General features: G+C 47.0%; 8 protein-coding genes and 1 long non-coding RNA gene across 20 annotated transcripts; 4 read left to right on the forward strand and 5 right to left on the reverse strand.

Annotated features, from left to right (window-relative positions):
* Nucleotides 1–2,562: 2,562 nt before the first annotated feature.
* On the reverse strand, nucleotides 2,563–8,125 carry LOC308484464 (cell adhesion molecule CEACAM18-like). Of its 3 annotated transcripts, none has more exons than XM_081019443.1 (4): nucleotides 7,943–8,125; nucleotides 6,957–7,325; nucleotides 5,040–5,131; nucleotides 2,563–2,816 (listed from the first exon to the last, which is right to left on the reverse strand). In XM_081019443.1, exons 1-4 carry the CDS (start codon nucleotides 7,980–7,982, stop codon nucleotides 2,763–2,765), a joined length of 555 nt encoding a protein of 184 aa, XP_080875569.1. In that variant the 5' UTR covers nucleotides 7,983–8,125; the 3' UTR covers nucleotides 2,563–2,762. The 3 variants fall into 3 exon arrangements, with proteins under 3 accessions (XP_080875569.1, XP_080875570.1, XP_080875571.1); XM_081019444.1 differs by having other exon boundaries at nucleotides 5,009–5,131; XM_081019445.1 differs by having other exon boundaries at nucleotides 4,999–5,131.
* Nucleotides 8,126–13,355: 5,230 nt separating this feature from the next.
* LOC308484403 (uncharacterized protein) lies at nucleotides 13,356–21,339 on the reverse strand. Its single transcript, XM_081019332.1, has 5 exons — nucleotides 20,845–21,339; nucleotides 18,505–18,652; nucleotides 16,850–16,903; nucleotides 14,666–14,749; nucleotides 13,356–13,597 (listed from the first exon to the last, which is right to left on the reverse strand). The coding sequence occupies exons 1-5, from the start codon at nucleotides 21,239–21,241 to the stop codon at nucleotides 13,594–13,596; spliced, it is 687 nt and encodes a 228-aa protein (XP_080875458.1). The 5' UTR covers nucleotides 21,242–21,339; the 3' UTR covers nucleotides 13,356–13,593.
* Nucleotides 21,215–23,979, forward strand: LOC308484529. 3 transcript variants are annotated; one of them, XR_013989934.1, is made up of 3 exons: nucleotides 21,215–21,330; nucleotides 21,379–21,883; nucleotides 23,852–23,979. It is a non-coding gene; the product is annotated as an uncharacterized lncRNA (long non-coding RNA). The 3 variants fall into 3 exon arrangements; XR_013989935.1 differs by having other exon boundaries at nucleotides 21,218–21,339; nucleotides 21,382–21,883; XR_013989936.1 differs by having other exon boundaries at nucleotides 21,238–21,330; nucleotides 21,382–21,883.
* LOC308484501 (uncharacterized protein) lies at nucleotides 21,633–24,050 on the reverse strand (the record flags this gene model as incomplete). The annotated part of the gene is made up of 2 exons (XM_081019520.1): nucleotides 21,633–21,876; nucleotides 23,842–24,050. The coding sequence occupies 2 exons, from the start codon at nucleotides 24,048–24,050 to the stop codon at nucleotides 21,699–21,701; spliced, it is 387 nt and encodes a 128-aa protein (XP_080875646.1). The 3' UTR covers nucleotides 21,633–21,698.
* A 1,407-nt stretch (nucleotides 24,051–25,457) lies between these two features.
* On the reverse strand, nucleotides 25,458–35,947 carry LOC308483925 (uncharacterized protein). Its single transcript, XM_081018260.1, has 7 exons — nucleotides 35,671–35,947; nucleotides 32,776–33,906; nucleotides 32,009–32,138; nucleotides 30,298–30,342; nucleotides 27,554–27,580; nucleotides 26,526–26,570; nucleotides 25,458–25,698 (listed from the first exon to the last, which is right to left on the reverse strand). Exons 1-7 carry the CDS (start codon nucleotides 35,780–35,782, stop codon nucleotides 25,683–25,685), a joined length of 1,506 nt encoding a protein of 501 aa, XP_080874386.1. The 5' UTR covers nucleotides 35,783–35,947; the 3' UTR covers nucleotides 25,458–25,682.
* A 4,508-nt stretch (nucleotides 35,948–40,455) lies between these two features.
* Nucleotides 40,456–53,486, reverse strand: LOC308484386 (uncharacterized protein; the record flags this gene model as incomplete). Of its 2 annotated transcripts, XM_081019300.1 has the most annotated exons (7): nucleotides 53,275–53,484; nucleotides 49,462–49,830; nucleotides 48,530–48,668; nucleotides 46,420–46,467; nucleotides 45,188–45,220; nucleotides 44,337–44,381; nucleotides 40,456–40,679 (listed from the first exon to the last, which is right to left on the reverse strand). In XM_081019300.1, the coding sequence occupies exons 1-7, from the start codon at nucleotides 53,384–53,386 to the stop codon at nucleotides 40,676–40,678; spliced, it is 750 nt and encodes a 249-aa protein (XP_080875426.1). In that variant the 5' UTR covers nucleotides 53,387–53,484. The 2 variants fall into 2 exon arrangements, with proteins under 2 accessions (XP_080875426.1, XP_080875427.1); XM_081019301.1 differs by lacking the exon at nucleotides 40,456–40,679 and having other exon boundaries at nucleotides 44,333–44,381; nucleotides 53,275–53,486.
* A 19,485-nt stretch (nucleotides 53,487–72,971) lies between these two features.
* LOC308484242 (cell adhesion molecule CEACAM7-like) lies at nucleotides 72,972–104,149 on the forward strand. 6 transcript variants are annotated; one of them, XM_081019013.1, is made up of 8 exons: nucleotides 72,977–73,345; nucleotides 75,241–75,612; nucleotides 77,563–77,835; nucleotides 78,600–78,719; nucleotides 80,624–80,706; nucleotides 82,738–82,779; nucleotides 84,004–84,085; nucleotides 103,659–104,149. In XM_081019013.1, exons 1-7 carry the CDS (start codon nucleotides 73,069–73,071, stop codon nucleotides 84,049–84,051), a joined length of 1,215 nt encoding a protein of 404 aa, XP_080875139.1. In that variant the 5' UTR covers nucleotides 72,977–73,068; the 3' UTR covers nucleotides 84,052–84,085; nucleotides 103,659–104,149. The 6 variants fall into 6 exon arrangements, with proteins under 6 accessions (XP_080875138.1, XP_080875137.1, XP_080875140.1 ...); XM_081019011.1 differs by lacking the exons at nucleotides 84,004–84,085; nucleotides 103,659–104,149 and adding an exon at nucleotides 84,136–84,529 and having other exon boundaries at nucleotides 72,975–73,345; XM_081019016.1 differs by lacking the exons at nucleotides 84,004–84,085; nucleotides 103,659–104,149 and adding an exon at nucleotides 84,136–84,529 and having other exon boundaries at nucleotides 73,241–73,352.
* LOC308484399 (cell adhesion molecule CEACAM7-like) lies at nucleotides 85,760–99,367 on the forward strand. 2 transcript variants are annotated; one of them, XM_081019325.1, is made up of 6 exons: nucleotides 85,760–86,058; nucleotides 87,172–87,543; nucleotides 88,941–89,048; nucleotides 97,716–97,819; nucleotides 98,146–98,187; nucleotides 99,306–99,367. In XM_081019325.1, the coding sequence occupies exons 1-6, from the start codon at nucleotides 86,022–86,024 to the stop codon at nucleotides 99,351–99,353; spliced, it is 711 nt and encodes a 236-aa protein (XP_080875451.1). In that variant the 5' UTR covers nucleotides 85,760–86,021; the 3' UTR covers nucleotides 99,354–99,367. The 2 variants fall into 2 exon arrangements, with proteins under 2 accessions (XP_080875451.1, XP_080875452.1); XM_081019326.1 differs by lacking the exon at nucleotides 88,941–89,048.
* Nucleotides 104,150–107,286: 3,137 nt separating the features above from the next.
* Nucleotides 107,287–114,211, forward strand: LOC308484322 (cell adhesion molecule CEACAM21-like). The gene is made up of 7 exons (XM_081019168.1): nucleotides 107,287–107,429; nucleotides 108,786–109,148; nucleotides 110,414–110,686; nucleotides 111,493–111,594; nucleotides 111,834–111,928; nucleotides 112,800–112,841; nucleotides 113,578–114,211. Exons 1-7 carry the CDS (start codon nucleotides 107,384–107,386, stop codon nucleotides 113,623–113,625), a joined length of 969 nt encoding a protein of 322 aa, XP_080875294.1. The 5' UTR covers nucleotides 107,287–107,383; the 3' UTR covers nucleotides 113,626–114,211.
* The last annotated feature ends 4,197 nt before the right edge of the window (nucleotides 114,212–118,408 follow it).

Consider the following 118,408-nt stretch of genomic DNA (forward strand, 5'->3'; position numbering starts at 1 on the left):
AGCAAGCTGGCAAGCATGTTCCAAACAAGCTGCCGGCTAGCTCTGCTGAGGCTCCTTTTATTAGCAGAAGTCAACAATTAGAAACAGTAACAGCAGTAATTATATTATATGCAGTAACAGCAATTATATGCAGTAACAGCAGCTAGGATATTATTGGCCCAGAAATGGAAGCAAGAAGAATTGCCAACGATCGAAGAATGGAGGATGGAGCTGATGGACTACGCAGAATTAGACAAATTAACAGGAAGGATCCGAAACCGGTGGGACCAGAAATTTACCGAAGACTTGAGTAAATTTACGAATTATATGAAAAGTATTTGTGATGGTCAGACGACGTTTGTAGGTCGGCAAGAAGTTCTGTGAGGAGTATTGTGGGAAATATTGTAAAAATGTAAAAGGTGGGATGATAAGTTGAGAGGGTAAAGGCAATATAAAATTAAGTAATGCATAAAAAGAGGTTAAGATGGAAGATCATCGGAGATGCTGATGGAAGCCCCAAAAAAGTGTATTTGCAATAATCTGTGTGGTACGTTTTAAAATTTGTATGTTAAAATCAATAAAAATATTTTTAAAAAAGAAAAGAAAGAAACAGTAGTGAAACCACCCTAAACTTAACGTATTTCATCTAAGCACATTTCCAGCGTTAGCATATACATGTGTCAGCAGGTGTTTGCCTAAGATGTTCCCCCGATACTTGATTACGTCTGCGTTCCCGGTCATGCTCCAGCCAAGTGAAATGTCAAAGCAAACGAATTGTGAAAGGACGAAAGGTCAGGGGGGAAACCCTGTTTTCTAGCCAAGAAGGCAAAAGGTCAGGGAGAGCAGGCGCAATGCTCCTTGACACACTGTTGCACGTCTGGTGCGAGATTTGCCTTCGCAAAGTGGAGCATTACCTCCACAAACAACTCTGGGCAATCTCCCCCTATTTTCTTAATATTGCGTCTTATACATTGGGGCGTGTTATACAGGGGAAAATATGGTATCCATGTCTGTAGAATATTCGTTCTTCTTCCCTTTGACAGGATTATCCTGTGTTTTTCTGCCAGGGTGGTACAGGGAGCATCCCAGCTTCACAAAGCGGCTCAGAGCTGGTGTTGATCCGGCGGTGAGGGCTTGTCTGGCACACAGCCCTCTGTACGCACAGCCTGGGTACCATGAAACCATGCTCCTCCACTGCAATTGCTCTGTCTGCATGCCTGTTTTATAGTTTAATTTTTCATCTTTCCATTTTTGTCTGTTGCTATGTTCTCTCTGTTTTGTATACATTATAAGATGAAATAATAATAAAGATCTTCCCCCCCAAAAAAGGGGGTGGGGGTGGGGTGCTCTGTCTTCAGCCAATTGCCAGAGGGTTGCTTGCAACACAAGGATTGAGTGAGACATCTTACACCAAGGAGATGCCACAACAAAGGGGGGTCACCAAACATTGTACAGTGGTACCTCGAGTTACATACGCTTCAGGTTACAGACTCCGCTAACCCAGAAATAGTACCTCGGGTTAAGAACTTGGCTTCAGGATGAGAACAGAAATCGTGCTCCAGCGGTGCGGCAGCAGCAGGAGGCCCCATTAGCTAAAGTGGTGCTTCAGGATAAGAACAGTTTCAGGTTAAGTACGGACCTCCAGAATGAATTAAGTACTTAACCCGAGGTACCACTGTATTGTAGTTATTTGTTGGGTCCAACGTGATGAATGGTTACTTCCATCTGTTAATGTAAGCACCCAGTTTGGTGCAGCCTTGCCAACAACTTTTAAACAAGAATGAAGAGAGAGGTTTCACATCTCAATTTCATTTTGCAAACTGACACTCTTCTTATGCTGTAGGATACAAAACTGGGGCCACATCCTCACCGCAAATCTATAGCACTACAATGCCACTTTAAACAACCACAGCTTCCCCCCAAAGAATTCTGGGAGATGTAGTTTGTTCATCAACGTTTCCCTTTTTTAAAGGGAAATTCCCTTATTCAGAATAGGATTCCTCGCAAGACAAGGGAAAAGTTGACAGCTATGAGTTTGTTAAAGGTGCTGAGAGTTGATAAGAGACCCCCATCCTCCACAAAGAGATGCAATTTGTAGTTTGGTTTAACAGCAAGCCCTTCTTCCCAAGAAACTCTGGAATTTTGTAGCTCTGCGTGGGGGGTGTGTGTGGAAATAGAGGTTTCCTAACAACCTGGATCCTTGGGTGTCTTGTCTTCCCTTCCAGCTAAGTACCAATAGCCAGATAGAACAAATTATCATGATAGGCACATGAAAAAGCCAACTCATCAATTCCATTCTTAGATCATGAGGAGTTTCTGGTGTCATTACCCCTCCTGTCCAGAAGGGGGAGCAGAGGTACTGGAAGGACCAGTGAGAACAGTGGAGGTTGAGCATTTATAAGCCCAGAATTCATAACCTGGTTTACTTCCTCCTTCAATGGTTCTCATCATTGATGTCCTACAGAACTATTCATGGTGACTTACAATAATATTATAATATAACACAATGCATGACTCTGGAATATGGCGAGTCCCATCTCCACAATCTCTGGCACAAAGTACGAATATAGTCAAAACTAAGCATTGGAGGGTTTTCTTGTTTTGTTTTTAATTTAATCAGTGGACATGAAGGTGTGCTTTTCCCCTGCCCTGTTGGGTTTGGGCTAGGTACAAAGGCTGATGCTTATCAAGGGGTTCTTGGTTCTTCCATCATCATTTTCAAATAAATGGAGCTTCTCTTCTTGGGGAGATGGGGAACATAAAATCCATGGAACTCAAGGAAGCTATTCCGGGCTGGGCTCCAAAGAATTTTCTGCTCTATTGGCTATTTTTATTACCTGGAAGAGAACCAATCATAGACTGAAAACCAGAACCACCACCACCATTATTATTTCACCATCACCACACCACCCCTTCACCCTAAGGTTCCAGAACAGGTTACAACAATTAAAACACAACATTAAAAACAATGTACAATAAGAGAAATAAGGTGGGTTGTAAATGTGCATCTCAGGCATCAAAAGGCAGGACAAAGAGGTTCATCTTCTGCTTTCACCGAAAACTTCAGGTGACAGACACATCTCAATGGGGAGGAAGTTCCACGACTTAGGAGCTGCCATAGAGACTGCCCTTTCTTGGGCCAACCTTCCCGAGTTTCTGAGGGTGGTGGAGCAACCAGGAGGGCTCCCTCTGACAATTTTAACACCCAAGGGAATCTGTAGGGAAGGTGGAGGACTAAGCATTGGGGGCCTGTGTCGTTTAAGGCTTCAAACACTAAGGTGAGCACTTTGAGCTGGGCCCAGAAATGAACTGGCAGCCAATGTCAACATCCAGTCTTGGATTTCTCTGAGGGAGAACTTCTGGATATACATGCTGGACCCCTGGACTTCACACAGCCTCCTCCCGGAGGATAGTCTCAGCATCATTTAAAGGTAAAGGGACCCCTGACCATTAGGTACAGTCGTGGCTGACTCTGGGGTTGCGGCACTCATCTCGCTTTATTGGCCGAGGGAGCCGGCGTACAACTTCCAGGTCATGTGGCCAGCATGACTAAGCCGCTTCTGGTGAACCAGAGCAGCGCACGGAAACGCCGTTTACCTTCCCGCCGGAGCGGTACCTTTTTATCTACTTGCACTTTGGCGTGCATTTGAACTGCTAGGTTGGCAGGAGCAGGGACTGAGCAACGGGAGCTCACCCCGTCATGGGGATTCGAACCGCGGACCTTCTGATCGGCAAGTCCTAGGCTCTGTGGGTTAACCCACAGCGCTTCAGCAAATGAAGGTCTTCTGAGCACCCCATCCCATACCCTCCAACATTTCTCCTATGAAAATAGGGAAACCCTATTCCATAACAACAGCAGCAACAATTTTACTATTTATACACCACCCATCTGATTGGATTGCCCCAGCCAACTTCCAACATATTTAAAAACATAATAAAACAGTAAACTTAAAAAAAAAAAATGTTTGCTATGCAGGCCTGCCTTCAGATGTCTTCTAAAGATTGTATGGTTATTTATCACCTTGGCTCGGGGGTCTCATAACTCCTACCCTCCAACATTTCTTCGATGAAAATAGGGCCGTCCTGAGGTAAAACGGGATCAACTCAGAAACCAGGATGGCTTCTGTAAATCCGGGACTGTCCCTGGAAAATAGGGACACTTGGAGGGTCTGCCATTCTCATAGCTTTATAGCCAGTGCTTTTTTCCTTATTTAGGGGTACTCTCATTTTGGTTCAAGAACATCAACATTTTATGGTTCAAATCAGGAACGATAAATACAGTAAATGGTCAAAATGTCGCCATCGGGGGTAGAAACTGACGCTTCACCATGCTAGAGAAGAAACTAATTTTTATTTAAATTTTTAGTTTCTTCTCCCATTAGTTTCACAAAATGTTTAGGGATTTGCGTACCCCTGTGTACCCCCCCCCCAGGGGGAAAAAGCACTGTTTATAGCTATCACCTTGGAAACAGTAACTTTTAAAAAGTCAGAGCAACCAATGAAGGTTATGTTGGTCACTGTAATAAATACATGGCTTAAGTGATTAACAGCATCCTCCCACTCAGGGCCGGCCCAAGAGATTTTGGCACCTGAGGCATGCCACGAAATGGTGCGCTCACCCTGCCAGGGAAGAAGGGGAGAGCGAAAATCTACATGAGAAATGGGGGGTGGGGGTGGAATAAAGATTGACATGGGGAACTAGGGCGGGAGAAGACTGGAGGTGCCTCCAATTGGCCAAAAGGCTGTTGTAGAGGCAGCCTGAGGGGGGCTGCTGCTGAGGCGCCAGCAGATCCAGCCTCCAAGGAGCGTCCCAGACCATGAATTCCTTAGAGGCTGCATCTGCTGCCCCTTCGGATCTTGCCACCAGAGGCGGTTGCCTCGCCTTGCATCCTGTGTGAGCCGGCCCAGATCCTACCTGCATCCAAGACAAATTTGCCGGAAGTACTGTCTGATATTCTTTCTTTCTCTCTCTCTCTCTCTGTTTCTCCCTCTCCCTTTCTGTTAAATTATCTACATTACCGTACAAAACCTTGTGTGACTGTGTAGGAAATCAGGCCTACAAGAAAGACAGCCCCGACTATGCAAGCCACAAAAATCCCGGCGACGGCTCCTCCAGAGACGCTCGTCCCTTTTTTCTTGTCGGATTGCTTTTCTGGAGAGACAGAGAAAGGTCAGGTGAGAAGTAGGAAGGAGAACCGTAATTCCTTGTCTCTTGTTTATCTCAGGTACCAAGGGCATTTCCCCCCATCCTTTCCATCGGTCCTGGAGACCAAACAGGGCCACTGAGGCAGCGCAAGATGGTTTCTGAAAAGATCGTTCCCCTCCCGTTTCTCCCATGCTTGCTGTGGCAAAACCCCCCTCTTTTCTCACTACGTGGTACGGTCTCAAGGCTAAGAGTGTGAGCAGAGAAAGTTCCATGTCTAGGTTGGGGGGTGAGCAATTTGCGTCCCTCCAAGCTTCTCTTCCTGGTCCTCAGGCCACACCTCCTCTCTTGGCTGTAACCCTCGCCAACCTACTTCTCCATCCTTGCCCTTTGAACCCTTGCTTCCCTGGATGAGGATGGAGACATGCTATTTGCCCTGGGCTAGATGAACAAGGATCGCCAGTTTCCTATGGTCCTACACAGATTCAGTTGCTTAAATTATATCTTCCTCCTGCTTACAGTTCTCCTTATTCTTTTCGTTCAGCTGAACCCAAGCACATCATCCTCTCCAAGAAACAAAAGAGGCTGCTTTCTGTTGAAATAGCTCAGTTGGCTAGAGTGTGGTACTGAGGAGACCAAGGTCGTGGGTTCGATCCCCATACGGGTCACCTGCATTACAGGGGGTTGGAGAAGATAAACCTCGGGGTCCCTTCTGACTCTGTCATTCTATGAGTCAGTCCAACTAGCTCAGCACTGACTCAACAAGATAGCTCAGTCGGTAGACTATGAGGTGCTTAATGAGACTATGAGGGTTGTGGATTCAAGCTCCACAATTATATGATTCTATGAATTCTTCAGGGTTCCAGCCAGGTCTTCCCCAGCCCTACCTGGAGAAGCCAGGATTGAACCTGGGACCTTCTGCGTGCCAAGCCGATGCTCTACCCATTGAGCTACCACCTGTCCCCTAATAAATAGTAAACCTAATACATGCAGAACATAATAATAATAATAATAATAATAATAATTTATTTATACCCGCCCATCAATCTGGGTTTCCCCAGCCACTCTGGGCAGCTCCCAACAGAATACTAAAAACACAATCAAACATCAAACATTAAAACCTTCCCTAAACCGGGCTACCTTCAGATGTCTTCTAAAAGTCAGATAGTTGTTCATTTCCTTGACATTTGATGGAAGGGCGTTCCACAGGGTGGGCGCCACCACCGAGAAGGCCCTCTGCCTGGCTCCCTGTAACCTCACTTCTCACAGTGAGAGAACCACCAGAAGGCCCTCGGGGCTGGACCTCAGTGTCCGGCCTGAATGATGAGGGCGGAGATGCTCCTTCAGGTATACTGGGCCGAGGCCATTTAGGGCTTTAAAGGTCAGCACCAACACTTTGAATTGTGCTCGGAAACGTACTGGGAGCCAATGTAGGTCTTTCAAGACCGGTGTTATATGGTCTTGGTGGCCACTCCCAGTCACAAGTCTAGCTGCCGCATTCTGGATTAGTTGAAGTTTCCGGGTCACTTTCAAAGGTAGCCCCACATAGTGCTCATTGCAGTAGTCCAAGCGGGAGATAACCAGAGCATGCACCACTCTGGCAAGACAGTCTGCGGGCAGGTAGGGTCTCAGCCTGCGTACCAGATAGATACACTGAGCTGCAGCCCAACTGCTAAATATACGAAACCAAAATACCTATTCAGATTCAAGACACAATAAGCATCATTGACACACCAGATGATATCATCATGCAGTGCGTGTCTGTAGAGAGAGGAAGGGGGGAAGAGGGGAAGAAAGATTGTGTAGGTTAAGAAGGGGCATGTGAAACATTTACCTATGACCACTAAGAATATCTGCCCCACTTCTGACTCCTTAGTAGTGTTTCTTTGCATTACATAGTACGTGATATCTGAGATTGATATGTTCCTGATCTGCAAGGAGCAATCCGTGTTCACAGACTCCCGCCCAGTATACGAGGCTTTGTACTGAACATCTTTCACTGGAGGCGGTTGATAAACCAAGATCTGATTCTTCTCAGCCGTATCCCACCGGAACCAGCTGCAGGTGTCCACCTTCTCCTTGCTCTCTTCCGGAATCAGCAAGACCTCCCCTCCTACCTGGGGGAACCAGGGCTGGACGGTGATGAGGAGGGTGAAGTTCTGGTCCGCTTCCAGAAACACAAAGGAAGAAAACAAGATATGGGCTGAGGGAGGTGAGGGGGAGAGAAGAGGCAAGAGATTCAGGTCAAGGAACGAGCCAATAACACACAGTAACCCTTGCGGGTTTTCACCCCAATCAGAGACATTTGCAACTGTGCAATGTGGAGGTCGCTGGTGGTGCTGTGGGTTAAACCACAGAGCCGAGGACTTGCCGATCAGATGGTTGGCGGTTCGAATCCCCGCAACGGGGTGAGCTCCTGTTGCTCAGTCCCTGCTCCTGCCAACCTAGCAGTTCGAAAGCACGTCAAAGTGCAAGTAAATAAATAGGTAATACTCTGTCGGGAAGGTAAACGGCGTTTCCATGCGCTGCTCTGGTTTGCCAGAAGCAGCTTAGTCATGCTGGCCACGACCCGGAAGCTGTATGCCGGCTCCCTCGGCCAATAAAGTGAGATGAGCGCCGCAACCCCAGAGTCAGCCACGACTGGACCTAATGGTCAGGGGTCCCTTTACCTTTACTTCACTCCACCTTAATGTGGAGGTCAAGATAGCCTTCTGATTCCCAAACCACAATTTTAGAGCACAGCTGATCTGGGTCTCTCTCCTCCCCACACCATCACTATGCTAACCCCCACTGCTCCACAGGGAGCCCCCAATCGTTCACCTGCTAGAAGGAGCACTGGAGGTGTGAAGGTCTTTGGCATCGTGGGAGATTCCCTTTATGCCCGGCCGGATGCCTGGGTTCCTTTTGTCTTCTTTGCTCCCTGTTCTGGGGGCATCAGCTGAACCCACCTGCTCACAACCCACCCTAGGCTTTCCCCTACTGGAGCTCAGGAGGCCTCACAGTCAGCAGCCCCCTTCCCCATTGCGATCTCCTAGGCAACCAGTGGAGGTCACAAAGCAGCCTGGGCTGTGTTGAACCGGAAGTGGGGAGTCCTTTATAGGGTCCCACTCAGATAGCCGGACTACAAATTTATATATCAATCTAAGGCTGTGATTTGGCTGGGAAAGTGGTGTAGCATGGGGGAGGCAGAGGGGTGATTTTTTTTGGGGGGGCGCAAAATTTCAACACCCAGTGCTGCCCCAATACAATTGTGCACTACCGTCACTAGGCTCGATTCAAGCGGCTTCTCCAGGCAAACCAGGAAGTGACCTCTCCAGATCTCCTGGGTGGTGCAGACACTGTTAGGCAGTTGAATGTGCATGCGTACTCTGGCTGTTTCCCACTCATTCCTCACAGCCTTGGGCACTGGCAACCCACGGTACGCCACTGGGTGGGGGAGGGACTGTATGGACTTGTCCCTTCAGGTCTATTCCAGGCACTTTCAAATTTCACATTCTACAAATATTGGTGATTGTATTTTCACATTTCTCTAAGCTTTCTCTAAGAAGTTCAAGGCACGTGGTTCCTTCCTTGGAGGTTTCTAAGCAGAGGTTGGATGGCTGTCTGTCATGGATACTTTGGCTGAGATTCCTTCCCTCTAGTGGGTTGGACTAGATGGCCCTTGGGGTCCCTTACATAACCATAAAAAACCATCAATTTCATTATTTGATCATGGTGAGTTCCTGGTATCACTACCCCTCCTGACCAGAAGGAGGAGCAGAAGCACTAGAAGGATCAGTGTAAACAATTGCTTTTATTGTTTACATTTTTTAATTTTCAGGTTTTCTCATTTTACAAAACATATCAGAAAATCTTTTTATACAATTAAATATACTATGGGCTACCCTCCTCTCCTTTCTGTAGTTACATAAGTTGTATCTTCTTTTTTCTGCATCTGCAACATTAAAACCTAAATATAATGAATCACTTGTACTCAACATTTTTATTTCACCATCTGCATGTGTTTATATCAATCCTGCTAATGTTTTAAGTCATTTGCAATAATTCTTTAGATATTCAACAAACAATCCCCACGCTTGCTTCAGATTCTGTCTTCCTAGCTCTTAATCTTCCAGTAAGTTCTGCCGTTTCTGCATACTCCAGTAACTTTCGCTGCCAGTTCTCTTTATTTGGGGCATATTCGTCTTTCCACCTTTGGGCACATGCCATTTGGGCTGCTGAGGTCGTTTACATAATCCCCCCCCCCCCCGCTCTTTAGGTATCTCAGATCCAATTATCCCTGAAAGAAAGGCTTCTGGTTCCATGACAAACGTCGCCTTAAACATTTTTAAAAATCCGTTATATATCATTTCCCAGAAGGCTTTGTGAGGATACCCAGAGCTTACAGAGTTAACAGCTCAAGGGAAATGACGTCCTGTCACTGGGGATGTGTGTTTGCATATGGGTTTCATACTTTGTTATGTGAACGCTTTTACTTTCTGTTTTGGCTGCGACAGGAGAAGCATCATGTCTTCGCTCTCCTGGCTGAAATGTTTGTTTTGCTGCTGTACAATAAAGTTTCGTAGAATAGAAGAAGTTGTTGTACAGGAGTTTTACTGCATGGCTGTGATTCCTTTCACACAGACACACTGCTGCTCAACATACTCTGCTGTAGCTGGGAGAAGCAGACGGGTGCAGTGGAAGTGGACTGGACGCCACAACAGTGCCACTGTTCACAACCTTGTTGGACGCTCAACAGAACAGGCTTTCTCCTTTTACAGGCCCACCACCAGTGTGGACAATTGAAGCCGAGCATCTGTAAGCATGGAATGCATAGCCTGGTGTGCTTGTCTGCTTGCTCATTCAGAAATGAGACTTGGGCTGCAGCAGATCCATGCTTTATCCCTTGGAATACTAAGCAGGGGCAGACCTTGGCATCTCAAATGTCAGTGGTGCTCTGTCTGATGCCAAAATTTGCGCCCCTGCCTCTTGCCTTCCATTGAAGTAATAGTGGTGGCCCCTTCTCCAGCGCCCCAGCAGCTCTGCGCCCGGTGCAACTGTACCAGTCACACTCCCCTAGAGCCGTCTCTGTACCTAGTTACTGTCGGACTTGCGTTCAACCGAGCGACTCCTCCGGTCGAGTCCTCCGATGTGATTAACGACCTGAGCCTTTGATAAGGCTCCAGGCATGTTCCCTCATTACGCAGAGTATCCAGCAGCAGGGAAGGATGAGAAATATGAGCTACATTGCAAAGAGGTTTATTTTCTAACTATGCAGACAGAAAACTACATCCTCTCTCTGTGAGAGCAGAGAGGCAACTGGAACAAAGGAACAGTAAACCAGTAATGTCAACATCCGTCTCCCGTGAGACTTCCAACAGTCTAGAATCCCTGAAATGTAAACAGAGTCCTGTGACTCCAAGCACTGCACCAGTGGCACAAACAGAAACCTAACAGTTACCCTCAGCACTGCTAAGCAGGACACGAGCACTTATGGGATGTTCCATCTGCCCATCATGCAACTCTGGGAGCTTAGCCAAGGGCAGTCAAAATGTGAGGAGATTTCACCCCTCCCATATCCAAGAATCTCCTGAGGAGTCTGCTGATTCTCCAGAGAGGAGGAGGCGTGTTCTGCTCTCTACTTATTCTGCTCCAGCACCAAGTCAGTCAGTCAGTGTCGGAGAGAGAGAGAGCGACTGAGTGTTGGAGATCGTGTGTAGAGATAAGGTTGCTGCTAAGAGCAGCTGCAGACACTCAGTGCAGTGCAGCATTCATTTATGCTTAGACCTATTTAGCTCTGTATATAGTTGTATAATAGTTGTAGATAGAATAAAGAAGATATTCTACAGAGCTGCTCTCCGAGTTGTTTATATACTCTGCTAGACTCTGCTGTACTCTGGTGTGCGGCGACTGTCTTCTTGTGGAAGTGAATCCGGTGCTCACATCTCTAAGCTGTGAGTCCACAGCACTTTGACCTGTTCCTGTGCAGAAGGTGGTCTCTGGAAGTGCTACCCAGCTCGCCTAGCCCAGTCGGGGCTGAAGTGGATGAGTCCAGTTGGTGGCACTGGCTCAAGGGCTCAAGGGCGATGCTGACAAAATGTTCAAGGGGCTGGAGCAATTCCCATATAAGGAAAGGCTGAAGCATTTGGTGCTTTTTAGTCTAGAGAAAAAGTTAAGTGCCAACAGGAAGAAGGGTCATTTTATCACATGTGGTGGCCCTGTGGAAATTGGGGGGGGGGGGATGATACACAGTGGTTTTCAAACGTCTCCACTGACGAACATTTCAGTTTTCAAATGCCGTAAACCCAGAAGTAAAGGCTTCGGTTTTTGAACACGCCTCGGAAATCGAACATGCCACGTGGTTTCCCCTGAGTGCAAGATCCTGAGGCCTAGCTATCGGCTATTGAGTTTTTGGTTTTCAAATGTTTCGGAACTCGGGTGGTCTTCCAGGATGGATTATGTTCAAAAACCGAGGTACCACAATGTTTAAATTTATAATCCCTATAGTCACTAAAAAGCCCGAAGCCTATTTACTAGGAATTATGGGGATGGCCGTTCCAAGAAAGCAGACTAGTTTATTTATGTACATGACAACAGCAGTTAGAACTTTATATGCACCTTTTTTTGGACAAAGAAGTTTTAAAGATGTGTTGTTGTTGTTTTTAGAAAACACTTCAAATATGGGCTGCCATATACCTGGCTTTTCCCAGACTTTTTTTTAGCAATTTCCGAAAATTCTGCCTGAACGCAATTTTCGACAGATGAATCCCGGTTATGTCCTGGATTTTGCGGTTGTATGGCAGACCTGGTGGATTACCAGAATGGATTACCAACGGAGGAGAAATGGGTTATGAAACTGCTGGACTATGCTGAAATGGCACAATTAACTGCCAAATTAAAAGGACATAATGACAAGGTGCTTAGGGAGGAATGGAGACCACTGGTGGATGATCTATCAAGTTATCACCAATATGTTAAGTCACAGGCAGGATTTGAAATATAAGCAGCGGATTACTGAAAGATTTAACTAGTAGCGGGGTTTAGATAATAAAAATATGTGTGTTATAAAACAGCTAATAAAAAGGAGTAAAAAACAATCAAACATCAGGAAAGGGTGGGAAGTCAAGAAGAAACTTTGGGTGTTAAAAAGCAATTGTATATGATGATAAATGCTTTGAAATGTTTTTGGAGGCTTCGTAAAAAATGATATGGGGGAAAAGAGAAAAGGTAAAGTAAGAAATGATGTGTTAGAAGTTTATAAAATTATAAAAGTGGATAGAGGAAAGTTTTTCCTGCCTCTCTCATAAAGTTAGAGCTTGTGAACATCTACTGGAGCAGAACGTTGGAAGATTCAGGACAGAAAAAAGAAAGTACAGTGGTACCTCGGGTTAAGAACTTAATTCGTTCCGGAGGTCCGTTCTTAACCTGAAACTGTTCTTAACCTGAGGTACCACTTTAGCTAATGGGGCCTCCCGCTGCCACCACGCGATTTCTGTTCTCATCCTGAAGTAAAGTTCTTAACCTGAGGTACTATTTCTGGGTTAGCGGAGTCTGTAACCTGAAGCGTCTGTAACCTGAAGCATCTATAACCCGAGGTACCACTGTACCTCTATAAGCAGTGCATTGTTAAACTATGGAACTGTCTCCCACAGGAGGAAGTGATGACCACCAAGTTGATGGTCTTCTTATTTTACAGCATGGAACCACTTCTGGAATTTCATTCCATTCACATTTGAGGACGCATTTGCCTAATTCACAGCTCCCAAGACAAAAGACAGACAGCCTTGGAAATTTGCACTTTCCTGAATTTTGCAACGCAGTTCTCTGGCCGAAAGCTGTGTACAAAAATGCACATACTGAGATGAAGTGTGCATAAAAATAAACACGTTAGTGATAACAACAATGTGCAAAAAGGCAGGCCTTGCTTTGCTAAAAAGGTGAGCGCTGCACACAAAAATGTGCATATGAGGATAAATTTGTGCTAAAACGCTGGTGGGTTTTCAGTAGGACTTTTTAGAAACAACTCACAAAATGATGTGGAAATGGGAGAAATGAACATAAGAATGGAAGAAACAGAGAAACACTGAAACTGATATATTGCCCCATTCCTCACAATCACTGAGTTTCACTTCCCGCCAGGACCCACCGCAGCCCCCTACCCCAACCAATACTGCCATAATATTATGTGTTACAGGGGAATATGGAGAGAGTCATCCCATCAGACCCTGGCAAAGGAATATGGGCACATCAGAAGTGGGCATTGGAGGCTTTTATTGCCTCATGAGACATAATGTTCTATTTGCCCCAGGGGCTGTGGATGAATCACAAGGGCCTTAAATCATTTCATCGTGATTTTTCAAGTAGATTTCAAGTAGATATTTCAAGCGGAGCTTCTCTTTTTTGCTGAGTGGGGGAAATGGTCGACGCTGTTCCAGACTGGAAGGCTGACAAAATTGTTGGCCCTGACGATCTCTCTCTTACTCTTTTTGCTTTTACCTGGAAGAGAATCAGTCTAGAATCAGAGGATGGAGAGCAGAAATAAGGTAAGGCAAAAGTAAAGGACCTTTGGACAGTTAAGTCCAATTGGATTCAACTATGGGGTGTGGCACTCAACTCCACTTTCAGGCCGAGGGATCCGGCGTTTGTCTGCAGACAGCTTTCTGGATCATGACGCCAGCATGACTAAATCGCTTCTGGTGCAACGGAACACCATCACAAGAATTAAATCATTATGCTGGATAGTAGAAGAAGAAGAGAAGAGTTTGGATTTGATATCCCGCTTTGTCACTACCCTAAGGAGTCTCAAAGCGGCTAACATTCTCCTTTCCCTTCCTCCCCCACAACAAACACTGTTTGAGGTGAGTGGGGCTGAGAGACTTCAGAGAAGTGTGACTGGCCCAAGGTCACCCAGCAGCTGCATGTGGAGGAGCGAAGACGCGAACCCGGCTCACCAGATTACGAGTCTACCGCTCTTAACCACTACACCACACTGGAGTAGGGTTTAGTGAAGTCAGGGCTAAGGCTGGGTTTGGCAAGAGAGGGTGTTTAACCATTTTGGAGAGAATATCCAAGACCCTGGTCCAAAATAAACAATTTTGCATGAAAGTATGTTCCAAAGTTCCCACAGCCTCTCCAACAAAGTTGGGAGATAGGGGTTTGTTGATTTTGGCTAGATGAACCAGAGTCCTGGAAAAAACCTCTTAGGCAACCACCCGATCTGGAATCCTTAAGTCCTGCGAATGTAGATGCTACTGAGCTGGATAACAACAACAACAACAACAACAACAACAACAACAACAACAACTTATTATTTATACCCTGCCCATCTGGCTGGGTTTCCCCAGTCTCTCTGGGTGGCTTCCAACAAAAGATTAAAAGTAAATTAAAACATCAGTCATTAAAAATTTCCCTAAACAGGGCTGCCTTCAGATGTCTTCTAAACGTCAATGTCTTCACTCTGCATAAGGCAGCTTCCTATGTTTTTGCGGATGAGCGGTGCAAAAGAGCGGGCGCCACACAGATCTACTGCTGTGGTCCTCCCATGTAGGGCTGGCAGGTACTTACTTCTGGGCTTTGGGCGCTCCTTTCTTTGGACCTTTTTTCTTCTCACCCCCCTTTTTCTCCCGAGCCTTCTGGCCTTCTTTATTCCTAAGGAAACAAAGAGACCCTAGCTGTTGTTCCCTGGCAACCAGCACTCCCGGCAAGGAACGTGGCGGACTGAACATCTACTGTCGACAGCTAAGCCGGCAGAGACAATTGTATGGGGATTAATAATAGCCAAGCCATAGATCTTGGTTATCGAATTCGCTCTGAATAGAGTCAGTGCTTTTTTTCCCTAGAAAAAGAGGTGTCTACAGGTTCTATGGGGGAAGCCATGACTGCTTGAAGTGGCATCATAGTGCTTTAAATGCATGGTGGGCGTGCATATACGTGGCTTGGTTTAAAGACACAGTAAGGGAGACGGGGGATATTGCATTTGCTCGCCCACAGTTATGACCTGAACAGTATGCCTGGTCATGAAATTAGTATGGAGACACTGCATTGCAATTAAAATTATGGTAGCTCTCTTTAATGGTGCATCTATACATACAGTGGTACCTTGGTTCTCAAACAGCCTAGTTCACGAAAAACTTGGAACCCGAGTGTAGCAAACCCAGAAGTGAGCATTCCGGTTCTCTTTTTTTTGGGGGGGGGGGAGTCGAATGTGCTTTGCTTTGAGTTGCACTGCTTATTAGCGTCCTACCATTTTAATCAAAGAGTTCCGCTTCCGTTTTTAGTGTTGTGCTGCTAATTAGCATCCTACCTATGTGCAGACCAGTGCGAGAGATCGCGCTGATTCGGGAGGTGGGGGAGAAGTGTTCTTGCAGTGCTCTGCAGCCCAGCTGCTTTGACATGAGAGAGAGAGATCTCAAAAGATCACACTGATTAGGGCAGTGCAGAGAAGCGTCATGGCAGCTCTGAAGCCCAGCTGTTTTAACATGAGAAAGAGGGAGAGATCTCAAAAGACAGCGCTGATGGAGTGGAGGGGAGAAGCGTTTTAGGGGTAGTTTTTCAACAATCAGGAATGGATTAATAGTTTTTGCATTACTTTCTATGGGAAAGTGCGCCTTGGTTTTGGAATGTTTTGGTTTTGGGATGGACTTCTGGAATGGATTAAGTTTGAGAACCAAGGTACCACTGTATAGCACAGCACATGCCCATTCTATGCAAATCCCCTTCATTCCCTTTGGTCCAGGGGCCAGCACAAGGCATTTTGCTTCCTGAGGAGGAGGAAGAGGTTATGCTCCCAACACCATTCCATGCACAGAAACCAACTAGAAAGGGAAGGTGAAACATTGGCCAATCAATAGTGTCCTTCATGACACATGATACCAGCAGGTTAGTTATGGGGGTTCAGGATAGGCTGCGTGACAGACACAGCTCTGTCCTCCACCAGAAGGCAAGTAAGAAGTGTGCCATGATAGAAGTTTATAAAAAATTATGCACGACCTGGGAGAAAGTGTATAGAGAAAACCTCCCCCTGCCAAAAAAAAAAACCCCTCTAGAATGTTAGAAGATTCAGAACAGATAAAATAAATTCCTTCTTCAGGCAGTGCATTGTTGAACTATGGAACTCACACCTACAGTAGGCAGGGATGACTATTGACTTAAAGGTAAAGGGACCCCTGACCATTAGGCCAGTCGTGGCTGACTCTGGGGTTGCGGCACTCATTGCGCTTTATTGGCCGAGGGAGCCGGCGTACAGCTTCCAGGTCGTGTGGCCAGCATGACTAAGCCACTTCTGGTGAACCAGAGCAGTGCACGGAAACGCCGTTTACTTTCCCGCCGGAGCGGTACCTATTTATCTACTTGCACTGTGTGCTTTCGAACTGCTAGGTTGGCAGGAGCAGGAACCAAGAAACGGGAGCTCACCCCGTCGCAGGGATTCGAACCACTGACCTTCTGATCGGCAAGTCCTAGGCTCTGTGGTTTAACCCACAGCGCCACCTGCGTCCCATGACTATTGACTTAGGTGGCTTCAAAAGAGGATTGGACAAATTAATTGGGGGGAAGGCTACTACTAGCTATGTTCTGCCTCCACAGTAGGAGGCAACAACTGGTCTGAAGACCAGTTGCTGGAAAGCACAGGAGTGGAGAAGTGCTCTTCTGCTCAAGTCCTGCCTGTGGTTTTCCCACTGTGACACGCATGAGCTGAAAATGGGAGGTTCAAGCTTCATTCACAGCCCATCCTGACACCCTGGCACTTACAGTGGTTGGGACTGGCTGGGTACCGGTGGTGGTGCCTCTGCAACTGGTGGCGCACTAAGGAAACAGGGGAAAAAAGAGAGCAAAGAGTTCAGAAGTGAGAAGCAGGCTTTGGCCCCTTGCGACCACGCCAGAGATAGCAGCTTATTTACTTCCTCCCCAACTGTTGCGTGGCGAGTTCCTGCCCCCCCAGTGGAAAAAAAGACTCATAACACAATTTTTAAGGTTAATGGGCAAAATAAGGCCACAACATTATTGGTTACAGGTGGTGAGCGGTATTGGCTTAGGCATTGGTCCTAACCAACTATATCCGGCTTCAGCAAGTCTGGAAAGGGTTGGCCACCAGTAGGGGGAGTCCTGCTGATGCACATCAACTAGGAACTCCCCTGGGGTCACCGCTCGGGGGCGTGCCTTAGGCCCTCACCTCCATAGGCTTCGGACAGGGCCACGCCCCCCGGAATCCTTTATCGGACTACCCTTCAATATGTGGGTCAGGTGATGGCGCTTCCTCCCCTCTTCCATCTACATAGCAATACCAATACCAATGCCTAACCGCCAATACCAAGAAAGTTGTGACGATTTGCTACGAGGTCGGCGAAAACCAAGTGGCTGGTGCCAATTTGCCAAGTGGAAAAATTCCTACCAGGCCCCTCAACGGCGACCAACCGAGGTCCATAGCAAGGTCAAGGAACAAAAACCTTAAAGGGCGAGAGGGTGGGAAAAGTAGGAACTGCTGGCAGGCGGCAAAGAGGGAGATCCCCGGCCGTGCCCCCTTTAAATAGGTCAGGCCACGCCCCCAGAGCCAGCTGATTGGCTAGCCAGGGGGTGACGCGGCCAGGGATTCCCCTCTTTTGCCGCCTCCAGCTGCTCCTGTTTCCCACCCTCCCGCCCTTTAAGGTTGGCTCCAGCCGCCGCACGTGTGGTGGGAGCGTGAAGCCCGCAACCCCACCTCCTCTGGAGGGCGGAAGTGGCTTTCCCATTCAACAGAGATAGTCCCTGTTTTCTGCCAGTCGTTGGCCTGTTGTGTCCTTACAGATCCAAACCTAGACCAAGGAGTATAAAATGACAGCTAATTAAAATTACAGCTAGTTGCTCTCCTCTGCCCTTCACTCTTGCTGTCTTATAGTTCAATCCTACACCTGACGGTTCAGAGGTGCTTCCAAGCACTGGTGGAGAAAGGGGGGTGCGGTGGGTGCTGCCCACCCCGGGGGGGAGTCATCCCTGGGGGGGGTGGCACTGCTGTGGGTGGCGCCCCACTGGGATGCTCGCCGGCGCATCCCCTGGGCAGCTAGCCCTGCCCCCCCCCCCAGTGCACAGCATGGAGCTGTGCTTCCAAGTCTCTTTCTTACAAGTAGTAGCTGGACACAGGTACAGATTTCTCATACCCAGGAACACCTCAGCTCAGCTGCTGGGTCACCAACTACATAGACTGTAAACTCATTGAATGCTACGTGCGAATACCTGAATACAACTATTTGTGCCCCAGGTCCACAGACTGTGCACTCCTTGAATGTAATGTGTGAACCCACCTCCCCTTCAGTGTATACAAGGTAGCATGCAAGTCTTTTTGTTACAATCTTTCACTTTGATGAAAGATTAAAGCAAAATGCCTTCTAAAGAAGTAAATAAACTAAACAACAAATGATAAATATAATTACGCTTTGCTCCTTTTGACTTGGTAAGTTATCAGGCCTCCAGCTAAGATGATCCCAAAAAGACTTCCAATAGCAATCGCTGCAATGATCCCCAGAGGAAGGCCTTTGGCTTTTGCCGCGTCGTCTCCGTTCTCTCCTGGAGGTTTAGCCTCTAAAAAAACCCCCAAAAGGCATGTGAGAACTAGGAAAATAGCTCCCAATGCCTCCTTACTCCAGCTTGTCTCAGGTAGTGGCCTTCCTTATCCTTGCCACCATTGGAAGGTAGGGGTGGGAGAGTTGTTGGCTGGCATCCGTCTGTCTCGAGAGACAATGGAGTGTGCCTCCGTGGGTGAAGCCAAACCGCTGCAGTAGCAGAGCCAAAGTGACTTCCTGGGCAGCATGTATGGAGGTTCTGGGCTGCCCAGGTGACAGGACTCCTGATGTGGCCTTGCTGATGTGGTCTAAGGAGATAGATCAGAGGGGCTTGGAAATTACTCATCAACACAGTGAGCTCCTAGACAGCAGACTGCGAAGAAGAAGAAGAAGAAGAAGAAGAAGAAGAAGAAGAAGAAGAAGAAGAAGAAGAAGAAAAGAGTTTGGATTTGATATCCCGCTTTATCACTACCCGAAGGAGTCTCAAAGCGGCTAACATTCTCCTTTCCCTTCCTCCCCCACAACAAACACTCTGTGAGGTGTATGGGGCTGAGAGACTTCAGAGAAGTGTGACTAGCACTAGGTCACCCAACAGCTGCATGTGGAGGAGCGGGGAAGCGAACCCGGTTCACCAGATTACAAGTCTACCGCTCTTAACCACTACACCACACTGGCTCTCACGCAGGTGACTATGGTGAGGGGTAGCGTAGAATTGTAGAGTTGGAAGGGTCATCTAATCCAACCCCCTGCAATGCAGGAATCTCAAGTGTATTACTATTTATCTGTACCAGTGAAGTACCGTATTTTTCACTCCATAAGATGCACTTCTTTCTTCCTAAAAAGTAAGGGGAAATGTCTATGCGTCTTATGGAGGGAATGCGTGGTCCCTGGAGCAGAATTGCCCAGGGGCAAAAAGCAGATCATGCTCTCTTTTTTTGAAAGTGGGAAGTGGGTGTTTAAACAAAGCCGCTGATCATTTGCCGATCGGGGAGAGAGATAAGGGATGCTAGAGATAAAGAAGGCTGCCTGGGAGCGGGGAAGGTAAAGACAGCAAACTTGCAAAGGGGGGAAACAGGAAAACTAAAGCAATAAGGAAAGAAATTAGAAGAAAAGGAGGAGCAAAAAACTGCTCCAGCTAAGGAAAAGACACTAAGGCAAACAAGAGGGAAGGGAGTGATGAAAGGAAACAGCTGATCGGTGGGATCGGAAGAGAGATAAGGGACACTAGCGGAGGCTGCTTGGGAGGGGGGAGGTAAAAGCCCATGGATCCTCAGGATTTTTACATTGGGTCACCCCAAATTCACCCCAAATTCACCATCAGATCACATAGCATTTCCATGGCTACAGCCTTCACCAAAAAAATCACACACCCTCTGTTGCGTGGGGCCACAATGGCGCAAAAACGTGGTTACAAAGCATGGATCCACATGGATCCTCAGGATTTTTGCATTGGGTCACGCCAAATTCACCATCAGATCACACATATGTGGCCACAGCATGAACCACAAAAATCATGCATCCACTGTTTTGTTTCGTTCAGAATATATTTTTTTTCTTGTTTTCCTCCTCTAAAAACTAGGTGCGTCTTATGATCAGGTGCATCTTATGGAGCGAAAAATATGACACACACACACACACACACACACACACACACACACGTCTCTCTTGTATCCTCCTTTTTCAGGCTGCAATTCCTCTTTATTGGCAAAGCCTCAGCGGCCACGGTCCTACTAAGATCTCTAGTGGATGCTCAACTCTGCATGAAGGCTAGTCCTACCGTTTGGCCGTGAGGCAGATACCTCAGGCAGCAAATTCTAGGGGTCACAGAAGGGCATCAAGTCGGTATTTAATTTGCTAACGTATTTCCTTATCACAGTTATTGAGTTTATTATGATCCATGCTTGGGAGAAGGAGAGGCATTTGTGGGATTTTCTGCCTCAGGTGCTAAAACAATTTGCTGTGCATCTTGATTTGGAGGGGTGATGGTGGAACAGACACTTGTCTTGCTGACTCAAGCAACAATGTGTCTGGGGGGACACACTGTCTCGCATCTCAACGGTAGGTTGGTGTGCCAGAAAGGGGCTGCAGCTCAGCAGAAGAGCACCGGCAAAACCAAACCTGGTGCCAATTTGAACCAAAATAAAACAATTAGTGGTTTGATTCCCTGCCCCCCAGGCCTAGGCTAAGGTTCTATAGGATGTAAAATGTTACCTTTGAACACCACAGTTTTTTCTCCCTCTTTCATTTCTTTACCACCAACTCCTTGTACTTCCACCTGCAGCAGGTATAAGCTGGCATCTTCAGGAGTTAGCTTCATTATGTGGAGGGCACATTCTGCATTTACAGATTCCCTGCCAGTATAGGCAAAATGGTACTCCAGTGAGGAATTGGGTGGTGGTATGTAGGTCAAGATTTGCTTAGACTTTGCCTTACTCCCTCGAAACCAAGTGCAGGAGGCGTAGCTGCCTATCCCTTTTGGGATTAGGGTGACGTCCTTTCCTATCTCTGGAGTAACTGGTTCCAAATCGATAGTAATTTCACCACCAGGACTCTCGGGTTCATCAGGCCCCCCAGGAAAATCAGGACCCTCAGTTTGCATAGTTTGCATGGTTCCCGAACCAGTAACTGTGGCACCCGTAGTTTGTGAGCCAGGAGGAACGGTAGGAACCTTTGTTGTTGCTGCAGGAGGTGGTGGTGGTGGAGGAGGTGGAGGTGGAGGTGGTGGTGAAACAGTAGCCACTGCAGGAGGTGGAGGTGGAGGTGGTGGTGGTGGTGGTGGAGGAGGAGGAGGAGGAGGTGCAACAGTAGCCTTAGGCGTCACTGAAGGAGGTGGAGGTGGTGGTGGTGGTGGAGGAGGAGGAGGTGGAGGTGGTGGTGGAACAGTAGCCTTAGGTGTCACTGGAGGAGGAGGAGGAGGTGGAGGAGGTGGAGGTGGAGGTGGAGGTGGTGGAAGAGTAGCCTTAGGTGTCACTGGAGGTGGTGGTGGTGGTGGAGGAGGAGGTGGAGGTGGTGGAAGAGTAGCCTTAGGTGTCACTGGAGGTGGTGGAGGTGGTGGAAGAGTAGCCTTAGAGGTCACTACAGGAGGAGCCCCAGTTGTTACAGGTGGAGCAGCAGCCGTTGTAGGTGGAGCACCAGCTGTCGTTGCAGGAGCCCCAGCTGTGGTGGCAGGAGGAGCGACAGCCACGGTTGTTGTTGCTGCCGTCATCACAGGAGCAAACAGGAAGCAAGAGCTCAAGATGTAGGCTGTGGAGTGAGGAAGAGAGACAGTCATTCAGTTCAAGAGGCCAATAGCAGTCAGGAATAACAGAGATAGCAACCCTCTTGATTTTATTTCTAGATCACCAAGCCAGACTGAAGGCCTGGATGATGCCTTCCTAGAGCAGATTACCAAACATATTTTTTTAAAAAGGAAAGATATAGTAGTCATGGGAGACGCCAACTACCCCAATATCTGTTGGAACACAGACTTCCCAGGAGGTGGAAGAAGCAACAAGGGGATCTTCTATATTGGACCTGGTCCTCACCAACAGGGAATAACTAATTGACAAAGTGGAAGTACTTGGAAAGTTTGGAGGAAGATGAATGTAGTTGGACATGAACTCTGGATTTTAAGGAGGCCAATTTCAAAAAGCTCAGGGAGCTAGTGGATGAGATCCCATGGTCAGAAACATGAAAAGAGAAGGGAGTCCAAGATGGATGGGAGCTTCTTAAAGGTGAAATATTGAAGGCCCCAAAGCAGACATTTTCAACAGGAAAGAAAAATAGGAGGCATATAAAGAAACAGATGTGTCTGCATAAGGAGCTTACAGGTGAGCTGGGATTTAAGAAAGGCGCATTTTTTAAAAAATGGGAGAAATGGGAAATCACAAAGGAGGAACCAACACACGAGTAGCCAACAGTTGCAGAGTGAAGGTCAGGCTGGCTAAAGCTCAGAATGAGCTCAGACTTGCAAGAGAGGTTAAAAATAGTAATAAATGGATTTCTGGCTTTGTCATGAGTCAATGGTGGTCGCTCCTCACTGCCCTCTGCGAGAAGCGAGGAGGTTGAGGTGGGGGAAAGCCAGGATTTATGCGGCACAAATCCTGGTAATGTTCCCCAGTGGGGTCTGCAGAGCTCACTGCATCCCACTGTGCTGCTCAAGCCCATGTCTGCCAACCTGAAAGTCAGAGCGGGTGCGACCTGGGAGCGTGTCCCTACCAAGGATAAGCCTCCATCTCTGGCATAATTTGTGGCTGGTTCCTCCATAACTTGGACAATTGGCATTAATCAAGAGGCGCTCCTGGGCTGACATATGCCAACGGGCTGCAATCAAACAGCTGCTGAAAGGACTGGGCTCTTTGAAGGGGGTGGCGGGGGGGAGGGGAGAAGATCCAGGTAGCTACCGACCGGTGAGCTTGACATCGATACCAGGAAATGTCCAAGAACAGAGAATTCAACAGTCAGTCTGTGAGGGCTTAGAAAAGGGTGCTGTGATTACTAAGACCCACCATAGGTTTCTCAAAAACAAGACATTCCAGAGGAATCTCACTTCTTTTTTTGATAGAGTTACAAGCTTTGTGGATTGGGAGAATGAGTCAGCAAAAAAACCAAAAAAAGCTAATGCGTACCAGAGAAGAATGGTAAATTAAACTGTTGGACCGAGAATGGTAATTTAAACTGACCGGGAAGCTCAGGAACCAAGAAGACCAAAACTTTAACAAAGAGTGGAGGGGGGGAATTATCTTGGAGACCACCGTAAGCAGATGAAAACGTTAGCAGGACTGCAATAACACTTGTAATGTAGCAAATACTATGGAGACAATGGAGTGATAAAAAATTTGAACTAACTGAATAATATGCAGTTGAAAGGGCTGACAATAGGACCCATGAAGGGGAGGATGGGAAGTCCAGAGATTCGGAGGAATCTTTAAATGTGGATGAGTATGATTGTATTGTCATATTCTTATACTTGTAAAATAAAATTAAAAATTATTTCCAAAAAGGAAGAAAAAAGAAGCTAGTTCCGTTCTAGGCAGCCTAGGGTCCAGATCAAGGGAAGTCATAGTACTGACTGCTCTAATCTGCCTTGGTCAGACCCCCAACTGGAGTCATGTGTTCTAGGTGCCACCGTTTAAGAAATATATTGAGAGGTTTGGAACGCTGATTCTTCTCCCCAGGCCCTCCCCAGGCCAGAACCTCTGTTCCCCAGAGACACCCCCCATGTCTTACCTGGTAGAAGTAGAACCAGGCAGGACCTTGCAAACCCAGAAGGTCCGCAAGCTGTTGGGCGGCGTCTGCATGTTGTTCGAGTTGCTCTTGCAGGTGGGAGGGTGTGGGGCATCCTGGGAGGTTCTCTTTGTGCCCAGGTTGGTGCCTGGGTTCCCCCCGTGTTCTTTGATGCCGGTGATTGGGATCCCCAGCTGAGCCCAGACACCCATCCTAGGTTCTCTTCTCCCACCCTAGGCCCAGGGTGCTTCAGTGCCAAGAGCCTGTTCAACCCCAGTGTAAACTCCCGGGTAACAAGAGAAAGAGGTCATAAAGCAGAGACATGAGTCATGAGCTGAGGGAGATCCCATGACTTTCCTTCTGCCCTGCTATGAAATAATAATAGTAATTATTATTATTATTATTATTATTATTATTATTATTATTATTTATACCCCACCCATCGGGCTGGTTTTCCCCAACCACTCTGGGCGGCTCCCAACAGTATATTAAAAACACGATAAAACATCCAACATTTAAAACTCCCCTAAACAGGGCTGCCTTCAGATGTCTTCTAAAAGTCAAGTAGTTGTTTATTTCCTTGACATCTGATGGGAGGGCGTTCCACAGGGCGGGCACCACCACCGAGAAGGTCCTCTGCCTGGTTCCCTGTAACCTGACTTCTCGCAGGGTGGGAACTACCAGAAGGCCCTCAGAGCTGGACCTCAGTGTCTGGGCAGAACGATGGGGGTGGAGACACTCCTTCAGGTCTACTGGGCTGAGGCCATTTAGGGCTTTAAAGGTCACCACCAACCCTTTGAATTGTGCCCAGAAACGTACTGGGAGTCAATGTAGGTCTTTCAGGACCGGTGTTATGTGGTCTCAGTGGCCACTCCCAGTCACCAGTCTAGCTGTCGCATTCTGGATTAGTTGTAGTTTCCAGGTCACCTTCAAAGGTAGCCCCATGTACAGGCAGGCAATCAACTCTTACATCCTCCTAGTGTCGCAGTAGTTTCTGCGGTGTGTGGAGACTGGCCCCTTCCTTGGAGATATCAGAGGCACTTTATCTGATTTTCTTTTCTTTAGCATGAAGCTAGGTTTAGGGGGAGAAATTTGACTTGGCTGGCGTGTGAACCTGCCTATACCTCACTTTCCAAAGCAATTAGAATCATAGCATCATAGAGCTGGAAGGGACCACAAGGGTCATCGAGACAAACGCCCCCTGCAATGAAGGAATCACTTCTTTGTGATTGGCAACCCAGTTCTCTGGCCAAGGAAGGTGTGCAGAAATCCATGCGCTAGGCATTACGTCGGGCAAAATTGCATTGCAAAAAAAAAAAAGGTGTATATCTCTGCTTGGCAAGAAATGTGCATGTTAAGAGAAAATCCGTGCTTTCACGAGGTCTTTAAAAAACCAACTTACTGCACACTAATGTGTAGTTGAACTTGTAATTGCAAAATATGAGAAATGGGGAGAAACAGAAATGGACCTATTTGCCTACTGTTACTCACTGATGAGACAACAGCAACACCACCAATAACCCAATAACAATATGCACATTATAGAATACTATGGCAGATACTGGAATATAAATCCATCCCAGCAGTCCTTTGCAAAGCAGTGCCAATACAGTCAGAAATAACCACTTGAGGCTTTTATTTCATCAGCAGATATGATGTGTGTGGTTTTTCTTTTTCTGCCTGGGGGCCTGGATAGACCTAAGAGATGGTGCTTAAGTGATCCACCACGATCTCCATGCATACGATATTCCTCTTCTGGGGTGGGGTGGGGAGGTTGGAGGTTCCTTGGACTTTGCTGATGCTGCTCCATACTTGAATGATGGCAATATTCTGGACTAGAATGATCACTCTGTCTTTAACCTGGAAGAAAGCCAGTCGAGAATCAGAGGTCGGTCGCCACAACTGGAAGCAACCCCACCATCTTTATCTTTGATACCCTGGAAGGTTATACTTCTAACACATGAAATTTATTTAATTGTTGCAATTATATCGCCCCCTGTTCCCCTCCAAGGAGCTTGAGGGGGCATACGTGGTTCTCTGTCTTTTCATTTGAGCCTCAAAACAGGCTAGCTAGGGCGTCCCCTGCCAATCGGTGTTGATGATACTGAGATAAATGAACCAATGGCCTGGCTCATTATAGAGTGATTTCCTGTGCTGAACAGGATGCTGAGATGTGATTAGATGCTAGAAGAGGATATGATATTTGTCGGATATGATCCTTCCTTCCTTACGTTTGTGAGTTGAGCAGAGGGAACCCCCCTCCCCCAATAACAATACGAATTTTGTGCAACATCTGTCTTCATTTGAATAACTGGACCCCCACCCCAAACCACTTTCTCCCCAAAGGTGGAAATGGAATTCCAGAAGTCTGCCCTCCCTCTCTGCCTCCTGCCAGATGTTGTTTAATCATCATCATCATCATCTTCATTTTATTATTTATACCCTGCCAATCTGGCTGGGTTTCCCAAGCCATTCTGGTCAGCTTTCAGAATATATAAAACCTAATAAGGCATCAAATGTTAAAAACGTCCTGATACAGGGTTGCCTTCAGATGTCTTCTAAAAGTTACGTCGTTCTTAACTTTTAGAAGACATCTTAACTTAAGTAGTTTGTGGTTTTTGGAGAGAAAATCCAGTTTTCTCCAGAAAGAGAGGTTTCAGGCTCCATCCTCTAGGTTTGCTACTTACCGTGCTGCAGAAGACGTGGTTACCGTGGACGGGTCCAATTCATTGCTAAAGAAACAGGGGAAAGGATCGAAGAGTTTAGGAGGGAGAATTTGGTGCCTCACCGTTGTTTCAAAGATAGTTGCTTCTTTAGAAAACCTCCATGTCCCTTATTTGACTGGGGCTCTATTTTCTGCTGTTCACTGAGCCTCTTTGGTGCTTAATTTGCCTTCTGGGGACACCTCATTAAATGTTTTGGCGTGAGATGCTACTGTTGTCATTCAACTCCCCTCCCCAGGGTCTATTCATGTCTCAGTGGGCTGATGCAGTGCCAGATTTACGTATAAGCTAAACAAGCTATAGCTTAGGGCCCCACTCTCTTGGGGGCCCCCCAAAAAAACAAATTAAAGGGGGGAAAGCCTGGATGTACATTTCCAAAATATAAGATGAAAAACTAATAAAATAAAACCTACCTACAGCAACAGTGTTTTGTGTTGTATAGGCGCCTGTGATGTACATATTTTGTTATGTGCAAATGGCTTTAGATACCTATTAGGTCCATAAATTACCATAGAACATATATTCAACATGAAAAACAGCGACAATTTGTTGTTGACAAAGGACAGCTGGACATATAAAGGGCCCCATTACCTTCAGTAGCTGAGGGCCTCATCAAACCTAAATCCAGCCTTGGGGCTACCCCTTTGCAGTTTAAAAGAAACCTGGGTTGCTTAAACTAAGAGGCTCAAACTAGCCTATCCAAGGTCCCTCAACACCTGAGCCCAAGCACTGTGTCATTTAACCCTTGGTTCACATTACACCAACAAGAAGAACTTGCAGGAGATCTGGTGTGCGGAACCTCTGGCCCTCCAGTTGCTGCTTTCATCTTCCCTGAGCATTGGTTGTGCTTGCTGGGCCTGAGGAAGGGGGGTTGTGGGGCAGCAACATCTGGAAGTCCACAAATTCCCTTCACCTGCCATGGAGGCAGGCTGAGGAACTTGCACCCCACACACCCAGCACTCACTGCCCCATTCTGTAGGGTTGGTACTTACGTAGGTGCCTTGCTCTTACTGCCCACCCTAAGGAAACAAAGGAAATTTCAGAGATAGGCATTAGGCTTGCATTGTTCCCCCACAGTGGACCAGAGTCTCCCTTTGTGATGGCCTGGGACTCGGGCTCAGACTCATAGCCAGAGGAGTCTCAGTCCGCACCGGATCCTTTGCCTCAGGTGGCATCTGAACTGAGTCTGGGGCCTGATTCTGAAGAGCCCCAGTCTGCACAGGTTCCCTTGCAGCAAGCACCAGCTGGGCTGAGTCAGGGGCCTGAGCCTGCCCTGGCTCCAGATGCGGGGATTACCTCGTTGCCTTCAGCTGGTCAATCACTTACAGCTGCCTCACTACCAGTTGGGTCAGGAGAGGCTGAGGCGGCCTCTGGGTCTAGTAACCCACCGACACCTCCCGAGCTGCAGAGACTCAGGTCTGAGAGAAGGAGAGACCCGAGTACTTGCAGAAGGAGTGCTCGCCTTGGGGCGAGACAGGCATGTGAGTCACTGAAGGATCAGGACTGGCTGTTACCCAGACAGAGATAAAAGGCTGCTGGACCCCACCCCAGGTTGCGGGAGCAACATTGCTGCTGTTTGCCAGAACCTGCCTGTGATCCTGTGCCTGACCTTGCCTGGTTTCCTGCCTTGTGTCCTGCCTTGGCCCTGTCAGACTGACTCCTTGTGGAACCCTTGGATTTGGGACCGGACCTGGACCACGTTACTCGGGTTACCCCCGGGCCAAGCACACCCTTCTTTTGAAGGCATCCACCTCATCCTCTCATCCACCCCTGAGACTGGGTTGGTAGAGCAGCCCTGTGGGACTGCCGCAGCCATAGATCTCTCCCAACCTCACTGCTCTTGCCCTGATGAGTGCAACCCTAGTGGTACCAGGTACCAGGGGAAAGTGCCACTTTTCCCACCAACAAACTACCCAGGGGTGTGGTTTTTTCAGCATATAAATGTTAAACAGAAATCTACTCAACAGTTACAATAATATCTAAACTATAATCAATAAAACAACGGCAAGCCACAGTACATAAAACAATGCAATACACATTGAGAAGCAGAGGGTAGAGCAAGGCAGGTGGAAGGAGGCCTTGCCTGATGGACACACCCAATCCCTGTGCCAAAAACACACCTATACCTGTAATCAATGAAATTGTGACCATTTCTAATCCAGATTGTTGTCTGCTTGAGTTTATTAATCACATCTTACATTTAGCCTGGGGAGGAGCTGTCTGCACTGTGACTGGGTCCGCAACAAACAAACAAACAAACAAACAAACAAACAAACAAACAAACAAACAAACAAACACTCCCTGCCCCAGAAAAAAGCTCTGGAGCTACCACTGCTCAGGGGAGTAGCTGAATGACTGATCTAGTGATCTATAGGGTCCAAGGCATTGTAGGGCAAAGGTGGAGTCATTTATTTTTTTTACTAGGACCCCAGGAATTTGTGATCTGTATCCAGAACCAAGCTCACAAGTCCCTCCACACAAAAGCCTGCTTCTTTCTGCGAGCTAGACCATTACAAAGTCACAAACCGTTGTTGATCCACTGCAAATCAGCCAAAGATCTATCAGTTCCTTCCGTTCGACCTTCTGCCCTCCTGTTCCAGGGGACCCCAAGAAAGTTCCATTTCCCTGAGGAAATCTGGCCTGATCCACGACAAATGTCTACAGCACAGCCAAAACACCTTGAAAGCACATGGCTTCCCCCCAAGAATCCTGTAGCTTTCCAGTCACAAGAGTTACAGTCCCTGGCACCCTTAACAAAATACAGTTCCCAGGATCCTCTGGGGGAAGCCATGAGCTTCAAATGTGCATTGGTTGTGCTTTAAATGTGTGGTGTAGCTCTTTCCGTAGTCACAGTGGGTTTTCCCAGCTGTTCCCCAGGTTGAAGATTGTTTAGTTTGTCCCATTGGTTGGAGCCAATAAGAACCAACCAGACCCTATTTGAATAGCTCCACCCCTTTATCTCTGTAGCCCTGCCTTGAACTAGAAACCCACCGACTTCACCGTTCTTAGGTGCAGTACTTAGTGCTGGTTCTTACTAGTCTCCAAGGATAGGGGTTAGACACAATTTTTTGGTTTACGTCTTCCTTAACAGAGGGTGGAGTCAGAAGTGGAAACTCTTGGGGCTGAAGCTTCTTCTCAGAATTTAAGCCATAGGTATATTTCCCCTCCAGAACAGAGTTGTACAAAGCCCAGTTCTGCATGTCTGCTGCAGAAATTGACTAAGGATGGATAGCACCAATTGGCTGGTTCCTGTGATGTCAGGAACCTTCAACCTTCCCTGGACACATCCTTGGAGAAGTTTTGCAGTTCTTTAAATGGGGGGAGGGGGAGATGCACATTCAAATGAACAGAAGTAAATGTACATGCTGTGCTTAAAAATAAAATGTAATTCAGACAAACAGTCTGAAGAAGCACTGTGAGGATGTGAATGTCAGATTGTTGAAGTAGTGTTCCGTTTGCTGACATGGATGCCTGTAATTTCGGGTAGGAAGCCTGGAGAAGCCAGTCTCCTGCTATGGCTGAGGGACACACTGTAAGTTCTCTTATTTTCTGTTACCTGAATCCCTGCGTTTCTCATAGAACCCCAAATATGGAAATGGAATCTTGGAGCTCTGAGACACTCCTGTAATTCCCAAAAGCTGTTTTTTTCAAGAAGGAGGAGGAGGAGGAGGAGGAGGAGGAGGAGGAGGAGGAAATGAAGAAGAAGAAGAGCATCCAGGATTTGCCTGCTGCTTACCTTGAAGGTTTGTTGCTTGCTATTGCAGGTTCTGGTTCAGCACTCCTAAAATAAGCAAAAGGACAAAGAGTTCAGGAGCAACAAGGCTGTTCTGGACCCTCTCAACTGCGTCACAGAAGGTCCTCAGATATTTGAGGCCTAAGTCATTTAGGTTCTTTAAACACTAGTCTGAACACCTTGAATTTTACCCAGAAATGAACCAATGGAGCCGTCTGTGAGGAATAAGGTGAGGAGGCACCTAACCAACAGCCCGGTTTTCCTGACCAAAATTCTGTGCCACCCTAGGCTATTTGAGTTTCCTCTGCATGAGAAAGAGCAGGATGGTCTAGATAGGGAAAGCACTGTCGCGTGAACAGGGAACAGCCCTCCCCAATGCCACAACTCATCACCAAAAGCAGAGTTGTGTTATGAAATGCCTCCCCACCAAGACCCGACCAGCACCCACCACCCACCATCTTCAGACACCAGGCAGCAGAAACCAGGTTCTTCTAGAAGGCTTTTGGGGTCTCACTGTTCATTGCTTCCCCTGTTGCTATAGAAACGGTTATTGATTTCTGTTTTAAACATTTTGATTTAGCCGTTCAGTAGAATTATGTATCTTACAGTAATGGAGCTCAGGAGCTGGGGGCAATGCCTACCAGGTGTCCACACTAAGTTTGGCATAGTTTCTCTCTTAATGAAAAAGATTGCCACAGAGCGTTAGGCCCAGCCCTCCAACATTTCTATGATATTTTTTTAAAAAAATATATTTTACCAACAACCAAAACACAAACATTGAAACCCCCTAGGCAGCTGATACATTGGGTATACATATTCAATAACATACATATTCAATAATATACTTATTCAATAATATACTTATTCAATAATATTCAATAATAACATGTTCAAATCAACCATATCTACACTTCTATATACCTTAACACTCCTCCCTCCACAAGGTTTATTTAACTTTTAACATTTTAATTGCCCCAAATTGTTCAAACATACCCAAATAATTCAATGTCTTCTCAAACCAATCCTCCTCTTTCTCACTGACCTTAAACCCTTTCATTCTATGTATCTTCACAGTTAGGTATTCTAAAATTATAATATTGTTCAGTTTTTTCCTCCATTGGTTCACCCCTAGCTCTTCTGCATTTTTCCAGTTACTCGCTATAACCTGTCTGGATGCAATTACCATGAATTTTACCCATTTACATTCCTCTTTTGTTTTTAACTCAGGCTGCTCAGAACTGAGTAGCTCCAACATTTCTATGATGAAGATAGGGACATCCCTATCTATACCCTTCAACATTTCTCCGACGAATTTAGGGATGCCCGGTGCTATTTTTCTGGAAAAAGAGGTGCCAGAACTCATAAGGAACACGTCTTTCGTTCTACTAGAATGGCAATGGCACCCACCAGACAGGTGCCGGAACTGAGTTCTGGTGAGTTCCGGCTGACAGAGAGCCCTGAGGACTTCCTATTCCATACCCTCCAACATTTCTCTGATGAAAATAGGGACATCCTAAGGAAAAGCGGTACATTCTGGGATCAAATCAGAAACCGGGATGGCTAGTGTAAATCTGGGACAGTCACTGGAAAATAGGGACACTTGGAGGGTCTGGGTTGGCCCCTTTCAGTTTCCCGAAAGATTAAATCAGAATCTATCCTTCTAAGATACAAGGAAAAACAACAAAGTAATAAGTGACGAAGAGATATTTGTTACCTTCGAGTTGATTTGGTTTGGTAGCTAATCAGACCCACGGCCAATATGACCCCCAGGAGACACCCAAGAACAATGGCTGTGATGGCTCCTCCTGAGAGGCCTCCGGCTCTTTCTATCTCTGTCTCATCTCCTGGAGGTAAGGGAAAAGTCATGTGAAAACAGCGATGGGAACCCAAATCTGCCTGTGGCATTGGCACCGTGTGGTTTCCAGAAATGCAAAGAACACTTGCCTCTCTATGGACTCTGACCGTTAGCCTTCTATTTCTGTCTCAGAAATTATGCTTTATTATACTAAACCAGGGTTGTGAGACATGAAAGAAAGTTGTTGAGCTTCCTTTTGCAAAATCTCCCCCCAAAATGAGGGGGTTTGGTGATTTTCAAGGAAATTGCTGGACATTTCTACGGATTTTTGGAAATTCTGCCAGGACACTATTTTCGACGGGCAAATCCCAGATATATCCGGGAAATGATGGACATATGGCAGCCCTTGTTTTGACTGTTTGCCACCTGACACCAGAAACAACTGATAACTCTTTCTATCACCTGTTTCTGGTGCCGGGTGGCCAAAGGCCATAGCGACAGTTCAACAACTCTGTCTACAGCTCAGCCGTGTGCAGCACCTGAGGGCCTTTTTATGCAGGCAGATTTTTATAGATTGGATTGAGGTTTTCGCCTTGATGGAGGTGCTCCTAAACCAAGCATTCCATTTACGCTTGATCGTCTTTCGCACCTGTTCTAGAGGAAAGAAGGGCCCAAAAAGGAGTTACCTGTAACCTCCAAATATTTTCGCCCAACGAGAGAGTATTCTGTCCCATTCCTCCACACTTCCATCTCTACCTCATATACAGCAGTGTCCTCAGGGGTGATTTTGGTGATGAGGAGAGAGCAATCCTGATTAAGAATTTCCCGACCGGTATGGCCAAACATGTATTGCAGCGTGACATTGGGCTGCGTATAGTAGAGCACAATGGTCCTCGATACAGGGCCCACCCCTCGCTTCCAAAGGCAGCCCACAAAGCCTTTGATATCTCCATCCAGGGTGAGTAGGATGTCCTCGTCTATGACCGGAATCGATGGGTAAAAACTGATAATGATATCCCCCCTGGGTGGTTCCACGGGTTCCTCGGGCTTAGGACGCTTCGAAGTAGGAACACCAGGACCACCAGGAACGGTTGGTCCTGGACTACTGGGAGCTCCAGGAGAGGCAGGAGAGATTTCGGGAGGAGGAGGACTCTTGGGTGTCCCCTCAGCAGGAGGGCTCAGGGAAGGAGGGTGGGGAGGAAGAGAGGCTGGAGAGATAGGAGGACCCTTAGTTGGCACTGCTGGAGGGAGAGGGGGAGGAGGAGACTTAGTTGTAGCTGAAGGAGGAGGGGGAGGTGGAGGAGGGGGAGGTGGAGACTTAGTTGTCACTGAAGGAGGAGGGGGAGGGGGAGGGGGCGGACGGGGAGGTGGTGGAGGGGCAGGAGGACGGGGAGGAGGACGGGGACGAGGAGTCTTAGTTGGCACTGCAGGAGGAATGAAAGGAGCTCCAGTTGTCTTTGCAGGGAGAGTCCAGTTTGTCACTGCAGGGAGAGTCCCGTTTGTCATTGCAGGAGAAGTCCCGTTTGTCGTTGCAGGAGAAGTCCCATTTGTCGTTGCAGGAGGCGTCCCGTTCGTTGTTGCGAGGGGAGTCCCCTTTGTCATTGCAGGGAGAGTCCCTGTGGTTGTTTCAGCAGCTGCAGCTGCTGTTGCGGGGGGAGCCCCAGTTGTTGCTGGAGGAAGAACAGAAGCATTCGTCGTGGCAGCCTCCTGAGGCAAACGAGGAGGCTTAGGAGCGGCCATTTTCTTCACATGAGGACGCCGAGCTTTAACCCTTCTGGCAGCTTGAGTCAACAGGAAGCAAGAGCTCAAGATGTAGGCTGTGGAATGGGGAGGAGAAAGTCACTCCGTTCAACAGGCCAAGAACAGGCAGAAGTAATGGAGACAGAAACCCTCGTAATTTCATTTATTCTTTCTCCTACGTTTAAATCCTGCCTTTCTTCTGTCATGGCACCCAAAGTGCCATACATGTGGCTCTCAGGTGGTCAACAATTCAGCCACTGACCAGACTGAGACCTACTAGGCCTCAGCAAGTTAGTGGTGGCCTCACCTGCCTTCAGACCATACCCTGCAATTTTACAACCAGAAGGGGCTTCCCAGCTTACACCCCTGAGAACAAATAAAGGGGGATTTTCGATCAACTTTATATTTAAAAAATATACAATTGTCATCTCAGAATTTGGGAGGCATGGCTTTTTATACTGAGGTGGCCCTAGAACTTATAAAACAGCTTCTCTCTCAGTATTAGATCTCAGCTGTACCTCACTGTTAGGATATTGGTTGAGATCATTTCTTCTAAATGCACAAATGAAAAATGAAGCTACAAGGAAACTAGCAGAATATGAAAAGAAGCTGACAAGAGATCATATAATGGCTAAGGGATGAAATTTCCTTTTATACAAAACCCTTTTCATGAACCCATTTTGCTCCTAACAAAATCTAAAAAGCTGGTGCTAATTAAATTGGGATATAAGCATTGAAGAGGATAAATTGAACAATTTATGGACAAAAGCACCATATAAATATTTGTCAGCAACTACCAGGGAATGCTTATTAAAAATTGTGCATGGATAGTATTTAACACTGAGGCATCTATGGATGCCAAATTATAGGTACACACCAACTTATGTGGTGGAACTGTCCACAAATGGAACAATTTTGGAATGAAGTTTTAAAAGAGATTGTAGCTCAGACAATCCCAATAACCCCAGTAACAGTCTTACTTCATTACTACAGATATGGACCAGTTAAGAAGTAAGGAATTAATAACACATTTATTGAAAGCAACTAGAATGGCAATAGCCAGAAATGGGGAAAACCTTGCCGTTAATGAATATTGAGCCCTGGTATAATATAGTCTGGCAAGCAGCTGTAATGGAAAAGCTGTTTGGGGGAAAAGGTGCCATGGTGGAGAGAAAAAAAACAGATATGTCTACACAGTGTGTTGTGATTTTATTAAATATACAAACAAAGCAACACAGAGACGAGAAATACCTGCAACCTATATTTCAATATGGCATAGATAAGCAGGAACTACTCATTCGCTCCCTCCTATTACTCTGTGTTTTCTAAGCTGAACTGCTGAAGAACTCATTTTACAGGTTTACTGTAATTATCTCATTATTACGTATGTACAGTCGTACCTTGGTTCTCAAACGCCCTATGACTCGAATGTTTTGGCTCCCAAACACCGCAAATCCGGAAGTGAGTGTTTCGGTTTGCGAACATTTTTTGGAAGCCAAATGTCTGCAGCCAATGGGAAGCCGCGCCTTGGTTTTTGAACGTTTTCGGAAGTCGAATGGACTTCCGGAATGGATTCCTTTCAAGAACCAAGGTATGACTGTACTGTAAAACAAGATAGTTGGTATTTTAGGTCCCCACCCAGTAACCCATATTTTGTTAGTCCTGTTATGTTTAGGATCTATGTGTGTACAATTTTGTAAAAGAATATTATATAGCTATAGATATAGATATATGTATTTTTAAAAATAAATAGATCTCAGTCCTTCTGGGTCTCTTCTCCCCAGACCATCATCAAGCCAGGATCTCTGTTCCCCAGAGACGCCCCCCCCCCAATCTCTTACCTGCTAGAAGCAGAACCAGGCAGGATCTTGCAAATCTGGAGGTGCCCCAAGCTATAGAATGGTGTCTGCATGATGTCCGTGTTGTTCTTTCAGGTGGGAGGTTTACGGGCATCCTGGGTGGTTCTCCGTGCCCAGATTGGGGTCTGGGTTCCTCCCAAGTTCTTTGATGGTGGTGACTGGGATCCCCAGCTGAGCCCAGACACCCATCCCTGCTTTTCCTCTCCCCCTCAGCCCAAGATGTTTCACTGCTTGGGAGCCTCCTTACCCCCTAGTGCAAACTCCCAGGTAACAGGAGAAAGAGGTCATAAAGCAGAGATATGAGTCATGAGCTGAGGGAGACCCCATGAGTTTTCTCCTGCTTTGAAACAGGCAAACTAGAGACTCATACATCACTCCGATAGTCCCTGGAGTCTGTGTGCTATAGAGGTTGGACCCTGTAGATATCCGAAGTGCTGCGTTTGATTTAAAAACAAAAACACATACTGTATTTTTCGCTCTATAGGACGCACCCAACCATAGGACGCACCTTGTTTTAGAGGGGGAGAACAAAAATAAATAAATCTCCCCCTCTCTGCGCAGTGCCCCTTCAGCGAAGCGGCTGGAGAAATGGAGCCCCTTCCATTTCTCCTTCCACTTAGCTGAAGGGGCGCTGCGCCTTAGCTGAAGGGGCACCTACTCTTCAGCGAAAGGAACCCGAAGCCTCCAGAGTGCAGCGGGAACTCCCGCTGCGCTCCAGAGGCTTCAGGCGGCTATCTGGAGAGGGAGAGGGGTCGGTGCGCATCGACCCCTCTCGCTCTTCAGATAGAGTTGGGTTCCTTTCGCTGAAGCCTGGAGAGCAAGACTCTCCTGGCTACAGCAAAAGGAACTCGAAGCCTCCGGAGCACAGCGAGAGCGCTCCCTCTGCGCTTCGGAGGCTTCGCGTTGCTATCGCTGAATCCAAGGAGCCTGCATTCGCTCCATAGGATGCACACACATTTCCCCTTAATATTTGGAGGGGGAAAAGTGTGTCCTATAGAGCGAAAAATACGGTATGTTGCATCGTCCTGCAGGCCACACAAAAAGCCCTGTTCCCAATCCACGGAGCTCTGCCAGCTTAGAGCTAGCATATTGAGGAAACAACCCATCATTCTGCCATCTGTCCTGACTCCTGTCTGATGACCTCCTCAGACTCAGATTATGGCTTTCAGCAGAAACTTCAATGATCAGATGAGTACGACACATAGGCCAATTGGAGACCTAAAGACACGGCATGGGCTAGAAAGCTGGACACTGTAGCTGGGAGCAGAATAGGAGTCTCCTAAAAACTCTCAGCACCTTTAACAAACTACTGTTCCCAGAATTATTTAAGGGGAGCTATGGCTATTTAAGGGAAGTGGGTGGCGCTGTGGGTTAAAGCACAGAGCCTAGGAGTTGCCGATCAGAAGGCTGGCGGTTTGAATCCCCGTGACGGGGTGAGCTCCCGTTGCGCGGTCCCTGCTCCTGCCAACCTAGCAGTTCGAAAGCACGTCAAAGTGCAAGTAGATAAATAGGTACCACTCCGACGGGAAGGTAAACGGCATTTCCGTGCGCTGCTCTGTCTCGCCAGAAGCGGCTTAGTCATGCTGGCCACATGACCCGGAAGCTGTACGCCAGCTCCCTTGGCCAATAAAGCGAGATGAGCGCAGTGACCCCAGAGTCGGTTGCGACTGGACCTAATGGTCAGGGGTCCCTTTACCTTTACCTTTTAGGGCTATTTCAAGTGGTGCAACGTTGCTTTAAATGTATAGTGCAGAGGGGACGGACCTCATTACGTTCATTTCACATTGGAGGCCTTGTTTTGAAAACGGATCCCATACCCTCTGATGAAAATAAAGACGTCCCATTCCATAATGATAATTTTACTATTTACACCCCACACATCTTACTGGGTTGCCCCAGCTGCTCTGGGCAGCTTCCAACATATATAAAAACATTAATATATATATTTTAAAAAACCCTTCCCTATACAGACGGCTCGAGGGCTGGATAATTCCATACCTTCCAACATTTCTCCAATGATAATAGAGACATCCAGACTTGGATCACTCTGAGAAAATGTACCGTCTCTCCACAAAGGAGAGTTAAAAAATAAAATTAAAAGGAGTTCAACGTCCTCCTGAAGTCTCTGACAATCAAGTCTCCTTTCATCCAGTTTAGCAGATGTGGCGTCTTTTTTCTTCTTCTTTTTAAAATATTTTTTTTATTAGTTCTTACCTTTTTTAACACAACATATCCAACGTTATTATAACAAACAATATCCGCTCGCCCCGTCCCTTGGGTGGGCAGGGCTTGCGACACCATGTGGGCTCCTGGGACAGGTGAGCCACCCACCTGTGTTCCAGGGAGGCCGTTGTCCTGCCCCCATCTCAGCAGGCCTATGGGCAGCTGGCTGGGGGTGGCGCGAGGGCCAGCATAAGGGACCGATGACCCCAGGCTCACTTGTTTTCCTTCCAGGTTCCAGGACCTTTGCTGGTGAGGTAAGTGCTGCCCCCCCCCCGCCATGTGGGTTTTGGGCTGCTGTGCCCGCTCTGCGGTACTGCCCTGCTAGCCTTGTATGTGTGTGTGTGTGCCTGGCAAATGTTTCCTTTTACAGAGCAGCGCGTGCCTCTCAGCTGGCTTGGACTCCCGGGACCGCAAAAGCATTTTGTTGTTGCGTGTGTGCTACATATCCAACATTATAATAACAAATACAGTGGTACCTCGGGTTAAGTACTTAATTCGTTCTGGAGGTCCGTTCTTAACCTGAAACTGTTCTTAACCTGAAGCACCACTTTAGCTAATGGGGCCTGCCGCCGCGCTGCCGGAGCCCGATTTCTGTTCTCATCCTGAAGCAAAGTTCTTAACCTGAAGCACTATTTCTGGGTTAGCGGAGTCTGTAACCTGAAGCGTATGTAACCTGAAGCGTATGTAACCTTAGGTACCACTGTATAATCTTTGCTTTGCCAAGCTTATGACTTGCCTCCGGCCCTTCAGCTGGTTTTTTTGTTTTCAAGTCCTTGTATCGCACTTTAAAACATCAATTTCTGACCTTTATACCTTTAAAATCAGTTCTATCTCAATTGGTCTAGAAAATTTTAAAGTTTGTCGTTGCCAGATTTATTCCAATCCCGCTAGCGTTTTCACATTTTTACAATAATTATTCATATACCAAATAAATTTACTCCAGTCTCTTTGAAATTTTTGGTCATCTTGGTTCTGGATTCTACCGGTCAGCTTGGCTAGTTCCACATAGTCCCTCATCTTCATCTGCCACTCCTCCCTCAATCGTTGGTAACGCCTGCAATTTCCATCTTTGGGCTAATAAAGTTCTTGCTGCCGTTGTGGCGTACATAAATAATCTTGGTTTACCTTTGCAATTTCTCCTCCCATCAAACCCAGCAAAAATGCTTCTGGTCTTTTGGGGAAAGTACGGTATATCTAAACATCTTTTTTAACTCACTGTAGATCAATTCCCAAAATGCTTTTACTTTATCACAAACTCACCACATATAATAAAAATCTCCATCTTTCTCTTTGCACTTCCAACATAATTCGTTTCTCATCCTGTACATTTTGGCCAATTTCACCAGTGTCAAATACCACCTATACATCATTTCCATTACATTCTCTTTTAGGTAAAGGTACCCCTGCCTGGACGGGCCAGTCTTGCCAGACTTTAGGGTTGTGTGCTCATCTCACTCTAGAGGCCGGGAGCCAGCGCTGTCCGCAGACACTTCTGGGTCACGTGGCCAGCGTGACAAGCTGCATCTGGCGAGCCAGCGCAGCACACAGCATGCCGTTTACCTTCCCGCTGGTAAGCGGTCCCTATTTATCTACTTGCACCCGGGGGTGCTTTCGAACTGCTAGGTTGGCAGGCGCTGGGACCGAACGACGGGAGCGCACCCCGCCGCGGGGATTTGAACCGCCGACCATGCGATCGGCAAGTCCTAGGCACTGAGGTTTTACCCACAGCGCCACCCGCGTCCCACACATTCTCTTTTAAGGCCATACAAAATTTTATACTTTGATTCCACAATTTTGACTAAGCTTCAAACTCAGTATTATACCCAAAGTCAATAGCCCATTTTATAATAACTTCATTGGTCTCTTCATCTTTTGTATACCATTCTAACAACAAATTATACATCTTTGTTAACAATTTAACTTTGCCCTCCAACAATTCGTTGGCATCTTAGGCGGTTGTACACAAGTCTTAGAGGGAAACAACATGGCACCCTGCAGGTGTTGTGAGACTCCAACTCCCATCAGCCCCTGCTACCATGGCCAATGGTCAGGGGTGATGGGAACTGTAGTCTAACAACACCTGAAGAGCACCGTGCTGGCTACCCCCACAAGACGTCTCCAACAATCAAAAGGACCCAGGGCAGGACCCAAAAGGATTGGGCAGACAGATTGGATAAACGCCATTTATAGTAGACATGCCGTGTAGCACTCACGCCATGGAAAACAACAAAGTTACAGGCAGCAGATGGGGTGTGTGTCCCCCCCCCCTTGAAATCAGTTCAAAAATGGAGGCAAAACTGAAATGAAACAAAAGTAAATTGAATTCAAGGTCCATGGAAATAAACAAAACAAAGGCATCTTTCAAAATGAAAATTAAATGGAAGGCTAAATCTATTCCTGTCCAAGTGCATACCCTTAATTCAAGGTGATTCACCATGATATTATCAATTATAATATATACATTATGTAATACCATGGAAGTTAATGGAGTATACAGCCATCCCAACCCAGTCCCGTACAAAGGATTTCAGATGCCGACAGAAGTGGGTTCTGGAGGCTTTTATTTCATCAAGGGCCATGTTGTTTTTCTGCCCCTGAAGGCTTGGGTGGGCGTTGGTGTTTAGGGTATTGATTATTTCGTCATGATTTCCAAGGATATGGTGCTCCTCTTCTGGAGTGGTGGTGGTTGGGGGTCCACGGGCTTGGCTGATGCTGTCCAAGACTTGAATGCTGACTAAATTCTGGACTAGAACGATCTCTGCTTTCACCTGGAAGAAAACCAGCCTAGAATCAGAGGAAGGAGACCAGAAGTGGAAGCCGCCACATCCCCCACCACCTTCCTCTTTGAGGACTTTGAAGGCTACAGATCTAATCCCATTCCACAATGCGAGTCTGACCCAAGCTGGACATAGAAATCGAATCAAGGAGCTTTGATCTCTGTAATGGTCTCAGGCAGGCAAGCAAGCTCCCATAAGAATTAATGAGTTTCTGGCAGTTTTATGGTACGTTTATTTACAATTAACATCCAGAGAGCGGCTCCGAGCCTGCTGCTCTTCGCTACGAGTTGGTCCTCCCCTTTCACAGCACAAAGGGCACCCAACTCCAGTCCTTCCTCTCTTGTACTTCTGTTGCATTTTAACCCTTTCAGGTTTTCTGGTTCAGGGAGAAGGTGGGTGGACTCCCCTCCCCAAACGAAGTCCTCTAAACGCTGCCTTCCTCCTGATTGCCTAGCAACCCCCTCAATGCCATCTATCTCCTCCCCTCCCTTAGCCTGCGAGCTTTCCTAGTCTGCGGCTCTATCTGAGCCGGGGAACTCTTGATGAAGGGGGCCCGAACTAACCCACTCCTGCTCTGTCTGTGATTGCATCCCCTCGTCTCCAGAGTCAGACTCTGGCTCCCTCTGTACTGGCATTCCATCTCCAGAGTGAGGCTCTTCCCAGGCATTCAATTCAGCCACGTACCTGACAATCTCCAACTTCTGTGGTTTCAGACAACATGGGGACATGGGGCAGAATGAGGTGGAAAAGTCCTGAGTCCAAGTCCCTTCTAAGCTTATACAGTGGTACCTTGGGTTAAGTACTTAATTCGTTCTGGAGGTCCATTCTTAACCTGAAACTGTTCTTAACCTGAAGCACCACTTTAGCTAATGGGGCCTCCTGCTGCTGCCGCGCCGCTGGAGCACGATTTCTGTTCTCATCCTGAAGCAAAGTTCTTAACCCGAGGTATTATTTCAGGATTAGCGGAGTCTGTAACCTGAAGCGTATGTAACCCAAGGTACTACTGTACAGCCTTCTCTAAGATTATACAATAATCTTACAGTGATGCAATAATAATAGTTAGGGATGCATTGCAATGATCAGTGGAGATCTCCTTGTTTTGTCTTTCTGCTAGATCTGCTCATTTCTGCTTCAGTATCTTGTTTCCCAGTTACTTGTGTTTTCCGTGAAGTTCCATTCTACATAACTGTCAGGGACTGTAGTGAGGAGGTACCTTTTCTGAACCAAGGGCAAGAGGACAGTATTGATTTAGAACAGTGGTTTGAAGAAGGGCAGAGTGGAAAAGCTGGGAAATACTACGTGAGCAACAGCTAGAAGAGGAAACGGCAAGAGAGAGACAGCTGGCAGAGAGAGACAGTCCTTGGACAGCATTCCACACACACACACACACCCCCTTCACCTAAGACTAGAAGGGCTTGGGAAGCGTTAGAACAGAAAGCGCAATGACAACAAGCTCAGATTACCTAACATAGGAGTGATGTAAATTAATGGGGATGGAGGGTGTGAACCTTTACTGGGAGCAACACCATTTTTTAGAGAGATATGCATTCCATATAGTATAGTTAAAGCTATGGTTTTCCCAGTAGTGATGTATGGAAGTGAGAGCTGGACCATAAGGAAGGCTGATCGCCGAAGAATGGATACTTTTGAATTATGGTGCTGGAGGAGACTCTTGAGAGTCCCATGGACTGCAAGAAGATCCAACCTTTCCATTCTTAAGGAAATCAGCCCTGAGTGCTCACTGGAAGGACAGATCGTGAAGCTGAGGTTCCAATACTTTGGCCACCTCATGAGAAGAGAAGACTCCCTGGAAAAGAACCTGATGTTGGGTATGCTACAACAGCAGCAAGAATACTTATCGCAAAGTATTGGAAGACACAAGAGCTACCCACACTGGAGGAATGGCAGATGAAATTGATGGACTATATGGAATTGGCGGAAATGACTGGCAGAATCTGTGACCAGGGAGAAGAGTCGGTGGAAGAAGATTGGAAGAAATTCAAAGATTACTTACGGAAATATTGCAAAATTAAAGAATGTTAGAGTGATGTTGGATTGAAATGAAGTGGCTTCTAGCTGTACAGGCTTTAAAGTTAATATATAGATCAAGATTAAGGATTAGGATTAAAAAAGTTAAAAGAAATGGAAAATTGACTTTTAATAGGTTAAAATTTAATGTTATATTATATTATATTAAGATTAAGGATTGGGATTAAAAAGGAGGGAAAGGAATTGCTGGACAAACAAATTGAATTGGAATACAAAAGAGGGAGGTATGAGGAGGTCCGGGAAATAAGTTAATGTAAAAGTTATGATGAAAAGATGGAATTGTTTTTAACTGTTTTTTCTTTCTTTCTTTTTTGTATTTTGTATGGTGTATTTCTCTTTTTATTTTTAAATTTCTTTTCCCCCCCTCTTATTAAGATGTCTCTTTTTATGTGAAACTTCAATAAATATCATTTAAAAAAAAAGAAAAAAAAGAACCTGATGTTGGGAAAGATGGAGGGCACAAGGAGAAGGGGACGACAGAGGACGAGATGGTTGGACAGTGTTCTCGAAGCTACCAGCATGAGTTTGACCAAACTGTGGGAGGCAGTGGAAGACAGGAGTGCCTGGCGTGCTCTGGTCCAGGGGGTCACGAAGAGTCGGACACGACTAAACGACTAAACAACAACAACAACATGCATTCCTTTGTCTCTCGCTGTGATCATTAAAGAACTTATCTGGTAAGAACGCTCCTTTTGTTTGATCTGCTTATTTACTGCCACCGGGGGAAGGGATCTGATTCCCTGAAATCTGACAGTAACGGAACTTTCATGACATTCTCTTGAAATGGAAGCACTTTGGGTTTCCAGAGTTCCTAAATGCTTAGCTTCAGAGCACACAGAACAACTCCTCCTTGGGGTTCCTCCCATGCACCTTCTCCAAAATGACCCTAGGAGCCAATCCTCAATGGCTGCCTCGCCCCCCTTTCACTCCGATCAGCTCCAATCAGCACAAAGAAGGCTCCTTCTCAGTGGCTAAAGCACTCCCCTTTCATGCTGATTGGGCAGCTCCTGGATGTTGGAGATAGAGAACCTGCTGTGACCCTGCTGCAGAAATAGTAGCGGGTCTTTGACCCCACCCTGACCCTGGACCACTACACCACTGCAGATGGGGCTTGAGAGAGAACCAAGGGACAAGCCATAGAGGAGGAAAAGAAGAAGAAGAAGAAGAAGAAGAAGAAGAAGAAGAAGAAGAAGAAAAGGAGGAGGAGGAGTTTGGATTTGATATTCTGCTTTATCACTCCCCAAAGGAGTCTCAAAGTGGCTAACATTCTCCTTTCCCTTCCTCCCCCACAACAAACACTCTGTGAGGTGAGTGGGGCTGAGAGACTTCAGAGAAGTGTGACTGGCCCAAAGTCACCCAGCAGCTGCATGTGGAGGAGCGGAGACGCGAACCCGGTTCACCAGATTACGAGTCCACCACTCTTAACCACTACACCACACTGGCTCAGAAAGCTTAGGAAGAAGGAGGAATCAGAACCATGAGACAGGCCAAGTTGGGGTCTGAAACTGGAAAAAAAAGGATGGCACTATTTTCCGATTGTCTTTTTAATTACCCACAAGTGGGTCCCACAAATCTTATTTTCCTCCCACCGGTACTTACCCAGGTCGGACATTGTGGCTGCTTAAAATCAGCTGATTCTCCATCCTAAGGAAACAAATAGAATCTCAGAGGTGGGCTTGGGACTCAGAGTTCCCAAAACAGGACCAGAATCTCCCCACTTTTCCAGCTCCTCTCCCCAATGCCGCCCCCCAGGATACAGCTAAGAACCTGATTAAAGGACATGTCAGCATCCTACACACGTGGATAGGCTTGCCTAAACAAAAATGCTTTTAGCAGGTAAAGAGTACATGCCTTAGGCTTAGGGGACAGTGAAAGGCACCTGCCTGGTGTCAATCTTTACCAGAACCAAGAAAAGTACAGATTGACAATTTTGCCAATTTTGGTTCTCTAAATTCCTTGTTTTCCCATCATTTGAGTGTGAATTTCTCATAATGAACCCATTTTTTAACATACTTTTGTCTAATCAACACCCCCCCCAATAAAATAAACCAATCATTTTTGGTAGGGTTGCTTTCACAAACATGCATTTATATGCACATTTTAGTATATGCATTTCTGAACATATTTTTTTGCCTGGAGTACTGCATGGCGACATTTAGGGAAATGTGGATTTTGAAGGATAACTGTGCTTCAGTTCACATTAGGCAAGCTCAATTTTAAACAAGAACAGAATCATTTCCCACAGGAAAACTGGAGAGGCCATGTTGGTTCTCTGGCTGAGGGACCCTCCATGGGTCCCCCTCACTTTGCATTCACTGAATCATTGGACCCTCATTTAACCCCCAAAGGTGGACATGGAGTCCTGGAGCTCTAAGACCACTCCAGCCCACCAAAGCTGGTCTTCTTCCAAAAACAGGATCTGGGCTGTATCCTAAAGGCCTGCGATTTACCTTGCGTGAGAAGGTCTGTTGCTTCCCATAGAGCTGAGGAAAGAGGAAAAACAGCAAAGAATTCACATGTGAGAAGTTTATTTCTGGAAGCTCTCAGCTGCCTCCCACAAGCGCCAGCTTCCCTTCTTTGACATCCATGGAGAAGTTTTGCAGCAGTTTTAAACTGTTGAGGGGCATTTTGAACATATGGGAGGAATTGTGTGTGCATGGTTTTAAAATAAAATAAAATCTGCAGACAGTGTATATTTTTAGGACCCATCTGATTTCTGTAACTGTAAGTTGTTTTAAACCATTTTAAATGTTTTCATGTTCTAACCTGCCCTGGGACCTTAGGGTTAAGGGCAATGAATGAATGAATGAATGATATAAATCACAGTGAGGAAGACCACGACTGACTGTTGAAGTCATGTTCAGTTTTCTGCTCTGCATACCTGCAATTTCAGGGTCATATTATGGCTGAGGGAACATCCCTTCCCCAATAACAATACAAATTTTGTGCAACATCTGTTTCCATTTGAATAACTGGGCCCCACCCCCACCCCAAACCACTTTGTCCCCAAAGGTGGAAATGGAATTCCAGAAGCCTGCCCTCCCTCTCTGCCTCCTGGCCGATGTTGTTTAATCATACCCGAAGGAGCGTCTCCACCCCCATTGTTCTATCCGGATGCTGAGGTCCAGCACCGAGGGCCTTCTGGTGGTTCCCTCACTGCGAGAAGCAAAGCTACAGGGAACCAGGCAGAGGGCCTTCTCGGTACTGGCGCCCGCCCTGTGGAATGCCCTCCCATCAGATGTCAAAGCGATAAACAACTACCTGACATTTAGAAGACATCTTAAGGCAGCCCTGTTCAGGGAAGTTTTTAATGTGTGACATCTTAGTGTATTTTTGGTCTTTGTGGAAGCCGCCCAGAGTGGCTGGGGAAACCCAGCCAGATGGGCAGGGTACAAATAATAAATTATTATTATTATTATTATTATTATTATTTATACCCCGCCGATCTAGCTGGGTTTCCCAGCCATTCTGGGCAGCTATCAGAATATATAAAACATAATAAAGCATCAAACATTTTAAAAAGTCCTGATACAGGGCTGCCTTCAGATGTCTTCTAAAAGTTATGTCGTTCTTAACTTTTAGAAGACATCTTAACTTATGTAGTTTGCGGTTTTTGGAGAGAAAATCTGGTTTTCTCCAAAAAGAGAGATTTCAGGCTCCATCCTCTAGGTTTGCTACTTACCGTGCTGTAGAAGGCATGATGGTTACCACGGTGGGGTCCAATTCATCGCTAAAGAAACAGGGAAAAGGATCAAAGAGTTTAGGAGGGAGAAGTTTGGCACCTCTCCGTTGTGTCAAAGATGGTCGCTTCTTTAGAAAAGTTCCATGTCCCTTATTTGACTGGGGCTCTGTTTTCTGCTGTTCACTGAGTCTCTTTGGTTCTTAATTTGCCTTCTGGGGACACCTCATTCAATGTTTTGGTGTGAGATGCTACCGTTGTCATTCAACTCCCCTCCCCAGGGTCTAGTCAACATATGTCTTGGTGGGTTGATGAGATACATCTTCAGGACATAGGAACATCCAAGGAGGCTGCTGGATGAGGCCAATGGCCCATCTCATCCAGCATCCTGTTCCCACACCCAGATGCCTATGGGAAACCCACGAGCAGGATCCGAGCACAAGAGCAACTCTCCCCTCCTGTGGTTTCTGGAAACTGGTATTCAGAATCATTGCTGCCTCTGACCATGAAGACAGAGGAGAGCCATGATGGCTGGTAGCCATTGATAACCTCCATGAATTTGTCTAAACCTCTTTGAAAGCCAGAAAGCTGGTGGTTTCTCATGTGGAGACAACCCATGAGAATGCAAGTGCATGAGCAATTGGGCTTTCTCCCAGGTTCTCACCCCCCCATATTTCCATATCAGTTTGTGATTTGTTTATTTTTAAATCCTCATGAGAATTCATCAGCATTATTGCGACTTTCTCCTAATACAGACATATTTTGTAGAGAAATTCACAGAATCACAGATTTGTAGAGCTGGAAGAGACCACGGGGGTCAACTAGTCCAACCCCTTGAAATGCGGGAATCTTTCACCCAACCTGGGACTCGAACCCACAACCCTAAGATTAAGAGACGCATGCTCTACTGACTGAGCTATGGGATTTTGCCTGATATACACATTGTGGAAAAGCAATGCATCTCGTGTAGGCACCAGCTCTTTAGGATGACCCAGTGCCCACACAGGCCATTAGTATGCTGGTCAAAAACCTGGCTCTTCAAGAAGGCTTTTGGGACCAGCTGATCTATTGGATCTCCTACTACTACTACTCAGAAAAAAGTGGGATTGGGGATTGCTTTTTAAAAATTGTGCTCAGGCCGTATTCAATATCTGACCCCTCCTATCCCTCTGATTCTCCTTCCGTTTCAATTTTTTTTAGTCATTTTGCATACAACTTTTACATTTTTTGTTAGCCCCCTCAAGATTTGTGCAAGATCAAACTGGAATGCAAGAAGGAGAAGGAGAAGGAGAAGGAGAAGGAGAGATGGAGAGGAGGAGAAGAAGGAGAAGGAAAGCAGAGGAGATGGAGAAGGAGAGAAGGAGAGCAGAAGGAGAAGGAGAATGAAAAGAGAAGGAGAAGGAGAGGAGAAGGAGAGGAGAAGGAGAAGGAGAGGAGAAGGAGAGGAGGAGAGGAGGAGGAGGAGGAGAAGGAGAAGGAGAAGGAGAAGGAGAAGGAGAAGGAGAAGGAGAAGGAGAAGGAGAAGGAGAAGAGGAGGAGAAGGAGAAGAAGGAGAGAAGGAGAGGAGAAGAAGAAGGAGAAAGAGAAGGAGAGAAGGAGAGGAGGAGGAGGAGGAGAAGGAGAAGGAAAGGAGAGGAGAGGAGAAGGAGAAGGAGAGGAGGAGGAGAAGAGGAGGAGAAGAAGGAGAAGGAGAAGCAGAAGGAGAAGGAGAGGAGAAGAAGGAGGAGGAGAAGGAGAGGAGAAGGAGAAGGAGAAGAAGGAGGAGGAGAAGGAGAGGAGAAGGAGAAGGAGAAGGAGAAGGAGAAGGAGAAGGAGAAGGAGAGGAGAAGGAGAAGGAGAGGAGGAGGAGGAGAAGGAGGAGGAGGAGAGGAGAAGAAGGAGGAGAAGAAGAAGGAGAGGAGAAGGAGAAGGAGAGGAGAGGAGAGGAGAAGGAGAAGGAGAAGGAGAAGGAGAAGGAGAAGGAGAAGGAGAAGGAGAAGGAGAAGGAGAAGGAGAAGGAGAAGGAGAAGGAGAAGGAGAAGAAGGAGAGGAGAAGGAGAAGGAGAAGGCGAGGAGAAGGAGAAGGGAAGGGAAGAGAAGGAGGAAGAGGAAGAGGAGGAGGAGAAAGCATCACCTTGTAGAAGGTAACATAGTCAGGAGACTTATCAGCATAACCCCCAAAAGAATCGCTCCCACAATGCAGCCAAAAGCGAGCCCTGCGATAGCTCCAGAAGTTAGACTTCTAGGCTTTCTCAGCTCTGGAGTCTTTTCTTCTGTGGAGACAAGGAAAGGCAACCGTGAGAATGAGGAAAAGGAAGGATCACAAACTCCTTGCTCCAAATTGTCAAAGCTACTTTGCTTTGGCAAGTGAGAATCAGGTTAAGTTTGCATGGAATCGTAGTGTTGGGAGGGACCACCAAGTGTTATCCAGTCCAACCCCCTGCAATACAGGAATATCAGCTGAAGCATCCATGACAGGTGGACATCCAACCTTTGCTTACAAACCTCCAAGGGAGGAGAGCCCACAATCTCCAGTGGGAGACCATTCCACTGTCAAACAGCTCTTACTGCCAGGAAGTTCTCCCTGATGTTTAGTCGGAATCTTCTTTCTTGTAACTTGAAGCTCTTGGTTTAAGTCCTACCCTCCGGAGCAGGAGAAGACAAGCTCGCTCCACCTTCCAGGTTAAACACAGAGCCTAGGACTTGCCGATCAGAAGGTCGGCGGTTCAAATCCCCACGACGGGGTGAGCTCCCGTTGCTCGGTCCCAGCTCCTGCCAACCTAGCAGTTCGAAAGCACGTCAAAGTGCAAGTAGATAAATAGGTACCGCTCTGGCGGGAAGGTAAACGGTGTTTCCGTGCACTGCTCTGGTTCGCCAGAAGCAGCTTAGTCATGCTGGCCACGTGACCCGGAAGCTGTACGCCGGCTCCCTCGGCCAATAAAGCGAGATGAGCGCTGCAACCCCAGAGTCGGCCACGACTGGACCTAATGGTTAGGGGTCCATTTACCTTTACTTATCATAAATGTGAGCTGAGTCAGATTTCTTCCCCTGGTTCCCAGTCCTTACCTGTGACCAGTAAGAAGGCCTCACCCACTTCATTAGCAATCTTTCTAGTCTTGAATATTTCATAGAGGCCAATGTCGTCGAATGTTACGTTCCGGATGTGCATGGAGCAATCGAAGCTTGGCGTCTGGCGTCCATCATAGGCTGCTTTAGGGTAGAATGCAGCTTTTGGGGGTGGGTGATAGAGGAAGATGGGGAAAGACTCGTCCTTTTCCCCCTTTGTCCACAGGCAGGAGATTACGTCTATCATAAGCCCTTTGGGGACGAAGGTGACATCCTGCCCTACCAGGGGGAATTCTGGGTCTAGGCTGACATCAATGGTGATATTCTGAACAGCTTGCGTCAACAGGAAACATGAACTCAAGATATGACCTAGAGGTGAAGGGGCAGAGAAGAGACAGTCAGGGCAGGGCTACACTTGACAATTATAATGTTATAACTGCGTTATAAACATGTGGCACCAGATGGCGCTGCAGAGCAGCAATCCATCGCCAAAGGGATTTTCCATTAAGAGCTTTTCTAACTTTTTTTCCCCTACAGAGTTTTTTTCCAATCTGTATAGATCCAGCCTCAGTCAGTTCTAGGAAGTGACATAGGAAAAAACTCTTATATTGGATCATACCATTCTATTCTGCCAAAGGCCTTCTGGTGGTTCCCTCACTGCAAAGCGACAGGGAACCAGGCAGAGGGCCTTCTCGGTAGTGGTGCCTGCCCTGTGGAACGCCCTCCCATCAGATGTCAAAGAAATAAACAAGTACTTTACTTTTAGAAGACATCTGAAGGCATCCCTGTTTAGGGAAGTTTTTAACGTGTGATATTTTAATGTATTTTTAATCTTTGTTGGAAGCCGCCCAGAGTTGCTGGGGACGGTGACGGGAGATTGTTTGCAGCCACGAGCAGGAGATATACAGTGGCGATTGGGCAGGTGATTGATGTATGCGCCAAGGGCTGTTTGGGATTGGCTGTTGTGGTGGCAATTGGGCAGTGATTTGTGACTGCTGGTGGCGATTGGGCCATAGCTGTCAACCGTCCCTTATTTGGCGGGAAACTCCCTTATCCCAGCGTCGTGTCCCGCTGCTGTCCCTTATTGATGATGTCCCTTAAATTTCCCGGGTTTCAAAGAAAGCAGCTCCTCTTCCTCCCTCCCTGCAGGCCAGGGAGGAGGGAGGCTCCAACTGTGTTGCTTGGCTGCCTGGCCCGCCCCCCTCTGGCCTCCTCTCACCAGCCTCGCCCCCGGGAGCCCCTCCCCGCCGGGTCTGGCGGGAGCCTCGGGCCCTTCCTCTGCCATCCTCCTTGCGGCCGCCGAACTGAGCGTCTCTGCCTGGGGCCTCCCCTCTGCCCATCGCTGCCGCCGCGGCTCCCGCTAGGCCGAACTGCGGCTGCGCTGCCGTAGGACCCGGATGAGATGGGCAGCCATTGCTGAGGAGCCTTGAGAGGAGAGCGAGGGCAACCATAGAGAAAGCAGTTCAGAGAGAGGAGGAGGAGGAGGAAGAGGCGTGGGCAGGTGTTCCAAGGGCTAACCATAGAGGGTGAAAGAGGAGGAAGGACCGCAAGTGCTTCTCCCATAGATTTGTAGTGGTAGACTAGCATAGATGGTCTGATCTGCGGGTTTACTTCGGGCACTATTCCCCCCACCTCCTGCCGTCCTTCCTGATGGAACTGAGCGCTGCAGATTGAGCACAAGAGAAAAGATACAGAACTGCATCAGCATCTTTGTAGCTTGGACTTCGTTTTGCGCGAAAAGTGGTTGCTGCTTGTAGTTATTTAACTGCAGTGTTTCATCAGCTGGTGTCTTGAGCAGCAACCTCTGGAAACAAAGGGCTAAAAACCGGCACTGCTTTCCCAAATTATCTGGTCCCTTTTAACTTCGTATTTCAGCTGGTTGACTAAAATCCCTTATTTTGGCTGCTGATCCCTTATTTTCAAGGCTGCTGGATTGGGCAGACGATTATTGTTTTTTGCAAGGCGTGCGGTTGACAGCTGCAGTCAGGCAGGTCAGGCGGGTGAGTGATTGTTGGCAATCTGCCCCCCAAAAAGCTCAACCAGTCTGGGAATCCCCCCCAAAAGCAAAACAAAAAACAAAAAAATACCCTCTGGGCAATCTCCCCCCATTTTCTTAATTGGAGTCCCAAAAAATAGGTGTTGTGTTATACATGGGGGCGTGTTATATACGGAAAAATACAGTAAGTCCTGCCCCACAGAGTCGATCACATGACGCAGCACACACAAAGCTTTTGAATGGCAGTACCCATCAGTTTTTTGGGGGGAAGCCCCCTCAAATATTTTATGGCAAAGCCCCCATGGCCGCTATGTTGCTGTTTAGTCATTTAGTCATGTCCGACTCTTCATGACCCCATGGACCAGAGCATGCCAGGCACTCCTGTCTTCCACTGCCTCCTGCAGTTTGGTCAAACTCATGCTGGTAGCTTTGAGAACACTGTCCAACCATCTCATCCTCTGTCGTCCCCTTCTCCTTGTGCCCTCACGGACCTTTGTTGGCAAGGTGATGTCTCTGCTTTTTAAGATGCTGTCTAGGTTTGTCATTGCTTTTCTCCTAGGAAGCAGGCGTCTTTTAATTTTGTGACTGCTGTCACCATCTGCAGTGATCATGGAGCCCAAGAAAGTGGTCGCTATGACTAGCCCACAATGGCAGGTCCATCTGCTCTGCAAGGGGTTGTATCATGGAGAACATGCCTTCCATGGAGGGTCTGATGAGACTGTAGCCCCTTCTTTGGTGGGTTTGAGAAGGACGTTCCCCGACTCCCCCACTCCCAGCACCGATATGGTCTGCACTAGCTATGGTACAGTCACTTCTGAGAAAGCGGTTGGTTGGGAGCTAACCGAGCATTTAACTTAGGATCAGTACTGGAGTTTGTTCTTTTCCTCCACCCTCTCAATGCCCTTTCCTTTCATGCCATGTATTTTGGATCGTAACATTTAAGGGCAGGGACTACAGAGGCTGGGAGTACTTTTCCACCGAAGTGCAGGGTGTAATGAGGAGGAGGAGGGAAAGGTAAACACCAGGGGAAGAACAGGAATCAGGTGGGGTTGGACTAGATGATCCTCAGGTCCCATTCCAACTATGAGTTCTATGAGGAAGGTCTGACAAAGTTGCACCCCTGGGAAAAGGGGTTATTAAGGGGAACATGTCAGAGACATCACCTTGCCAACAAAGGTCCGTATAGTTAAAGCCATGGTTTTTCCAGTAGTGATATGTGGAAGTGAGAGCTGGACCATCAAGAAGGCTGATCGCCGAAGAATTGATGCTTTTGAATTATGGTGCTGGAGGAGACTCTTGAGAGTCCCATGGACTGCAAGAAGATCAAACCTCTCCATTCTGAAGGAAATCAGCCCTGAGTGTTCACTGGAAGGACAGATCCTGAAGTTGAGGCTCCAATACTTTGGCCACCTCATGAGAAGAGAAGACTCCCTGGAAAAGACCCTGATGTTGGGAAAGATGGAGGGCACAAGGAGAAGGGGACGACAGAGGACAAGATGGTTGGACAGTGTTCTTGAAGCTACCAGCATGAGTTTGACCAAACTGCGGGAGGCAGTGGAAGACAGGAGTGCCTGGCGTGCTCTGGTCCATGGGGTCACGAAGAGTTGGACACGACTAAACGACTAAACAACAACAAAGGGGGACATTATATCCTCTTTACATATTTCAAAGAACAGTTGTATTGTTGCACCATGATGTCAGGATTTGGGGGTTGGGTGGGGCATGGCTTGTATTGAGACAGCCAAAGAAGTTACATCACCCTGAAAGTGTAGTTTTAGATCTTCGTGCCTCCCCATGGAGTCCCAAATAAATCTCACCTGCTAGAAGCACCATGGCCCAGGATCTCCAATGGCCACAGGAGGAGCCAACTTGTGGGCACTGTCCACATGATGTTCCCGCCCCTCTTGGAGATGGGAGGGGCTTGGACATCCTGGGAAGGTGGCCTTTGTGCCCAGGTGGTTGCCTAAGTTCCTCCCGTGCTCCTTGCCGCCAGCGGCTGGGACCCCCAGCTGAGCCCACCCACTACCCACCCACCCCAGGCTGTCCTCCTAGGCCCAGGGTGCTTCATCCATAGCTCCCCTCTTCTCCCTCCACCCCACCCCACCCTGAAGCAGTGTGAAGCTCCCTGGTAACCGGAAGAGGTCACAAAGCAGAGGACTGAGCCACAGGGAACAGCGTGTGAATGGGGTAGAGTGGTCCTGTCTGAGGAGGTTCTTCTGAAAGGCAGGCTATACATTTGTACACCAAGCCAGAACTTTTTGCCATTTTCGAGGTGGGGGCAGTTGGTTTGGGTCAACGACAAGGAGATTCCTTCCCCCCCCCCCATAACTTTTATTAAATTTTATACAATTATGACACACTCTACAACAACAACAAAAGAAAAGAAAAGAAAAGACAAAAATAAAAAGAAGAAAAAAATAAAAGATACATCTGTAACAGATAACAACCAACACATAAACCACAAAAACAATCTTAGTTATTTAAAAATCCAATCTTATAAACATATTAATTGACTTCCTCAAATCCCTCTCTTCTGAATTTCCTTGTGTCTGAATGTAACAGTTGTCCAATATCATTATTCACACACAATATTCCAGTTATAATCAATTTTCTTCACTTTTCTTAATGTTCTAAATCTCATTTATTTAAATGAATCATAATTTGATCCTAAGCCTATTTGGTACTTTCGTGTAACTTCTAATTTTTAATATTACAATATTTATTCAAATAGTCTTTAAATTTCCTCCAATCTTGGTATTCTTCTTCTTTCTGGTCATGGATTCTTCCAGTAAGGTCCGCTAGCTCCATGAAGTCCATCATCTTCATCTGCCATTCTTCCACAGTTGGTAGTTCTTGTGTTTTCCACTTCTGGGCTAGTAAAATTCGAGCAGCAACAACAAGGAGATTCCAAGCCAACTCCCTGAATTATCAGCTGTGTGTGTGTTTGTGTGTGTGTGTGTGTGTGTGAGAGAGAGAGAGAGAGAGAGAGAGAGAGAATTTTCACATTTCTTTTCACATTTTACAAAACACAAGAAAACTAATAATGTTTTTTTACTCATTCACAAAAATGTATTTAATAATAATAATAATAATAATAATAATAATAATAATAATAATAATTTTATTTATACCCTGCCCTCCCCGGCCAGAGCTGGGCTCAGGGTGGCTAATACCAGTAAAATTACAGTAAAAACATAATAGGGGAGAAAACCCAATTTAAAATACAGGTTAAAATGCAATTTAAAATGCAGCCTCATTTTAAAAGTAGCCCATAGATCCAAACCATAAGGGAAGAGAGAACATAAGAGTCAGACTGAGTCCAAACCAAAGGCCAGGTGGAACAGCTCTGTCTTGCAGGCCCTGCAGAAAGATGTCAAGTCCCGCAGGGCCCTGGTCTCTTGTGACAGAGTGTTCCACCAAGTTGGGGCCAGTACTGAAAAGGCCCTGTCTCAAGTTGTGACCAATCTAACCACCTTGCGACTTGGGACCTCCAAAAAGTTGTCACTTGTGGACCTTAAGGTCCTCCGCGGGGCATACCAGGAGTGGCGGTCCCGTAGGTACATGGGTCCTATATACACCTGTATTGTTATAACACCCCAAATGGTTTAAATTCTGCATAGAACTATGCAATATTAAACAGTTAACATCTATTGTTATTGCTTGGAAAGGGGTCGCATGCTTGAAAGGATAGTCTTTCTTCACACACGCCACAGCCTCGGCTGAAATACCCATCACAGCTGAACCAGAGAAGCCAACTGATGGACAGAGCATCGCTTTAACACCAGGAAGTATGTGTTACATGAGTGTCTGCAGCTGGAGAAAAACAAGATCGTTATCTATTTCCTACATCCACTTTCTGCACAGATAATTGGATCTGCCCTCACTGGGAGGGAAGCTGGGACCCCCAAACTGCTCTCTTCCCATCATAGATTTAAGGCCAAGCAACTCTGGAACTTATAAACTGAAAACAGAAAGACCTCTGAGACATTAAACAGTCCATCATTAGGAAAGATTTCCCCTTTTTCTATCTTTTAGAGACTCCCAATGTGCCTTTAGAGGGTTCTCAGTACATGGTCTCGGACCAGGTTTCTGAGCACCAGCTTCCTAAAAAAATTGCCTTGTTGATTTTTGTAATGAGAGTGAGCAGCCAATGTCACGAAGCACAGAAACCTCAACTTTCCTCAAATTATATGCTGTGCTTCCTCATTTTAGGAACCATCGGCTTTTAATTGGTGCATCTATCGAAGCCGGGCGATGTTCAACTTGCCTTTGCAGTCCATACCTCTGATTCAATAAACATTTGTTGTGATTCGGGATCGGAATGTCTGTCGTTGATCCTACAGACCACAAGGAATGTCTTGGTGACTTGCATCCAGAACTTTGGGGGGTAATATCACAAATGATATTTAAAAATTGGATTTAAATGCTGGGGGCGGGGCAAGGCAAGTTGGCATTTTGATGCCGCTGGCATTGGGCAGAAGTTGTCAAAGATTTGCATGCATGAGCAGCGCCCAGCCAATGGGAACTTGAGGTTTGCAAGGCTCTCCAGGGATGGGCAGGTCCAAGGCAGGTTTAAAGGAGAGAGAGAGGGGGGGAGGGAGGGAAAGGGGGGGGGGAGAGAGAGAGAGAGAGAGAGAGAGAGAGAGAGAGAGAGAGAGAGAGAGAGAGATGTCCCAATGACCCAGGGACATTATTTACAATGAATTTTTAAAAATATTAAAATATAACTTTAGCAAAAAAACCCAGAGGCATTCTTATTAGGGCTAATTGATGAAGAAATTAATAAAAAAGATGTAAATTTATTTATGTATGCCACAACGGCAGTGAGAATCCTCTTGGCTCAAAGGTGGAAGCAGCAAGAACTCCCTACATTGGAAGACTGGAGAATAAAAAGGGTAGAATTTGTGGAGTTGGCGAAGCTGACGGGGAGAATCAGGAATCAGCCCGAAGAAAAACATCAAAAGGACTGGAGCAAATTTATTTATTATTTGAAAGAAAACTGTACTCATTTAAAAACGTTTGTAGCGTTAACGTGAAATGTTTTGTAATGTGAAATTATGATGCTGATTTATAAATAAGAATGTGATTTCTTAAGGTGATTATAGATAAAGAAGTGATTATGGGAATGCGAAAGATATGTTATAGGCTATAGGGATGTCAGAAAGAGAGGTACAGTGGTATCTCAGGTTACATACGCTTCAGGTTACATACGCTTCAGGTTACAGACTCCGCTAACCTAGAAATAGTGCTTCAGGTTAAGGACTTTGCTTCAGGATGAGAACAGAAATCGTGCTCCGGTGGCGCAGTGGCAGCAGGAGGCCCCAGTAGCTAAAGTGGTGCTTCAGGTTAAGAACAGTTTCAGGTTAAGAACGGACCTCCGGAACGAATTAAGTACTTAACCTGAGGTACCACTGTAGAAGGAAGTCAAAGCTCACTTTGAGCAAATAAGATGTTGTGAATATGTGTATTGAATTAAAATGAAATATGGAAAAATCCAATAAAAATTATGTTAGAGAGAGGGGGGGGGCAGAGAGAGAGAGGGGGGGGAGGGAGAGCTGTCAATTTCAGGACATTGGACAGCTCTGGGAAGGGGAGTAAGCCTAAGACAGCTAAGGCATTTGCAATTTCTCCCCATCATCTGTACGTTATCTCAGTGCATTTTAAATCGACTTCCTTTTTGGTGTGATTCTTTGGCCAAGAGCTGCATGCTCACGGGAACAAATTAATATGCCGTCCACCAGGCAAGGCCTTTTCCACCTGCCTTGTCCCACCCTCCAGTCTCTGCTTCTCAATTGTATTATTTTATGCACTGTGACTTGCCGTTGTTTTTATTGATGATGGTTTAGAAATTATTTATTGTACTTGTTAAGAGCGGATTCCTGTTTATTTTTTATTTATTTATTTATTTTTATTATTTTTATTTATTTTTATATGCTGATATTTAATATTCCACACTGTTCTAATGGATTGTTGAATACGACTTTATTTGATATCGGTTGCTTATTTCAAAGTTATGTTTTATTATCACATTTTTGTATTGGATTAGATTTTTACAATATCTATATTGTCATTGTCCTTTAAAGAACAATGAAATTGAAAAATCTACATAAGACATTCAAAATCCCCTAAAAACTCTGAAACCCCATTTTAAAATACAATATACTATAGAGACTCCTTATACTGCGTTTAGAACCAGAATTGCATTTGGGTAGAAACTGTTTCTCAGGCGGCTAGTCCTGGTCTTTATAACCCTGTACCTTCTTCCAGAAGGAAAAAGCTGAAAGAGATCATTTCCGGGGTGTGCACTATCCTGCGCTATCTCTGCGGCTTTCTTCTGGCACCTGACAGCATAGATTTGATCCAAGGTGGGAAGAGTGCACCCAGTTATTCTCTCTCTCTATTCTTTACAACCCTGGATAGCATTGTTTTTTCCCTGACCATGCAGCTCCCAAACCACACACACAGACCATAAGTTAATAGACTCTCCACAGTACAATGGTAAAATGCCATCAACAGGTCCTTTGAGAGATAGTTTTTCCGGAGGATTCTCAGAAAATATAACCTCTGCTGTGCTCTCTTCATCAGGTCTTTGCCGTTTTCTCCCCATATTAGGTCATCTCTCAACTCCATTCCCAGAAATCGAAACACCAAGACCTATTCCACGCACTTCCCCTCAATAATAAGTGGCTGAATATTCAATTTACATTTCCTAAAGTCCACAATAATCTCTTTTGTTTTCTTTAAGTTAAGGAGTAAGTTGTTTTTCCTGCACCACTCCCCAAACTGCTCAACTTCCTTCCTCTAGGCCGCCTCCCCCTCTCCAGCCATGATTAAACCAACCACCGTTGTATCAGCTGTGTTATAAGGTTGTTATGTACTGAGTTGAATAGGATCCAAAATGCAGCAGTATGATTGGTCCGCAGGAGCCACCCAATCCAGCTCCAGGTGGAAGTGAATCCACAACCTGATTGGCCTACAGGAGAATCCCGGAATTAGCCAATCATGGGCAGCCCATTGTGTAAATAATGTATATAAAGCAGATATTGTGGGGGAACTTCCATTCCTCCTCACCACTATGAGCTGAATAAAGAGCATGAAATCCACTCCCGACTCTGAGTATATTTCAAAGGTGTACATTCCTTGAAAACCGCCTTGGGTATAGTAAAATAGAAAGGTGGTATAAACATTAAATGTGAAATGAAAATGAAATATTATTTATTTGGAGCGTCTGTACCCCGCTCTTCAGCCAAAATGGCTCCCAGGGGAGGGTCGTGCAGACCAAGGTCCCGTCTGCAGCATTGAGAAACCCTGTGATGTGGCCGTAGCTGAGATATATTGACTGACTGACTCAACTAGATGCAACCAATAAATGTTCTGGCTAAGTACACCCAGAACTTTCTGGTCAAAGTACATCAGGTTTACAAGTGTGGAGGAAGCAATGAAAGGCAAGAATAAGTCTTCCCCCGGGTGAGGGGAATGGGGCTCTCTGCTGGCCAACAGGCAAGGGCTTTCCCCATCTGTCTTGCCACATCTTCCAGCCCTCAGAGCCCTAGGAGCTTTCAGAAGGAAGTTGCCTGGCAATGGGGCGCCACTGGGGGCTTTTCCTTGGGTGGAAAAGGAGCTGGGAGGCAGCACTTCTAGCAGGTGAGAGGGATGGGGACCCTGAGGGGGAAGGGGGGGGGAAGACCCAAAGTGGGTTGCAGAATGGGTTACCCTTGATAGTCTTTGGTGGTGTGTAAGTGTGTCTCCACACTATAACTTGTCTACTTTCGGGGTTCATTCCCCAAATCGATTCATCCTGCTGTTGCTGTAGCTACTGCTGTTATTAATACAAATGATTCCCCACTCCCACCAGGGCCGGATTTAGGTTTGATGAGGCCCTAAGCTACTGAAGGTAATGGGGCCCTTTATATGTCCAGCTGTCCTTTTGTCAACAACAAATTGTCACTGTTTTTTGTGTTGAATATACAGTGGTACCTCGGGTTAAGAACTTAATTTGTTCTGGAGGTCCATTCTTAACCTGAAACTGTTCTTAACCTGAAGACCACTTTAGCTAATGGGGCCTCCTGCTGCCGCCACGCCGCTGCCGCACGATTTCTGTTCCTGAAGCAAAGTTCTTAACCCGAGGTACTATTTTTGGGTTAGAAGAGTCTGTAAGCTGAAGCGTATGTAAGCTGAAGCGTATGTAACCTGAGGTACCACTGTATGCTATGTGGTAATTTATGGACCCAATAGGTATCTAAAGCCATTTGCACATAACAAAATATGTATTTTATCAAAGTAATTGTTGAACTGGAATACAATTAAGAAGAATTACATTCGGGGGGGGGCAAGAGAGAGGGGCCCTAAGCTATAGCTTGTTCAGCTTATGTGTAAATCTGGCACGCACCCACCCACCCGACAGCCAGTTCTGTTCCTATTTCTGATGCTCTCCAGGACAGAGGACCCCCACCCACTTTTGATAAGATTTGCCCAAAATCAGAAAACGGCAGCAGTAAAACACATCGTGAAAATTTCTGCGCCCTATATATTGTGCAGCAATTTTTTGTGTGCAAAGAGTTTATGGCTCCTTTCCTTTCTTTGGCAGTGGGTGTGTCAGGAACTTAGCCTTTTATATGTCTAGATGGAGGAGAAGCACCACTGCTGGGAAAGGTTGCAGAGTTTGGGCTTCTTTAGCTCAAGGAAAAGGCGAGTCAGAGGCGACACGGTAGAAGTTTATAGAATTCAGCCTAGTGGGCAGAGAAATGTTTTCCTCCCTCTCTCACGACACCAGAAATCATGGGCATCTAAAGGAGCTAAGCGTTGGAAGATTCAGCAAAGATAAAGTCCTCCTGCACACATACTTAAACTATGGAACTCACTGCCACAAGAGGGCAAATTCATGGATCGCATCAAGGGCTACTAGCCATGATGGCTGTGCTCTGCCTTCAAGATCAGAGGCAGTACAGTGGTACCTCAGATTAAGTACTTAATTTGTTCCGGAGGTCCGTTCTTAACCTGAAACTGTTCTTAACCTGAAGCAGCACTTTAGCTAATGGGGCCTCCTGCTGCCGCCACGCTGCCGGAGCACGATTTCTGTTCTCATCCTGAAGCAAAGTTCTTAACCTGAAGCACTATTTCTGGGTTAGCGGAGTCTGTAACCTGAAGCGTATGTAACCTGAAGCATATGTAACCTTAGGTACCATTGTAATACATCTGAAGGCCAGTTGCTGGAGATGGCAGGGGTGCCAACTTGAATAAAATATGGGGGGGGGGCCTAGGCATGCCCTGTCCGGCATAACCGATCACATGATGCAGTGCACACACAACATGTGAATGACAATGCCCGCCAACTTGGGGGGGAGCAGCCCCCTCAAATATTTTATTGCGGGGGCCGGAGCCCCCATGGCCCCCTAGGAGCTCGTTCCTATGGCAGGAGGGGAGAGTCAGTTCCTGCATGCCAGTCTTGCCAAAGACATCTAGTTGGCCACTGTGAGAACAGGTTACTAAACTAGATCAGCCTTTGGCCTGATCCTGCAAGGGGCTCTTCTTATATTTCCTTTTGATCCCTCACTAGCTATATCTATTTATTTTGATTATCCCAAATTTGCTCACACACACAAGAACCGATTGCACAAGCAAGTTCACAATTGCCTGTGGACTTTTTGCACATTTCTCGGGTGGGGGTTGTTTTAAAAGGAAGGCGCACCCACCGCGTTCTGTGCGCATGCCCTGCCTGTACTTTACTGGCATAACAGATTTGACAAATTAAAAGGTAGGAACAAACAACCCAGGGGACGCTTCCTGGTATGAACAGGTGAAGCCAAAGTTGCAAATATATGCAGGTGTGGACTGCTTTGGTCTATCACAATTGGGGATAATGGGGATTAACAGCAAAGTAGTGATATAATGTGGACGAGTCCCATGTTTCCTAGAGGAAATGGGGGCAGGTTGCTGAGAAGGTCCAGGAACAAATGCTCAAAACAGCTTTCAAAAACAGTTCTTCTCGCTACCACCATATATATATATATGGCCTATATAATAGTGTTGACACAGTGGGTGCGAGGCGGGCAGGGTGTACTCTGGACAAGAGCGATTATTTCCTTTTTTCTACAGCATCACCAGGAGGAAGGGGTGGGTGCAGCTTAGCACAGTGCCATCAAATAATGGTCAAAGCAATTCTCATAGAATCATAGAACTGGAAGGGGCCCCAAGGGTCATCTAGTCCAACCCCCTGCAATGCAGGAATCTCAACTCAAGCATCCATGACAGAGGGCCATCTAACCTCTGCTTAGAATCTCCAAGGAAGGAGAGTCCGTACTACTGTTGGACAGCTCTTACTATCAGAAAGTTCTTCCTGGTGTTTAGTTGAAATCTCATTTCTTGTAACTTGAATTGGTTTGAGTCCTACCTTCCAGAGCGGGGGGGGGGGGAGAGTTTGCTCCATCTTCCCTGTGACAGCCCTTGAGATATTTGAAGACAGCTATCAAATCTCCTCCCAGTCTCCTCTTTTCCAGGCTAAGCATACCCAACTCCCTCAACCATTCCTCATAAGGCTTGGTTTCCAGACCCTTTGTTGCAGGAAAACCTGCTCCCTTTCTCATGAGTAAACCAAAAAGTTCATGAAGTGGGATTTGTGAAAAAGGAGTCCAAACGTTTATTTCTGCGCAGAAGTTTTGATCTAGTGGGATTGCTTCGCAAAGACTGGACAACAAACAAAGAACCCAACAGTTTTTCTATTCATTTACAAAAACTACAAATTCAGTCACCCAATCAGAGCATTTTGTTTCTCTCTTACAAAACTCACTGGTATGAACATGCTGTCGCCTCCTAATTGGTCTGAATTGCAAACAGTGAGAGCAGGCGTACTAGTTAGCTTTAGACAAAGGAAATTCCTTGTGGTTTGTTAGATTTTTATTGCAGGATTAAGTTTCACCTCAGTTGTCAAGGGCTCCATGATCACTGCAGATGGTGACAGCAGTCACGAAATTAAAAGACTCCTGCTCCTTGGGAGAAAGGTGATGGCAAACCTAGACAGCATCTTAAAAAGCAGAGACATCACCTTGCCAACAAAGGTCCGTATAGTTAAAGCCATGGTTTTCCCGGTAGTGATGTATGGAAGTGAGAGCTGGACCATAAAGAAGGCTGATCGCTGAAGAATTGATGCTTTTGAATTATGGTGCTGGAGGAGACTCTTGAGAGTCCCATGGACTGCAAGAAGATCAAACACATCCATTCTTAAGGAAATTAGCCCTGAGTGCTCACTGGAAGGACAGATCCTGAAGCTGAGACTCCAATACTTTGGCCATGGGGTCACGAAGAGTCGGACATGACTAAACGACTAAACAACAACAACAACAGTTGTCAAGCATGCTCAGATCACACCAAAAGCTCAGTTCAGTATGTTTCCCTGTTCTTCATTACCTCACCTTGATCCTCTTGGTCACTGCCCTCTGCACACCTTCCAGCTTGTCAGTATCCTTCTCTAATTGTGGCACCTGATGAAATTGTGGCACAAATTTGGGGCCTGGGAGTCTGCAGCGAAAGGGCGTTAAGGAGGAGTGTAGGAGGCATTCAACCTCCTGCCTTCTGTTCCTCTGCCAAAGTCAACACCCTTCTTTTTCCTTCTTCCCAATCTTAAGCACATGAACAGGTCAGAGGCCCATCTAGTCCAGCATCCTCACATAGGCTAGCCAGATGTCTACAGGAAGGCCGCTGGCACAACCCGAGTGCTGCAACAACACCCTCCCTACTTGTGACTTCCAACAACTGGTATCCAGAAGGATAACACCTCAGACAGTGGAGGTGGAACGTTTTGTTGTTTAAAGCCCTACATGGTCAGATCCCAAATATCTCAAAGGCCATCTCCTTCCCCACAGACCCTCCTGAGTGTTAAGATCAGCTGAGAGGGTCCTCTTGGTTTTTCCACCATCTGCAGAAGCTCAGCGGGTAACAGTCCAGAAAAGGGGATTCTAAGTTATGGATCTCTCTCTCCACTATAAGTTTTCAGCAAATTCTGAAGATGCCCCTCTCTGGCCTTTGAGAGCCAGTGTGGTGTAGTGGTTAAGAGCAGTGGACTCATAATCTGGTGAACCGGGTTCAATTCCCCTCTCCTCCACATGCTCATGGGTGACCTTGGGCTTGTCACACACCTCTGAAGTCTCTCAGCCCATCTCATCTCACAGAGTGTTTGTTGTGGGGGAGGAAGGGAAAGGAGAATGGTAGCCGCTTTGAGACTCCTTAGGGTAGTGATAAAGCGGGATACCAAATCCAAACTCTTCTTTGACACCTGAGACACAGAATTTTTTAGGACCCACCTTGCCATTGGCTTCAAACAGCTTTTCATGCTGCATTGTACATGGGGAACCACAATCCCTCACCACCAACAGTTGGAATGGGTCCTGAGAACGCCTCTTGCTCAGCCAGAATCTTACATGTGCAGAAATGGGAAGAGGAAGAGACCCCAACCAAAGAAGGACAGCTTATAACGTTAATGGAGGATGCTGAAATTGGCTGTAAAACTCAGAGATTGAAATGATGAACTGCTTATCTTGGAAAATTGGAGAGCTTTTTGGGGACCATCTGGGAACCAATGTAGGTCTTTCAGGACTGGTGTTATATGGTCTCAGCAGCTACTCTCAGTCACCAGTCTAGCTACTGCATTCTGGATTAATTGTATTTTCAAGGTCACCTTCAAAGGTAGCCCCACATAGAGCACACTGCAATAGTCCAAGCGGGAGATAGCCAGAGCATGCACCACTCTGGCAAGACAGTCTGCGGGCAGGTAGGGTCTCAGCCTGCATACCAGATGGAGCTGTCGTACCAGATGGAGCTGGTAGACAGCTGCCCTGAAAACAGAATTGACCTGCGCCTCCATGGACAGCTGTGAGTCCAAAATGACTCCTAGGCTGCGCGCCTGCTCCTTCAGGGGCACAGTTACCCCATTCAGGACCAGGGAATCCCCCACACCTGCCCGCCCCCTGTTCCCCCAAAACAGTACTTCTGTCTTGTCAGGATTCTGCCTCAATCTGTTAGCCACCATCTATCCACAAAATAATAATAATAATAATAATAATAATAATAATATGTGTTTTTCTCTCCTGCTCATAGGATAGAGGGTTGTGTAGTAGTTGTGTAGAGACTAGTCCACTGTACAAAGGTATGTGTCCCTCAGGCTGGAAAAGATTGCCACCCCTGGCTTGATGAGAAAAATCTCTCTTATATCCCACACTGCAGCCTCCATCGTGAGTTCTTGCTTCCTGCTGACTCAAGGTCAGGACACCATCACCGCCAAAATCTCCATCGCTGTGGAACCACTGAATCCAGTAGCAGGACACAGTGTCACCCTTACACCAGGAGTTGTCTTAGAAGATTTTAAAAGGTGCCGCTGGTACCGTGGGGTGACAGCTGAATCGGAGGACCTGATCTTCACCCATATACCTCCATTTTATGTGATGGGAGCGGCCTGCACTCTGCGAGAGACAATAGGTCCTGGTTGCTCCCTTCACATCAGGAATTTAGTACCAGAGGACTCTGGGATTTATACAGTAACACTGGACAAAGGTGGGATGCTTTCCACCACAGGCCATATGGACATGGAGGTTTCAGGTATGACGTTCTCCAGCCCTTCTAATGCCTTTATGCCAGGGATGAGGAAATCTGTGGGCCTCCAGATCAGCCCTCAGCCAGCATGGCCAGTGATCAGGAATGAAGGAAGTGGGAGTTGAACAACATCTGGCATCCTCCTGATATATCTTTAGGCACGGGGGGGGGGGGGACATTCTTCTGTAAACAGGTATTTGGCCTTCAACCATCTGTATGTAGCCTTTTAGATATAGGTGTGATATTTTTAATGTATTTCTCCCCCCTCTTTCCCCGCTTGGTTTTAATGTATCTACCATATTGGCCTGTATATAAGCTGCACCCGCATATAAGCCACACCTTTAAAATTTGGCAGTTTGGGGGAGGCTTGGGAGCCACAGATGGGACAGGCACTGTTGCCCCGTGCTCCTGGGCTGCTTCCTGGCGTGGGGGGAGCCACGCCGCTTTGCCAATGGCATAAGGTCATAATATAAGCTGCACTTTCAGACACGATCAGCTGCATGATCAGAATCTGGGGAGGAAAGTGCAGCTTATATTTGGGCCAATACGGTATGTGGGGTTGTTTGCTTGGAAGTCACTTTGTTTTGCCCAGGGCAAGATGAAGGAACTAACCAAATTTTATAATTAACAATAACAATAATAGCATCTGGGGAGCCACAGGTTCCTTCATGCCTAGTTTAAATGCGCCATGAGTTGTCTCTCCTGCTGCGTCATTAAATGTCAGGCTTCAGAGGATGCAACCCCACATGGTAGGTTGCCAGGAGTGGAGAAGACGAGGAACGTTCTTACCAATTTTTTTTATTCAATATTCACAGAGAGAGGCTTAGAAATGCAGCCTCTTGGAGTAATAGTGTTGCTCTGATTGAAACACTACCCCCTCTGTCTCTCCCACTATGCGTCATCACTACGGTGGGCTGAGCTGTGCCTTTGGCCTCTGAGCTCTCTGCTCTCCTACTTTCAATGCCCACCGGGTTCTGGGAAAGGAGGGGTCTGGAATGCTTTCTAAAGACACTGAGTCTGTCAGCTGTCTCTCCCCTGGCGCTTCTTCTTCTTCCTCCTCCTCCTCTCCCACTATTTTCCAGCTTTCCTCCTCATCTGCCTCTGCGTTGTTGTGATTCTGAACTGTCTTCTTCTTCTTCTCTGGAAGGGTCAGGCTGGAGAGGCTGTCTCCACCATTTTTCCTCTGCCCAGTCCCTGGTATTAAGTAAAGCATCCCATGTGCTTCACCTGAGAGTTTAGTCAACCTCACCCTCCAAAGTGAGCCTCTCCTGTCTTGGGGAATGGTCTAAAGGTGGGGTTCCTTAATGGTCATATGGGATGGAGAATGCAAGAGCTGGAACACACAAGGACTCACCAAGGATAAGCCTCTTTCTATTCTTTGTACAGAAATCCTCTCCAGACCAGTTCTGTTGCCTGTAGAATCGGTGCTGGCACAGAACAGGAGCGTCACCTTGCGCTGTAGCACCTCAGACAGCTCCAATGTCAAAGTCTTCTGGTTCAAGAATGGAGAGCTCCTCCAAGCTCAAGCAGGACTCTCTGAGCAGAACAGAACCCTCACTCTAGCTGGCGCCTCCGAAGATGAATTGGGGACCTATACCTGTGAGGCCAGAAACCCCATTAGCAACGCCATAAGCAATCCCAGCGTAATAAGTGAGTAATCCTAGCCTGACCATGCTGGCAATTCCTATTCTCCTCTCTTGGGGTGGGTGGGTTGTGTGCGTCCAAGAGATGTCAAAAAAAAGGGTAAAGGACCCCTGACAGTTAAGTCCAGTAGCGAACGACTTTGGGGTTGCGGCGCTCACCTCACTTTCCTGGTGGACGGAGCCAGCGTTTGTCCACAGACAGTTCTTCCGGGTCATGTGGCCAGCATGACTAAGCCGCTTCTGGCAAACCAGAGCAGCACACGGAAACGCCATTTACTTTCCCACCAGAGTGGTACCTATTTATCTACTTGCACTTTGACGTGCTTTCAAACTGCTAGGTTGGCAGGAGCAGGGACTGAGCAATGGGAGCTCACCCCGCCGCGGGGATTCGAACTGCCGACCTTCTGATCGGCAAGTCCTAGGCTCTGTGGTTTAACCCACAGTTAGTGATTGCCTATTTTGCAAAATGAGAGGCGCTGAGGGCAAAAATGCCTGGCAGCTGCAATTTTCCACCTTCAGAGATAGGGTTGGTCCTAAAACACATACACGCTGAGGAGATTTCACCCCTCCCATATCCAAGAATCTCCTGAGGAGTCTGCTGATTCTCCAGAGAGGAGGAGGCGTGTTCTGCTCTCTACTTATTCTGCTCCAGCACTGAGTCAGTCAGTCAGTCAGTCAGTGTCGGAGAGAGAGAGAGAGCGACTGAGTGTTAGAGATCGTGTGTAGAGATAAGGTTGCTGCTAAGAGCAGCTGCAGACACTCAGTGCAGTGCAGCATTCATTTATGCTTAGACCTATTTAGCTCTGTATATAGTTGTATAATAGTTGTAGATAGAATAAAGAAGATATTCTACAGAGCTGCTCTCCGAGTTGTTTATATACTCTGCTAGAGTCTGCTGTACTCTGCTGTGCGACGACTGTCTTCTTGTGGGAGTGAATCCGGTGCTCACAACTCTAAGCTGTGAGTCCACAGCACTTTGACCTGTTCCTGTGCAGAAGGTGGTCTCTGGAAGTGCTACCCAACTCGCCTAGCCCAGTCGGGGCTGAGTGGATGAGTCCAGTTGGTGGCACTGGCTCAAGGGCGATGCTGACACACGCCATGTAAAAATGTGCGCCTTCAGCATTCACCAAAAGCTGTATAGAGAAGGTGCTAGGAATATATCTGTGGGGAAGATATTCTACAATTTGAGGGCTGCCACAGAGAATGCCGAGTCTTGGGTGACTCCCTTGACAAGTGAGGGTAGATGAACTACAAAGAAGGATCCCTCTGCCAATCGTAACACTAAGGGTGGTCTGTAGGGAAGGAGGCAGCTTTCCAGATATTTGGGACCTACCGTATTTTTCACTCTATAAGATGCACCAGACCACAAGACGCACCTAGTTTTTGGAGGAGGAAAACAAGAAAAAAAATATTCTGAATCTCAGAAGCCAGAACAGCAAGAGGGATCGCTGCGCAGTGAAAGCAGCAATCCCTCTTGCTGTTCTGGCTTCTGGGATAGCTGCGCAGCCTGCATTCGCTCCATAAGACGCACACACATTTCCCCTTACTTTTTAGGAGGTAAAAAGTGAGTCTTATAGAGCAAAAAATACGGTATGTTGTTTGGGGCTTTAAACACTAGCATGAGCACCTTGAATTGGTGCTGGATACAAACCGGCAGTCGGCACAGCGGTTTTAGAATACTGGTTAATTGAGTTCTAAAGGTAACCACAACCATTAATCTGGCCACTGCAGCCCTCAAAAGGACCTTTTTCGATTCCAGGTTCTCGTTCAAGTCAAGCTGCTTGGAAGGCAGAGGACATTGCTAAGATCACTACTGGGATCTTGATTCTGATCCTGTCATTGATTGGGCTGGGGGTCTCGCTCTACAGATGCCGTGAGTATGACAATGAAAGCTGCAAGCTAGAACTAATTGCTAGAAAGTTAAAGCTGGGGCTGTTGCTTACAAATCCGTATTGGGGGCAGTGGGGGGCGGGGAATAAGCAGTGTGGGAACATAGGAACAGAATAGGGAGTTAGAATGTTGCCATACAGCCCGAATAATGGGAAATTGCTTTAGAATCTGTATGGAACATTTCGTTAGACTTAAAATGGAGACTGATGCAGCCAAAATTAATGTTTCAAGTATACTCGACTTCACAAGGTATAGTCTAATAGTATAGTGTGAAACAGTCTAACATAGTCTATTGCAGAGGAATACTGTGGTACCTCTGGTTGTGAACGGGATCCGTTCCGGAGGCCCGTTCACAACATTAAAAGAGTGCAACCCGCAGCAGCGCGTCTGCGCACACACGGGTTGCTATTCGCCACTTCTGCACATGCGCGTGACATCATTTTGTGCTTCTGCACATGCGCAAGTGGTGAAACCCGGAAGTAACCCTTTCCGGTACTTCCGGGTCACCACGGGATGTAACCTGAAAGAACGTAACATGAAGCGGATGTAACATGAAGTATGACTGAAATGCTGAAAAGGCCTCATTGAGGCATCTAATGTGGCATGTGACCCAAAATTCCTTTTGGTCTGAAGGTATTGTCTGCATTCCTTTTGTACTGGAGAACTCCTTTGCAGATGTCTATTTGTTTATTGCATTTTCGAAGGCAGCCCTGTTCAGGGAAGTTTTTAGTGTGTGGTGTTCTATTGTGCTTTTACTATTTTTTTATTTTTCAACCACCCAGAATGGCTGGAGCTACCCAGTCAGATGGGCAGCACATTATTATTATTATTATTATTATTATTATTATTATTATTATTATTTCTGCCCCACTTTTCCTACAATGAGCTCAAGGTGGCATATGTTGGTTCTTCCCCATTGCATTTTATCCTCACAACAACTTTTGTGAGGGAGGTTAAGCTCAGAGATAGCAACTGGCCTGAGGTCACTCGGTGGACTTCAGGTGGCCAAGTGAGGATTTGAACCCTCGTCTCCCAGCTCCTGGTCCAGTACTCTAAGCCACACATATCGTATATTCTTAAAAAGTAACAACTAATGGAGAGCTTGAATGTTAAGATTTGGTTCCCAGTAGCCTCTCTCCCTCAGGTGGCCGATGTCGGACTGAAAATACTTCCACTGTTGAGGCACCTGAACCGCCAACATGTGACCCTCCTGCCTATGAAAATGTTGCCATTCCAGACAGGTAAGGCCTTAGATGAGCTTTGTAAGGCACCCCTACAACGAGGCAGTCTTTCCTTTCGGTGCTGTCATTAAGCCTGGTGTTCTAATTGAAGAGAATATAAAGGAACCTGCCCTGGATAATTTATAGGCTAGATTAAATGAGTTAAACTGAGGGTCACCAAAAGGCAATGGCAATCCTGAGCTCTTCCCTGGTTGCCTATGAACCCTCTGAGCACCACACTCACACAGCCTCCTTGCACATGAGGTGGTGAGAATGGTTACCCATTTTTCCCTTGAAAAGCAAACAAGGCTGAAGAATGAAAGCTGGAAGAGAGATGCTCTTTCCCGCTTCCTCCTTCAGCTCTATGACCTTTCCAAGGTTCAGATTCATTCTATTTGGATTCAGCTTTTACTGAGATCCCTTGGAAAAGGGAAACTCGTGTGTACACACTTTCTCTCTTTCAGTTTTTCCACGGGAGCAGAGGTGGGAGAGAAGTGACCTGAGGGCAGGCACGCCAACTCGAGAAAGAGATTGTGGGGGCTTGCGTTGCGTCCAGGCATCACGTGCGACGTCACAACATTGTGCGTGATGCCTGGACGTCAGATACGAAAAAACACCCACTGAAAATATAGGGCATAACTCACTTAGATTAATCCATTCAAATGGGCCTTTCTGTAAGTAGACGTATTTGGTACAGCCCCTAGGATGGCATCCCTGGTACTTGTTCCATTAGCAGAAGGATTTACACTTGCACAATGGACTTCCCTTCTCCTTCCCTCGAATCTGCTCTGGAGGGTCAGGGAAAGCCCAGAACAGATTTAGGGGGCACATGGGAGTACAGGAGAAAGTTCCATTGAGCAAGCATAAATCCTTGCACTAACGGAACAAGTTACTCAGTGTTGCACTGGATGCAAGTCCTGAACTCCATGTAAAGGATGCCTGGATTCTCCAGCCAGTATAAACCAACCAACGAGAGAGCACTTATTAGCTCCTCTTTCAAAAGTGCATTCTGCTTCTAAGGGGGGGGGGGGAAGCAGCCCATGCCATCACTGTTCTCTGGTGCTGCCCAGGAAAGCAAATAATAGCAACACCAAAATGGGGTTGACTTTGAAGTTTCCAACCTGATGAACCCCCGTTTTCTCTCCAGACCCCGCAGTGAAGAGACAAAGTCTGCATAGAGAAGATGTAACATGGTGACAGAGGAGCCCACCAATGTAAACAATTGAAAATATTAGCAGGATTTTGAAAACACTTGCAATGAAGAAGAGAAGAAGAAGAGAAGAGTTTGGATTTGATATCCCGCCTTTCACTCCCCTTAAGGAATCTCAAAGCGGATAACAATCTCCTTTTCCCTTCCTCCCCCACAGCAAACACTCTGTGAGGTGAGTGGGGCTGAGAGACTTCAGAGAAGTGTGACTGGCCCAAGGTCACCCAGCAGCTGCATGTGGAGGAGCGGAGACGCGAACCCAGTTCATCAGATTATGAGACTACCGCTCTTAACCACTACACCACAGAGAACTATGATAAAAAACTGAGTTTTAGGAAAAGATGGAGAATATGATACGAAGCAGTTTGAAAAGAATATCTGGGGAAACCATGGAGGGAAGTTCGGGGATTTTGAGAATCCTATTTGTAAAATGATTATGATGATAAATGTTATGATGATTGTGATGATAAATGTTAAAAGTGAAATTGAATTAAAAAAATGTTTGAAAGAGAGAGCTGGAAGGATGCCAGGACCCTGCCAGAGCCTCGTGCCTCCTTCCCAATTTGGGAATGTTCAGGGTGGCAGGGGAGGATATATTGTTTATTAATATCCTTCCTAACTTGCTCTAGCAAGTTTCTTTATGTAGCAGAGTTACATTCCCCTTTTCATGCACAGCAGATAGCTGGTTGCAGGCTCGTGTGAGCCTCTCACTACTATACAATTCAGTCTGTCTCAGATTGAATTGTACGTTCCTGGTAAATTCCCTTAAATCCCTCTTAAAAGAATAAAGACACCACAATCTTATTCAAAATCAATAAAAGAAGTTTACTCACATCAGTTCACAGTTGGATTCCTGAAGGCAGACTTAGTTACAAATATGTACATGTGGATCTACCCCACATGGGGGAATAATCCCAGTGCTTCTGCTAGCTGAGAGCTATCCTAGCTAAAAGCTGGTCAAATGAAGAAAGTCAAAAAGAGGAAGGTGTGCTGCGTGACTCGTCCTTTTGTTACCTGGACAGGTTAGGTCATACCCACCGTCTATCACATGCAAAAGGAAGGATGCTCCAGCCAGGAGGAACAGGAAGTTTCGACAGGCTGGACCAAACATTCCCTCACATGTATTCTCTAGCATTACAAGGAATGTTGTACTTGACTGCCTCTCATGGATCACATCCCACACCCAAAGCCCGGCACCTCGCTTGGGGGGCTTTAGGAAGGCAGTGTGAGGGCTGGGCAGGGCCATCAAATGTTGGCCTCACTTTCCTCCAACCCCCTTCCCCATGTGACAAGGCAGTGTGCACACTGTGGGTTCCTTGGTAATGTCTTCTTGCGGGCCACTTGCTATGAAAAGTTGGACCGCCCTGGTCTAGAGGATCTGTACATCACACATGTATGGAAATGGGGAAGAAAGACCCAATGAGTAGCTGGTCCATTTTCATCATTTGAGAGGACATCCAAATCGTACCCAAGGGGTGTGCACATGCAAGAGACACAGGAACTCTATAAGGAGGAACAGAGCAATGGGTGACACAGAGAGAAGGGAGGTGGTGAAAGAGATAGAAAGGCCTTCTTTTGGTACCAAAACACAAGTCTAAATGGTGGTAGTGTCCTCCTCTCTCGCTCCACATCAACCACAAGTCTTGGCCAACGAGGAAAAATGCTGGAAAACAAAGAGAGAATTTTGTCGCTATAGGTGTTCAAAGGTTGCAGCAAGAACATTTGGCTCACTTCCACTGGAAAATAATAGTATGCCAGCATCTCAGCATGTGATTTATGGTGAAATCCTAGTACTAGTAATCACAAATTTAAATTGAAAAAGCAGAAGCAGGTGGCAAGTTCCTGGCTGGGAGTCTACAGCAGATCACAATTCTGGACTGGTTGGAGACCTTCAGACCTTTTTTGTAATGAAGCCTAAACGTCCCAACTCTCGGTTTCCGTCTCCCTCTGTGCACTCTTGCAACCCGGACTGCATCTTTGCTGTCGTTTTTTGAGGCGGGTGCTGCTGAGTTGTATTTGAGGAAATAGTTCAGGGATTGGCTTGGCTAGTAAGGGGATAGGAGGAAGTTAATGAAAGAGCTTGGCTTGAATGATTTCCAACCCTTGGGGGGGAACCCAGTGCTGAAAGTTCAGCAGCCAAGTTCCTGTTTCTCTGATCGGAGACTCACTCGGAGCCAGCAGTGGCTCTGGAACCAGATACTAGGCAAGGAGCAGAGAAAGACCCCAGAGCACGAGCTGTCAAGGGACAGAGAGCCAGATCGATCCTCCAGGAAGTGCACCCACAAGATGGACAGGCCACGCAGAACCCATGGCTGGAAGGTCTCCTGGAAGATGCTGCCCTTAGCAGGTGAGAGGTCAGCACCCTGCAATGGGGAGGACTTATTTGGGGGGAGTTGAGGATGCTGGAGGAATTTGGTCTTTTAGCAGAGATCTGTATCTCTCCCAGCCTGAGTGCTCACTGGAAGGACAGATCCTGAAGCTGAGGCTCCAATACTTTGGCCACCTCATGAGAAGAGAAGACTCCCTGGAAAAGACCCTGATGTTGGGAAAGATGGAGGGCACAAGGAGAAGGGGACGACAGAGGACAAGATGGTTGGACAGTGTTCTCAAAGCTACCAGCATGAGTTTGACCAAACTGCAGGAGGCAGTGGAAGAAAGGAGTGCCTGGCATGCTCTGGTCCATGGGGTCACGAAGAGTCGGGCACGACTAAACGACTAAACAACAGTACCTCTCCCACTAATGCAGATGTCGAAACCTAACTCTGCACCCGATTTCATACTTCTCCAAATGTTGTGGTGCAGTTCTCAAGAATTCAAATTAGAGGAAGGTGTTGTTTTGAATGAAAATAACTTTTAAAACATGTATTTATATGCTAGGGACCACCCTGTTGCACCCTCAGTTTCCTACCTACTAGGATGCAGAATCCGGACCCCATTTCCAAAGGGGTTGCTGGTAAGAGCACTGGAAGGAAGCAGGTGGAGTTACATGCAGCTGAGCTTGGGGGGTAGGATGAGGATGCTGGAGGAATTTGGTCTTTTAGTTCTAATATAGATCTGCACCTCTCAGACTAATGCAGAGGTCTACACCTCACTCACTGCCAGATTTCATGCTCCTCCGAATGTTGTTGTGGTGTCCTTCTCAGGAATTCAAACTAGACCATTGTGTTAATTTGCAATTAAATGCATTTTAAATGTGTACTAAAACTTGCAATGAAATGCAAAATTGGCAAGTCCCACTAAGGGCCGCACTGCTTCACCCTCTGTTTCCTACCCTCTTGGACGCAGAATCAGGGCCCCATTCCCACAGGGGTTTCTGGTAAGAGTTCTGAAAGGCTGCAGATGGAATTACATACAGACCCTCCAGGTAGGCAGAGAGGTAGTACTAAAGGGGCAGGCTGGAGCCCTGAGGGAATTTTTTAAAAAAAAAATTGTAGAAGGATTCTTAGTGCCCAGTGAGCACTTTGTGTGAAGAAAGGAATCATTTATTAAAATGAATGTTATTTTTGTTTCAATCAATACCGGTGATCGGCAAGACAGATTGTTTCAATAAATAGCAAAAATATATTTTGAAATATATCTGGCAAGGGTAAAAACCAAGAATAAAATATAAAATATTGATAGATGAGAAAGAGAGAAGAGGTTTTTCCCTGTCGGATATGAGATTACATTATGAAGCTTCCTGTCTGTGCTGGTTGAAGGAATGGTTGTCACTGAAGAATCCACATATTAAAGACTTGGAATGTCACGATAATATATTTGGCTGGCATGTGTATTTGTGGTATGGCGAAAGTACATAAAGGATTTATAAATCAGATTATTATGTTCATTTGTTAAAAATGAAAAATTATAAAGAAAAGAAAGAAAAGAAAGGAATCATCCTGAGTCCCTGAAGGAGGTAAACACAGACAGATGCCCAGACCTCCTTCACTGGACCCCTTTATGTTAATGTTTGCTTAGCTAGAAACATGGGAGGGTCCTGGAAGGGGAAATACAAGAGCGCTTCCCCTTTCTTCATGTCTGCCCCAGAAGAAGGCTGAGGCTGAGCTGCCAGGAAAGGAACTGCCTTCTTGCTTGCTCAATAAAGTAAGAGCTACACTTAGTGTTTGTAGGACAGCTCTTGAGAGGAATCACTGTTACGAACTGGGATATTTAGAGTGTGCCGTGACATTTCAGCAGAGGTTGGAAGCCTTTTTTCTTCTTCTTTAGCAGAACATGTCTTTCGTTTTCTTCTCCACACTGCAGCCTCCATCCTGAGTTCCTGCTTCCTGTTGACTCGAGCCCAGGAGACAACTGGAATAAGTATCAGAGTTGTTCCAGAAGTGCTGAAAGAAGGAGATAGTGTCACCTTAAAACCAGAAGGTCTTAATCTGAAGATGACTGCCAGATGCAAATGGTACCGAGGGGCAGTTGAAGACAAAAACATTATTGTTACATATTACCTAGTTCCAGTTAGTGGTCAGGAAAATGGACCTGCCCACACTGGCAGGGAGACTGGGAAGCCAGATTGCTCCTTTGACATCACAAATTTAAAGCCAGATGACTCTGGAACCTATTCATTGAAAACAGAAGGTCTTGGGATTATCAACACAGAGGCTACAAGCATCACCGTTTCAGGTATGTTAACTTGCTCTCCAGTCATTCTTTTTTTTATATATAAGATATTTATTAAGGTTTTTTGAAGTATTACAGTAAAAATGAAAAAGAAAAGAGAAGAATACAAAATAAAAACAGTTAAAAACACACATATTTTCAGTTACTTATTTTCCTTTAGCTTGTTTCCCAGACCTCCTCGTACCTCCCTTTTTTGTATTCCACTTCAATTTATTGGTTCAGCAAATCCTTACCATTAGATGTTAACCCGTTTATAACCCTTTTTTTCATATTCTCTTAAAGCATTACAGCTAGAAACCGCTTAATTACTATCCAACAACATTCTATCATTCATTAATTTTACAATATTTCTGTAAATAGTCTTTAAAATTCTTCCAATCTTCTTCCACCGACTCTTCCCCATGGTCTCGGATTCTGCCAGTCATTTCTGCCAATTCCATATAGTCCATCACCTTCATCTGCCATTCTTCCAAAGTGGGTAGATCTTGTGTCTTCCAATACTTTGCAATGAGTATTCTTGCTGCTGTTGTAGCATACATAAAAAAAGTTCTGTCCTTCTTTGGCACCAATTGGCCAACAATGCCCAGAAGAAAGGCCTCTGGTTTCTTCAAGAAGGTATATTTAAATACCTTTTTCTGTTCATTATATATCATTTCCCAGAAAGCCTTAATCCTTGGGCACGTCCACCAAAGGTGAAAGAATGTACCTTCAGTTTCTTTACATTTCCAGCATTTATTATCGGGCAAATGATAAATTTTTGCAAGCTTGACTGGGGTCATGTACCACCTGTATATCATTTTCATAATATTCTCTCTTAGGGCATTACATGCCGTAAACTTCATACCTGTGGTCCATAACTGTTCCCAGTCAGCAAACATAATATTATCACCGTTTCATCCTGAGTATTCAATTTCAACAGCAATTTATACATTCTTGACAAATTCTTAGTTTTGGGTTCTAACAGTTCTGTTTCTAGTTTTGATTTTTCCACCTGGAAGCCAATTTTCTTATCCAAATTATATGCCTCCATTACCTGATAATAATGAAGCCAATCCCTCACTTTGTTTTTTAGTTTCTCGAAACTCTGCAATTTCAATTTGTCTCCTTCTTGTTCCAAAATTTCCCAATATTTCGGCCATTTGGCCTCCATATTGAGCCCAGTCATTCTTACTTCTTATGCACCCAAATCTATCTCCTCTGCTGAGCTCTGAGGTGGAGAGTTCTGTGCCTTCCCCCTTAGGGAGGGTGGGATGTGGCTCGTGAATTTGTCCTAAACACAATTCCTCTGCCCCAAGAATGAGGCCCTACAAAATTATTCATTTTTTCATCAGAAAACTATACCAGAATACGCTAGTCTTGCAACTGCTTTTTTAGCTGTTCAATGGGGAAATGTTTGAGGGGTTTTTTGGGGGGGAGGGGGAATTATATTCATTTAAAAGCATTTTTAAACCAATTAATATGCACTAACATATGGTGTTGGAGGAGACTCTTGAGAGTCCCATGGACTGCAAGAAGATCAAACCTATCCATTCTGAAGGAAAACAGCCCTGAGTGATCACTGGAAGGACAGATCCTGAAGCTGAGGCTCCAATACTTTGGCCACCTCATGAGAAGAGAAGCCTTCCTGGAAAAGACCCTGATGTTGGGAAAGATGGAGGGCACAAGGAGAAGGGGATGACAGAGGACGAGATGGTTGGATAGTGTTCTCGAAGCTGCCAGCATGAGTTTGACCAAACTGCGGGAGGCAGTGGAAGACAGGAGTGCCTGGAGGGCTCTGGTCTATGGGGTCACGAAGAGTCGGACCAACTAAACAACTAAACAACAACAACAACAACAACATATGTCAGTGGCTCAAAGTGGCTTTCTTTGATGGCTTCTCTTAGAGAGACCATAACCTGATTCAGTGACCATGTGGACCCACAAATGATGACTGTCTTTCTGTTTCATCTGCAGAAATCCTCTCTGACCCAGTCCTGCAGCTGACAGAATCCCTAGTGGCAGAGAACACAACTGTCACCTTACACTGCAACACCTCTGACCACTTTGACGTCTCCATCCTTTGGTTCAAGGATGGTAATCCAGTTCCACCTAAGACTGGGCTTTCTGACCAGAACCGAACCCTCATGCTAACTGGCATCACCAAAGAGGATGAAGGGATCTATAGGTGTCAGGCAGTCAACCCTGTCAGTAATGTTACAAGCAACCCCAGTAAGATAACTTTGGCATGTGAGTAATCCACTAATAAACAAGGAACACCTTTCCTCCTGACTCTGCTCTCCATGCTAGTGGCTTCTAACAATCTATCGTTTTTTGTGTGGAGGTAGATTATGGTGTTTCATCAGAGAAATGTTGGCGCGTATGGGACAGCTGTTTTCAATGCTCAAAGGGCGTATAGCTTGTTATGCGGCCCACATAGCTGAGTGTGGGAAAAGAGCTTGGGGGAGCTGGAAGGATCAAGGAATATCGCTAGACTGGGGTAGAAGAAGGTGGGGAGAGGGGGTTGGGTGGTTATACTTTGGGTGTATATTGGGTTTTATGCAGCACCAATGTCTCACATCAGGTGATAAAAAAGGCTCTACAACTTGAAAAAAGAGACAACGCATGTTCTTTCATAAACCAAGAAAATCTTTAATAAAAATATTCAGGAAGGAAGGAAGGAAGGAAGGAAGGAAGGAAGGAAGGAAGGAAGGAAGAAAGAAAGAAAGAAAGAAAGAGAAAATCACTAGACTGGGCACTGAGTTTGAGGAAGAACTATTTCTCACCTTTTGGAGGGCAACACCTTGGCTTCTTTTCTAGCCAATCTTATGTGAGCCAGGAAGAGTTGCACTCATTCCTGGACATTACATGCTGCTACCTCTCTGCCCCCAAAGCCGGGTAATTCTAAAATATTGACTTTCCTTCCTTTAGTGCTATTAGAGGGAGAGATGAGAGGCTAGATTATTGTCAACCCTTAATGCAAAATCATGAAAAAAAAGTCCTTTGCTCTTCAGATTCTTCAGATGGTTCTTCTTCTTCCTCTTCTGGTTCTGCTGGAGCCCTCGCTGGGACTGTTATCGGGTCCCTGGCTGTGATATTGGTGCTAGTGGGAACACTGACTTACGCCTTTCTTCGTGAGTAAAACCAGAGCTGGCCGTCAACTGCAGGGTGCTCTCAACATGGTGGATGAGTTTTACTCGTTAGGAGAGGATATATTAATTGCAATTTATACCTCCAGGCAGGGACGCGGGTGGCGCTGTGGGTTAAACCACAGAGCCTAGGGCTTGCTGATCAGAAGGGTGGCAGTTCGAATCCCCGCAACGGAGTGAGCTCCCGTTTCTTGGTCCCTGCTCCTACCAACCTAGCAGTTCGAAAGCACATCAAAGTGCAAGTAGATAAATTGGTCCCACTCTGGCGGGAAGGTAAACGGCATTTCCGTGCGCTGCTCTAGTTTGCCAGAAGCGGCTTAGTCATGCTGGCCCCATCACCCAGAAGCTGTACGCCGGCTCCCTCGGCCAATAAAGCGAGATGAGCGTCGCAACCCCAGAGTCGTCTGCGACTGGGCCTAACTGTCAGGGCTCCCTTTACCTTTACCTTACCTCCAGGCACCCACTTGCACAAGCTGAACAGAGTTTAGGATCCCATCCTTAGCAGAAAATTAAAGCATAAGAATTGTGAAGCCTTCTTTGGATAAAGCCCAGCTACAACGTAAGCTGTGTCCCTCTTTCTTACCTTTCTTGACAAAGAATCAGGCAACAGACTGGGAAGTAAGTTTAAAATATGATTTACTTACTTATAGTCGTGCATTGGTTCTCTGCAACAGCAGCAGTAAACAAACTATGCAGGTAAAATACTTCTATTTACAGTAAAAACAGCCACAGACATGTGTACAAGCTGGAGCAAGCGGAGCCCTTGTTGCTGGTTGAAGGAAGAGGGGTGGGGAGGTGGGGAAATGAAATCACACAGAGCCCTCTCTCTCAAGTACATCTCTATAGTCTGCCTATCAGCAGTACAGCTCTGTGGTCTTAACCCCTTCTCATGCTAACTAGCAAGAATATGCATTGTTAAGTTGGACTGCTAATCTCCTACTACACCAATGGTCCCAACTCACACACTCTAGTAAAGAACATAGAGGAGGAATGATTCACTGTATATAGTTTTAATTTATTTCCCATAGACCAATAGTTTTATAAGTTGCAATTTTAATTCTGCAATAAATAATTTAAGCTGAAGTGAAATGGGTGAGGTGTTTATTCCCACATGGGAATTCACCAACACATGAGATGAACTCCAAGAAGACTTTCTGGCTGACTCTGCTGACTGGAAAAGCAACCCCGAATGAGTGGCATAGTGCACTGACATTTAAATGAGTCACCTCCTTTAGGCTGTAAGCTGTTGGGGGACTAGCATGTGTGCCTGTGTAAAAAGAGTTTGGATTTGATATCCCGCTTTATCACTACCCAAAGGAGTCTCAAAGCGGCTAACAATCTCCTTTTCCCTTCCTCCCCCACAACAAACACTCTGTGAGGTGAGTGGGGCTGAGAGACTTCAGGGAAGTATGACTAGCCCAAGGTCACCCAGCAGCTGCATGTGAAGGAGCGGGGAATCGAACCCGGTTCACCAGATTACGAGTCCACCGCTCTTAACCACTACACCACACTGGTGTAAGAACCTGGAGGGAACCTGGAGACCAGGGTTTGAATCCCCACTTGGCCACGAAGGACCTTGGGCCGGTTGTTGCTTCTCAGCCTAACCTACCTCACAGGGATGTTGTGAGGCTGAAATGCAGAGCAGCAGAACTGTGTAGACCACCCTGAGCTCATTGGAGAACAGGGTGGGATAGGATGCAATCAATCAATATCAATAAACTGCATTTCTCCTTCTTGTTAAGGACAAGATGCTTCTTAAAAAGCATAAAGAAATGGTCTTGCTGCAGTTTGCTTGATGTTAGCCTGCTGTCGGGGGCAGATCTGTAGGGTCTGTTGTAGGATATGAGGTCCATATTACGAGTTTATTCCCAGACTTCTCCCTCCTCCAGGTGTCTGTCGTCGAAATGGCCAAACTTCCACCCAAGTTGTATCCACCCCTCAAATATATGAGAACGTTCTTCCAGCTGGACAGGTGAGTGACTCAGGGGGCCTCCAGATGGTCGTTTGGGGTGAGATGGGGCCACCTCAAGCATGGCAATCACTAGGCACCAACAGCATCTAAATGCCGTGCCATCTCCACCCCACACCCCTTTGATCTGGATTTCCTCTTTTCAGGGGAAATTCAATAAGTTAAAAAAAAACAAAACCCCTATTGCCCACAATCAACCTGTTTATGTACCTGTCTAACCTCCAACATATTTGGGGATGGTATGATTGGAAATTTGTATCTGATGTAGAAATATTGCATCTTGCTTTCTCCTCCTGAACTGTGAAGAACTCTGGCGGACTTCAGTTCTCTGCCAGGAGCATTAACGGAGGGTCGATTATTTTATTTTATTTTATTTTTTATTTTTTATTATTTTATTATTTTACTAACAACCAAAACACTAACAGTGAAAACAAACAGTGAAAACCCGCAGGCGGCTGATGCATTGGGTATACATAATAATAACATATTCAAATCAGCCATATGTACAATTCTATATACCTTAACACTCCTCCCTCCACAAGGTTTATTTAACTTTTAGCAATTTAATTGCCCCAAATTGTTCAAACCTACCCAAATAATTCAATATCTTCTCAAACCAATCCTCTTCATTCTAACAGAGGGTCGATTATAACCAGGCTCTGTTGGAAGAAAGATGATAACCTTGCGAGGAAGGCTGCCATCAAACTAGTTTTCTTATGCTGTTGTTTATTGCCATCATTATGATGGGTTTAGAATGGAGCCGATCCTCTCAATTTTAAACATTTACCTGGTAGAGAAGAAACTAGCCTACTGTACAAAGGTGAAATTTGCATTTCTCGCTCCACCCATTTTTACATGCGGCTCCACCCACTACTGATCTGCGGCAACTTAAAATCTTCCTTTGCCATCAAGCTGGGGAATTTTTCCTTTCTCTTGTAGCAAACCATGTGAATGGAAAGGGCAGGAATGTTATTGGAAGGGGAACCCTTTTTGGGAATTGAGACAGGAGCTCAGATGATCTTAGAATAGGGTTTGGGGTAGATGTAGAGTTGAGCATGTTTTCTCTGTATCATGTTGGCATTCTATGTTATCTGGAGTTGGAGACTGCAGTTGAATTTTGCACCAGGTCTCTGGCCATGTGATTAAAAATGATTTGACCTATTTAGAGTACAAAGTATTGTGGGTTAAGAGGCACCCTCAAGCTTTTCCCACTATTGCATGCTGTTTAACATTTATTTTTTGCATCAGTGCTAACTTAGCTGACCTTGAGAGCAGATGAGGGGTGCCATTTCCATGATCCAGAGGATTTATGTTGTTGTTGTTTAGTCGTTTAGTCGTGTCCGACTCTTCGTGACGTCATGGACCAGAGAACGCCAGGCAGTCCTGTCTTCCACTGCCTTCCGCAGTTTGGTCAAACTCATGCTGGTAGCTTCGAGAACACAATCCAACCATCTCGCCCTCTGTCGTCCCCTTCTCCTTGTACCCTCCATCTTTCCCAACATCAGGGTCTCTCCCAGGGAGTCTTCTCTTCTCACGAGGTGGCCAAAGTATTGGAGTCTCAGCTTCAGGATCTGTCCTTCCAGTGAGCACTCAGGGCTGATTTCCTTAAGAATGGATACGTTTGATCTTCTTGCAGTCCATAGGACTCTCAAGAGTCTCCTCCAGCACCATAATTCAAAAGCATCAATTCTTCGGCGATCAGCCTTCTTTATAGTCTAGATTAAACAGTGGAGCACACAAAGGAATGACAAATTAAGTCACGAAGATGCGAAAGGAAAGTAGGTTTAAAAAACAAAACAAAAAACAGAACTTTCTGTTTTCAGAAAAACACTCCCTGTTTCAGCATCTGCTAAGGTGCCCCTAAATGTGGGTCTTAAGAAAATGGAACTGGCCAAGTTCAGCTGGCCACACATTTGAAACTGGCCATGATAATATAAACTGAATTGTCAGAATTCTGCACTGACACACTGCAAGAACTGGGCATCAGGGCTACAGTGAGGTGCTCCCTTCAACATATTTTTGTCGTTGACCCAGGTTCATCCTGAAAATTCCTCCAGCGCTGCCAACACATATGAGGTGAGTCCTTTGTGCTTCAAAATGTTTGGAAATGCCAAATATGACAAAATATCTGTTACAGTGGTCCCTTGGTTCTCAAACGCCTTGGTACTCAAGCAACTTGGAACCCAAACACCGCAAACCCAGAAGTAAGTGTTCTGGTTTGCGAACATTTTTCGGAAGCCGAACGTGCTCCGTTTTGAGTGTTATGCTTCTGATTTGAGTGCCACACTTCCATTTTGAGTGTTACGCTGAGGTCTGTCAGTTTTTGCTATTTATTTCGCATTTTTGATTTTGCGGCTGTTTTGTTTTCTTTTTGTGACTGTGGAACGCAGTTCAGCTACTGACTGATTGATTGATTATGTGACTGCAGTACATTGTTCACTGCTTTCATTTTATGGCTCAATGGTCTCATTAGATAGTAAAATTCAGGTTAAATTGCTGTTTAAGGGAGTTGTTTTTAAAAGTCTGGAACGTCTTAATCCATTTTGCGTTACTTACTATGGGAAAACCTGCCTTGGTTTTGGAATGCTTTGGTTTGGGAAAAGACTTTGGTTTGAGAACCAAGGTACCACTGTATTAACAAGAGCCCATCAGCGGCTCTCACAATTAACCCAGGGTTACAGACACAACTCAGAAAGCTGGCCTTAAGATGGCCTCGTACATTTTAGGGCCTCATGGGCAATTGTCTTCCTCATGTACCTACCCAACAGAACATAGAAAGTGGCCGAATACCAAGTCACCTCTTTAGTCTATCAAGCTGAGTAAAGCCTACATTGAATGGCAGCTGCTCTCCCAGATTTCAAGCAGGGAACTCTCCCTCCAGAACAGAAATGTATGTACACCTAAATGGCCAGCTGCAAAGGTGTGCAGGTCTCCTGAAGGGTTGTAGAGTCAGGTGGAAATGGGTGTTTCATCAAGTGAAGCTTTTCTCTGCTCACACTGCAAAAGAAGCCCTGAGGGAACTGGACCTGAAATTCTTCCTTCACATGGAATTCACAGTGGCGTGCCCTGTATTCCGAATTATCCAAATTCCAGGCAGAGGATGCCCAGGTTCCCTGAAAGTATAAACCACTTGCCTTAAAGACACTAGCTCTGATTTCCGTCTCTTCTTACAGGCCATGCAGCTTCCAAGGATATAAATACATAAATAAATGTATTCTTACACTGGCCAGGAAAACAAATGAAAGCAAAGGTGGATTTGACTCTGTGGCTTCCACCTGACCATCTCCATTTTCTCTTTAGACCTTGCAGCCCAGAATCCCTTCTGTCTACGAAGAGATAAAGAGATAAGACATGGACCAGCAAGTTCCTCTCCACTGCTGAGGCCTCTCCTGGGCCCTCAAGCCTCTTTCCTGATCTGATCTCTCCTTTCAGATGGTGCTGAGTAAATACAGGGCAGGTCCTTCTGGAAATCCTAGTCCTTGTTCTGAACAAAGGAAGCAGCCTTGGTCCCCAAGGGACTCTCCCACTGGTAAAGACTTGCGGATACTGAGACAGAGACACAAAAGAAACTCCTCCTGGAACAGCCAGGCAGAAATCCTTGGAATTGCATCTTGTGTGACTAAAGGATTAATGCTGAGGGGGAAGAAAGAAAAGGGAAATTCCTCATGAAAATTTGCCTGCATTTTAATGTAAATATAATATATTTACATATATATGTAAATATAATAAATTTAATGTGATATACACATTTTTCCAAATAGTTTTGACAAATGTTCACATTTTCAGGTATTTCCCCCCCCCTAATAAAATCCATGTTTCCATGTTATTTTCACACTATATGCACACACACTACACCCCTGAATGCTACTGCTGGAATGAGAAAGTCTTTGTCATACACCTGCAGTTGAGTAATAATAATAAATAATAATATTTATACCCCACCCATCTGGCTGGGTTTCCCCAGCCACTCTGCGTGGCTCCCAACAGAATATTAAAAACGTGATAAAACATCAAACATTAAAAACTTCCCTGAACAGGGCTGCCTTCAGATGTCTTCTAAAAGTCAGATAGTTGTTTATTTCTTTGACATCTGGTGGGAGGGCGTTCCACAGGGCGGGTGCCACCACCGAGATGGTCCTCTGCCTGGTCACCTGTAAAAAGAATGTCTGTCTGCTCTCATGTGGGAGGGAGTTCCACAGGCTCGGGCCTAGGTCACCAAAGGTATGGCTTCTAGTAGTCGTGTTGGACATTTTCCATATCTGCTATTGGGTCCCCGGAGCACAGATTCACACGAAGTGGCAACAACCTTGCAGGATTCAACAGGATTAATTTAAAATGCATATGCAGAACAAAGGCACAGCGCGATAAGCTCGCAATCTGCACATCCCCAGTCAGGGTGCGCCCACTTTTTATACATTTGCAGAATACAATATCACCGGATTTCTTGTAAAACCACCTGATTTCTGGGAAATCGAAAGTTATAGCAACTTCCTATGTCCTTACATAGGCTTGCCCCCCCTCCTTCCTGCAATGGCCCCACCAGCCTCTCCACACCACGGCAATGTGCATTTCTGAGTCTGCTTATCTCTTTACAACCTTGAATAATAAACATTTGAGCCTGTTCCATCAATGCCATCCTTGTTCTCCTGACGGACCTCTCCTTTCTCAGAAAGGCCATGGGGGGGGTTCTTATGGCCCTACAGTCGCAAGCTATGCACCTGAGCTTTTGTGAGACTCCCTTGGATATCTCCATGCTTGGGCAGGGATATAAGGGGTTTGGCGGTCCTTGAGACTGTAAGGAAACCTCTGAGCCCTTTAGTACAATCCAGCTGTGAAAGAAAGAAAGCTACCCTGGGGTTGTGTTGCTGGAATTTAGCCTCACTACATCCACCCCCCACTGATGTCTGTGTCCCAGAAGCTTGTCGGTGAGGCAATGCACCCCTCTGCCCGAAAACGTTACCCCACACCGGATCTGATTGACACTTTCCCTTCCTCTAACATGAGAAAGCCTCTCCTCTCCTGAAGCTGCCTCATTTGCTGTGTGGTTTCTCCCCAACAGCCTTCCTTCCTTCCTTCCCCATTCGTCTTTGCAGAACCACAGCTTCTGCACTCCTCTGTGGGCAGAAAGGGAGCCGTCTGCCCCAAAGAAAGCAGAGTTGTCCCACCCGGCCTCCTGTCTCGTTGGGGTGAAGGGTCCAGCCAAGCACAGCGAGCGACCTGGGGGTCACTGGCAGCTGAGTGGAAGCAGGAGCGGCTGGAGGAACCCAGGCATCCTGGTGGTCCTGCTGGCGGCAGCATCCGGCGTGTGAAGTCCCACAATGGGGAGGAGGCAGGAGCGTCATCGGAGCCTAGCAGGTGAGGCAAACAGGGGTGTCAGAGAAAGCCTAGGCATTTGGCAAGGTGCTGAAAGGGAACCGCAACAGGTTTTCCTCTTTCTTTGTGGCTGCATTCCCTGTGGCTGTGTCCATTTGTATAAGAGAGAGGAGGGAAGAAGGGGTGGGAGCAGACCAATTTGACAACATCCCTGCCCATGGATCCTCAGCAACAACAACAACAAGTGGTTTCTTTTAAAATTGTAGACCAATGCAGAAAGAAGGAAGTTCGCAAGCATGCAGTTGAACACACACAAAAGCAACATACAAACAGACGTACGGTGTATTCCCACGCATGTTGACTCGGAAGATAGCCCTGTTTAGTTTAATGGAACTTACGTACTTCCATGTAGGGGTCAGTTTTGATTTTCTCCGTATCTCGTTTTTCCAATCTCAAACTCGGTTCTCCACATTTTGAAGCAATTTGTGATTTTATTATTAAATGCTCGTTGAAATTGTTCTGTAAATTAGTGGGCATTTCTCCTAATAAACATGCTTTTGTGTGCAGTTTTGACTAATTGTGCGCACTTTTCGGAAGCAATTTCTTCTAATGTAATGCACTTTTGTATATTATGTTCTGCTAAGAACATATTTCATATTTATGCGAATTTTCTCCACAATATTCAACTTGGTAGGCGAACTACATCATAAAATTCAATAAAGTGAGAATTTTGAAGGATGTCTTTATTTTCATAATTGTACTGTTTTGGGACATGCAAATCTGAGAGACTGATTTTCATGTGAACTGAATCAAATTTCATGCCTACTGGCAGCTGCATATATATACCGTATTTTTCGCTCTATAAGACGCACCAGACCATAAGACGCACCTAGTTTTTGGAGGAGGAAAACAAGAAAAAAATATTCTGAATCCCAGAAGCCAGAACAGCAAGAGGGATCGCTGCGCAGCGAAAGCGGTGATCCCTCTTGCTGTTCTGGCTCCTGGGATAGTTGCGGAGCCTGCATTCACTCCATAAGACGCACACACATTTCCCCTTACTTTTTAGGAGGGAAAAAGTGAGTCTTATAGAGCAAAAAATACGGTATATATATTTGGCCTAGTACAGGTGTTTTTGTTTCCTTCTCCACAACACAGCCTCCATCCTGAGTTCTTGCTTCCTGCTGACTCAAGCCCAGGGCAGGACCGAAATACACATCACAGTTGACCCAAATGAGCTGAGAGAAGGACAGAGTGTCGCCTTAACACCAGGAAGTGTTGATCTGAAGCAATACCACGGCTGCACCTGGTTTCGAGGGACACTTGAAAACAAAAATCGAATATTTACCTATGCCAGAGCTCCATTTGAGGACCAGCTAAATGGACCTGCCTTCACGGGGAGGGAGACTGTCAACTCGCTTTGCTCCCTTCGCATCACACTTTTAAGGCTAAATGACTCGGGAATGTATACATTGACAGTGGGTTTACCTGTGATACACAAAACGGGGAATGCAAACCTAACTGTCTCAGGTATGAGTCTCACTTCCTTTCCCATCTTTAAGAGGTGAACTTGATGCTTTTAGAAGTAACCTCCTTTTATCCCTCCAAAGTTGTGATCTCAGTTCAGTTCCTGACTAGATTTATGATTATTATATCCTCCAAGGAACTTGCCCCCAGTACATCTACCGCCCTAGAGAGGTCCAGGCACAACTGCTGAGTTCAGTAAAAAGGTAAAGGGACCCCTGACCATTAAGTCCAGTCATGACCAACTCTGGGGTTGTGGTGCTCATCTCACTTTATTGGCCGAGGGAGCCAGCGTACAGCTTTCGGGTCATGTGGCCAGCATGACTAAGCCGCTTCTGGCGAACCAGAGCAGTGCACAGAAACACCATTTACCTTCCCGCCGGAGTGGTACCTATTTATCTACTTGCACTTTGACGTGCTTTCAAACTGCTAGGTTGGCAGGAGCGGGGACTGTGCAACGGGAGCTCACCCCATCGCAGGGATTCGAACCGCCGACCTTCTGATCGGCAAGTCCAAGGCTCTGTGGTTTAACCCACAGCGCCACCCGCGTCCCTGCTGAGTTCAGTAATCACAAGCAAATAATGAAGGTTTGGAAAATAAGTTTTCCTTTAGGTTCCAGTTGTGAGATGGTTCTTTTTGGCATTTAGTTTCCCAGCACATTGCGGTATCTAGTCCGAAAGCTGTCTTTTCAACTTCATAGAATGGGCCTTTTGCTCAAAGGGGAGGTCTCTTTCCCTTCCTTTTTCTCTCCTTTACCATAATCTCAGTTCTCAGGTCTAGCTTCCTGTTAACTCAATGTTGCAACTGAAATGTTATAGCTCAGGGGTCAGCAAACTTTTTCAGCAGGGGGCCGGTCCACTGTCCCTCAGACCTTGTGGGGGGCCAGACTATATTTTTTGGGTTGGGGGAATGAACGAATTCCTATGTCCCACAAATAACCCAGAGATGCATTTGAAATAAAAGCACACATTCTACTCATGTAAAAACACATTGATTCCCGGACTGTCCGCTGGCTGGATTTAGAACACGATTGGGCCGGATCCAGCCCCCGGGCCTTAGTTTGCCTACCCATGTTATAGCTGAACAGAAGAGCCAGCAAGGCTGGAGGGAGGAGCTGCTGGGATTCTCGACTTTCTCTTGTCTGATGTTGACTTCCTGATTTCTCTCCTGGAACACATGAAAGCATTTTGTTGTTTGCCTTGTCTAGCGCTAGGGAAAGCACATCATCTGCCTCAGGCGTCAGATTTTGGTGGCTATTGAAGATGGCCAGGGTATAAATATTATTATTATTATTATTATTATTATTATTATTATTATTTATTAGCAGCAGATTATTGGATTATTAGAAATTATGGTAATTATTTTAAATAGGATTGGGAGCTCTGCTTGTGTTCCCATCTTAGCCTTAGATTCTCCTACTTCCGGTCCTGCTGGAGCCCTCGCTGGGACCATTATCGGATCTCTGGCTGCGATATTGGTGCTGATGGGAACCCTGACTTACGTCTTCCTCCGTGAGTAACACCAGCACTGGCCCCATGGTTCAGATCCTCCAAGTGTCCCTATTTTGCAGGGACACCCCTGATTTAGAGAAGACATCCCTGTTTCTGATATGATCCCGGAATGCCCTGCTTTTCCTTAGGTAAAGGTAAAGGGTAAAGGGACCCCTGACCATTAGGTCCAGTCGTGACCGACTCTGGGGTTGCGGCGCTCATCTCGCTTTATTGGCCGAGGGAGCCGGCGTTTGTCCCCAGACAGCTTCCGGGTCATGTGGCCAGCATGACTAAGCAGCTTCTGGTGAACCAGAGCTGCACACGGAAACGCCGTTACCTTCCCGCTGGAGCGGTACCTATTTATCTACTTGCACTTTGTGCTTTCGAACTGCTAGGTTGGCAGGAGCTGGGACCGAGCAACGGGAGCTCACCCCGTCGCAGGGATTCGAACTGCCAACCTTCTGATCAGCAAGTCCTAGGCTCTGTGGTTCATCTATTTTCATCGGAGAAATATTGGAGGGTGTGGAGTTATGCTACCCCCGAGCCAAGTAGATAAGTAACTATACAACTTTTAGAAGACACCTCAAGGCAGTCCTGTATAGGGATGGTGTTGTTTTTTAAAAAAGTTTAATGGGCAGCATATAAATAATAAATAAATTGGATAAATGTTGGAGGATGTGGACTAGTTTGTCCCTATTTTCATCAGAGAAATGTTGGAGGGTATAGAGTTACCTGACCCCCCGAGCCATCTGAAGGCAATCCTGTATAGGAAAGGGTTTTTTATGTTTAATGTTTTATTATTATTTTTATATATGTTGGAAGCTGCCCAGAGTGGCTGGGGCAACCCAGGAAGATGGGTGGGGTATAAATAGTGAAATTACCATTATGGAAATGGACGCCCCTATTTTCATTGGACAAATGTTGAAGGGTATGCATAGTTCAGGGGTCCCTCTTCATTGAGCTGCTGATGGCCTCAACAGACACACAACACACTCACTCACTTTCACTTTCACTTTCACTTTCACTTTCACTTTCACTTTCACTTTCACTTTCACTTTCACTCTCACACTCACACTCACACACTCACACACACACACCAACCATTGGGGCCACACAGACAAGCTTGGCTCCCATTCAAAAGCCACAGTGCACCCACCCACTGCTGAAACAGCTGCCTGTGAGACTAGAGGGGAGTGGCAGCACAGCTGAGTTCAGCCTAAGTAGAGACCCTTCTGAGCTCCTGGGGTCCTCAGCCAGTGCATGATCTGGCAACAGGCAGAAACCACTGGAACCTTCCAGACTGTTTTGGTGCTTTTCCTGCTATGGGGCAGGAAGCAGATGCGGGACCCAGGTTGCTTCCACTCTGTGGAATTATTCTTATTATCAATTATTAATAATTTTTATTATTTTTATTTATTATTTATACACCGCCTGTCAGGGGTTCAGGGACAGAGGCACAGGGTAGGCAGGAGATGGAGAGCGATGGGGATGAATCCCAGGACAGCGAGGAAGAGGATGACAATGACTCTAGAGATTCCATGAGTCTTTCCAGCGAATCAGAGGATTCCCAGAAGGGGGCGTCGGTGGTCAAGGCCAGGGGAGCCCCAGGGGGGAAGTGTCAGGAGCAGGGGGCCAGCGGGGGATCCCAAAGTGGCAGCTGGGCGTCAGGACCAGCCTCCCCGCCAGAGTGCAGCGAAGGGGGTGGAGGTTCCAGTGTATCAGGGGAGGCGGCTCCGGCAGTAGAGAAAGGAGGGAGGTCGGAGCAAGCCACCCTCCCGGAAGGGGAGGGGAGTAGTGAAGGGAGTAGCGTAGCTGTCAAAAGGAAAGTTAGAGGTTGGGCGCGCGCGCCAAGTTCAAATGTAGAGGCGCGCGGAAGTACAGGGAGCCCGGAGGAGGGGCCAGGTCCCAAAGCCCGCAGGAGGGGGCAAGAGCAGTCTGATTCCGCGTCGGAGGAATCCAGGAGGGGCGAAACCCCAGCGGGCAGAAAGACCCTGCGGAAAAGGAAAGAGAGAAAGAGGTGGAGCAGCGCAAGCCTCTTAAACTGGTGCAGGGGAGGGACGGATTCAGAAGGGACTTCAGCGGTCTAAGCCTAGTAGACGTAGGGCTGCGCGCCTCGGATCTGAAGCAAACAATGAACTGCAATAAACACTTTTGTATATAAGAAAAGAAAGGCGTTGGTCTTTTGTGAGCTGAGACTTGAGGCAGCCCTGACAGTAAGTCCCTTCTCTGAAACTGCAAAAAAATTTTTTTTTTGCAAAGCTCACAAAGTTTGGCAGACATGACTACTGAGGAGCAGATAACGACCCTGCAAAACGCAGTCGCTGAACTCTCCGTTGCAGTACGGGTCTCTCAGAAGACAGTTGCCGAAGCAGAAGCGCGATGCCAGGATCTGCAAGCCAGGTGGGATCAGGCGTGCAAACAGGGGTTCCCGGGGTCCAGATCAGAGGGAATCGGTCTCGGACGGAGGGGGGGCAATTTAGTAGCCCACTTCGATGGGAACCTGAAGCATTATCCCAATTTCAGAGCAGACGTCGTATACGCGCTGCATTTGCTTCGAAAAGACTTCAAAGATGAGGAGGAGAAAGTAGGCTTTATTGTGTCCCATTTGCATGGGGAAGCTAGAACCTGGTTACGCAATTTGTGGCGCGAAGATGGTCTTGCCCGCAGGGACTCTGACGAATTTATCAAAGCCATGGACGCTTGCTTCCAATCTACCGTTGATGTTGATGTGGCGCGCCAGGAGATGCATGGATTGCGGCAGGGCAAGGCTACAGTGCGTCAGTACCATTCTCGCTTTTTTGCATTGCTGAATGTGCTGGGCTGGGAAAAGGACTCCCTGGCAGTGAGAGACTTGTTCTGGGAGGGGCTTCATGGCTCAGTAAAAGATGAGCTGGCTAGGGGAGACAGACCTCAAACCCTAGCAGACGTCGTGCAGAGGGCACTCACGATAGGGGTGCACCACGAAGAACGCCCTTGGCACAGTGAGGAGGGGCGTCACGTCCGCCCACCAGCTAGAGCGCCTCCTTTTCTTCTTCCCAGGGACCTGGGACGTACAAATCCCTCGCCTATGCTGAAGGGAGGGGAGGAACCAATGGAGCTGGGTGGTGCAACGGCTCAGCCAGCTGCCGGAGCCTCAGCGTCCGGAGCAGTCAAGGCGAAGCCTCCTAGAGGGACCAGGAAGTGTTACATCTGTGACAGTGCACAGCACATGGCTAAAGAGTGTCCCCAGAGGCTCCAGAAGCACACTGCAGCCTTAGCAACAGTAACAGGGGAAGCGTTCCAAGGAGAACAGTTTCAGGGAAACGAGAATGCCTGGCTGGAAGCAGAGATGCTGGGGCTCCGCCAGGCAAGTCAGTGAAGCAGTCCCCAGCGCTTTTGCAGCCTACAGACCCCTTACCACCCAAGCCAGTGGTGCAGCTCACTGCTACTCTCCAGCTACCTAATGGACTCACCCTGGAAGTCCCCATTACGATTGACTCAGGGAGCAACGCAGACTTCGTGGGGATGCAGTTCATCAAGCAGCATCGCATAGCACTACTACCAGCCACGCTGCCTCTGAACGTCGTCACGGTAGATGGCAGAAAGTTGCTGGGTGGGCAAGTGGTACAACAGACGCCACCCATGCTGCTGAAAATTGGGAATCATCGCGAGGTCATCAGTTTCAATGTCACCCAACTGTCAGACACGCCTATAGTGTTAGGCATGAGTTGGCTGGATAGACACAGCCCATCATTAGCGTGGTACCAGCGGCAGCTCACCTTTGGCTCGTCCTACTGCGCACAACATTGCATCCAGACCGGCCAGGAGGAGGAGGGCCAGGAGGAAGGGCAACAGTTGCATCTAGGCATGGTGCAGGCAGTGCCCCACAAGTACAAGGGGTTTTTGGAGGTCTTCTGCGAAAAGGAAGCTGACCAATTACCACCCCACCGGCCCTACGACTGTGCAATTGACCTCTTACCAGGGGCGACGCTGCCGACTGCGAAGCTGTATTCCATGTCTGAAGATGAGATGCAGGAACTCCGGGAGTTCATAGATCACAATTTGAAGCGGGGATTCATCCGAGAATCCAAGGCCGTGGGGGGCAGTCCTGTGTTTTTCGTGAAGAAGAAGGACACGCCCCAAAAAAGGCTCATTGTGGACTATAGGGCCATCAACTCGATGACAAAGCCCAAGGCCTTCCCCGTGCCCAAGATTGACGACCTGCTCGCGACGGTGAGGAAGGGGAGGATCTTCACCAAGTTGGATCTACGCGGAGCATACAATCTAATACGCATGAGGGAAGGTGACGAGTGGAAGACGGCCATGTTCACGCCGCTGGGCACCTATGAATACAGAGTTATGCCGTTTGGTCTCCAAAATGGCTCCCACTGTTTCCAAGCATTCATGCACCACGTGCTAGCAGGACTCCTCTACAAGAAGTGCGTATGCTTCCTCGACGACATTCTGATCTTCTCAGAATCGCAGGAGACTCACGAGAGAGACGTAAAGGAGGTCCTGCAGAGGCTACGGGAGCACAGACTCTACGCCAAACTGGAGAAGTGCCAGTTCGACGTGACGGAGGTGGATTTCCTGGGCTACCGGCTGTCCGACAAGGGACTAGCCATGGACAGCGCCAAAGTCCGCGCGGTGTTGGACTGGAATAGCCCGCGCAATCGGAAGGAGGTCCAGAGGTTCGTCGGTTTCGCCAACTTTTACCGCAAGTTCATCAGGGGTTTCGCGAAAGAGACGGCAGCTATCACGGACACCCTCAGTTCCAAGAAGAAAAAGTTCACCTGGACGGACCAGGCGGAGCAGTCCTTCAGGAGACTTAAGAGTCTCTTCGCGTCCGAAGACCAGCTGCTACACGTGAATCCCAGCAGGCCCATGCGGGTTGAGACTGACGCATCTGACAGAGCAGTGGGGGCCGTCCTCTTGCAGGAAGATCCGCAAGGGAACTGGAGGCCCTGCGCTTTCTATTCCCGGAAGCTCAGCAAGTCGGAACAGAACTACACCATCTGGGACAGGGAGTTGTTGGCCATCCACGCGGCTTTCAAGGCGTGGCGGCACTTCCTTATCGGAGCCAAGCACACCGTGCAGGTCCGCACGGACCACAAGAACCTAGAGTATTGGCGCACGGCGAAGCTCCAGAGCCAGAGGCACATGAGATGGGCGGAGTTCTTTGCGGATTTCGATTTCCGGATAGAGTATATCCCGGGAGACAACAACGTCATAGCGGATGCGCTCTCCAGGAAACCGCAGTATCTCGAGGAAGCGGCACCAGTGGCAGCCAGGCACATTTTCGCACCGCAAGCGTGGGCGTGCGCTTCCGCCGCCGTGGACCTGGACGCGGTACGACGCGCGCTACAGACGGATCCGTTCGCACAATCCAAGATGGAGGAGGTGCGAAGAGGGACAGCAAAGGACGGCGAATTCCAGATACGCGACGGCCTGCTGACCCGCAAAGGTGCTCTCTACGTGCCGGGAGACGATCTCCGCGCGAAGGTTTTACAGCAGTTACACGACGCACCCAGCGCGGGTCACTTCGGCAAAGAAAAGACGGCGGACTTAGTAGCCAGAGACTTTTGGTGGCCCCAGATGCGGGGAGAGGTCGCGGATTACGTCGCCAGGTGTGACACTTGTCAGAGGTCCAAGCCAGTGCACAAGAAGCCAGCGGGATTGCTGGAACCGCTGGAGACGCCACTACAGCCGTGGGAAAGGGTGGCGCTGGACTTTGTTACTGATCTGCCCAGTTCGCGGGGCAAGACGGCGGTGCTTGTGGTTGCAGACCTGTTCACCAAGATGGCGCACTTCATTCCTTGCGCGAAGGTGGCAACAGCGGAACAGACCGCCAAGCTGTTCATAGACCACGTGTTCCGGGTGCACGGCTTACCGCGGTCCATCCTGTCCGACCGGGGTCGCCAATTCATTTCCAGTTTCTGGCAGAAGCTCCTGGGCATCCTGAATGTCAAGATCAACTTAGCGTCGGCGAGACACCCGCAAACCAACGGCCAAGCGGAGAGGGTCAACGCCATCATGCAGCAGTACCTGCGATGTTACGCCAATCAAAAGCCTGCAACTTGGGTGGACTACTTACCGATGGCCGAGTTTGCCTACAACAACACGAAGCACGCGTCAACGGGGGTGACACCGTTCTTCGCCAACAATAGGCGACATCCCAGAACCTTCCCGGCGTTGGAGACAACGACGCAGGGGGAGTCGCAGGGAGCTGAGCATTTAGCAGCAGAATTGCAGGAGGTCCACGAGGAGCTACGACGGCACTTGGAACTAGCTAAACACGCCTACAAAGTGCAGGCAGACAGGCACAGGAGGGCAGGAGAAGACATCCAAGTGGGGGACTGGGTATGGTTAGCAGCCCAGGCGGTGCCGGCCAAGTCGTTAGCTAAGAAGAAGCTAGGACACAAACAGCTAGGGCCATACCAAGTTGAGGGCAGGATCAATCCCGTAGCTTTTCGGTTGACCCTCCCAGAAGGTTCCCGAATGCACCCGGTCTTTCATAGGTCGGTGCTTACACCCTACAAGGCCCCACACAGATTTCAGGAGCCAGGGACGGCACCAGACCCACGTAGAGAGTCACTGGGGGGGGGGAGTCACCGAGGACCCCGCCACTCAACGAGGTCACGGAAATTCTGGACTCAAGATGGGGGGAGGAGGGAGTGGAATACCTCCTCGCCAGGGAAGGTACCCCGGCCAGTGCCAACAGTTGGGTGCCAGATTATGCTCTGGAGGAACCTCTTCTTAAAGACGAGTTCCATGCACTCTTCCCACACAGGCCCATGCCAGAGGAGTATTTTGACGACTGGCTTTTTACGCCCACACTTTCAGGCAGCACCTTCCGGGGGTTCTCCTCCGCAGAGGAGACCACGCCGGAATCGAGCCCTCCAAGGGGATCGTGCTCGGGGGTGGACACGGACCGCTCTTATTGGTGGGACGATCAACCAGAAGTGGGGTGGCGAAGGGGGCCTTGGCAAGCAGCATCGCCTGAAGTAACAGGGGGAGGGAAGGGTTTGGATGTGTTGGGGGAGGACCCCGGTTTCGAGCACGCATACACTGAACTGGAAGCAGAGGAGATCGACGTCGATGAACTGTATCCAGCATCTACCCCCGCTACAACGGAGCTCCCGGAACCTGCGCCCGAGCAGCGGGAGGGGGGAAGGGGGGGCTTCGAGGGGGGATGGATGTCAGGGGTTCAGGGACAGAGGCACAGGGTAGGCAGGAGATGGAGAGCGATGGGGATGAATCCCAGGACAGCGAGGAAGAGGATGACAATGACTCTAGAGATTCCATGAGTCTTTCCAGCGAATCAGAGGATTCCCAGAAGGGGGCGCCGGTGGTCAAGGCCAGGGGAGCCCCAGGGGGGAAGTGTCAGGAGCAGGGGGCCAGCGGGGGATCCCAAAGTGGCAGCTGGGCGTCAGGACCAGCCTCCCTGCCAGAGTGCAGCGAAGGGGGTGGAGGTTCCAGTGTATCAGGGGAGGCGGCTCCGGCAGTAGAGAAAGGAGGGAGGTCGGAGCAAGCCACCCTCCCGGAAGGGGAGGGGAGTAGTGAAGGGAGTAGCGTAGCTGTCAAAAGGAAAGTTAGAGGTTGGGCGCGCGCGCCAAGTTCAAATGTAGAGGCGCGCGGAAGTACAGGGAGCCCGGAGGAGGGGCCAGGTCCCAAAGCCCGCAGGAGGGGGCAAGAGCAGTCTGATTCCGCGTCGGAGGAATCCAGGAGGGGCGAAACCCCAGCGGGCAGAAAGACCCTGCGGAAAAGGAAAGAGAGAAAGAGGTGGAGCAGCGCAAGCCTCTTAAACTGGTGCAGGGGAGGGACGGATTCAGAAGGGACTTCAGCGGTCTAAGCCTAGTAGACGTAGGGCTGCGCGCCTCGGATCTGAAGCAAACAATGAACTGCAATAAACACTTTTGTATATAAGAAAAGAAAGGCGTTGGTCTTTTGTGAGCTGAGACTTGAGGCAGCCCTGACACCGCCCATCTGGCTGGGTTTCCCCAGCCACTCTGGGCGGCTCTCAACAGAATATTAAAAATGCGATAAAATATCAAACATTAAAAGGGCTGCCTTCAGATGTCTTCTAAAAGTCAGATAGTTGTTTATGTCCTTGACATCCGAAGGCGGGCGCCACTACCGAGAAGGCCCTCTGCCTGGTTCCCTGTAACCTCACTTCTTACAGTGAGGGAACCACCAGAAGGCCCTTGGCGCTGGACCTCAGTGCCCACTGCATTTCATTCAAACACACCTCATGCATTGCTTATTCAGTCACTGGGAGTTTGTTGTTTTCAGAACTCAGAAAATTCAACTTTTAAAAAAAACTTAGTGGAATAGCTGGACAGTTTTGCCAGGTATAGAGGCCTTATTGCCCTGCTATTCTGGCCAATCGTGGTCCATAGAGCAACTTCCTAAATTATCCTAGAAACTTCTATGTCCTCTCCATTAGTTTGACCCACTTCTTTCAAATAGCATTGCTTTATTATTATTATTATTATTATTATTATTATTATTATTATATATCACCCTTCTTCAAAGATCACGGGGTGGCTTACAATACGCAAGACTCATAAGAATACGGAAAACTGAGAATCATATTGCTGAAGATTGCTTGATGTTACACTGCTGTCGCAGGCCGATCTGTAGAGTCTGCACTGGAGTAAGGTGTTCCGTGTTAAGACTTTATTCCCGGACTCCCCCCCACCCCTCCAGGTGTCCATCATAGGAAGGACAAAACTTCTACCACAACCTCTGCGGCCACACCCACCCCTCAAATATATGAGAATGTTCTTCCACCAGGACAGAGAAAGCCTGAGGTAAGTGACTTGGGGTGGGTATTTGTCATGAGATAAATACTCCTCAAGCATGTAGTTATTTCAGAGTGCCCACTGACATAGAAATGCAAGCCCATATCCCCCCCTCCCCAATTTCATCTGAATTTACCCTTTCAGGCAGTGGGGAGGGGGATGCGCACAATGAAATTCAGACACGTGGTTTATATACTTATGTATGTGTTTGCCTTGTAAATTTATGAGCATTTAATTTATATATTTGAGACCTCAAATTCTTATAACAGCCCCTTCCAACTCTACAATTTTGTGACCAATGAATGATCTTTGCCATCTTTTCCTCTTTCTTGCAGATTGAGCCTGAAAGCTCCTCTGAGGCTGCCAATGTATATTTGGTGAGTGAAAATCCCTTGCGCTTTAAATGTCAAATATGTTCCAAATATCTGTTGTTGGCAGGAACCCCTTGGCAGCTATCACGCTTCATCAATGCAGCCGGATCTACATGGGCTTCCAATTTATTTGCATTCCATGCAGGGCCGTCTTACCCATAGGCACTAGGGGTGCGGGGCATCCGGGCGCAGTCTCTCAGGGGTGCCAGGCCGAGAGTCCGGGGCCGAGATTTGGAGTCCAGGGATTGGGAAGAGTCAACAGCCGCTGCTGAGCGGAGCAGAACAGAGCCCATCAGAGTACAAAGCTCTTCTGCTGCGGGTGAACGAGGTACTGAGGCAGCCGGCCGGCCCTGCACTCCTGCTCGCCTGGGATTGGTGGGCCGTTGAGAGGTCCACCCAGCGCACGCTGCTCACACGAGGCACCTGGCTTCGCTCAGCCGCCTCAGTCTCGACTGTTGTTGCACTGGGCTCTGCTTGCCCACCCCTTCAGACGCCTGGCCCCGGCCTTGCTCTGCTGCCACCGACGCCTCAGGCTACTCTGTTGTTGTTGAGGCAGCCAGCCAGGCCAGCTCTGCTGCGCGCTCCTCACTGGCTCACCCTAAAAAAGGTCAACAACTTAGGGGTTCCCCCTACAACTCTGGGCAACCTGGGGGGGCCCCGGTGGATCTTTGTACCCCGGTGCTGCATATGCTTTAGACGGCCCTGATTCCATGCAAAAGAGACACAGTAAAAGGGCTTATACCAGGCATCCCCAAACTCGGCCCTCCAGATGTTTTGGGACTACAACTCCCATCATCCCTGACCACTGGTCCTGTTAGCTAGGGATGATGGGAGTTGTAGTCCCAAAACATCTGGAGGACTGAGTTTGGGGGTGACTGGCTTATACACATCCACCTTTGGCTCTGCGCATCGCCATTTGCTCCAATTCGATGGTTAGAAGCAAGTTTTTGCAGGGAAACTGGCGAGGCAAAAGAAAAACAACAACTTTGTTGTTTGTTGTTACTGGACCTGGTAAGCCCAGCCAGGTGAGAATGGATGAGCCCTACCTCATGCAGAATGAGGGCAATTTGCAAATGAAAATGTGTTTGTGGCTTCCACCTGAGCCATCTCCATTTTCTCTTTAGGCCTTGCAGCCCACAACCCAGTCTGTATATGAAGAGATAAAGAGATAACAGATGGACCCCGCTGTCAGCATCACCCTAGAGCCAGTGCACCAACTGGACTCTTGCACCTCAACCCCGACTGGGCTAGGCGAGCTGGGTAGCACCGCCAGAGACCTCCTTCTCACAGGAAACGGTCACAGTGCTGTGGACTCACAGCTCAGAGCTGAGAGCACCGGATTCACTGTCTCAATAATACAGTCGTTGCGCAGCAGAGTTTTGCAGAGTCTTGCAGAGTATAAACCACTCGGAGAGCAGCTCTGTAGAATATCTTCCTTTTATTCTATAACTACAACTATGATACAAAACTATATACAGAGCTGAATATTCTAAGCATAAATCAATGCTACACTGAGAGTCTGCAGCTGCTCTAACAGCAATCTTATCTCTAGGATCTCCAACACTCTCACTCTCTCCGATACACTGACTGACTGACTCTCTCTCACACACAGTTATGTTGCTGGGCAGAATAAGTAGATAGGCAGGACACGCCTCCTCCTCTCTGGAGAGTCAGCAGAGACCATCAGGAGATCATCAGGAGATTCTTGGGTATGGGAGGGGTGAAATCTCCTCATCCTCCCCCATTTCATCCGACCATTTCAAGAATCTTTAACATAACTGCAATTTACACACACACTCCAAAAGTTGTTCTCTGCTTACAACCTTGGTTAACATATCTGCAGGTATCTCTTTTCCCGGCATATAAAACACTTTTACAATACCATTGAATAAGCAGCTTCTGGAAAAATCTTCACACACATTTCTTCCTTTCAAATACAAATTGACATTTCTAATTAGGCAGATTTGAACAAACCATTTTTCAGAACTCAAATACACGCTTTCCTTCAAATATCAGGTAAGGAAATAAATAAAGCATTTTGTGCTACTACTCTCAGCACACTTCATGCCTGGTTTGAAAAACCCACCAGAGTTGCTTGTGACCGCAGTCTTTGCAAACTCTTCAGAAAACCTTTTCGGTGGTACACCCTTGGTTGTTCTCTCGGACCTGCGCAGAACTCTTTGATCCTCTTGTTCTGGTGCTTCCTCCTCTTTGGGAGAATGGGGAGCTAAAGTATATGAAGCTGCTAAGTCTGAGTCAGCGTCAGACTCACCTGAGGCTTTTGGGCTCTGATAATCTGTGCCATCATCTGGAACTACATTGGCATCAGGATTATCATCACCAACAACACTTGCCTCCCTCTTAACTTTCTTTGCCCCTTTTGCACCATCATCACAAATGGGATGGCACTGAAAAACGCCAACTCTGTCCCATTGTGGATTGTCATCAATACTCCTGGTCAGCCTTATGGTTTTCGTGTCTGTGATCAGAACACGATAAGACCCTTTCTCATATCCTAGGAAAATACCATGTTCTCCACGCTTGCTCAGTTTGTCACCCTGTGAGGTGTGCACCCAAACCTCCGAACCAAAAATTTTAAAATGCTTTACACATGGCTTTCTTCCGTGAAGCATCTCATATGGGGTGCAATTTACACTAGACTGGTATCTCCTGTTATACACATGACAGAAAAACGAAAGAGCTTCAGCCCAAAAAGGATTGGGCAGCCCTGAATCATGTAACAGCGTTCTGATTCCTTGCTGCAGAGTCTGGTTTACTCTCTCACATAAACCATTCTGCCAGGGTGATCTGGGCGTGGCTGTCCTATGCTCAATGCCCTGTTCAGAAAGAAAACTCTCAAACTCTTCTGAACAAAACTCTCCACCCTTGTCTGTGAAAAGAAAACGTACATTCTCATTATGTACATTTCTGAGCCATTTACAAAACTGGCGAAACTTGGTAAAGGCTTCAGCCTTTTTCTGCAGCATATAGACCCAAACATATTTCGAATAGGAGTCTATCAGAACCATGAAAAACCTTGAATTGCCTCTAGAGAGCGCTAGAGGCCCCACTAAGTCTGCATGAATGACTTCATATGGTTTCTTGGCCTCTCTCCCAGACTCTGTACCTTTGGGAGCTTGCCGTGCCTTACTCTCTGCACAAGAAACACATTTCATGTGGTAGGGACATTCTTTCAACTTCATACCCTGAACCATATCAGGCATTTTTGCCACAGCCTGGAAATTCAAATGACCATAAACGCGATGGTAATAATGAATACATTGGTCATGCAACTTCTCATTCTTATCTACAGTTAAATTGCAACACTTTTTCTCAGTAGCTTCTGCAGTGCCTGTACCTGAAACAAAAGGCAATTGGTACAATCCATTTACACATTTTGCATACAGAATGAGCTTGCCATCTCTAAGAATTTCACAGCGAGATTTAGCAAACACCACCTTAAACCCTTGACGATCAAGCTGGGAAACACTCAACAAATTGTCCTGAATATCAGGCGCATACAGGACATTCTTAATAGTTGCATTCAGGCTCTTTAAGAACACAGTTCCCTGAGCCATACTCGTGAGAACTGTCCCATCTGCTTGATGAATTTCTTTCTCTTGCTTCTCAAGCTGAACAAAGAGATTCTTATCTTTGGCCATGTGGTTTGAACAGCCAGAGTCGACCACGAAGAAACTCCGCCCACGTTGACTGGAACAGCGAGAGATCAAGGCCTTTGAAGTAGCAGGTGCATGGGGATTTCGTCCTCCTCCCCCTCTGCCTCTGAAGTTTCCCTTCTTCTTTGAAGACTTCTTACACTGGAAACTCAAATGGCCTTGTGCTCCACACGAAAAGCACTGCTTCAATTTCAAAGCTTTAACAGCAGCAGTTTCACTTTCACTTTCCCCTGCTGAAGACTCAGGCACATTTTCAAGCATATTTTTAACAGCACAGTCCCGGCTTTCTTTAACAGCCTGTCTGCGATCCCACTCATTCAAGAGCACGCTAGACACATAATCTTCTGTTAGCCGGTCAGAAGGCATTGTGGAAATCTGGGCAGCTACTCCATCATAAGACTCATCTAGGCTATTGATCATTAACATTGCAAACACAGCCTCTGAAATAGCCAGGTCTCGCTGAACAAGGTCCTGTCTGAGACGCTTTAATTGAGATAGATGGCTAGGCAAATCACCACCTTTCTCCAACTGCAGCCTGCACAGCTTCTTAAAGAAAATCACACTGGAACCAGCATTTTGTCTAAGATGCATATCTCTCAACTTATGCCAAACAGCTTGTGCAGTCTCTTGACCCTCTAAGTTCACCAGCAAGTGGTCTGAAACACTCAAAATAATTGTCCCTCGGGCTTTCATATCTGCAGCATGCCACTCAGCCCAATCATCATCATCCTTATCTGGAGGGTCATCTTCTATCGTGTGAAATAGCTTTTCCCTCTGTAAAAGCGCTTTCATCTTTACTTGCCAAACTGCATAGGTTTCAGGCGTGAGGAGAGGAAAGGACAGAGCCATCTGGCCAGAATGTGCACAGGCCATGTCTGCTATTACTTAGAGCAAGACACTTCCCTCGTGCAACACAGATAAAGCCTTGACTCCTTCAGCCACTCTCTCTCCCACTCAGAGCGCAATTAACAGGCAAACAGGGATGCTATCTTCTTCCTTTGGCAGTCAGCAACATACCTCCATAAATCAAGCAGCAGCAACAGCAACAGCGGCAGCTTGAACACTCTGCTCCAAAACAGCTCTGCTTCTGGGCACCGCAAATCAGTCCAGCATGCAGCGTCCGTTCCACCGTCCGGCAATCAGCAACAGAAACCTCTGGCGACTGGGACGCCTGGGACGCCTGGGATGACTGGAACAACGCCAGGTCAGACGACTGGAACAACGACTGGGCCCATAACCGATGTCAGCATCGCCCTAGAGCCAGTGCACCAACTGGACTCTTGCACCTCAACCCCGACTGGGCTAGGCGAGCTGGGTAGCACCGCCAGAGACCTCCTTCTCACAGGAAACGGTCACAGTGCTGTGGACTCACAGCTCAGAGCTGAGAGCACCGGATTCACTGTCTCAATAATACAGTCGTTGCACAGCAGAGTTTTGCAGAGTCTTGCAGAGTATAAACCACTCGGAGAGCAGCTCTGTAGAATATCTTCCTTTTATTCTATAACTACAACTATGATACAAAACTATATACAGAGCTGAATATTCTAAGCATAAATCAATGCTACACTGAGAGTCTGCAGCTGCTCTAACAGCAATCTTATCTCTAGGATCTCCAACACTCTCACTCTCTCCGATACACTGACTGACTGACTCTCTCTCACACACAGTTATGTTGCTGGGCAGAATAAGTAGATAGGCAGGACACGCCTCCTCCTCTCTGGAGAGTCAGCAGAGACCATCAGGAGATCATCAGGAGATTCTTGGGTATGGGAGGGGTGAAACCTTCTCTCCACTGCTGAGGCCTCTCAGGGGCCCTCAAGCCTCTTTCCCTTTCCAATTTCTTCCTTTCAGCTGCAGCCAAGTGATTTTCGGGACCAGGACATTTTCTCTTCGGGGCTTAATCCTTCTGGAAATCCTAGTCCTTGTTCTGAACACAGGAGCCAGCTTTGGTTCTTGAGGGTCTTTCGTGCTGTATGATGGGAACAACTTGCAGATACTGAGACAGAGACGCGAGGGAACCTCTCCCTGGAAAAGGCCGGACTGAAATCCTTGAAATCACACCTTACATGTCTAAAGGATTGGCGCTGAGGGGGAAGAAAGGAAGTGGGCAAATCCTCATTAAAACCCACCAGCATCTTTCTCCTACTGGACACATTTTTGTACGCCGTTTTGAAGGATATTCTAATTCTTGCAAGCAATTTCTCCTAATATGAGGCATGGTTTCCTGAGATTTTCATGGATCAGTTCTTTTCAATGCACATTTTCACCTAATATATGCATTCTGGCATGCATAGCTTCCGGGTCATTTTAAGGTTTGGATAAGTGAAAATTTAGAAGGATGTCTGTAGTTCAGTTCTCATCATCCAAAAAGAGACCTCATTCCATACTCTCCAACATTTCTCCAACATTCACTTATATATGTTGGAAACTGCCCAGAGTGGCTGGGGCAACCCAATAAGATGTGTGCGGTATAAATAGTAAAATTATCATTATGGAATGGGACATCCCTATTTTCGTGTCCAAGCAAACAGCAGCATAGCAAAAGCAATATACAAACAGAAGTTCCCAGCAGACTGTGCTGGAAGTAAACAGGCATGTGACACACAACAGTCATGCCTGATCCTATTAAGCTGGAACGGAACTATATCCCAACATCCTCCCCCTTTCCGTGTAACCTGTAGTACCTGTGGTTCAACCCAATTGCAACCTCTGTACATAAACCTTAAGTTGTTCTCTGTTAACAACCTTATTCAACAGATCTGCAGGAATTTCGTTTCCTGGCATGTAGGACACCTGAATGAGTCCTTTCTGAATACACTCTCTTGCACGATGAACTTAATCTGCAAGTACTTGGTTCTTTGCTTGCAACTCTCTGAGTTCAGCAAAGCCAAACAGGATCTGTTACCTTGATACACCTGTATAGGACATTTCACAGAAACTCTGATGTCCTGAAACAGTTGCATCAACCATTCACAATCCATGAGTGAAAATGACAGGGCACTGAATTCTGCTTCACAGGAACTTAGGCTCACTGTTGTCTGCTTTTTGCACAGCTAGTCAAACAGACAGTTGTTGTACATGTAGCACACTCCAGAAGTGCTGGTACCATCCGTGGTGCCACTTCCAAAACTAGCATCTGCAAAGATTTCAAGACCTCCGTCTGTAGTGCATAGTGCCTTTCAAATTGGTAGGGAGAAAGGCCAAAGGAACCCAGTCATCCTCCAGCTGCTGGCAAACGAATCCAGCTTTCCAGGTGAGGTGAACTGGGGTGACAGTGATGGGTGAGGATGACTTGCTCTCTTCTGCATATCAACTACAAGCGTCACTGATGAGAAAACTTCCAGAAATCAAAGAAAGGATACAACTACGGTACTTAATGGGTTCAGAAGATTAAACACCTATGCATGAAATCTTGGTTCACTTGTATTGGGGGGGAAGTAGTATGGCAATACCTTAGCACAGTAGTTCTCCGAGCCACACTTTCAAAATAAAAATTTGCTCACACTGCAATGAATATATATATATATATGAAATGCACTGGAAAACAAAAAGAAACAACACCTAGCAGTGCTTGATTTATAACATAGGACTTAAATACCTTATAATATGATTGTGGGACATTCAGAAACTACAAAACAATGCAGCTAAATAAGAACATGAATCATTCCCAAAATATAATTATAAACGAGCCTCTTACACATGGATGAGGATGTCTGCAAACTCGAGAGGTGGGAGCTTGTTCTCATCAGGTAATCTCATTTATATTAGGTCCAATTTACGACAATCAAACTCTCATCTCCTTGTCAACACAAATAAGCCCTTTTCTGATAGTTCATATTTGTCAGTGTTAAAATCCCTGTTCACAACAATATGTCACATAGAAGAATAGCCAATGCTCTTGAAGAGAGGTGTGGATATGGTTTCTGGTTGTAGATCCCCCCCCCACACACACACAAAAAATATTTTGATACTGTACTGTACTACTAATAATAATAATAATTTAACCCACCTATCTGCCTGGGCTTCCCCAGCCACTCTGGGTAGCTCCCAACAAAATATTAAAAAACGATAAAACATCAAACATTTAAAACTTCCCTAAACAGGGCTGCCTTCAGATGTCTTCTAAAAGTCAGATAGTTGTTTTTATTTTTTGACATCTGGTGGGAGGGTGTTCCACAGGGCAGGCGCCACTACCAAGAAGGCCCTCTGCCTGGTTCCCTGTAACCTCACTTCTCGCAGTGAGGGAACCACCAGAAGGCACTCAGCGCTGGACCTCAGTGTCCGGGTAGAACGATGGGGGTGGAGACGCTCCTTCAGGTATACAGGACTGAGGCCTTTTAGGGCTTTAAAGGTCAGCACCAGCACTTTGAATTGTGCTTGGAAACGTACTGGGAGCCAATGTAGGTTTTTCAGGACCGGTGTTATATGGTCTCAGTGGCCATATAACTACACTGAAATGTAACTACTCGGCGGCCAGTATACTACACTGAAATGTTTAAATGTTTCTTTGGTGGTCCGTATAGTTAAAGCTATGGTTTTCCCAGTAGGGATGTATGGAAGTGAGAGCTGGACCATAAAGAAGGCTGATTGCCGAAGAATTGATGCTTTTGAATTATGGTGCTGGAGGAGACTCTTGAGAGTCCCATGGACTGTAAGAAGATCAAACCTATCCATTCTGAAAGTGCTCACTGGAAGGACAGATCTTGAAGCTGAGGCTCCAATACTTTGGCCACCTCATGAGAAGAGAAGACTCCCTTGGAAAGACCCTGATTTTGGGAAAGATGGAGGGCACAAGGAGAAGGGAATGACAGAGGACGAGATGGTTGGACAGTGTTCTCAAAGCTACCAGCATGAGTTTGACCAAACCGCGGGAGGCAGTGGAAGACAGGAATGCCTGGCGTTCTCTGGTCCATGGGGTCACGAAGAGTCAGACACGACTAAACGACTAAACAACAACAATCTTCATGCCATGATTGCCATCCTCTCTTGCCACACCAGGATGGCATGAACCACTGCCTTTGCGTGTGATGTGTGTCTAGACACTAACACTATTAAGTGTAAAGAAAATGTGAAATTGGGTGCCAAGTTCCTGGTTGGGAGTCTAAGGTAGGTTTGGGGTCCTGATTGGTTTGAAGACCACTGCTTTAGACCTTTTCCATAATTAATCCTCAAATTCCCAACTCTGTATGACAGTCTGCCTGGGCCCAGTTCTTCAGCTCGGATCACATCTTTGCTACTGGCTCTGAGAGGCGGGTGCTGACGAGTTAAGCATTTGAGCAAATTGTTCCCGGAGTGGCTTGGCATATGAGGAAGAAGCATAGAGTTCTGGTATGGGTGTCTTGCAGTTCTTGGGGAAAACCCAGTCTCTAAATCTCAGCTGCCCAGTTCCCCTCTGTGTGGTCAATGACTCAGCCGGAGGCAGCAGTGGCACTGCATGCTGGGCAGGGAGCAGAGAAGGACCCCAGTACACCAGCTGTGAGGAGACAGGCAGCCTAAACCAAGCCCCCAAAAAGGGTGCCCACAAGATGGGCAGGCCATGGATGGCGTCCTGGCAGATGCTGCTCTTAGCAGGTGAGAGACCAGCACCCTACAAGGGGAAGGACTTACTTGGGGGGAGTAGGGGATGTCCAAAGGATTTGCTCCTTCCAATTCTGATGCTAGCTGACTTTATTTGCATTTCTCAGACTAATGTGGGGCTGGGAGCTTAACTCTCCCTCAGATTTCATACTTCTCCAAACGTTGTCGAGATGGAGCTCTCCAGAATTCCAGCTAGTGGAAGCTGTTGTTTTGAGAGAAAATGCGTTTTAAAACATGCAATTAGGTGCATATTTTAAAATGGAGGGTCGCCTTGCTGCTGCCATAACATTTCCACAGGTGTTGCTGGCAGGGAATCTGAATGAAGAGAGCTGGAGTTACAAACAGTAGAGAGGGAGAAGGACTTTGAAGGTGCCCCCACACCTTCCAGCGAAGGAGCTGTGGGGAAGAGGGGAAGTACTAGGGGGGCAAGCTGGGGCTCTTACGGAGCCAGAGACAGAGAGCTCGGATCTCAATGAAGCATCAAAGAAACCAGTGCTTGGGTTGTGGAAAGAGCTCCATTAGCAAGGCACATCATCCCACCTCACAGGAAAGAAATGTCACAGGTTTGAAACCATCTGAATGCTTAGAATGTGGAACGAGCTTCAGTCACAAGGCTAGTCCTACTTCACATTTTAAAAAATCCACGCAGGAGAGAAACCATAGGAAGCAAGTCTAGAGTGAGATACTAGGATGGTGTCCACAGTTTCCAGAAACTCTACTTGTTGTGGGTGAGCTGAGAGTTTGCTTCAGTCCTTTTTTTTCTGGGGGGGACGCAGGGGGAAGCATAGAGCTCAAGGTGGCTTCTGTAGTTCCCCTGTTGCTCATTCAAGCCCCACCACAACCCTGTGAGGTAGAGGTTAGGCTGAGAGGTAGCAACTCTCACAAGGTCGCCCAGTGAGCTTCACGGCCAAGTGGGGAATCGAACCCTGGTCTCCCAGGTCCTAGGCTGACACTTTAACCACTGCACTACCACTGGCCAATTTCTCTGCCCGCCCCCATCCCTAGTTTATGGGCAGCAGTCAGCCTGGTTTAGTGTGCAACAGGAACCTTTTCTGATCTTGCTATTTTGAGTCAGAGAAAGTATTGACTCATCATGGTGACCCAACTCATTGGCTCTGTAGCATCCCTAATTCACACTCTCCCAGGAAGAAGAGGATGGATGAATATGATGCAAAGATGATATCACCACCACTCCAACACTAAAACTCTGTACAGAAGGATGGGGTATGTTACAGTGAAGGAGAATTTAAGCTAACTTGCACAAACTGGTCTGAAACTCTTTGGCAACTCCATCGTCTTGGCCTAGAACCATTTCCCCCCTTTTATTTCTTTTTCTTCTCCATCCTGCAGCCTCCATCCCACGTTCTTCCTTCCTGCTGATTCCAGGCCAGGGCAAGACGAAAACACACATCACAGTTGAACCAGAAACCCTGAGGGAAGGACAGAGTGTCACCTTAACACCAGGACATGTTGATCTGTTTAGCTGCCACTGGTACCGAGGGGCAGCTGAAGAGAAAAATAAGATCTTTGTTTATTCACTAAGTCCATTTGCTGAACAGAAAAATGGACCTGCCTTCAGTGGAAGGGAGTCTGGGGCCACAGACTGCTCCCTTCGCATCACAGATTTAAGGCTGAGCGACTCTGGAACTTATACATTAAGAATGGGAGGATTTCTACGAAATGAAATGGGAGCTACCAGTATAACCATCTCAGGTATTTCCCCCCCCCTCCTTTCTCACCTTTTAGAGATGCCTTCAGATGTCCCCTCTCTTTTATCTGTCCACAGTTGTTACATTCCTGCATTGCAGGGGGTTAGACTAGATGTCCCTTGAACCCCTTCCAACTCTACGATTCTATGATCTGCTGAGTTTTGCATCTGCCGAGGACCAAGTAAACTTGCCTCCAGAACAACACCTTCTGTGGAGAAGCCCAATCATAATAATAATATTATTATTTTATTATTTATATCCCACCCATCTGGCTGAGTTCAGTAATTATAAGTGAATCGCGAAGGCTTAGATTTGTTTGTTTATTTATTTTTAAGGCTCTGCTAATGGGACACGGCTCCTTTCCTGGAGCAGCTTAGCAGAACAAAGTTTATGTTTCCCGAATGTGCCCTAACCCCAAGCAAAATGCACATAAATCTCTCCCAACACGCCAGGAAGAACCCCAAAAGCTCCCTAACCTTTACAACTGATCGATTCCTGCATTAGCTTATAGTGGGTCAAAATTATGTGTCGAAAATAACAGGGTGCTACTTGATCCCTTTAAGATATTCATCAATGGCAATGTGCTGCATACCCCTCAACTGTCCCGGTAAAACTGGGACATCCTGATTTCCCCCCCACCAGAGAATGGCTGCCTTTTTGAATGCTGTGATCGTGCATGATTTCGCATTGCAAACTCGCCCTGAAAAAGCACTTTTTCAGGGCTGTGATCATGTAACTCGTGCAGAAGTACAGCCCTGGAAGGCAGCTATACAGTGGTACCTCGGGTTAAGAACTTAATTCGTTCTGAAGGTCCGTTCTTAACCTGAAACTGTTCTTAACTTGAAGCACCACTTTAGCAAATGGGGCCCCCGCTGCCACTGTGCCACTGCTGTACGATTTCTGTTCTCATCCTGAAGCAAAGTTCTTAACCCGAGATAATATTTCTGGGTTAGCGGAGTCTGTAACCTGAAGCATATGTAACCTGAAGGGTATGTAACCCGAGGTACCACTGTACTGAGTAGCAGCCTCAAAGTGGCCTTCTCTAGTAGCTACAATTGAAGAGATCTTAACCCAGCAGCTCTCAACCTGTGGGTCTCCAGATGTTGTTGGACTACAACTCCCATCATCCCAGAGCTCTGGCCTTGCTAGCTAGGGGTGATGGGAGTTGTAGTTCAACAACATTTGTGGATGTTGAGAAAGGCTGCCTTAAGCAGGTTCAGTGACCATGAGGACCCACAAATGATGACTGTCTTTCTGTTTCATCTGCAGAAATCCTCTCCCACCCAGTTCTGCAGCCGACAGAATCCCTAGTGGCAGAGAACACAACTGTCACCTTACACTGCAACACCTCTGACCGCCTTGATGTCTCCATCCTTTGGTTCAAAGATGGTAATCCTGTCCCATCTAAGACTGGGCTTTCTGACCTGAACCGAACCCTCAGGCTAACTGGCATCACCAAAGAGGACGAAGGGATCTATATGTGTCAGGCAGTCAACCCTGTCAGTAGTGCTATAAGCAACCCCAGTAAGATAACTATGGCATGTGAGTAATCCACTAATAAACAAGGAATACCTTTCCTCCTGACTCTGCTCTCCATGCTAGGGTTAAGAACTTTTCTTCAGGATGAGAACAGAAATCGTGCGGCAGCAGCGGGAGGCTCCATTAGCTAAAGTGGTACCTTAGGTTATGAACAGTTTCAGGTTAAGAACAGACCTCCAGAACGAATTAAGTTCTTAACCAGAGGTACCACTGTATCTGACTTTTAGAAGACACCTGAAGGCATCCTGTTTAGGGAAGTTTTTAATGTTTATTGCATTATTATTATTATTATTATTATTATTATTATCATTATTATTATTGGCTCCTCCTCACCCTGTCCTGTCCACTATCCCTCAAGCACCCTGTTTCTAGCACTTCCCAGCTCCTCTAAGGTGTGGCCAGAATCCCACCTCCCGTCCCCAGTCTCAAAATCCTCTTCCTCTGCACCTTCCTTGAGCAGCTCTTGGTTGGGCAGATTCTACCCCTCTTCCTCATGCAGCCAGTCCCTGACATGGTGGCGCTTAAGTTATGCTGACAGACTCACCATCTGAAGAGGCTCAGAGCTGCACCCCGGTAAAACCCAGTTTACCCAACAGAGTAAGCTCTGCTCCTAACTGTATGGTGGACAGTTTTGCTGCTGTTTTTTGCTGGTCCAGAAACGCTCACTGGGGGGAGGTGTATACAGGATAATGCCCCCCCCCCATATTTCCAGCCCCTTGCTTCTACCAGTGGGTCTATAGAGGCTAGATTACAGGCAGTCCTTAATTATGACATCGCTCAGTCTCTTAAATATATGCCTTGCTCTTCAGATTCTTCTGCTTTCAGTTCTGCTGAAGCCCTCGCTGGGACTGTTATCGGGTCTCTGGCTGCAATACTGGTGTTGATGGGAACCCTGACTTACCTCTTTCTCCGTGAGTAAAACCAGAGCAGATCCCAGACTTCAGGAGACCCTGAAGTAGCTGAAGTAGGGCCAGGGCTACTTCAGGGCCAGGGCTGAAGTAGCTGCCATGGGCAGCAGAAGCCCAGTAAGCAAGGGTTTGGGGGGTGGGGGCAGGGCCAGGGCCAGCAGCTGTTGCAAAGTAGCAATATTGCACAGCTAGGTAGCTAAACATGTGTAAGACTGACTCCAGACTTCTTCTCCCTCTTTCAGGTGCCCGTCATCGGAATGGCAGAACGTCTTCTCCGGTTGTACCCACCCCTCAGGTATATGAGAATGATCCACCATCTGGAGAAACGAAACCTCAAGTGAGTGAATCAGGGAGCCTCTAGATGGGTGTTTGTCGTGAGATGGATATTGTGGAATGTGATCCATGAGAGGCAGTCAAGTACAACATTCCTTGTAATGCTAAAGAAGACATGCGAGGGAATGTTTGGTCCAGCCAGTCGAAACTTCCTGTTCCTCCTGGCTGGAGCATCCTTCCTTTGGCATGTGATAGAAGGTGGGTGTGACCTAACCTGTCCAGGTAATAAAAGGACAAGTCCCGCAGCGCACCTCTCTCTTTTTGATCAGCTTTTAGCTAGGACTGCTCTGCCAGCTCTCAGCTAGCAGAAGCACTGGGATTATTTCCCCCATATGGGGTAGATCCACATGAACATATTTGTAACTAAGTCTGCCTTCAGGAATAAAACTGTGAACTGATGTGAGTAAACTTCTTTTATCGACTTTGAATAAGATTGTGGCATCTTTATTCTTTTAAGAGGGATTCAAGGAAACGTATCAGGAACATGCAATTCAATCTGAGACAGATTGAATTGTATAATAGTGAGAGGCTTACACGAGCCTGCAACCAGCTATCTGCTGTGCATGTAAAAAGGGGGGGGTGTAACTCTGCTACATAAAGGAACTTGCTAGCGCAAGTTAGGAAGGATATTAGTAAACAATAAATCCTCTCCTGCCACCCTGAACATTCCCACAGATATTACTCATACAGGCAGATTTTTCATTGAGTTCATAGCCTTCCTTTGGCATCAAGATGCCAGCCCATATTTTCCCCTATGTGGTATTGATTTACCCTTTTCCTGGGGAATGTTGGCCACAATCCATTCGCAAGAACTCAAAGATTTGGCAGTTGTCTGTGCTAGTATAAGCTTCAGCATATTTTTGTGTTTGATCCAGGTTAACCCTGAAAGCTCCTCCAAGGCCAGTAACACATATGAGGTGAGTAGAAGGTCCCTTGCCCTTTGAAATGTTTGGAAAATTTCAACTAGGCTCAAAATATCCATTATCGACCAAATAACAGCCCATTACTGAAAGAGCTGCATTGGCTTCCAGTTTGATTTCAAGCACAAGTCAAATTGCTAGCCTTAAGCTTCTCTCATACTGTTTAGGCCTTAGAGTTCACCTTCTCCCACAGGCAGATCCCCAACCATTTGGACCATCTTCTGAAGCCCTTTTCCAGATTCCTGCCACCTTCAGTAGTAATGTGGGTGGCAGCCACAAACAGAGCCTTTTCTGAGTGGCACCCCAAGTCTGGAAGTCATCCGGAAGGGAAGTTTGCCTAGCACCAGCCCTGCTGTCCTTTGGCTACTCAGTGCAAATGGGCAAATCTCCTATAATAGAAATGGGTATCTCGGGAAGTATAAGCTTTTCCCTCCACGCACCAAAGGAAAGAGCAGCAGATATTGCCGCCGAAATTGCTCTTTTACAGCGGCAATCCCTGTATTGTAATTTATCCGAATTCCCATGTGAAGAGCACCGAGGTTCCCAACTGATATAAATTATCCAGACAAAAGGCACTTGCATTGATTTGCTTCTCTTCTTAAAAGATGTTCTGCTTCCAAGAATATAAATAATGTCACCAGCCTTAGTCTCATGCTACCCAGGAAAACAATTCAAAACCAAAATGGTTCTGACTTTCTTGTTTCCGCCTGACTCACCTCCATTTTCTCTTTAGACCTTGCAGCCCAGAAGCCCTTCTGTCTACGAAGAGATAAAGAGATAAGACATGGACCCAGCAACTTCCTCTCCGCTGCTGAGGCCTCTCCTGGGCCCTCAAGCCTCTTTCCCGTTCAGATCTGTTCCTTTCAGCTGCAGCTGAGTAACATTTTCTCTGCAGGGCCAGGTGTCAGGAGTGTGGGCAGGAGCCAGGCCCTGTGACCAGTAGGACTTTGCAGGACTGGGGCCTTCCTAAGCTTGTTCTGAAGAGGCAAGGCGTGGCTCCACAGATGAGGCCGATTGGTAACTCACAGCACCTGGTGGCAAGAGCCGGGAAGGGATATAAGGTCAGCATTTCCCTTCGGCTCTTTGCCACAGCAACACGTTCACTGCCTTGCTACGTTTGGCTCCTTGCTTCCTGACCCTCGGACCCTTGGCATCTTGACTCCTGGCTCTCTGACCCTCGGACTCTGGGCTTCCTGGCTTCTGGACTCCCGTTCCTGCTCCCACCCTGCCATCTTTCCCCCGGTCCTGACGTCCTCAGCAGGGACTTCGATCGCCCCTGAACTGGACCATGACACCAGGTCCTTCTGGAAATCCTAGTCCTTGTTCTGAAGAAAAGAGCCAACCTTGGTCCCCACGGGACTCTCACGTTGGGAAAGACTTGCAGATACTGAGACAGAGACACAAAGGAAGTTCTCCCTGGAAAGGCCAAACAGAATCTCGTGAGACTAAAGGATTAATGCTGAACAGGCAAGGAATCGCCATGAAAATTCATCAACCTTTTTGTGTATGCCTCTCCTAATAAACACATTTTTGTATGCATTTTTTGACCAGCATTCAAATTTTTGCAAGCACTTTCTCTGAATGTGATGCATCTTTTCCTGTCGTTTTCATGACTATATTCCTTATTACTCACACTTTCCCTTGAAATATACATGCTTGTACGCATCAGTTGGTTGCAGAACGGCATTGCAAGATTCAGGTCCATGTGAATTCTGTAGGATGCCTGCATTTTCGTTCCCATATTATTCGGGAAATTTGCACATTTGATATATTTGCCTTCAGTGCAAACTGAACTTGCCTTAGGAACACCACTTCAGCCCTGTCCATCTGTGCTCTGCAACACCAGTATTCGGCAGACCGACCTGCTCTGTTGCTGATTTCTTCTTCCTGCTTACAAACCAACTTTCCACATGTATCAAGTTTCTCCCCTTGCTTGTATCTAATCCAGCCAAGGAGAACCTTGTCAGGTCCTGATCCTTGCCCTCCTCAAGTGTCATTGCCTTGAACTGTGATGAAGCCTTCTGCTTGCATGGATGGAGGTTGAAACTGTGTGTGTGCAGACGAAACCTCTGATTTACATCTTTGAAGACATTTATTTACTGCGTAATATCCCTCACTTCTAAGTGGTGTACATATAAATACAGTGGTACCTCTGGATACAAACGGGATCCATTCCGGAGCCCCGTTTGCATCCTGAAGTAAACGTAAGACGCAACTGCGCATCTGTGGGTCGTGTTTCGCCGCTTCCGCACATGCGCGTGACGTCATTTTGAGCGTCTGCGCATGCGCGAGTGGTGAAACCTGGAAGTAACGCGCTCCGTTACTTCTGGGTCATTGCAGAGTGCAACCCAAAAATATTCATCCCGAAGCTACTTCAGCCCAAGGTATGACTGTAAACCATACAGAGAGCAAAACAACAATAATAATTAAAATCCATCCTAAGTACCAAAACACTAGCTTGAAATGCCTACTGGAAGAAGAAGAAAAGTCTTTGACATGCACCTGAAGTTCAGTTGAAAGAACATCTTCCTGCCCTCATGTGGGAGGGAGTACCCTAGGCCTAGGTCCGCAGCATTGAAAGTGTGTCTCTGAGCCACGGGGGAATCACAAGGAACAGAGACTCTCCCAAAGATCTCCAAGATCAGGCAGCAATACAGGGATTAAGGCAGTCCTTAATGTTGTATTAAAACCTCTGAGCCATTTATTACAATTGAGCATTATATAAATACTGTGGAAGGAAGGAAGGAGGATAGCTCAGTCAGACTCTTACTGTAATCTCAGGGTCTGTCAGGGACCATGCTGAGGAGGGCTGCATGGAGAAGGAATGGTGGGAGCCCCCCTCCCCCTCCCCCTCCCCCTGCTCCTCATCAGGATCCTGAATCTTCCCAGGAGCAGGAGAACAGTATAGATTTGGAACAGCGGTTTGCAGAGGGACATACTACAGAAGGCAGAAGCTGGGAAGTACTGGGTGGTGAACAGCTAGAAGGAGGAGAACTGGGGGAGAGAGAGTTAACAGACTCACTGTCGCTGGAAAGCATCCATCCAATCAGCCCAAGATCAAGAAGAGCAGATAAGGTAGCAGCACAGAAAGCACAGTGGCTGCGAGATCCGGTAACAAGACACGGTAGTGACGTGGGTGACTAGGGAGGAAGTGGGCGGAACCCTTAATTGGGAGCACCTACATTCCTAGGAAATGGCTTCTTTGTTCTCTCACTGTGGTCATTCAAGTTCTAACTGGTAAGAAGACTCCTTTCCCTTTGTTCTCCTTATCTACTGTCAAAGGGAGGGGGGAGGAAGCCGATTCCCTGAAGCCTGGCAGGGTCGTGGGTTCGAGCCCCAGCTTGGGCAAAAGATTCCCACATTGCAGAGGGTTGGACTGGATGAACTGTTAGATTTCTGTTATGCCACTGTGCAGTTTTTGGAGTCACAAGACTCTGTTGACATTCCAGACTGTTGGAAGTCTCACGGGAGGCAGGAGACGGATGTTGATGTTACTGGTTTCCTGTTTCTTTGTCCTGTTGTTCGCTGGCTCTCACAGAGAGCAGATGCATATTCTTTTCTGTCCTGCGTAGATAGAAATAAACGTAGCAATGTAGCACATATTTTGGCTCCTTCTGCTGCTGTTCAGGTACTCTGCAGAATGGGGAGCGTGCCTGAAGCCTCATTAAAGGCTTAGGTCATTAATCACCATCAGAGCAGAGGTCAATCAATTCTGAAGATATGACGAGGAGGAGAGCCATTACAGCTCTGTCATACGGAAGCTCCGACATGAACCTCATGGTCCCTTCCAACTCTACAATTCTATGATTCTAGGAAGGGAGGGAGGGTGGCCAGAATATACCTCCAGGTACAGCCTCACATTCCACCCACCCCTGGCATGTGATCTTTGGAAGAAGAAGAAAGTCCCCACCTTGTATCTGATTGGCCCTTTTCCTGGCTGCAATCAGAGGAAGTTTCTCCACCCCCAGCCTGATTCATTTGCCGTGTCCCCAGCCCTTCCTTCCCCATTCCCCTCTGCCACCCATCATCTGCAGTACCAAAGCCTTTGCACTCCTCTCTGCCCCCACCCATTAGCGGTCACTGGACGGAGGGAGGGAAGGAAGGAGGGGAACGAGCTGCCTCTGGGACAGCAGGGCAGCCCCACCCAGCCTCCTACCGCAGGAGGAGGAGGGGGAGGTGTTGATGGAACCCAGGCATCCTGGTCCTGCTGGAGAGAGCATCCCGCTTAAGTCAAGCCCAGGAGGAAGAGGCAGCAGCAGGGACATCTGAGTTGAGCAGGGGAGGGGAGCTGTAGTAACAGAGAATGAAAAGAGGCAGTGAAAGTGTTAGAAAGCCAAAGAAAGTCTTTTTTGGTTAACACCCGGGCCTAAATGGCAATGCAAGTGTGCCCTCTTGCTCCATCAGCCACAAGAAAACCAAAGGAAATCAAGCAGAGGTTACGAAAACTGAAAGGGAACTACAACTAATCCAGAATGTGTGCAGCTAGACTGGTGACTGGGAGCAGCCACCGAGATCATATAACACTAGTCCTGAAAGACCTACATTGGCTCCCAGTACGTTTCCGAGCACAATTCAAAGTGTTGGTGCTGACCTTTAAAGCCCTAAACAGCCTCGGTCCAGCATACCTGAAGGAGTGTCTCCAACCCCATCGTTCATCCTGGACACTGAGGTCCAGCACCAAGGGCCTTCTGGAGGTTCCCTCACTGCGAGATGTGAGGTTACAGGGAACCAGGCAGAGGGCCTTCATGGTAGTTGCGTCCACCCTGTGAAATGCCCTCCCATCAGATGCCAAAGAAATGAACAACTATCCAACTTTTAGAAGACATCTGAAAGCAGCCCTGTTTAGGGAAGCTTTTAGTGTTGGATGTTTTATCGTGTTTTTAATATTCCGTGGGGAGCCGCCCAGAATGGCTGGGGAAACCCAGCCAGATGGGCGGGGTATAAATAAATTATTGTTGTTGTTGTTGTTGTTGTTAAGTGTTCAGGAGTTTGACCAACAATGCATGAAATATGGGCTCACTCCTGCTGCAAAAAATAATACGCCAATGCCTTAGGGCGTTGTCAGGGAACTGACATCGGAGCCAGAGGCGGAGGCTAGGCTCTCAAGCGATGCTGGAGAAGGGCCCAGCAGGGGGAGAGGCGGCTCACCAGCTGGGGAAGGAAATCAGCGTAACACCAGGGATAAAGGGGGGCAGATGGGGGAATCAGTGAGGGGGCTCCAGGACTCCTCGCCGGAGATCAGCGGGGAGAGCACAGGTCCTCCGCTACCCACGCCCTCCCTGCGCAGAAGACTTCCGCGCAGGGAGAGTAGGAGGAGACTTGGAGTCAAACAACTTTTATTCTGGAAAAGGTTTAAGAAACGCCCACTGACGGATTCTGCTAGTGACTGAACAGCCACGAAGCGTAGGGCTGTCCAGACAGAAAAGGTTTAACAAGGCAACCTAGCCAGGAGTGGCACCAACTTGCGCACGAGCAACCCCTACATTTATGACAGGCGTGATGCGGGTTTAAACGCCAGCACTATTAAGCCTAAATGAAAACTAAAAATGTGAAAGTAGGGCTCC

The sequence above is a fragment of the Podarcis pityusensis genome (genome assembly GCF_964106645.2).
Source record: "Podarcis pityusensis genome assembly, chromosome: 8".
NCBI lineage: Eukaryota > Metazoa > Chordata > Lepidosauria > Squamata > Lacertidae > Podarcis > Podarcis pityusensis.

Coding starts and splice junctions, on each gene's coding strand:
- LOC308484399 (XM_081019325.1), top strand. CDS start 86,022: ATGGGGAGGAGGCAGGAGCGTCATCGGAGCCTAGCAG. Junction 86,059..87,171: donor GCGTCATCGGAGCCTAGCAG/GTGAGGCAAACA, acceptor TCCACAACACAG/CCTCCATCCTGAGTTCTTGC. Junction 97,820..98,145: donor CAGGACAGAGAAAGCCTGAG/GTAAGTGACTTG, acceptor TCTTTCTTGCAG/ATTGAGCCTGAAAGCTCCTC.
- LOC308484242 (XM_081019011.1), top strand. CDS start 73,069: ATGAAAGAGCTTGGCTTGAATGATTTCCAACCCTTGGGGGGGAACCCA. Junction 77,836..78,599: donor CAGTAAGATAACTTTGGCAT/GTGAGTAATCCA, acceptor TTTGCTCTTCAG/ATTCTTCAGATGGTTCTTCT. Junction 82,780..84,135: donor GCGCTGCCAACACATATGAG/GTGAGTCCTTTG, acceptor CTCTCCTTTCAG/ATGGTGCTGAGTAAATACAG.
- LOC308484464 (XM_081019443.1), bottom strand. CDS start 7,982: ATGCCAAAGACCTTCACACCTCCAGTGCTCCTTCTAGCAG. Junction 7,326..7,942: donor TCCAGTGCTCCTTCTAGCAG/GTGAACGATTGG, acceptor CACCTCCCTCAG/CCCATATCTTGTTTTCTTCC. Junction 2,817..5,039: donor TAGTCGGGGCTGTCTTTCTT/GTAGGCCTGATT, acceptor GTTCTCTTCCAG/GTAATAAAAATAGCCAATAG.
- LOC308484322 (XM_081019168.1), top strand. CDS start 107,384: ATGGGCAGGCCATGGATGGCGTCCTGGCAGATGCTGCTCTTAGCAG. Junction 109,149..110,413: donor TACCAGTATAACCATCTCAG/GTATTTCCCCCC, acceptor TTTCATCTGCAG/AAATCCTCTCCCACCCAGTT. Junction 110,687..111,492: donor CAGTAAGATAACTATGGCAT/GTGAGTAATCCA, acceptor CTTGCTCTTCAG/ATTCTTCTGCTTTCAGTTCT.
- LOC308484403 (XM_081019332.1), bottom strand. CDS start 21,241: ATGCAAACTATGCAAACTGAGGGTCCTGATTTTCCTGGGGGGCCTGAT. Junction 18,653..20,844: donor AAAAACTGTGGTGTTCAAAG/GTAACATTTTAC, acceptor GGGTTTTTTTAG/AGGCTAAACCTCCAGGAGAG. Junction 14,750..16,849: donor CCCAGCCAGTCCCAACCACT/GTAAGTGCCAGG, acceptor TTGTTTCCTTAG/GAATAAAGAAGGCCAGAAGG.
- LOC308483925 (XM_081018260.1), bottom strand. CDS start 35,782: ATGCCCGTAAACCTCCCACCTGAAAGAACAACACGGACATCATGCAGA. Junction 33,907..35,670: donor CCTGGTTCTGCTTCTAGCAG/GTAAGAGATTGG, acceptor CCCATTCCACAG/CCTACATCTTGAGCTCTTGC. Junction 27,581..30,297: donor GCAAGCAACAAACCTTCAAG/GTAAGCAGCAGG, acceptor TTGTTTCCTTAG/GGTGGGCAGTAAGAGCAAGG.